The following is a 139686-nucleotide window of genomic DNA, read 5'->3' as shown; positions in this document are numbered from 1 at the left end:
AGTGAGTGTTCCCTATGATCAAAATCAGCTACAATCTCAATACACCTTTAAAGGTTTTTAAATTGTTTCATATATGTTCAAGACATTTTTAAGAACCTTGTTTTTACTTTGTAATAAAAGTTTACAACTTTTTTTAAAGAGTCAAATGCATGTACCTGTTAATAAAGATCTCAAATACTTTTTTAAAAAAATCAGTTGCAAATACTCATCTGTTAATGCTTATCTATAATGAGAATTTGTGTATTTCATCTCTGAAAAAAAGATTTAACACAGATAAGTACTGACAAATACTGATATCAGTCCACAAGCAACTGATTTTTTTCTTTATTCTTTTTACATCAATCTGTGGTTGCCTCTCACGCACCCCCAACTGGGGACCCAGCTGACAACACAGGTATGTGCCCTGACTGGGAATCAAACCAGCAGCCCTTTGATTTGCAGGCTAGCACTCAATCCATTGAGCCACAACTGCCAGGGCAGCAATTGGTTTTAATTGAGCATATTCATCTCTTAGAACACATTTAGAGGATTTAATTAGATTCTTCTCTTAATATTTGCCTTTAAGCATGTCATTATATTACAGAGTAATCATTTCTAATTAAAATTTAGGTGGAAGTTCCTCAAATGCATAAATTAATCCTGAAATATAGAAATTTCCTTTGAACTTTGCATCAAGGTCTGAAAAATGCCATTAACTATAATTTGAGCTCAGAAAATATATCCGCTGCAAATTTGTGTGGGAATGAAAATCCTGATTTTTGTTTTAACTTTTTACAGCACAGGAAGTGATTAAAGTAACTTCACATTACATGTGATTCAAACAATGTTAGTTGTCATTGAAATGAATTTACTGCAGTATAAGTTTCACATATAAGCAGTGTTTTGCCTTGTAATTTTAGGTTAAATTTATTAAGTAACATTATCATCTTGAGTAAAGCTAATTTCAAAAACCATTCAGTGTCCAATAATAGCGGTTGAGGGTGAATCTTCTCATTCAGAAAATTTTCAATCTCAACCCTGAACTTAAAAAAAGAAAACACTGCTAAGCTAACGAGCTGCTGTTAGTAGGGTAAGTCAGAATATTCAGGTTCTATTTCTCACAAAAATTCATGAAACTGAGAATGGTTTAGTCCATGAGAGTGAATGAAGTACATGTTGACACTAATGGCTGGATAACACAACAGAGATTCAAATATTTTCCTGCAAAATACCTGCTGTTTAATAATGAAATGATTAACCATATGATTTAAACTTACATTTTCTCAAGCTTTGTACATATGCCCTTTCTTCTCTGTACATATTTGTAACACACATTAGCAGATTCTACTTTAAGTTGCATTGAACTAGGGTTTTCTTGACCTCTTTGGAAATATTCTCATCTGCAGTTGTTTCACACAAACTATCCATACAGGCCAATTCCTCCATCACTTTAAACTCAGCAATAACTGTAAGCAAACAGCTGGATAGTATTGGTAACATCTGTGAATTCATCAAGAGCCAAGGAAAACCACTTGAAAGTATTTTCCCTGTTTTTTAAAATGACTACTGATGTTGCTTCCAATGTCCTTAATTCTTTTTTAAATATTTATTTATTTATTTATTTATTTTTTAGAGAGAGGGAAAGGAGAGAGAGAGAGAAAGAGAAACATCAATGTGTGGTTGCCTCTCATGAGCCCCCAACAGGGGACCTGGCCTGCAACTCAGGCATGTGACCTGACTGGGAATAGAACCAGCTATCTTTTGGTTCACAGGCCAGTGCTCAATCCACTGAGCCACACTAGCCAGGGCTCATTAACTCTTTGAGTCACTGTTCTTGTTGAAAGGCTGGTAGTCTTTAAAAAGTCCATTTTCCCTGGACTCATTTCTCTGACTTCTTCAATTAAACACAATTTAATTAACTCACTATTAGTAAACAATTAACAAATGAGCCACTCAGAAAGTCACTCTGATAGCAGCTACATTTCAATTTTTTAAAATTTTCTAACTTTTCTAATATTGCTTTCCTGTGACCTGAAAATATTGTGAAGAGTGGTTAGTTTGGTAATGGCCATGTACATTGTCTTCTTTTAGTAATGCTACATACAGTATCTCTGTATAATATACACAATACTTTGTTTGACAGCTAATTAAGTCCATTTTCCCTGGACTCATTTCTCTGACTTCTTCAATCAAACACAATTTAATTAACTCGCTATCAGTAAACAATTAACAAATGAGCCACTCAGAAAGTCACTCTGATAGCAGCTACATTTTAATTTTTTTTAATTTTCTAACTTTTCTAATATTGCTTTCCTGTGACCTGGAAATATTGTGAAGAGTGGTTAGTTTGGTAATGGCCATGTACATTGTCTTCTTTTAGTAATGCTACATACAGTATCGCTGTATAATAAACACAATACTTTGTTTGACAGCTAATTTGATAACCAAGTAATCTACACTCAAAAGCATGATATTCAAAATCCACTTTTATTTTCTTGTTTTGACATGACAGGTATACACTTTTAATTTTTTTTAAATGCCACAATATGGTGGCACTCAAACGCTATTGAATTATGACTCTGTCACTGGGATTTGTAGTGAATCAACCAACGGCGTGAAGTGATGAGAGCACCATATACAGTCTCTGTCACAGCTACTCAGCTCTGCCATCGTAGCACAGAAGTAGCCACAGGCAATACATAAATGAAAGAGTATGGCACCCTGGCTGGTGTGACTCAGTGGATTGAGTACCGGCTTTTGAACCAAAGGGTTGTCGGTTCAATTCCGAGTCAGGGCACATGCCTGGATTGCGGGCCAGGTCCCCAGTTGGGGGCTTGTGAGAGGCATCCACACGTTGATGATTCTCTCCCTCTCTTTTTCCCTCCCTTCCCTTCTATCTAAAAAATAAATAAACAAAATCTTTAAAAAAAGAAAGAGCATGGCTATGTCCCAGTTAAACTTTATGGACATTGAAATTTAAATATCACATTGTCTTTATGTATCATGAAATATTATTTTAAAAATATTTTATTTATTCATTTTTAGAGAGGGAGAGAAACATCGATGTGTGACAGAAATATTAATCGGTTGTCTCTCGCACACACCCAACTGGGTACCTGGCCTGCAACCCAGGTACATGCCCTGACTGGGACTCAAACTGGCAACCCTTAGGTCCACAGGCTAGCACTCAGTCCACTGAGCCACACCAGCCAGGGCTGAAAAATTATTAAAAATTACTCTTTTGATCATTTCCCACCATTTAAAAATATAGTTTGCAGACCATAGGGGAAAAGATGGCACGCTTTATTTGGTAGATATAGCTGGTTTGATTGCATTTTCATGCACAACACTGTAGCCATATGTATTAGTTTCCTATTGCTGCTGTAACAAATTACCTACTGGCTTAAGAAACACAAATTTATTATCTTCCAGTTCTGGACATTAGAAGTCCAAAATCAACCTCGCTTGTTTAAAGTCAAGATGTCCGTAGGGCTGGTTGCTCCTAGAGTCCCCAGGGGAGAATCTATTCTTCGCCTCTTCCAGCTTCTAGAGGCTGCCCACATCCCTTGGCTCCTTGGATGGTGGCTGTATCACTCTGATCTCTGCTTCCATCATCACATGCCCTTCTCCCTGAATTCAGACTCCTCCTTCCCTCTTATAAGGGCCTGCATGATTACATCAGGCCCACCACTTTAATCCTAGATATAATCTCCCCATCTCAATTTCTTAAACTCAACCACATTTGCAAACTCTCCCCCACTTTTTTTTTTCAATTTAAGGTAATGTATTCATAGGTTCCAGAGATTATTAGAACATGGAGGTCTTGAGGAGGGGTGGGGGAAACATTATTCAGCCTACCATACCATGCCTTTGTTTCTCTCAATTCAACAATTCAGCTGGTAGTAAAATCCAATGTTCATGCCCTAATTTTCCCATTTCACTAAACTTCTTTGTTTTTTCTCCTCTCCCTCCTCCCCTCCCCTTCTCTCTCTTCTTTCTCCTTTCTCCCTTTCTCTCCCTATGTCCTGGGGGCTATAGATGAACAGCATAGCACTACTTTTATTGCCACAAGCCATGCTATGACAACTTGTTTCATATGTGATTCTCTTGGCTTCTTTTCTCAGATTATTGGGATCAAGAAAGACCTTTTGATATTATTTATTGTTTCTTGGTTGACATTTGTACTATATTTTATCAATAGAAGTGAAAATTACAGGAAAATAAAATCTCTTGCCTTCACTGGCTAACAGAAATACAAATAGTCTCATGGGCAGGAAATGATTGTTTATCCGTCTCTCCTTCCAACTCAAAATAGTTAGGGAAATCACAATTCATTCTGCATTATGAACATTTCATGAATGACATTCTACAATTTCTCTAGCCATATACTCCCATATTTCACAGTTCTCCTTTTAGGAAAATTCTCAAATACTTGTCTATAGATAATTTTGAATTTTAAAAAAATCTTCCCTGAAGCTGCATTGCTAACATACGTTAAACTGAAAAGAACTTCTAGTTTCTTGACCCTGTTCTTGGGGCAAGGGGATGCTTGGCTTTGAAGAGCTTATTTCATCAAGATGCAGAGGTGAGAAGAGGATGGAAGAATTGCTTGGCCAACTCTGCTATAGTTTGTATGCTCTAGCCTGACAGTTGTCTGTGCTGGAGAACACTCTTCTGTGTTGCTGCTTGCTATGGCAACCCTGCTTCTGCTGAGGAATGGGAGGGTACTATGTTGATGCAATGCAATTCCACTGTCCAGTCAGGGTACTCACCCCCATACCCTGGTGTCATGGGGCTTCCAAACTGCTTTGGTCCATGCTTCTGAATTTTCTTGTTTGGAAGGAAGAGCAAAGGAATTTCAGAAAACAGACAAAGCCCACAACAAACTCAAATACATCTCTAGCCCTTGATAACTTTCAGACATTTATATGCAGTGTCAGGACCTTCTGAGTGTCTTTCGTACTCTCTAGTACATTATATGCCACTTCTCAGTAAGATGTTTTCAACACATCTTTCTTAGGCTCAAACACATATGAAAGCTGCCTATCACTCCTAAATTCCTCATTCTTGCATTTGGGGGCATTTAATCAATTTCTGTCGCCCTCACTTTTCCAAGTGGAGGTCTCCTCATTCTCTATTAGCCACGTTAATCTGCCCACTAACCCCAGAGCATGGTTAGCCCCACGTCCTCACCTGTGCCGTGTGCTGTCACCCTTGTAGACACTGACTGAGTTCTTCTCTCCCAAGTCTTGCTTTCATCTCTTTTGAAATAAAGTTGAACTTTATTTCAACCCCACCAGGTGGATAAGTCACCTGCTGGGAAATCTCTCCTTATTTGTGGATTCACATGCTTCTGCTAGTATGTTGCTGGTGCTCTGGTTCGCAGAATTCTAAAATGCCACCCCCTCCCTCAAGGTTCCTAGCTCTTGATGTACACACATCTTTTTTCAGTTATTCAATGAGACACTCATCTAGGTTCTACTGTGAGGGAATTTTGCAGATGTAATTAAGGCCCCAAATCAGATGATCTTAAGATAGGACCTTATCTGGGGTGAGCCTGACTTAATCATATAAACCTTTAAAGTGGATTGGGCTCTTCCCGAAGAAAGAGATTCAGAGTGTGAGAGAGATTTAATAGGAGAGAAATTCTCTGACTTTGAAGATTGAATACACCACATGGCAGGCAATGTGGCAGACTTCTAGCAGCTGAGAATGGTCCCTGGCTGGTAGCCAGCAAGGAAATGGAGGCCTTAGTCTTACAACCACAAAGAAGTGAACTTGGCCCACAGCTTGTGGTATTTGTTAATCATCAATAGAAAACAAATGCATTTGCTTTTGTAGATCTTGCTTTTGTTGATTTCATAAGTGTGTTTTAGCCCAAGTTTCTAGATGAGAGGAAAAGGTTTTTAAAATTTATTTTTGTATCCCTTTCCCACCACAGGTATAATGTGAAGCTATTAGGGAGAAGTGCCTTAACTGACATTTTGGAGTTAATGGGAGTTATAAATCCTTGGCATGAAGATACCTTTTGTTAAGCAGCAGCTAGAATTACCGCCACTGTCAAGTGTCTCCCACCTCCCACGTTAGAAACAAATTTCTGCACATCTGATATCTTGTGGATATCTTCCTGTGTATGTCTCACCAGTCCCATGAAGTCCTAAGTCCCCAAATTTCCTCTATTTCCTAATTCTGCTAATGGCACCTTTAAACCTCCAGTTGCCTTTGGGCTTAGAACTCCAGCCATTGTTGACTCCTTCCTCTGTCTTGCACTCATTCTTGTACTCTGTTGACTTGTACTCCGCATTCTTCCCTTCTTTCCATTTTTATTGTCACTGCCTGGCTCCATATCTGTCTCATAGAATATGTCAAGAATCTCCTAGCTGCTCTCCTGGGACCAATCTCTGACTAGCACAACTCTAATGATGTCACTCCTCTACTCACCTACCTTCCAAGAAATCCATTGGCTTGGCATTCAAAACTCTCTATGGGTTAACCCAAACCTATCTGTCTCACATTTTCAAAAAAATTTAAATGAGTATTTTGCCTATTTTCTAAGGTATTTGGGATTGACCTTCAAAAATTATTCTCTAAAACTGTTACTGCTTTTGCAGGTCTGCATCCAACCTGTAACTCTTTCCTGCAATCTGCAGCTTTTCCAAGTGCATTGTCCCAACTACTTTTACTTCAGACCCACTGCCCTTGCAATTCTCTGCAATCGGACATTCTCAGACTTTGGATTCTTCTGGACATATAGCAGCGGCTTGGTTGAACTGTCAAGGGGAAAATGTGGTTCCAGAACCAAATTGTGAGTGCCCAGAGGTAAACCTTATCCTTGCCTTAAGCTCTCATTCCCTACTCCAGGACACACACCACCATTTTCTGCTTTGGGGTGATCATTGGCCTAAATGTTGGGACCTGAATCCCTCACGTTCATCCCACAGAAAAGGGACCCACAGCCCCCTTTCATAACTGAGGCTGATTTACTCTGGATTTTCACCGATTTTGACTGGTCACACACAAGTCTCTCCACTCTCCATGTTCCGGAGTTAGTGTGCATGTACCCCACAGTTCCTGCTTTTTGAGAAGCTTAGAACACTAAGCTTCTACCCACTCCCTCCTCTAGTTTGGAATTTCCATGCTTCAGGACCCCCAAACACAGGGCACATTTTAAGTGATCTGGGTTTAAATTGTGTGTGTGTGTGTGTGTGTGGTTTTTTGTTTTGTTTTGTTTTAGTTTATTGATTTTTAGAGAGGGGAAAGGAGAAAAACATTGATTTGTTATTTTACCTATTTATGCATTAATTGGTTACTTCTTGAATGTGTCCTGACTGGGATCGAACCCCCAACCTCGGGGTATTGGGAGGACACTAACCAATGGAGCTTCCCGGACAGCGCGAGAGAGCTGGTTTTCACACACGCACGCACAAATACGCACGCACACGCACGCACGCAGCACACGAAAGAAGCTTACCAGAGCGCCTCCTAGACTTCGCAGGTGGGGATGGAACGTATTCCACCACCCAATCCTAGTGAACTGTAGGCTTTCGTTCGCCCCTCAGATCACCTCAGCCTTCCCGCGGCTCTGGCGGGGGCTTTCTGACTTGAGCAAGTTTGCTTCCCCTCCCCCCGCCCGTCTTGGTACGGCCTGTCCGGTGGTTGGCTTTCGGCGTTCCATCCCCCCCCCCTTCCTTTCAGGTTGGTTCAGCCCCTGTCTACTCCGGGGTGGTGCTTAGCCGGCGCCACACCGACCCTCGACTTCGGTGGGGCAGTGCGGTATCTCTGGGCGCTTCCTCATCGGCTTCTTCAGCTCCTTCAGCTTCAGTCCTTTTACCCTCGGCTGGGACCCGGGATCTCGGTGTATGCCCCAGCCCTGACCCTGCTCGAGATATGTCTACCCCGGCTCGGCGGCGTCTCATGAGGGACTTCAAGAGGTAACCGACAGGGACCGCGGCGGCCGGGGGCTGGCAACGGGACTCAGGGCGGGTCCTGAGGCGGGCCGGGGGCTGAGGGCGGCCGGGGGCGACTCGGCTGCCGGATCGCAGGGCCCCTGTCTGTTCTCTAAAGGTTACAGGAGGATCCTCCAGCCGGAGTCAGTGGGGCTCCGTCAGAGAACAACATAATGGTTTGGAACGCGGTCATTTTTGGGTGAGTCTGCGTTCAGGGCATTAGCGAGGATGGGGGATGTAGGGTGACTCTGCCCGCTCTGGGACCGGCCCTTGTAGAAAGCAGAATGGGAAAGTGTGGGCAGTGTTGGGGTCTGGCCGGGCCTAGGCGCCTCCCCGGAGCCTGTGCCTCGATTAGCTCAGTTCCCGCTGCCAGGGGAACCGTTTGGGGTTCTCAGGGGGGCGGGGCGGGGAGTGGTGGCGGTTAGGCGCGGCGGCCTGCACTCGGTTTCTGAGCCTGAAACGTCTATTTGTAGTGGCTTTCCGACCCAGGAACTGGTGTTTTACCAGAGGTGGAGTTGGCCGAACTTGGCAGAGCCTAGGATAGCCATCTCCTAAAATGAACCGGGGAGAAGGGAACTCCTTAAGCGAGAACTGACTTTTTCTCTGTATTGCAGGCCTGAAGGGACCCCGTTTGAGGACGGTAAGAGAGTTTTTTTACACACACCTTTCAGGAGCCTGATCATCTGGGGAAGGGGTTCCTAGTCATTCTGGAAGTATCTACCACTTAAGAACCTACTTTTTCCTCCCTTCTGCCTACTAAAGGCTTGAGTGGAATCCAATATGTGGCAGGTTGTTCTGGCTATTGTCTGCTTAATTAGAATTGCATCTTTTTTCTTGCTTGCTTCTTTAAAAAAAATCTTGATAAGACAATCCCTTTTGTAGAGGAGCATCATAGCACTGATGTTAAGGACTTTTCAGGTCTGGGCTGTGATCTGCAAAATTCAGCCCCCCATCAAGATACTGACTTACTGATAGACTGAGAGCCCCCATTCTACCACAAGAGCAGGAATTGTGTACAGCAGGTACTTAATGTTTCTTGGATGTTGAATAGATGCAAGCATTCCTTGCAAACTGATTTCTACAATCTAACATTGAATGCCTGTCAGCTTTACTGCTCTAAAATGGTGTTTAATGGCCAGTTTGAGTATAATATTCTTATTTTTAAATGAGTTTTTAGAGGTTTAGATTTGACTTTAAAAAACACATATTGCTTTTAAAAGATTTTTAAAAACTTTCTATTTTGAGGTAATTATAGATCCATGTGCAGTTGTAATGAATAATAACAGAGAGACTGTATATCCTTCTCCCACTTCCCCCACACCCTCCTCTGTAACATCATCAGTTACTACATTACAGTATCACAGCTAGGAAATTGACATTGATACAGTTTTATGTGCACTCGGTAGTGTGTAGTTTTTTGAAAGTTTAATTCACTTAAAAGATAATTAAAAGTATTTGAACTACTGTTTGACATCTTTAATATTTGAGATACTTTTTTAAAAAGAAAAGGATCTTCCTGTTATTCTTTTCTCCATGACTTAGCTTCCTTTGGTCATGTAACATGTTACATATATGTATATACATGCATGCACATAACTCAGTTTGAAGGTGGGAACAGAAACATTTTTGTAAGCTACTAAGTACATACTTAATGTTGCTATATTGGATTGTTCTTTGCTGCAGCCAGTCCACAAGACGTGAGGTAGGTCAGTATCAACCAGTTCTGTAATTTGTCTTAAATACTCATGTTTATCTAAAAGGTTGCAGTCACCTGAATACTTTGTTTCAGGTCTACCTTCATTCCCTGGTTAAATAGCACTGAACTCCAGTGCTGCAATAAAAAGAAATGACAACAGGAGAGGAATGCTAAAGGCACACTAGTTTGGTGTAGTAAATCATTTGAGCCGATCCATAGCAAGAATTTTGTTCTATGGGCTTGGCACTAGTTCTTCCTGCCTAAGCTTTATGTGCAGATTAACTGTATTTGTTTTAGCTTTAGCAGGCTTTGTTTTCATTGGCTTCTTTTTTCCCCTCCTAATTTTAGACTTCTTTATGCTGGACACAGCTTTATTAAAAGTACATCACTTTACTGGGGGTTAGCTACTTAAATATTTCAAGGGTGCTTCTCTTGTTCTAAGTGGTATGAATTGAAAAGGTACTTATGGAATCCATTATCTACCTGGACTTTCCCTCTTGACATTACTGGCTCTATTTTTGATAATGTGTATCTCCACCCTGGCATTACTGTAAGGAATTACTCAGGCTAAATGACAGTACTTTTTTTCTGATTCATTCTGTTGAGCAGTCTGCTATCCAGGAATGCTTCCTCAGGTGTCTAGAACACTGACTGTGGCTACAAAAATATTTTGATCATTTGTTAATACCCCTCATTTATGATTAGGGAATTTATTGGGAAAGACATAGTTGGGACAAGTAACATAGTTCATTTTGCTGTTTCCAATGCATTATATAAATTAGCAGCCCCCAAACTATTTTTGCTGCTTCCTGTGAACTGTTTGTAGTAGAAGTTTCTGGAATAGCCAGGCCCTAGTTAAAGATTGAAATCTTAACAAAAACAAATTTGATTTAACTTCACACACTGGAGGTAAGAGGAAAATGTTTCCAGGAGCTTACACTACCCAACAAAGCACTGGGAGGCAATGCTTCCTCATCAAAATATTTGGGTATGTATGCTGAATATAAGGTTATGGAACAAAGCATTCTCCATCACATCATCTAAAAGTTATTAATAGACCCAATAAGATACTAGTATTCACTTTTCATAATAGATGTATTAAGAATTTGGGTGGGTTCGATTCCCAGTCAGGGCACATTACTAGGTTGCACGTCAGGTCCCCAGTTGGGGGCGTGAGCGAGAGGCAACTACACAGTGATGTTTCTCTCCCTCTCTTTCTTCTTTTCCCTCTCTCTAAAAACAAATAAACAAACAAACAAATAAAGTATTAAAAAAAAAGAATTTGGGTATAAGATTTTTTTTAAATGAATCACTTAAAATCCACTAAGGATGTTTTTAAGGTAGGCAAATCCTATGATAGAATATTTGGGCGCTCTCTTCAAAATCAGAGTTTTTAGTTACCAAAAAATTTTTAAGTACTTTGCTTTCTTTTCAGGGGTCACAGTCTGATGGCTAAATGACAGAAAATGTCTGCAGAGGTGTTTTCTTTGGCCTACCCAGTGTTTTCAAAAATTTGAATTTGTGAATGTCTTAAGCAGAATATACACTCTTTAGTCTAACCATATCACTCTCTACTGCCATATACCAGCCATTTAACACATTTATATAATTTTTCTGATTCCTTACAATGTTTGGCCTCCTCAGGCACTTGAACAAAATCAGTACAGACTGGGTACTAGGGTAAGGCTTAATTTTTCAGTTATTTTAAAGCCTAGCCTTCTAAATATTCAGAGGATAAGCTCTAGTCTCAATTGCATAAAACTAATTCTAGGATTTTAAATTTAACATTTGTTTTGGATCTCCAAAATTGCAGTGAGGGTTATACTAAAGAGGTTCTGATTGTTTAATGTAGCTAGAAATGACAAATATCCCCTTATAAATAGGTAATTTGAATATAATTTGGGTAAGTCCTAATTTATATTCAAGTAGGCCTAAGCAGGTTGTTTCACTTCTCAAGATATTAAAGGAGCTGCTTTAAAAGACTTGACTCTTTAGTGGCTAGGTAAGCACCTTGTTGAGCTTCTGAGCAAGTACTGTAGTTTAATTTTAAAGTAGTCTCAAACTTTTTAACGTGCTCATACCAATAGCAACTTTTTTATTTGTTAGCAAGTTGTTTCCTGTGAGCTTGCTGGTAGGAAACAAACGTTTTGGTACTGTTATATGTAACAATAGCAGTAGAATGATTGTAGTCTTCACTTTTCTTAAGTGGTAATAAGCCTATTAATGGAAGCAAGAAGGAAATAAATTGCCTACTCTGAAGGAATCAGTTAACAAATTATACTCTTACCTGAAGTGTGATCAATTATATTAGAGTAAGTGATTTATTAAATGTACCAGAGCAATATAGAATATGCATCACCTTATATCAGATACTAATTCCATAAGTTTACTGGAAGAGATTTCAGTCAGGAAAAAGTAGTTGCCCAACTGTTTTTCTTGAATTTATTAAGCCAAATTTAAAATAACATTTTGAAGGAAATAATATCCCCAAATCACATCATCCTGCAATTCTTGAATGAAATCTAGTTTGTCCTTTCCTTGTAAGTCTATAACCTAGTATGCTTTAGGGTCTCCTGCTACATATTCAAGAAAAATAATTTCAATAGTAGCATGAACATCATTAGATAATTTTTCTGGTGACATGAATGTAATTAATTTGATATTTAAAATTATTTCTGCCATTAATTCCCTCTACTGGTGTGAATAATTGAGTTGAATACCTTCTGAGTCATAGTTAAGGGTTTTGAGAGGGACTCTGGCTTACATGCAATTATATTTTCATTACAGAGCTGTCATTACATGAAAAGGACCCAGTGAACACTTTTATAGCTATGCCCTTCTATTTTTAAAAAAATTTGATTATTGATTTGTTTCTAGCATTGATTTTTGAACCTTTTGTAATTCCATTCTCCTAGTCCATTTAAAAATCTCTGGAGAGTTGAAGATGGAAGCTGATTCAGATAGGCCTTGAAGGTGTTCCTGTTTTCTAAAGGAAGGCCAAGTTTTGGCTCTGGTTTATCATTTTAAGGATGTCTTCAAAATGTATTGGTTACAGTCACCCTATAGGTAGTAATTTTGAGTTGAAGATGGCTGTATTTATGTTTGGGGGAGAATGGTGTCAAAACAAAAATCACCTTTGGGTGGTGGTTCTTAACAATATCTGTCCATTTTTAGAGTAATTCCTAGAGATCTCTCTCTCACCTGGTCTCCCTATATCTTTGCATTATTTCACGTAACATTTGGGGGGAAAAGTCACAGCATTAAAAATAAAGTACTACTGAAGAAAGTGATAACTGTTGTCTTAAACCTATCTTTTCTAACTGCAGGAACATTTAAGCTTATAATAGAATTTACTGAGGAATATCCAAATAAACCACCTACGGTTAGATTTGTCTCTAAGATGTTTCATCCGAATGGCAAGTATAATTTTTAATACAGTATTTTAAACTACTGCACTATTAGCAAGATATTCCACATTTCCTATGGATTTGTCTGTGGTGCCCAAGTATTTAGGCATCCTGCTGTTTCCTGAAAACTGAACTTGTTCATGGTACTCTATTGCTGTCTAAGCTATAGTCCTAGAACTAACGCAGGGAAGCTACTTTGCTTTTTCTTGGATGCAGATCAGTATTACTGCGGAACATTTTAAAAATACAGATGCTTTAGCCCCACTGCAGATCTACTGAATATCAGTTCCTGTGGTTGAGGGCCTGGTATACAGTAGTATATTGAAAAAGCACTGCAGTGATTCTAACTCAACATTTTCTTTTCTTTTTTCTTTTTTCCTAGTAGTAAGCCTAGAACAACTCATCTTTTATTCAAGTTAATAAAGTATTTTCTAGGGTTTCAGATTTTTTTTTTTTTTTTTTTAGGGTTTCAGATACTATCTTCATGCCAACATGAAGCCTTGTGAAATCTGAACTATCTTTTGTTATTTCATATAGCAAATATAGTCTACAAATTTGATGGAATGAATTTCTCACAAATCTGTGGATGTCTAGGGAACCTGTTAGAAAATGTTTATGATTTCCTGGACAATTGGGGCACTCTTTTTCAGACGAATGAATGCAAAATATCTTACAGTTTTATACTGATTACATTCGACATTTTCCTATCATCCTGATTATTTCATTACTAATGCTTGTGACTCTTTTTAGGAAGGTAACTGAGAGGTAGCTTAGGAAATCTTGTTAAAACTCAAAAGTAAAGTATTCTTGACTATATTTGTCTTTGCTGTGCTGTTAAAACCTTCATGGTTTTGTTATGTTTAACATACATACTTCTCTCCTCATAGTCTATGCAGATGGTAGTATATGTCTGGACATACTTCAAAACCGTTGGAGTCCAACTTATGATGTGTCTTCCATTTTAACGTCCATACAGGTGAATTTTCCTTCATGTGACTAACCTTGGCCTTTTATATGTTTATATTAGCAGTTGAATTATTTTTGAAAGTCATAACTTAAAAGTAAAAGGTAGGTCATTAAGACCTAAGCCACCAGAAAATATATGTATTTGCCCAGCTACTAGCAGATGAACTCTAGATTAGTATGTTAGCTATTACTTAAGACAATTCACTTGAGTGTCTTAAATACCTTTTATAAATTGTCTTTATAGTCTCTATTGGATGAACCCAATCCCAATAGTCCAGCAAACAGCCAGGCTGCCCAACTGTACCAGGAGAACAAGCGGGAATATGAAAAACGTGTTTCTGCGATAGTAGAACAGAGCTGGCGTGATTGTTGACTCGAGTGCAAGGAAAGAAGAGGCTGGCATACGAAAAATATATACTGATGTGTTTGCCACCTTGCTATTCTTGTGTCATTACATTTACTTCATTAAAGGCAAAATAGTTTACTGTGCTGTTTCCATCCTCCCTCGCCAAACTTTTCCTACCCCATCTTGTTGAACGTCAAAAAACACCCTCTATGAGATCAAATGTACTGTACCTGGGTTATGTGCAAAAATTACTAATGCTTAATTCCTTTTCTGTTGTATCTCATTTCCAGCCTTAGGGCAGTATTTTGTTTCTGTACTTTACAGTAAGCTTTCTTAAATGAATTGTTATACAAGTGGTGCTTCTGCATTGCTTGATGACCAGGATGTTATTTTTAACAAAATGCCAAAGTGTTTCATCCTAGCTGAGACACTTGTGTTGGATTTAGGAGTGAATGTTTGGAATATGACCTACAAAAAACAGGGAAATAAATTATATAAACATCCATTTTAAAGGAGAGATAAAAGTTTAAAATGCTATGTTTCTAAAAATATAACCAATATGAATTACAAGATGGTTTTTACTGGTAGTTAGGAGCATGTTAAAGGGCTCAGCCAAAGAAGTACAGCAATTGTAGTAACTGACACATCCTCTCCTTGCAAGACTCACTGGGTACACCCGTGCTAAGTTTCAGACCATAGTCTGCCTTCTGTTTGCATGTTCCACACCCACAGATCAAAAATATTGGGGGGCAAAACTGTTAGTTGTTGCTGATGTGTGATAGGTAGGTAAGCCTCTGATGGATGTGTCTGTACTGATGGATACCTAGGGACGACTATACTGGAAGTCCTCTGGGTTTTTGCTTTGTAAAGAGGTGTGGAAACAATCATTAGTTTTTAAGGTAGGGAAGGTTGGTGATCCTTTCATCTTTTCAAAGGAGCAGTGCTACCTTAGATGAACAAATTTATAATCTCCCCCCATTTTTTAGAGTTTTAATTAGCCCAATGAAAGGAGCATACCTAGCAACCTATTTTCGATTCAAATCCTGGGTCAATGCATGCTTTAGTTTCTTCTTCCCACTCAGTATTATAAGGACCTTGAAATCAACATTTGCAATCTTTCTTTTGATATTTATACTTTTAAATAGTACCTTTAAGTAACAGTGTGGGACAAGGCTTGTAAATGTTTTGTCTAAATGTTCCATTGTCACCTTTTGTGCATTTATCACTCTGCTAAATCTTTGCACATGTAACCCATGTAAAAAATGTACATTTTTCAAAACTTGTAAATAAAAATAACCTTAAAATTTTGTAGTCAAGGTATAATTATATTTTAGCTCAGCATGAACTTTTAATATTATTGGAATCACATATCTACTCATCCCTGCCCTCTGAAATAAACATTATGGTAAAAGCAAAAATATAAGATTCTAGGATAGGGAAAAGAATAGATCCTGTTGGAGAGGACCTTCTTTTCTTTTCCGTCATAAGTATTAATGCTTTTTAAAAAAACGTTTTAACCAAATTTAAAACTTAAATAAAACAAAGCTACTTCAGCATATATTATGATGAATCAAAGGAATGAAACTGGCAAGGTCAGGATGAGGGGAGAATAAACAAACCCAGGTATTTTTCAGGACCCTCAGAGACCAACACCTAACTTGTTGATCCTGAAATCTACCTCCTACTAAAAAAGACCTAGCTTATAAACAAACAGTAACAAACTATTACAAAATGGTATTTTCATCCTGTGTAAGCTTTGGGAGTACAGGTATCCTCAATCAAGTTATCTTGCTTAAACAAAAGTATTCTAAGAAGCAGCCTATTTCTTTTTAAACAGACAAGGACAGTGACCATGTGGAAACTTAACCTCTTTGGGGGCAGGGACTAAATATAATTAAATCCCTATGGTATATGTACCCATTCATCTTTTCAGATCAGACACTGCACTTAAGGGAGGCTCAATGTGGGGGAGTTCATTCTACACAGACCACATTAATTGGTTCATTTCACCTAGGAGCAACATCCTTAAATGTGCTTATTCCCCCCCACCAAGTCCATTTCTGCTTCAAAGTAGAAACACATTAAATTGGTCTCCACTAGTTTTACATTAACTTCTTTATCCTATTGTGTCTGGGTATCTTATTGATACTGTTAATCACACTTAAAAAATTAAGGTGAGATCAGGAATGTGCAGATATATTTTTTCTTTTGTACACTCCCTGAGAAACACTATTCCCAATCTCTCACAGGATAATCCTTTTAAAACCTTACAACAGAGTCAACAAGCTGAGTTCCCGAAGCATCATACACATGGTAAAAGGTAGCAGAAACCATTTGATGTTTAATGCTAATTTGCTTTTTCCTTACAATTTTTTTAAAACAAATGCCACAGGCTGCCTTCATATTATTATATAAATAATTATAAAGTTAAAACAGGTTATGTGAGGTCCCTTTTCAAATGACAGTTGGTTCTGAACTTGAGTCTTCAATTCTGCACCTGCTGATGAGGGAAAGCGGGTATGATGAATAACAAAAGTTATAATTAGAGTCCTTTATTTAGGACCCATCTACAGCTTCAGGGGTTTGCTCATAGCAAAGTGATCCACTGTATACCACCCAACAGAATGCATGAAATTTCCATTCATTTTGCAGTCAAAGGGGAGAGAAAAAAAATGTAAGACCTGTGAAACTCAATGATTGATTATATATATATATATATAATATATTGAATATTTTATTGAATATGTATATACGTGTGTGTGTGTGTATAAAACAGTATCTTAGTATAACATATTTAAGTAACTCGAAGAAAACGTTAAACTGCTCATATACCTGTGCAAGGTTACTGGGTTAAAAAATGACTATTTCGAAGAACAGGAAAATGCAGGAACCGATAAGGGACAAAACAGTACAAGGACGTCAGCAGTTCATTCTGGCCAAACCTATTTCTCAGTATACTTTGTTTTTAAATCAGAGTCAAGTGACTTCACCCTATTTCCACATCAATACCAAAGCTGATCTAAGAAGCTGGGAAATCTGGACCCTCAAATCCAGAACTAAATATATACTTGGCTCAATTACTCAGGAGCCTTAACTGTAACTACATTAATATTCTGCTCTATTGAACTTACCTAAATAAACCAGATTTATATGGAACATTTTCCGACCCCCTCAAAAAAAAAATCATTTTGGGAAAATCAATGTAGAGAGAGAAACTAGTTTTTATACTCTAACCCTCAAAGCCACTCTTACTCAAGAGAATTGAAGGATGACTTCTCTAATTCACTAATTGAACCACAGCCTCTCAGGGTTGGTATGAACCATGTAGGAAAAAAAGTCCTATAAAATCTATAAACATTGTAGCTTAGGTCCCTTTGCCACTGTTAAAACATTAAGTGCCAGGACCTGGCTGTGTAAGTCAGTTGGTTAGAGCATTGTTCAGATATGCCAAGGTTGCTGGTTTGATCCCCGGTCAGGGCACATACAAGAATCAACCAATGAGGGCATAAATAAGTGGAACAAGAAATCGATCTCTCTCTTTCTCTTCCATTCTCTCTCTCTCTCTCTAAAATCAATAAATAAAAATAAATAAAGAATTAAGAGAAACATTAAGTGCCAAATAAAATGCACATCTTACCTCTCTTCCTAACAACATTAGGAAAGGCTACACACTGTAGGAAGACAGCGGAAAGCAAGTATCACAGGCTGTGTTAATCACTGTAGGTAAATAAAAGTTACAGAGATCCAGGTATAAAAGTTAATTCCTTTATATTTAAAAAAGATTGATTTAACTACAATGGACAGCTTCTTAATGTAAAATATAAAAAAGAGGAGAAATGAAATTTGTTTATTGTGGGCCAATTATATGCCAAGTGTGGTGCTAAATGTTTTAAGACACTAAACAATCTAACTGTTCTAAATATTTCATTGGAGCAGTTTAACTATCAACATTAATATTCATTTCTGAATATTGTGTGAATATTAATACTTATCTTTGATACAAAAATGAAATCACATAAAATGAAACAGTCTGCGAGTTGGCTGCAGCCAGCATATTGGTCCATAGGAAAAATATGATGGGTGACTTTATTAGCTGTTCCTATCTGCTAAGTCATTATGCTCATCCACATGTGCTCTGGTATTGAAATACTTGGTGCAAATGCCACTTCCCCTCTCCAAAAACCCAAAGTGTCACTACTAGGCTGCTGCCCAGAAATAAGCACACCACCATTTTGATCAACATCGGCTCCTTTTTATTCAGGAAGCACACACTAATTCTTTTTATATACTTTCTTTTTACATTCCAGAAATAAGCGAAAATAGCCATTTTAAATATGTTACAAAGTTGGCTTTGGAGTTTAATAAGCTTTTTGAGAGAGGAACCAGCCAACTGACCTTTTCATCAAAGTACCAATGTATCTTCAGTCTTTTACCAAGTTCTACCACAGCTCTGGCCGCCTTGGATGTGCTGTACATCCAAACCGTGTGAAAGCTACAACAGGAAGTTGCTGTGAGTCTCTCTGCAAGGCACCAAGAACAAACAGTTCCAGCTTCCTTTCTTCAGATTAAACCAAAGTTTCTGAAACTTTTCAAGTGCTCTCTCAAGAAGTGCTCTCTCAGCATGAAGACTTTTTGTTAAAACTGATATATCACAAGGTACAGTAAATCACTTCTAATATTCAGAAAAACACATGGTAGAAGTTATAAATAAGTGAACACTAAAATTTAAGAAAATTTTACATCATTTAGTCTGTAAGGACATTTACACATACAGCACAATTTACTGTTAAACATTCTATAACTGGCTTCACAGAAAGATGAAAATAGATAATACAAAATGATCTGACATCTGAAGTCTGGAAATAAGACTGTAATTTTATTGTAGTTAATATCAACCTCACATATTGTTGCAGATTGCTGTGCTATGCCCTTTAAATTGGGAATTTCTTTCTCAGGGTGAAATTCCACTTGGATATGCATTCTTGCTTTGTACAAACTACTAAAGTCTGAGGGGCACAGCAATATCAAAGACACAAACGGTAACTGCACAATATCATCTGCTGGATTAAGCTAATACAAGTGGACAGAATTTTTCAGGTTCCAATACCTAATAAAGCACTATGTGAAATGAACAAGGTGAAACATCTTAAGAATGAATATATTCTGCAACTGGGACACGTAGCATTTCTTTGATTCATATATATGCCTCATTAGGCATTTACAAAATAAATTAGTAAGATCTCAATTTGCTTGGGGCATCACAAGCTCGTAATGCCCCACTTGGCCTTCCTGTTTGAGCTGATCTAGTAGGTCTTCCTTCCGTCTTTTTCTACCTACCACCAGGTACCTATCATGACCTACCCCATGAGACTTACTCTTAAGACCATACTTCTGGGCAATCTGATGTATTTGCTTCCGCTCATCATTAGTCAGCTCTGTAGAGAAAGTCAAATCCGTGTGGCTCTCAGAGCGGGCGTAGTTTCTGATGATCTGTTCAATATCTCTCTTGGCAATTTTATTTACCCTTTCTACATCAAGACCAAGCCCTTCCCGCTTATGCTGCTCTTTGACAGAGATTGGCTCCCGAATGCCCTCGCCAGATTTACCTAAACCACCACCTGTCCAACCCATCTTTCTCAGCAGCTGATTCCCTATGTTATCTTCTTTGATTTGCTGTTTGTAAGCCTCCTCTGCTGAGCGGCCCTGAATTTCATTTCTTGAAATCACATCTTCAATAGCTCCTTTCTTCAAGTTGTTAATGACAGTAGGCTGGGTCTTTTTGAGGGTTTTCACCGCTTCCCCAGCAGCTTCATATTTGACAGTTTTCTTCACCCCAATTGCTTCTGCAATTACTTCACTCTCTAGAATCACCTTGCATTTCCATCGGAGGCCTGTCATTCTTTCATAGACATATTCAACTGTCATTCGATTAAACTGAGCCGTGTCGTTGAGCGTGCACACAGGATTTGAAGAATTTTCGTAAACTACAAGATCCTTTATATCCTTCTTCTTGCCAGATCCCCTGGGTGAAGAGCCTGTTTGGCACTGTGAACTTTTGACAGACGGATAAGTGGGTTGTGTTTTTTGAAGGATTTTCAAAGCCTCATCAGCAGCTGCATGTTTACTTGTTTTTTTGGTTCCATAACCTTCAGCTAAGCAATGATTTTGCAAAAACACTTGACAACGCCATGTGCGATTTGGCATCATCTCATATTTGTATTCAACTGACATTTTGTTGTATGAAGCAGAATTATTAAGGATACCAATTGCATCATTTGCATTTTCTGTAAGGACAAAATTGGTCCAGTGTTTGGCAGAAGCATTAAAAATTGGCTGCCCAGAGGCATCTTTAGCCAGCACCACCAGCTCTTCTGGTGGTTTCAGAGCTGGAGGAAATTCATATGAAGGCATGCCAATCTGACACACCACAAGGTCCTCTCCAAATGTGTGCTTGAATTTCCGTTGGATAACCCTAACTTCAATACGTTTCTGCAAGAGTTTTACAGCTAGCTCAGTAGCTCGATCCCTGGACCCATTCTTGCTGCCAGCATAACCTGTAGTTAAGTAGATATTTTGGCATCTAACTTCACAAGCGTAACCATCTGTTAGGAGTTTTTTATTTTTGGGGATGTCAGCAGGAGGAATTTCTTTTAAAGGAGCATATATATACTCAGGATTTGTTTTACATGCCTGAATACAACGCGTTAACATGTATGTATAATTAATTTTATCAGATCCAGAAATCATCTCTGGATTAGAAAGGTTGTTCCAGATAGTTGCTGTTAATTTTTCAATAAAATACTGCTTCTCGGCTACCACTGACTCAGGAAATGTCTGTGATGGTGAAGGCTCAGGAGGTGACTGAGAGTTTGCCTGCTGTGATGTGCTGCTTGGGGCTGGGTTCCCACTGTCAAAATACATGTTGGCTGTTACAGGCTGGTCTTTTGTGAAAATAAATCCTGATGAATCACAATACTGAGAATTCCCATCTTGTATACTGAAAGAGTCTTGAGTATAATCTTGGTAGATGTTTCTTGGCATGCTGGCAAAATGTGTTTGTTCATTTACCTCTTTTGTCTGAGGATCATAAGGATCTTCCTGTCTTTCATCTTTTGAACTACTAGCTACAAAATGTACAGGCTCAAAACGAGGTCTCACATGGAATTTGGAACCGGCTTGCTTTTTAGGAGGATTTTGACCTATAGAATGAGTGAAATTTACAATTCATTACAAAGGGAATATTTAAAAAAAAACAAAACACCCAAGCAGGAAAATAGTACCAACCATATTATTTGCAAGCTGCATTGTTGGTACAAGATACTTCCCATCACAAAAACTTCAGGTTATTTAGGTGAAGGGATTCAAATATCAACGTAAGGTTCCAACATAAAGAGGGAATGCTTCCCGTCCTTCCATGTGTAAGGGAAGGGACTTGATAGAAAATACACCATTAAACCAAATATGAAGGTCACCACCACGCATGACTGGTAGATGCTTTTGCATCTAATGAGTTAAAGCACAGGTGAAGTGTACTGAGTAAGAAGTTGTTCCAGTATAATCTCATACCACCTGTACTGCAAAGCCCTCTTCTTAAGGACTGCAAATGGAACACATGGCTCTACTGCAACAGAGATGATGGCCAGAGGCATTTACAAAGCTTCTCTCTTTTGTACCAGTGGTGAGTGACTCTGTGCTGGTGTTTTACATAGTTGTGACTAAAAATCAAATAAAAATAATTATAAAAAGATCCCAAAGATTCTCAACTTCAAAATCTTATCTGTGACCTATTCTACACAAGAGAGCGTTAGCTATATTTTATTTCTAGAACTAGCAACAGCTGGAAACTAATGATTTATGAGGGATATCAAATTTAAAGCTATGGAAGAACTCTGTTGAAGCTATACCAGACACTAGAGCTTCCTCCCTATAACACTGTTCAGTAGAAAGCTGGTCCATCTTGGACCCATCCAAGAGGATTTAGTTACTTAGATGCTCAAATGATCAGAGTATAAGGTTTTTCTATTTAGAAGGAGGTTCATGGCATGGACTCCGAGGATAGCATTATAGTGTGACTTAATTCTTAGACTTCAGTTCTATTTAGCCTCCTCAAAAACAAAAACAAAAACAAAAAAAAACCCTGTACATAACTAAAAGTTAAGATTCTTTTACATTTGTGTAAGATCCAAAGTTACCAATGTTACTTAAAATCATATACCACAACACTCATATAGTTTTAAAAAAAGGCCATGTAGTTTCTTCAAATCCCACCTTCCAGAAATGAGCATACTCACCATCACATGTTGAAAGGTGACGTTTTTGACCTTTGGAAGGTTTGGACAGCATCAGATCATATGAAGGCATCTCCCCAATATCAATACCTTCAGCCATTTGAAGAATTTTTTCCATCAAGCGTGGGCTGTACCTATTTAAATTAATATAATCTACCATTAAAACATATAAGAATAGTTTATTTTTTAAAAGCTTCTAACTGAGCCAATCTTATAATTGTTCCCACAGAACTTTTTAAACAGAGTATCTTGGCTATAAAACTAAAGACTCTGCCCTAAAAACTTACCTATCAAATGAGTAATTATGTTACTGTCATTATAAGACATACAAACATAAAATCAAGAAATGTAAGCCAATATCATCATTAAGTCCACAAACAACAAGTGCTGGGGAGGATGTGGAGAAAGGGGACTTTAGTGCACTGTTGGTGGGAGTGCAGACTGGTGCAACCACTGTGGAAAACAGTATGGAGGGTCCTTACAAAATTAAAAATGGAACTGCCTTATGACCCAGCAATTCTACTTTTGGGTATATATCTGAAGAAACCCAAACCACTAATTCAAAAGAATATACGCACCCCTATGTTCATTGCAGTGTTATGAGGGAGGACCCCTCCAAAAATGGAATTATCTTCTGAAGGATGAGCCTCTTGTAGTACATACAGGCTTAACCCACCAGGTGAGTGTTCTAGGAAACTATCTGTATCAGTGTACCAGCTGGCGTTGTTCTGAGAGGCTGCCTTTGGCTTCAGTGAATTTTTTTTGGAAGGCTCTTTCATCGCATTTGCCCATTTCATGATGGGTAATTTACGGGCACACCTGCCCACACCACACTGAGTGTTTAGCAGTTTTTGACTAAAAATGGTGTGACACCCCCACCCCACCCTACCCTCCCTATTCACCTGATCTTGCCCCAAGCAACTTTTTTTTTTGTTTCCCTGGATGAAAAAAGTCCTCAAAGGGAAACATTTTGCCAATGTGGAAGAGGTGAAACAAAAAATGGCAGAAGCACTAAAAGGCATGAAAATCAACAAGTTCAAAAACTGTGTTGAGCAGTGGAAAAAACACCTCAATAGGTGTATTACATGAAGAGTACTTTGAAGGTGACTGAAGTTTTAACATGTAAGAATAAACACACAATTTTTAATAAATAAATTCCAGGTTTTTTGGGTCCCCCCTCGTAATTACAATAGACAAGATATGTAAGCAACCTAAGTGTCAAAAAAGTGGTTTTGTGTGTGTGTGTGTCTAAAATAGATTATTACTGGGCCATAAAATCTTACCATCTGTGACAGTATGTATGGACCTAGAGAGTATTATGCTAAGTGAAATAAGTCAGGGAAAGATAAATGCCATGTGATCTCACTTATATGGAGAATCTAAAGAACAAAATAAATGAACAAACAAAATTGAAACAGACTCAGACACAGAGAACAGGCTGTTGACTGTCAAAAGTGGGGGGTGTTGGAGACTGGGTTAAGAGATAAAGGGATTAAGCAGTACAGATTGGTAGTTATAAAACAGTCATGGGGATGTAAAGTACAGCACTAGGAATAGAGTCAATAATATAACTATGTATGGTGCCTGGTGGGTACTGGAAATATTGGGGAGCACTTTGTAAAGTACTGGGTCGGTCAAAAAGTCCGTTTAGTTTTTTTCCATAAAATAAAAGATGCATTTTTCATTTTTACCAATAACTTTAGTGATTTGAATATTCTGAGTATATTTGGCTTCTAGTGGGTACAGGCCATGGGTGCCGCTAAACATCTTCCAATGCATAAGACAGCCCCACAGCAAAGAATTTATTTCACCAAAATGTCAAAAGCACCAAGAAACTTCACAAACCACATCTGACACATTCGATCAGTTACAGCACATTCTCCATACACTGCACAAATCTTTTTCTGCATCCAGCTGAGCTTTTACCTTTCTTGAAATAATAAAGCTTAATACACTGAAAACATTGTATATTTTCTTCCATTTTCAAATATGAAAGTGGCTGCACAACAATGCACCAATTTTGTTGTTATTTTTAAATACACACTGATATGACAGCTGTCACAATACAATCTAACAAAAATGTTTTGAATTAAGTTAAAGACAACTAAGCACTACTAGAGCCATCATATGGAAAAGAATAACTAAAACTTTTTGGCCAACACAATATATTATTGTCTATCCACTATGCTATACACCTGAAACTAAGTTAAAACAATATTGAATGTAAACTGTAATTTAAAAATAAATTTTAAAGTTCTTTAAAATTTTTTAAGCTCGGGCCTTATCTTTAAGTTTGAATTGAAAGCATCCATATAAACTCGAATTTATTTTTCTCTATCATAAATGTATATTATATGTAAATAATTATGTTTATATATTTCAAAAAGCACTAAGAGTGTTAGGATCTAGATGGGGATTTATATTATTTCCCATGAAAAAGCATCAGGATCTTTAGAGAAACGGCTGACTCCAAGCATGGGTCAAGAAATGTATAAGATGAGCCTGGAAGATACTCTTGTGCCTGAAAACAAGGAAGCTGTCAACAACTTCAGGAATTGTGTCAAATGGACTCAGAAGCCAACTTGAATAGCTGCCCACTGGCAAAGAAAGCCAACTTGAGTATCATCAGTAAGAACAATAACAACAGTGAACTGAGACAAATCAAGTATGTTAAAAATCCATTAGTTCAAAAAGATACTTATAAATTCATTATTGGTCACCTTTGGAGGATGGTAGAGAATCAAGTCATTATTCTAAAAACAGGTAATATAAGAAAGCAAGTATTTATCTGGCATTTTCCATGCAAACTATACCTCAGAGCAACTGAAGAGTTGATGAAGAAAATCTCTTTTACAAGAGCAGCCCAGCTAATAAGTGTAGGAATGGCACACTACTACCATTTTGCAACCCATAATGGAATAATAAATGATCATCAATGCCTCTTAGTCTATTAGATGAAAATTTGATGGGGAAGAACCCAGAAAGACCCACACAAACATGCTCACCTGATTGTTGACAAATCTGCAAAACCAATTGAATGGAGGAAGGACAGCCTTTTCAACAAAGTGCTGAAGCAAGTGGGCATCTGTGACATGCAGGCAACAAACAAAACCTCAACCTACACCTCAAACTTTATACAAAAAATAATTCAAAATGTATCAAAGACCTAAATGTAAAATGTAAACTTATACAACTTTTTAAAAAACAGGAGAAAATCTTCCAGATCTAAGGCTAGGCAAACAGTACTTATACTTGACACCAAAAGCATGATCCATAAAAGGAAAAAGTGATAAAATGCACTTCAAAATCAAAAATTTTGCTCTCAAAAAACCCTGTGAAGAGGATGAAAAGACAACCTACAAACTGGGAGAAATATCTGCAAACCACACACTTGACAAAAAACTAGTATATAGTAGAAAAGGCCTCTCAAAACTCAACAGTAAAAATGTACATATATATTAAATTAAAAAACAAAATACATGAAAATGCCTCAAACAGTGTGGCTCAGTTGGCTGGGTATCATCCCACAAAGTGAAAGGTTGCTGGCTCGATTGCCAGTCAGGGCACATGCCTGGATTGCAGGTTTGGTCCCAGTCAGGATGCTTTTAAGATGCAATCAATCGACGATGTTTCTGTCCATCTCTTTCTCCATCCCCTCCCCTCTCTCTAAAAAATAAATAAAATCTTTTTTATAAAAGGAGTTGAAGTTTGGCCATAAGCGAGCTCTTCCAAGGATATTTAAAAATAGACATGAACAGAACATTTCAACAAATAGATATAGATTGCATATAAACACATTGAAAAGATGTTCAACATCATTAGCCACCAGAGAAATGCAATTTAAAACCACAATGAGATATCACTACACACCTATCATAATGGCTAAAATAAAAAATAGTGACAACACCAAATGCTAGCAAGGATGCTGAGAATCTGGATCACTTATACATTGCTGGTTGGAATGTAAAATAGTATGGCCACTCTGCAAAACAACTTGAAAGTCTGTTACAAAATTAAATGTGTGATCACCACACAATCTACCAAGTACACTCTTGGGCATTTATCTCAGAGAAATGAAAATGCAGGATCATGCAAAAACATACGTTCACGGAAGCTGTATTTGTAACAATCAAAAATTGCAATCAGCACAGGTGTCCTTTAACAGATGAATGGTTAAACTCTGGCATATACACACCATGGAACCAGGAATAAAAATGGATAGCTCTGGCTGGTGTGGCTGAGTGGATTGAGCTCTGGCCTGTGAACCAAAAGGTCAGTGGTTTGATTCCCAGTCAGGGCACATGCCTGGATTGCGGGCTAGGCCCCCAGTTGGGGGTGCAGGAGAGGCAACCAACGGATGTATCTCTCACACACTACTATTCCCCTTCTTTCCCCTTTCTCTAAAATAAATAATTAATAAAATCTTTTTTAAAAAGAAAGTAAAAGAAGAGGGGAACTGTTTATAGGTTAAAAGAGACAGATCAACTATGAACCTTGTTTGGATCATGAATCAAGCAAACCAACTGCAAAAAGACATTTTGAGACAAATGGGAAAAACTGAACATTGGATGATTTTAAGAAAGTATTGTTTAGCCCTGGCCAGTGTGGCTCAGTTGGTTGGACCTCATCTGGCAAGGCAAAAGGTCACTGGTTGGATTCCCAGGGTCAGGACACAGGACTGGGTTGCAGGCACTCCCCTCCAGTTGGGGCATGCGCGAGGGGCAGCCGATCAGTGTTTCTACCTTAGAAATCAATATTTCTCTCCCCCTTTCCCTCTCTCTAAAAATAAATAAAAACTTGTCTGGTATAGATACATACTGAAGTTTTCACAGGAGAAATGATGTCAAGATTTTCTTTAATATACTCCAGACTATCTCCCACAAAAATAAAAAAATAAAAACTGGGGGTAAATTAGATGAAATGAGTAGGAGAGCATAAGAGACTATTGATAATTGTTGAAGTCAAGTGCTGGGTTACATGGGTGCTCATTAAACTCTTCTGTATGTGTCTGGCTGTTCCATAACAAAGAGTTTTAAAACACACAATTCTAAAAAGGGCTTCTTAAGTCGATTTGCTGCGTCACAGGACATCATTTTACTGCACAGAAACCAAAATATGGGCTCAAGTGAAATTTTGTTGTCATGGGGATGTACTCACACTTTCTACCTGTGGCCTTTCCCAACCTGAGACCAAAAAAGAGACTCCTGGTAGCATTTGAGAGGAAAGCTCTTAAGTAACTACCACACTTTAACCTGAATAGATTCTGAACTTGAAAGGGAGATAACATTTTCAGCACAATAGTTTTCACACCCACCAGATGTCTTTCTTTGCAAAGCAGAGAAGTCAAGACATGGTGGCCTTTTCTGACAGGACTACCAGAAGCAAGCCCGGCTGTAATCTGCACTTCAAACACTGCTCCTGCTGTTGCTGACACCAATATTTAAATGCCAAGAGTAATTTTATTTTCATTTTCTCTTACTCAAACATTGGAAAGCATAGCCTAAAAAATGTCATGTGTTCTATATATCACTTCCATTCAGACTTGGGAGTCCAATTTCCAAGGTATGAGATGAAGACTAGAGATTACGAAAAGGAGATAGTAGTCTATAAATCTTAAAACTGGTGATGCCACTTTTGCTACCAAAATTGGTACTACAACCAAGGCACTCACCTGGAATTGCTGTCAAAATTCTCCAGACCTTCAATTATAGTCTGATTCCAAACAGGGTATAAAACTGCAAATGGCAAGCATGTCGTAATCCAGTGTGCATGAATGATGCATGTGGGGCTCACTCCGTTCACACTCACTTTTCTCTCAGGTTTCTCCCAGCATCAGTAATGATTATACTACTTATTGTTTCCTATTAATTACACCTGCCACAAAATTCATCACCACCCATAGGCTACAAAAATAAACCTTTGTGTAGGTTGCCAGCATAATCAGCTTATCAGTCCTTTATTAGGAAGTCCTAATATTGAAGAAGGCCAAGCAGCTCAAACAGTAATGGAAAAGACCTTATAGCACCTAACACCTGACTACTCTAAGAACAATGCAAATAGCAATCTAGAGTCTTTAATAAGAGCACTAGGACTGCATTCCCATAAATTCTCCAGAGGTTAGCTATCCAGGGATAAAGAAGTGGTTCCACCAATTTAAAATGAGCCAAGACAGTAAAGCTTTCATTACTCAGTTTTTTATACTGTATTATTTTTTTTGTAGTGGATTTAAAGTAACACCTTTACTTCAGAAGTTTTATAGAATCCACCAAAAAAAGTACCTACCAATCTAATCACTGATAACTTCACTAACATTTTGGGGTTTACGTTTTATTCCTTTTCCTATGTTTCCCAAGCTACTTCCCCCCTCCCCCCTCCCATCACTATCAGATCATCTATGTTGATTTGCAATCTGGGAAGGGTTTTTTTCTTAATTTACTATGTTATAAGCTTTTCCCCCATGTCATTACCATATGAGACTTAATGGCTATACAGTAGTCCATCTTTGGAGGGATCATGATAAAAAATATCATTAATGGAAGTCTAATAAAGTGATTTTAAGATGCATGTACATTATATATTTAAGTCTGTTCATATATCAATTTGGTTATAAATATTTACAAAAGAAAATAAAAAATGTGCAGCAGGTCTTTAGGGTTTTCAAAAGTAGCTTATTATATACTAAGCTTTTGGAACTCTGGAGGCTATTCAATGGTCCCACCATGCTTAGCACATAAAAAAGATGATTTCTAGTGGACAAAGACATCTGAGTTCATGAATCTTATATTCTTTTAAGATTTTATTTATTTTTAGAGAGAGGGGAATGGAGGGAGAAAGAGAGGGCGAGAAACATGAATGTGTGGTTGCCTCTCGCATGCCCCCAACTGGGGACCTGGCCTGCAACCCAGGCATATGCCCTGACTGGGATTCGAACCAGCGACTCTTTGGTTCACAATCTGGCACTCGATCCACTGAGCCACAATAGCCAGGGCAAATCTTACATTCTTGAACAAAAACAGGTACATATAGGTGCATACTTATGATATATGGCACCTGAAATTCAATAAATATTCAGTAATAGATGCTTTCAAAAATGTTTAAATATATTAAACTGGTCTATTAAATCCAAGTAAAAAAAAAGCTGAGGTTTGGAAACTCAGCAAAGACTAGGATTGCCAAGTATAAAAGTATTTATTCAAAACTATTCATAAGACTCCTAACATAAGTGAATAACATACAACCAGAATATTGATACATCTTTTGAAGGCTCCACTCACACTTCATTAGCTGGTGACTGATGCCCTCTACCTACTACGGGCAAAGTTAGTTTTACAGCATGAGCCCGCTGGCATCTGCCTTCCAAACACGTCTTACATCAACAAGACAAGAGACAAATAATCAAGGTGGCAAAGCCAGTTTCATTTTAATATTAATTAATATCCCATCAAAGATCAATAGGCCAGGATTCTGATTCTAATCCTAGTGATAAAGAATGGAAAACTGAATGCTCCAGTTAACCAAACATTCTGCTTTGTTATACATTTATGTGCAATTTTTAAGTGAAAAACTGCACAATTCCTAGGCATTCATATGAACAATTATGTAAGTGTAGTAGATGTAGTTGATTAGAAGACTACTAACTTTTCATTAGCCACAAGATATATTTTAGACATTACTTGCAGAAAAAATTCTTGACAGATAGTTTACTTTTATGAAACAAATAAAAAAGTGAAGAGAAATAATTTCAGCTATTTGAGCTTCCTGGTTGCCTGGCTTACGATGGAAAAATAATGAAAAAGTACACTGGGAAACATTGCTTTATTTAATCCTATAAAGCAGTGGTTCTCATACTGGCATCACTTAATCATCAGCATCGCCTGGGGCCTTGTTAGAAACGCAAATTCTGAAATTCTGCGATGCCCCCCCACCTCAGACCTACTGAATCAGAAACCCCGGGGATGCGGCCCAGCAATCTGTGTTTTAACAATCCTAGCTGATGATTTTGATGCCTGCTTAAATTTGAGAACCACTGTTAACAGAGTTAAGAAGATACTCAAACTTGTTCCTTGAAAATCACCAGTCACCAAAGGAAATGAAACATGGTTCATCCCCAGCCAGCTTAACCTTATGATCAGGGAGTTCTCAAACATATCCTTTACCTAGGAGTTACTTCAGCCCCAAATGACACAAAACACAGGAAGTCCTGCTAAACAGGGGAAAAAGTGCAACAATTTGTCTTCTTGTTCCTGTTTACAACCTGTTCTAAAAGTCAAGGATGAACCTTGAACAACAAGTTCGCAATTTCAGTTTAGAATAGGCTGTTTCACCTTGTATTCTGCAGTTCCCTTGAGAGAAAAGTCTTCTGTCATGAAATAGACCAGAAAACAAGAGCTCTGTCAACATCAACATTAACAAGTATTGGAATATAGATTTCTTTGCCACCTGAAGATGCTAGCGTAAAGCCTGACTAAAATGGAAGACTGCACTTGGTTCCTAGCTTGGAAGATTTATTGCCTCTTCTTTCTCTTATATCTAAGTTAAGATATAACACAAACATTACTTTTCTGTTATGCTATTTGATAATGTTATGGCAACTTGGTGACATGGTGACTATAGTGTATATACTATACACAGATGTGCTTTGGCAAGTACACACACACACACACACACACACACAACACATTTTCTGAGTTTTTAACACTTATACCACTGGCCTGGTCTGTGTTTTTTAATGCCCTACTTATGTACAAGGCTGCTGTTGTTTAAATGAAATCCTGAGATATAATAATGATGTGGTTTGTGCCAGTTACTTGCTTTCACATCTGGTCCATCCTTTCCAAATATAGCAGCTGTATCTCAGTGGAAAGAGCATCAGAAGACTCCTGGGGCCTTGGAAAAGTCACTTAACTTCTTGGCGTCCATTGATTTAGCTGTGAAAATGAGACACCACCTAATTCCCAAGGTTGTTGTATTAAGTGAGATACACACATTTTTATATATTTTGTACATTATAACATTATATTTATTCATCCACTCACTCCACACAAATTTCCTGAGCAGCTATTATGCAGAAGGCACTCTTCTAGGCACTGAAAATAAAGATGTGAACAAGAAAGCATAAACCCTTTCTCCAAAGGAGCCTATATTCTACTGGGTAGGTTAAGATTTATTAACACAAAGGGTGGTTATTATCCTCCCACATAAGGATTTTTTTTAGGATTCAGCTTCTCCATGGTTTTCTGTAATATTAAGATCTATGGTAAAGGTACATTTTCAATGGCAAGAACAATATTGTTAAATGAAGGTCAACTAGATTTATGTGATTGACTTGATTAATAACTGAGGCTTCCCCAGTTGTAACCAGTTCCTCCAGCGAAATAGTAATTATCTCTGGAGGCAGAAATTACACTAACCTAGAGAAAATAGAAAAAATTAATTTTTGTGATGAGAGCAAAGTATCACATTGGGTACCACATTCAATAATTAAGGGTAAGAGGTGACAATCCTATTTGCCTGTATCTGTTACTCATTCCTGGCCTGAACTGGCTCAATTTGATCTGATCATTTCCCAGATTTTGTCATCCTTCCTAATAAAAAATTCACTGTGAGGCAGTGGTGTCAAAAAAGAAGCCCCTCAGTCTATCAAAGGAATAATTAGTCTAGTATAAGACTGATTTGGAGGTTCTGAAGGACAGAGGTGCATGTAGTCTTGTTTTTTAAAAAAATGCGTTGGAACCATACTGCAGTCTCCATCGAATGCAAAAAGCTCTCAAAGAGGCCTACTCAGAATGCGCACCAGGTTTAGGAAGGTGGGGGGGACACAAACACACACACACACCCGCACACCTAAAACCTCACCCGAGGCTAATTGTTAACCCTTCTGATCACAATTAAAGTGAAGTAAGGCAATCCATTTTCATACGAGCTATATCCATTTCTTTGTTTGAGTCCACACACCTTATGCGCAAATCTACAAGCAAGGCGGACCCTGTGGCTGAGACACCTCATACAAACCGCCTCAAAAGGAGACAGTACAACCCAGCGGGGGGCGGCGGCTGTTGTTTTATTTAATGGGATGGAAAGACAGTGGTCAGGAGGAGACTAGGATTAGAATGCATTCCCCACCCCACCCCCTTGGAGCCCCGACTGTAGGATATTCTCTGCGGATACCGCATCCCTGGAAGGTCCTACGCAGGTCCGAGGTTCTGCTACCCATCGTTTCCCCGGCCCTCCAAGAATCGTCACCACAGTGACCATCGGTAGTCACTGTGGTGGTCACTGTGGTGATCATTCCTCTTCCAGGCGCAACGCTATCCCTGGTCCTGGAGGGGCCGCTCCCGTGATGCTGGCACCTTCTAGCACTCATGTCATCCCCTACCACCTCACTCTTGCCAACCACCTCCACAGGCCAACAATGTCCTCCAGCATCTCCAAATCTCCAGCCTCTAAGCCCTCACACGTACCCTGCCCCCGTCCCTATCCCCCCATCATCGGTCCCCTATCCAGGTCCCTTAACCCGACCCGAATCCTATCACCGATCCCCTACCCCCGTCCCTTAGCCCGACCCGCACACCTTCCTCACCTGCAGCCCAGGAAAACGTGGTTGGTCCAGGCAGCGGAGAGCGCAAGGAGTTGGTCGAGGGCAGCCCCGGGATAGCTGTGCAGGTGCCGACAGATGAAACTGCGTCGCAGAGCCCACTGCCAGTCACTTTCGTGGCTATAGCGCCACTGCTCCAGCACTGGCTCAGGCGGGGGCGGCGGGAGGGGCGGCAGCGGCGGCGGCGGGAGGGGGGGCAAAGGCGGAGGCGACAGGAAGTCGCCCCCCAACAGAAGACGTCCGCCAGCCATCTTCTCCGCCCCCAAGCAGGGCCACCGGGGATGAAGCCGACTACCGACCTGGAGCAAGCGGGCACTGGGGCCAGTAGGAGGGGCGCGCCGTGGCGCGAAGACCAACTCTCAGGGGACTAGGGTGTGTGCATGGAGGGCGAATGTTAAAGAGGAAAAGGGGCTCACGTCCGGACGCCGGAGTGCACGCCTGCAGCACTCCAACTTGTGGTGGAGCAGGAGGGCGCCCGCTGCAGTAACACGCGTGCCGGGAACGCCAAGCCAGGCCCCGCGCTCCGCACTTCCAGTCACCCGCAGACTCACGCTCTGCGCGTGGAAAGGGGTGGGGGTAGACACGCGCACACTCTGCTACCCCTCCTCTTAAGTTCCAGCCTACCTACCCGCGTGCAGTCCGGCGGTTGTGAGCCAGTGCGCATGTGCTGCGGCTGATTTTCCTCCCCTTCTCCCCCCGAAACTTCCAAATCCCGTTCCCAAATATCGCGGGATGTGCATTTCCCCATTCTATGACGAATATGGGCCTTTGACGCACTGGGGTAACTAGCGGGGGTGGGTGGGTGGAGGGACTCCAGGAAGGGAACTTCGAAAGGTTCTCAGAGGTTCTGGAACATGTTTCCTTTACGTCCCTGGAAGACGACCTCGTGTGATTGGCAGCAATCGTCCGCCTGACGCTTTTCTTTGGGTTTTTGAGCGGCACGACAGTGGGACCGTGTTCTTTGGTTGAGACTTAGGTTTGCAATGCATTTTACCCTTTTTCAGAAAATGTCAGCTCTCCGAGGCTCCTTTTCTTCACAGAATAGCTTGAAAAGCTATATGCGTTGTGCATCATTAGCTTTGTATTTTATTGTGAAAGCATAGGAAAGGTGAAATACTTGCAAAGAAAATCATCCACATCACCACTTCTCAAGTCAACCACTTTTATCGTACACACTCCATTCAAATTGCTGACAAATAGACACCACACTTACACGGTTCTGATCATGATTACAAGTGTTTATGCATTTTCTGTATCAATTTAAAACGTGAAAAATATTACAGAATACACAAGGGGGCCCCCAAAAGAGGCTTAAAAGCTGCACAGCAACAAATGGCAAAATTACCCTGTAAACTGACCTATCACGCCACCAGTGCTCCAGTCATTTCCTTCAATCCCTGTCTGCCAACCTGTTATTTTTTTTGAGGTTTTATTTATTGAGGGGGGGGCGAGGGGAGGGAGGAGAGAAACATCAATGTGTGGTTGCCTCTCCCGCGCCCCCAACTGGGGACCTGGCCCGCAACCCAGCCATGTGCCCTGACTGGGAATTAAACCACTGACCTTTCAGTTCGCAGGTTGGTGCTCAATCCACTGAGCCACACCAACCATGACTGCCAATTTGTGTTATTAAAGTAGTTAATCCGTGAGTGTCTGTCAGCCGAAGTTTACAGAGCCTATTTTGTGCTCAATATGGGGTGGGGAAAAAGTAGGTTTACAGTTGTTTGTATGGAAAATAATACAATAATAAATAATAATAGAATAAACTCTATTTCATATACAACTGTAAACCTTCTTTTGCTGAACCCTGTATAATAGAAAAAGGAAAAAGAAACTGGGTTTTCTCTGTTGTCCTAAAAGTGATTACAGTCTCAGTGGGGAGAAATAGTCCTGTATAAAATTCAATGCCCCACTGGCAGCAGGACCATTGGATGAGGTGGCTTTGACCCATTGCCCTGTTTAACTTTTTAATGATGTATTTTTTCATTATATGATGCATCTTATGTGTAGGGGTGTATTGGACTGAGAAGAACAGAAGGTAACATCACTTTTGCCCTGGCTGGTGTGGCTCAGTGGATTGGGCATCATTCCGCAAATCGAAGGGTTGCTAGTTTGATACTGGGTTTCATTACTGGTTGGGGCGTAAGCCTGGCTTGTGGGCTAGGTCCCCAGTTAGGGGTGTGGGAAGGGCAACCAATCAGTATATCTCTCCCTCTCTTTCTCCTTCCTTTCCACTTTCTCTAAAAAGAAATAAATTTAAAAAAATCACTTTCACACTGTTTCATAATGATTTATTTCCATGTCTGTCTTGCTCATTTTGTGGTGCAAGAGTCTTTGACTCTTGGCAGGCATTCATGTTGACTGAAGTAATGGCAGTCTTTGAGCCATCAAATCAAAACACTATACTAAGTAGGAAGCTTGGAGATCATAAGTTCAAGTCATCATTGTATGAGTGAGAAAATTAAGGCTAGAGAGGTGAAGTGACTTGCTGAAGACTGTAAAGACTATTTGTAGCAAAGCTGAAAACATAATCTAAGTCACTTGACTCCTCATCCAGTGCTTCCCCAGACATTTGCCATTGAAGTGTCCTGTTTTTTAAAATAATTTTTCTTCACAGCATGTATCACCTTTTGAACTTAAAAAAAAAAAGTTTCACTGCTCCCCTTACCCCTAGTGTCAGCTCCATGAGAACAAGGAACTCATCTGACTTGCTTTTAGTACCTACGTCTGGCTACTGTGAGCACTCCATAGATATTTTTTTAATTAAATGAATGAATGACTGAAGGAAGGCTCTTCACATTGTCCCAATCTTGTGAAATTCATTTTCTTGGAGCCTACATTTTAAGCTGATTTGTTATTTTACAGTTGGATTAATTTCAGCCTAAGCTGCCAGCTTTCATCAACAGCAGCATCACCATTAATACACGTTTCCTAGAAAAAGATGTGAGAAAATAAAAGATACATCCTCTCAGCTTGGATGAAAACTTGTTCATTTAGGAACAAGTAATTGCAATCTGACTTTTGAACTTGGTTTATAAAATAAAGGCAATGAAACTGACGTGAGAGGCCTTTTACTTTGGAACAGCCATAGCTGGACTCCATTTGTAACTCTCACTATGGAATACAGTTTCATCTCTAGAAAGCAAAACAATTTTTTTTCCATGATTAGCCATGACCTTATTTCGCTAGGAATCCTTCTGATCAAAAAAATCCTTCTGCCAACCTATCTCAGCCCATTCCCTTCTCAGTGAGCAGGAATTGCAACCACCAAGCAGAAGTACATTATTTGAGAAAATTGTCGATGATAGGTGCAGGAAGGAGTGATGATAAAGGCATCCATCGCGATCCTAAAACAACCCAGAAACCTCCTGTAGTCATCCACCCTCCTCCCCTCTGTCATCTTTGTTCTGAAACAGGCTCCTGCTGTCTTTACAGTACACTACATGGACACTCGCACACTGACAGCTCTAAGCTTCCCTCCCTGCCCTTTCCTATGGAGGTGTCAGTGAGTGATCAAAGGAGGAACACTTGGAGCCTTGCTAAGCACCACCCCCATAAACTATCCCAGATATTATTAGATCATCAAAGTTCTTGACCCAAACAGTCTGCCTTACAATATCCTCTTAAGGAAAGTTTACTAATAGATTAAAAGCAATAGCTAGGAGTTTTCACTGGCCAAATCTTGGTGATTCGAACACCGGAATTATTAAGGACAGTAAGGAACCATTGAAAATTAAAAAAAAACAAAAACATAAGTCCAGAATGACACTAAGTAGACAAATAATAAGGGAGAAGGGAGAGCCTTTACTTACAATAGAATATCATGTGCTGACTGGTAAATATGAAGGGAGCTCTGGAATTGGAAAATCAACATTTTGTAGATTGGTTGAGGCAAGAATTATCAATAGATGCTAAATCTAGGGGGAAATTATTGATGAGGAGTAAGATATTTGCATGGATTTATAGCTTCTCCCCACAGATTGTTTATTAGCAGCAAAAAGAACAAAGAAAAAATAAAAATAAAAAAAGTAATTAGATAGTGGAGCAATTGGGCAACACTTTGACCCAGAATGAGAACAATCTAATTTTTGAATGGGACTTCAAAAATATCAATGTCATAAAAGACAAAGAAAAGCTGTTCTAGATTAAAGGAAACTAAAAATACAGGACACAATGGGTGATCCTAGACCAAATTCCATATGGCAAGAAAAATGCTATGAAGCATATTATTCAATAGATTAAAGTAGTGTAACAATGTTAAATCTACTGAAGTTCACAACTATCTGTGGTTATGTAAGAGAATATCCTTATTTTTAGGAAACACTCAATTGAATATTAGGGGTAAAGGGCCATGATACATGTAAATTACCTTCAAATGGTTCAGAAAAAAATATATATATATATGGAGAGAGAGAGAACAAATGGTGATGAAGCAAATGGAGCAAAATGGTATCAGTTGATTAATCTGGGTCAAGAGTATGTGGGTATATTTTGAACTATTCTTGTAACTTCGACCCTGGCTGGTTTGGCTCAGTGGATTGAGCGTCGGCCTGCGAGCTAAGTGTCGCTGGTTCGATCTTCCAGTCAGGGCACATCAGAGAAGGAAAACTCTGACTCCAAAAAACCTCCACTGCCTTGCGGCATACCTCTTCAGGGGAAAGGCTAAGGGAGTAAACCCCGACAGAAAATCCGGAGCCGGAGTCCCTAAGGCGGTTTGACGTTGTAGTCAACACCGGCAACTCCTGCGGCGCACCTGAAGCCAAGCTGTATTGACTCCGTCTTTCCCTTGGACCCTTCAGCTGCGAAGAGAGGGCGGGTCTGCTGCATGGGCAACAGCAGACCCTCCATATCACCCTGCCCAGGCTCTGTAGCTTCAGCTTTACTGGAGAGGACACTCCAGCGTCATCGCAAGATGTCGATTCAACACGGGAGGAGACAGATACCGTGTCACTCCCGAGTCGGACTGCACAGCCATTCTCGGCGGTGCAGATAGACTCTTAAGAAGCTACACCATCGTCTCTCGAGACGGACGGCTACCGACGATTCTTGTAACTTAATTACAAAATTAAGTGCTAGTGAAGTGCAATAGTTCCCTACATTGGTGAAGAATCTCTATCTAGTTTCCTCTTAATCACTTTGTATTGTGTGTCCAGCGCTGTACTGGGCCCTTGGAAGTGCTATAAATGATGTTCTTACCCTTAGGAAGGTTAACATCTATTGAGAAGGGAAGTCCCTCAAACAGGAAGTGGATTATAAAAGTTCAACTAGGAAGTTCAAAAATGAAGAAGAGATCAGAATAGGTAGATGGGATCAAGAAAGGCTTCAATGAGAAAGTAGAGCCTGAGCTTCGAAGGCAGAACTTAAATCAGTAGAGGATATTTCAAAGTCAACAAATCATCTGTGTAACTCAGGGAGAGGCCTGCGCAGAGACTCAGTGTACTGGAAGGAAGACTGGGTATTAGTTAAGTATTGGAAAATAAGGTTGAGTAGTTAAAATGGGGCCAGTCTCTAAGTTCCTCAAAAGCAGTGTCTAATTAGATCTCATTCAAAATACTCCTGCAGCAGAGGGCACTGGGCCAAACCCATGGCAGGTTTTCAACATACCCTTACCATTTGATTCAACATACCCTTGCCATTTGATTCAACATACTCTTATCATTTGATTAAGAAATAACAATCTGATTAAGCCCAAAACCAAGATGAGGAGTTTGTCCCCAATCCTATACACAACAGATACATACATGATCTTATATAGGTACTGAGCCCTGAGCAGGGACTCTCTAAAGCTCAAGCAAAACAAGCTAAGAGGCAGTGGAGGACTTGGATGGACAGCAGTGGAAGGTAAGTCTATGTGGCAAAGCCACTGTGAGGAACTACTGTTCAAACGCACAACTGTTTGAAGGGGTACCCACATTTTAAAAGAATGGCCTTGCAAGAAAGCTGTCCTTTCATTAAGGGATGAAACTCCTGAAGTGGGCCATTTCAGATAGGAGCCCTGGTTGCTTGGCCTTTTTGAGGGTATCAGAGGCCCAGTCCTTTCCCTAGAAGTAGTTGGCATCTCACCTGCTCAGGGCCCCAGAAACAGGATCTCATTGACACAGCCCATGCCTCCCATCTATGTTCTAGCAAAACTGTGTGCAAATTTTAGCTCATCAAATCCACTCCCCATCCACCACAACTTGCATTAAAACTTCAGCCATTTGTCTTCATTTCTCATTTCTTTTGACCAGCCAGTACTTGACACCTTTAGTCTGATGATGCGTCAACAAGCGCTAAAATGCATTAGAGGTGGGGTAAGCAAACTATGGCCTGCAGACCAAAGCTGGTCCTACCACCTGTATTTGTATGACCCTTATACTAAGAATGGCTTCTACATTTTTTAATGATTGAAAACAATCAAAATAATAATTTGGGACATGTGAAAATGAAACTTAAGTGTGAATGTCAAAGTTCAGTGTCTGTAAATGAAGTTTTATTGGCACAGAGCCACGCTCATCCTATTACATATAGTATCTATTATTGCTTTTGTGCTATAGTAACAGTTGAATAGTTGCAAAGACGAGATGGCTTGCCAAGCCTAAAATATTAACCAGCTGGCATTTTACAGAAAAAGCTGACCCCTGGCCTAGAGCAATGATTCTCAACATGGGGCTATTTTGCCCTCCAGGGGGAACACTTGGCATTGTCAGGGACATTTTTAGTTGTCACAAATGGGGGTGGGACGGGGTGTTACTGACACCTAGTGGTTAGATGTGTTGTTAAGCATGCTACAATGTCCAGGTCCCTGCAACGAAGAACCATCTATCCTCAAATGTCAGTAGTGGTGAGGTGTAGAAACGGTGGATTAGAGGAACTTAAGATACTTCTAGTAAAGGGGAAACTCCATCCTTAATAAAGGGTACCGTTTATGGAACCACCCAGGTCTTTAATTTACACGAGCTTGTGTAGCCTTCAGAATCACTGCGCAAGAGAGTTCCTAATATTCTTTCAGACGGAGTTTTTAACACATTTTGCCCACAACGCACACGGCTAGCAAGGCTGTCTGGCGCCAGAGTCTGTATTTTTCCACCCCTCAGTGGCGCCACAGGCTAGTTTCACTAGGCTGCCACCTAGTGTGCAAGCTATGCAGATGCAGGCCAGTGTCGTTTCCTTCAGGCCTGGGTACCAAGAGGATACGGACCACTCTCCTGTCTCCAGCACCTGGCCATTCGGGAAATGAAGCCAAGGAAAAGAAATTCTACCTCTACCGCAAGCAGACTTATAAAAACTGACCACTCTCCCTCTTGCCCATTTTAATGCGGGGTGAGGGGGGCAAGGACAGGGACTTCCCTCCTTGATAGACCCAGGACACAAACTACTACTATCTTTACAATGCTTTTTGGCCTTGGTTGATGTGGCCCAGTGGATTGAGTGCCGACTGCAAACTGAAAGGTCATCGGCCAGGTCCCCTTGATGTTTCTCTCCCTCCCTTCCCCTCTAAGAGTAAGTAAATAAAACCTTAAAAAAAAAAAAAAAGAGTACCTTTTGAGTCACAAAGAACAGTCATTCATGAATTTTGGGGATGTTCACATCACGGGATTAAATTAAGAGAATATTGTTTTGTGGAATCTGACACTCCACTTCATCCATTATCCTAGATAACGAGCTCAAGAGATTGGTTACACCCCTGCTAATGAAGGAAAAGTGGGACTTCCTACTCCACCTCATCTCAACCCCATCCATGAGGATTTTGAGCTCAGATGAAGGAGGGGATACAACAGCCCACCTAGGAAGGTTGCATATGGGCTGATGGTGCCTCCCTGGGCCCCTTGTCATTCCCCTTGGAAGGCAGCCACCCACTCCTAAGAAAAACCGTGATGGGCCACATCATGTAATGATTTAAGATCAGATCACACAGTCATTGTGCATTTCTTTGAATTTTATTGAAAATTGACATGGACATTAGAAAGGTATCAAGCTCAACAGTGCTGGCTTTGGGATGTTTCTCCTGGTGAATGGAAGCCTGAGAGGGGCAGTGACTGGTCACACCTTTGAGCAAAAAGAACAAAGGAGAAGAAAGGAAAAACAAACATTCTGGAAAACATGCGAAGAGGCTCTCTCAAGACACACTGGACAGTGGGATGGTGATGGTGATAGGGGTAGACAGGAATGAGCACACTCACATGGTATTTTGATGCAAGTTAAACCAATGAATTTGAGGCAGTTATCAACATCAAAGCTCTCCAGCCAGATCCCAGGTCGATCAGAAACCTCTCGAACCCCCAACAAGCTTTAGAAGGTTGAATGGATTAATTTTTCTCACTAAACTTAAACCCCCTCTCATCTTTCCTTTCCCCACTGAGTGTAGGTGGATCCATTTTTGCCCTTGCTGGGGGTCTGCAGGCGGTCTGTGAATGCTGAAGAAGATACAAATGTTGCTTGACTTTCCCTTCCATATTCAGAAATGTTTAATAGTGGCTGTAGACAGTCAACCCACTGAACCAGAGAATTCGTGTTTAAAAACAAAAAACTCAACCAAAAACTTGTGAACAGCACTTCCACACCCACAGCTGAGGCCTCCTGCCCCAGTCACTTACACTTGGGTGAGTCGTCCTGTAGTTGTCTCTGTGGTTACATTTGGTCCATTCTCCACCTCTGACGGTTCTTTTCCTACCTTGTTAGGTTAGGACAAGACACTTCCATTTAAAATACCATGTAAGTCAGGAGAGAGCTTCTTGCCTGGACACAGGGACATATGAAACTTGCCAAGTGTGTAGTGTTTGTGTGTGTGTGCGCGGGCGCACGCGAGCGCACATGGTTTGGGGGGACAGGGAACTGGTTGGTTTCTGGCTTGAAACAATGTGGAACCCTAACTCTTCTATAATGGCAGTCTTCTCCTTTAGACTTAACGCAGCTGCTGAAGACAAGATTAAAAAAAGCTGGAGAGGGAGAGAGAGAGAAAGAAAACATGAAATTAGCCAAAGAAAAAGAACATTCAAAGTAAGACAGGGCGACCGGAGGGGGCAGTGTGAGGTAGAGTAGATTATATTTGCAGAAGACAGGTTAGAAATGGGGTCACTGATGGACCGTCACCACTGGGAAATATGCTGAGAAAGTTTTAAGAACACCACACACTGGTTTAAAGCTTCTTGTTTTAATTAAAAACAAGCACATATTAACAGCCACATGGGAATGCCAGATGATTAAAACAGGAAACAAAAACAAAAGTGATCTGCACTGTAGTTAGGGAAAGCAAACTTCTTGGCTTAAGAGAAACTAGGTGTGTGTGTGTGTGTGTGTGGTGTGTATACATGTGGGGATTTTTTAGGAAAGCCATTCCATTCCAGTCTGGAAAAAGGAAAGCACAAACCATTTCTAATGACTGGTTTTGTTTCCCCAGAAGTAAACAAAGTAGTTAGAGTATGTTTTTTAAAAATAGCAACAACTGTACTCATTAGAAAGCCTTTTCACTGAAGGGAAAAACAAACAACTTTCTGTCTACAGTGAGAAAACTACCATTAACCAATGTCACCCTGATAATAGATTTAATACAATAAAAAAAGAAAGAAAACTACCCAATAACATAACACTTTTAATTCTTTTCCATAGTGTGGATCAACTTCATAAAAGCCTTATGCTCACTCACAGGTTAGATTTTCATTTACCAAACTTTCCAGATTATAAGGATCAACTAGGGCACCTGTTAAACAAATGTGTGCCTGAGCCCCATTCCAGACTTGCAGGAAAGCTGACCAGCTAACAGGTGCTGCTGACCCTCACTGTCAGCAGAAGCACTCAGTCCAGGAGCTAGTCTGGAGTCTTTTGCTTTGCCTGCTCTTACCCACTCATCCTTGTATATTTTTCTATGGGGAAAAAAAAACCTCAAAGACCCTCTAGTACTGACTCTTCAGGTTCTCTGAGCATCAAAAGACCTTGTCTACAGGAGCGCACACAAGATTGAATCTGTTTATGAAATGGATCAGGAGCCAGGAGACACTGAGTTTCGACTGGCTTCTGCCACAAAACAGCACTGGGACTTCTGGCAAGTCCTTTCACTTCTCTGGGCCTCAATTTTCTTTTACGAAAAAAAGTGGATCATGCCTGTCTTGCAGATTAAAATTTCTCCCTTAATACAAAAGTCCTGCCTAGTCTCTGAAGGTTTCTCAAAGGCAGTGTGGCTCTAAAACTTTCAAAGTTTTCAGAGCTCCTTAAGCCTCAAATAGTTGTAAACAAATGCAAATGAGGGGACTCTATTTGTGATGCAAATAATTACCCAGGAGGGAAAAGACCAGTTGGTTGTTTTAAGTTTGGGATTCGTGGGAAGCAGCTGTGAAACTGGACCTGGAAACATCAAAGCTGCAAATAAGATGCTTTTCCCCAGAGACTTGACAGCCCTAACTTAGCATCTCTCTGACCTGCTGGATGAGTATCCAAGTTCGTTTAAAAAAAAAAAAAAACCTGCCAGGCATAGGGTTTGCTAAAATGCTTCACTATGAGACTTGGATTTTTCAACAAACTAGCTTAAGCTTTGGCAGCAACCCCTTCATACTTGCCTCTGGCCACTAACAAATCAGCAACTCACCAAACGATAGGTATCAAAACTGCACTCTCGCTTTATCAACAAGAAAAGATCAAGAGCGTGCATGTTTGGATTTCTTTTTTTTCTACTTTTCACGCCCTATTATTATCTATTATTGAAGAGAGAAACTCTCTTCCCATTCTCAATACTTCAAAAAGGCCCGAATATTTGGCATAGCCTTGATAGACTGTGTTTTGAGAGAAAGTAACAACAACAACAAAAATTGAAAAATAAAAAAGAAGAGCTTCATGGTCAGTGCCAGTGAGACTGGGAAACAGAACTCAAAAGTGGTGGGGTTTGACATGGAAGTACATGGCAGGGGCAGGGACCCAGCTTCCTGGCACCCTGAACAAAAGCTGTCAGTTAGAAAAAGAACCTTGGCTTAAAAGGCTAAGTGGAGTCCAGTCCAGCTGTAGCGGGGGATACTATTCAGTACACAGCCATGGGTTACTGCAAAGGAAGGGCAGAGAAAGGGCGTGTTAGCCACATATTATTGCCAGTTTACCTCCAGCTCTAACTCTCTCACTGGCCAAACACCAAAGGCCATTGTGCCTCGCAATGGAGGGCTCTCTACTTCAAAATGTTTCCCAAAGCCATTATTGGATAGCCCCCATTATCAAAATTAGGACTGGAATATTTATAAAACAGCAAATCCTTAGACTCGAGATAAAGTTAGGGACCTTCTGAGGAATAACACTCCTCCTCTCCAGTTGATAATCTCACCTCTTCTTATTGGGAGGGCACATGCAAAATACAGATTAAAACTCATCATCACATTGTCCAAATGGATAGACTGGAAGACTCATCAGAGCAAAACTGGAAACACTGGTTCTCTGACCACTCCCACTGGCCGTTTATGACATGGAGTTATTATACCTGCTACTGACCCTTCTTCCCTTGGGGGATGGTGTCTCGGAGCCCTGAGGGAGATTACAGAGGAGATGCCGAGGCCGAGACACCTCAGAAGAATTCCTTAAACCTATCATTCAAGACACTAGGCTGGTAATAACATTCAGGTTTATTTCCCCTTCTGCATCTGTGGGGTGCCCAGAATTACAAAGAGGAAATTTATGCTATTTTCTTCAACAGTCATGCTTTCTGGGAAGGGCTTGTTATAGATAAGCATATTCTCGATTTTATACACGGCTTGAGTACAGTCACTTTGAGTGAATCAAACCTGGAAAGGGTTGGGCTGAGAGGCCTAAAGGAAAAGGCTCAAAAGGGATCTCCTCCTGGAGACCTCTAAGAAGGAGCTGTGGCTGTTGGGAGGTGGCGGGTGCTCAGGGAAGTCCAGTGACTAGGGACCAAGGGGAAAAGCCTCGTTGACTGGTGCTTACCCAGCCACAGTGGATGCAAATACCTCAGGGAAGTGAGCAGCCATCAGAGTTCGGACAAGGAAAGTGGGGATGGGACCCCTGAACATGTTACAGTCTGGCAAAGATGGAGACGGGGAACGGCTGACTAGAAGCACTAGGAGGGGAAGTGGGATGCATGGTGCCTCTCTAAGCCACATGACTGCTGGCTTCTTGCAGAGGCCAGACACCATCCTCAGACTCTCAGGCTCCTAGAAACTTTGGCAGTAAGAGAGTGAGGGGTACAAGTTGTGTGCCCCCACTCCTGTTAAGGGGTAATTAATGAAAGGGAGGCCCAGGTCTGTTGTGCAGGAAAAGGGTGTCTACCGGAAGCCCAAACTGAAAACAAAAAGAGAAGTTGGGTTAATGAATGGATGGATTAATGTATAAAAAACAGGTTAGTAGAAAACTGTTGTCACAATGACCAATGGATAAATTAGAATATATAGCTATGTTAGATGGTCTTAAGGTCCTGCATTGCATTGGCTCCTAGGAACATGCTTTCTCATTTGTGACAGCAGTAGTGGTATTAACTAGCAAAATAATTATCAACAGTCTCAAGAATACTCTCTCTTCTTAATAACCAGGTCCTGACTAATGCCTCCCTCCTACCCCATCCCGACACCTTGTGCAAGAATACTTTCAGCAAACCTTCGTGTGGTTTCAGGCCACTAGACAGAGCACCAGGCTCTCAGCTATTGATTGCCTTGTCCCTTAACGAAACAGACGAGGTTGAGGTTTCACCTCAGGTAGCATTTGGAGCACTGCCCATCAGCTAAATAGGTACCCTGGGGCAAGAGCAGCCCTAATCAGCTAAGTAGTACCCAGGGGCAATAACTGTTTGTGAAGTGTCTGATTCACACCACTTACCTGAAAACCTGAACTATGGAAATCTATTACTGGTTTGTGTTCACATGGCACTTTGACCTTTTTTTCTCATTTATACTTCTTCCTTGTGACATAAACAAGGGCAAGCAGTATCCTTCCCCACTTGATATATGAGGAGATTGAGAAACACAGGGAAATCAACTGTCTTGCCCAGATCACAAAGAAAAAGACACGACCAGAATCAGAGCCTGAATCCCTTGGCTGTTTAATCATACCGCAGTGTCCCTGACAATGCCTTGGCTGTGGACCTAAGCCCTTGTTTATTACCTGAAGAATACATTTATCTCATTAAGTAAAGACTATTAGATATTTGGGAGGGATAGTTAAAAGCATATGCATATGTGAGTATGTTTGAACAGCCACTTCCTCAGAGTGCATACATCCATACACTTATACACACACATATATGGGAATGGCAATTTATACCAAGAACAGGAGTTCAACATTCTGGTTCCAATTCTGCCACTGACTCACTGTATGAGCCTTGGTTAAGTGTCTTAAATTCCCCACTTCTCCATGTACTTATCTTGTCAGTTGAAGATTATTCCTTCCCTACCTCACAGGACTGTTGTAAGGTGAAAGTGAGGCACCATATGGAAAGACACTTTGAAAAGTATTAGAATGTTATATGAATGCTCATCTCGTATTTTATTTTTTTGTCTGTTTGCTAAAGGAAGGGAAACCTAAACAACACCGCAATAGTCTATGTTCTGGGCTTCACAGGAAGGCTGACATATTTTGATACTTGTACACTGTTCCATATACTGTGTACGCCCCAAGAGTTGAAGGCCATTAACCACTGAGACATAGTATCTACAGCTGTGTACAGGGCACAGAAGAATGATTTGTCTTACAGTTTCAGACAGCTACAAGTAGTGTCTCAAGCAATTTCAAGACCAGTAAGGAAGAGTAAGCCTCACTCTAGCTAATGAGAGGTGGCCTTTGTGATCTACCCCAGGAATGAGGGCTTTGGGGAGGAGACAGGCTGCCTTTGCTGCTTTTGGGTCCCAGAGAGCCAAGGCCTCTGTCCCCTATTTGGTTTGGAACTGCTTTTTTGGTCTTCTAGGGAGAAGCCCACCAGGAAAAATCAACCTACTTGGGTTGAGGTTGGCTGTTCCCGCTGTTTGCTAATTGCCTCTCACTTATAAAGTAAGGCTTTAATTATAGGTTTGCCAGAATTCATTTTAGTAATGGCCACTAACAATGATTCACTCAGGGAAACGTGAACCAAATGGTGTCAAGCCACATTAATTCAGTTTCATTAACTGAGACCTGACTCACCAGAGTACATCTTTTCCACTCTCCTCATTGAAAATGGGGGAACAAAGAGGATACACATGGACTTTGCTGCTATAGGCACTTCTATGGACACTTTGCAAAGTGCTGGGACCACAGCAGAGGACAGACACTCTAGGAAGTGATAGTCTTCCTGAATGGAAATCTGCTGTTTAATTCCAGTCAACTAACAGGGGCTCTAAAGGCTTGCCAGTGAGCTAGACAATAAATCTTTCACTGTTCTTTTCGGGTTGTTTCCTTTGGCCCAATTTCATGGGCCTTATGTTTCAGATGCCTCTATGGACTTCCTCTTTGGGACCTGATTGAAAATGGGATGTTTTGCCAGCTGCCCAAAGTCCCCAGTACAACAGCTGCAGCTATCAGTTTGGTGATGAACAGCAGCTCTCCATTTAAATCATAAACTGCATTGGTGAGAGGGGAGAAGCCCTCAATATTTTATATTCCCTGATCCAAACAAACCAAATGTGAAGGCATTTATGAGACAGGTGGGGTATTCTGAGCACTGACTAGGAATTTTATGTTAATGGATTGTTAATTTTGTAGGTATGATAATGGTGGCATTGTGGTTATAGTTTTTTTAGAGTCATTACCGCTTAAAGATGCATGCTAATGTATTTACAGATGAAATAATGTGAGGTTTGCTTTATAATAATCCAGCAGGTTTCGGGTACTAGATGAAACAGAATTAGCCCTGTGGTGACAGTTGTTCGGGGACTGGGTTGTGGGTAACAGGGGCTTCACTCTGCTATCCTCTCTCTCCTTTTGTTCCTGTTTGAAAATTTCTCTGGTAAAGTTTAACCCTTTGAGTGCCATGAGTAATTAGAAATTTGGATCAAGATGAGAAAAAGTTATATCAATATATAACCTGAGGTACAAAAAAAGAGAACAAAACATAAAATATGAATTATTCCATTGTTATTGACATTTATAGCCATTGAAAAAAGAGTTGTTGGGAGCAACGCTGGCACTTTGGGGAAAATTTGTCAGCGTTGCTCACAGTGACATTGACACACAAAAGGTTAAGAAATAGTAATAAGTTTAATTGTGTTAAATTGAACATATTTATGTTCCCTCTCTATCTACTACCTGAGTCTAGTAGAACAGGTGCTTAATCATTGCTATAATCAACCTATAAATTACGTGATGCCAGGGACTGCTTCATCCTCTTCTATAGATACAACACATAGCCCTAAGGAACCGTCTCACCAAAGGTAGGTGTTCATGAAACTCGTACTTGTAGAATTAAATGTAAGGAACTCGATAATATCTGAGAGCTCTTAAGTCTCTTCCACTTTCACTATGGTTTTGGGGGGTTACAGAGCCAAAGGAAATTTGAGAACTTGAACCTTTTAGATAAGAAATTGCCACCAGAGGGAAACACAGAAGCAAGTTTCTATTAGCTCAGATCATTCCGAAACCTAGGGGGCAATGCCACTGTGACAACTGCAGGACAGGGCTGCTAAACCCTGCAATTTCCCTCCTCATTGCAGTCTACTTAATTTTGAGAGTAATGATTAAGACTCTTTAAGGAAAAAAAAATGACCAAAACTGAACCTCAAATATCGATCCACTTATGCTACCCAGCTTTTCTAGCAGCAGAAGTCTGAAAACACCCCACTTTTAATCAGGCAGGCAGACCAAACATTCCACATGTACATGTGAAACCACACCAGATGACTTTTTAATATTCTAAGTCACAATAGGAAACCAGTAAGGACAATGAAGCAGCTTCTTTTATGATTAGATATGTGTGTTGAGAGGGGGTGGGATTTGAGGAGATGTGTTCCAGAAGCCACCACCAGTTCTATTTAGAGTCAATAAAGCTTACCAGGACCCTGGGTCTCATGCAGCATGCAGCAAACAGCAGAGTTAACTGTAAAACAGTAAGAGCTGATGAAGATGGAGTGAGCTTGAGGAGAAATCAAATATTACGAGTTCACACAAACAATGAAGAATTAGAGGTCAAAAGAGGTTAGGAGGAGTAGGAGGTGACGTAGGGGAGGGTGGGCTGGTAGGGATCCCTGAAACATGGGTACTCTTTCTTAACCTCTTTAAGGCAGCCAAAGGAAATTCTAAATATGTGACTCAGTTACATCCAACCACCATCTCTTAACCGGAAGTGCCACAATCACAACTACTACCCTATTATCCCACCTACCACCATCATCACGATAGGACCAGAGTGACACACATCTCATAATGAGTCTTTCAGAAGTTAGCTAACTGTTTATGGAATTATATAAGAAGCCCAGGTCTGGGGCCACTTACACATCTGTAAGTAAGAAAGAGGACAAGTCTACTTTGTCAGGTCCTTATTCCTAATATGAAGTGCCACCAGGAAAAGTGTTACTATCACCAGCTCCGAGTATTCCTGGAGACTGTAGAGAGGGTCTTCTGCCTGTGGCTGGTGGGGCTGGTGGTAGTGGGGGGAGGGTGTCAAATAATTTGAGGCAATTGGGGAAAAACCTGGTCTGGAAGGAACTTCCACTAACATAGGAATAGAGAATATTTATAGTTTAGTGTCTGCCAGTGGGATCTGAACAAATGAATCTTCTAATTCCTGCAAGCAGGCTGTGAAACTACCCCAGGGATTGAGTTAACAAATACCACAGGGCTATGAAGGCAGCATGTTAGAGCTGGAAGACAAATTTAGACTTTTCTGATCTTAAAAATAGGGATCCATGCCTGCTGCCACAACTAAGACACCATGACAGATCAGTTAATATACAGTGTTTCCAAAGAGGCATTTTTCCTGGCTAGTTGAACTTTATCCATCAGGCAATGCCAAAAAGAGTTCATTAGTCAGTGAATTTGACATATATTGTTATGGTTCAGTAACAAAAATGTCTAGACTAATTGGTGAAAATGTTCAAATTCTACTTTTGAATAACGAATAATCAGATTGCAAAACTAAGGGCCTTCAAATATAAAATATTTTAATACTGTGCAAAAGTCACTGTTTTTAATCCTAAGTGATAAGCCAGGCACAGAGGAAAGGAAGCTGCTTCCTTATTTTGGCAAATATCCAATCGTTGAGTCAGGAACAAATGGCTAAGAACAGAGGGCAATGACCATGGGCATCTTTCAGATCTCCAGGCCACTTTAATAAGGACATTGCCTAACACTTCATCTGAGGGCTTCCTGAGTCTCCCTGCACAACTGCAGAGCACAAGGGACCATTGATGTTCTATAGGTCCAATCAGAAATGTTTTTCTCTTCTCTGGTTCTGGGATGAGGAATGGGTTAGGTCAGGATAATTAGCCCACATGGTGATCAGGAGCTCATGCTATCCTGCCTTACCAAACACCATGGGAGAGAGACAGATTATAAAACCATTCCCTGGGTTGAGGATGGGGCACCCATAGTATATACCAGCAGCATCTGAGGGCTCCCCATCAAGTTCACAGGACCCCAGGCCATGAGCAACTAGCAGTTGAGAGGATGTGCTGTAAAGCAGTGAGAAATTGGAACTGGGCTACAGCCTTCAGCAGCAGCAGTGGAACTCTGCTGGCTACAGCTAGTGAGAAGTGAGGCAGAGAGAAGGTTGGCCTACAGGCAGCACCTCAGGTAACAGGACAAGCAAACAGGCCTGTAAGCCCAATCGGCTCCAACCTCTCTGGGAGAAAGAGCATGCCCAGAAGCCTCTGCGAAGACTCTCCCACTACCCTCTATCTGCCCTTCTTTTTATTCATCTCTTTCTTGTAACTTTGCAGCACTTATTATTTCCTCTCTTCTTTCTATTTTCTCACATTCTTTTTGCTTTCCCTTTCCTTTCTCTCCTTCTGTTCCTGAGTTTGCAGGACTTTCCTAAGCAGCCCAAACAGAAGGCCTGGGCTTCTGGAACTTCTCAGTTCCCCAAATTCAGGGAATTCGAAGGTCCTGTGGGGACACTAAGACCAGTTATAGGGACCCAAGCTGGTCTGAGCCCACAACTCACCTCTGCTCACCATCCCTCAGGCCCCCTCAGCCTCCAGGTTCTACCATGAGGGGATGAGCAAGAGGAGAAAGAAGCCACCACTCCAGAGCAGCCTCCCACTTACTTTTTCTTCTCTTTGTCCCTTTTCAGAGTCTGTGAGCCTCCAGCCTGGGAGCCCTGGGACTGAAGCAGCTCGGCCGCCGTCTTCCTCTGTTTGAAAGCATTCATTTCATCATCCAGGCATTTCTTCTTATCCTCCAGCTTCTTCTTCTCGTCTTGGTGTAGTTTCTTCAGACGGTCAAACTTCTCATGCAGCTGGCAAGAAAGCACAGGGAGTTTGGGGGAGCCCCTCCATGAGCAGCTCCCAGCGAGCCAATCCCAGGGTGACTAGGGACTTGCAGGGTTATAACCCTGCAGGACCTTGGGACCTTAAGAAACATTTCTGCTAGACAGCTATGATAGCACCAAAGGATACCGTGTTCTGGAAAGTCCCCTTTTCCTGCCATTTTACTGCCAAGATTTTGCTCCTACATATAGTCAAGAAACCTTACGTTCTGCTTAATCAAAATCAAACATTTTATTTAAAAGAATTACCACATGGACCCTGGCTGGTGTGGCTCAGTTGGTTAGAGTGTCATCCCATAAACTGAAAAGTCATGGGTTCGATTTCCAGGAAGGGCACATACCTGAGTTGTGGGTTCAGTCCCTGGTTGGGGTGCATGGGAGAGGCAACTGATCAATGTTTCTCTCATATCAATGTTTCTCTCCCTCTCTTTCTCTCTCCCTTCCCCTCTCTCTAAAAATCAATAAGAATGTCCTTGGGTGAGGATAAAAAAATAAAATAAAAGAGTTATCACATGGTTGGTAATAATATCAATTATAACAGTATAACATTTATTGAGTGCTTATTGTAAGCCAGGCACTGACTTTTATAAGCCCTTTGTATGTATTAACTCATTTAATTGTCACAACACTCCTATGAGGTAGGTTCTTTTGTTATCTGCATTTTATGAGGAAACAAAAGGTGAGAGAAGTTAAGGAATTTACCCAACCAAGTTCCATCCCTTCTATAGAGTATTGTATAGTGAGCTCTCCCAACATGTTAGGGGCCCCTGGCATTTCTCATCCTCTCCAATCAGGGAGGATCACCATGGATCACAGAGCAAACTTCAGTAATGCCAAAGCTAGTCAAAGGAAATACTTGTTCTTGGACATGGAAGGACATTTTTTTTTTAAGTTTTACAAAATGGAACGAGTATAAAAACCTCAGCCTTCACCAAGGGGAGGTTTAATTAGCCCTGAATAGAGCCAGAGACCAGCAAGAATATTCTGGCATGCTGTTGTGGTAAGTGGATCAAGAGGTACAGGTGATGTCTTGACGGGTATGGCTTAATGGGTTGGACCACATCCCGCAAAGCAAAAGGTCACTCATTTGATTCTTGACCAGGGCACATGCTTGTGTTGTGGCTTTTGTCCCAGATTGGGGCACATACAAGAGGCAACCAATCAGTGTTTCTCTGTCTCTTTCTCTCTCCCTCCCCTCTAATAAAATATTTTTAAAAACAGAGGTACAGGTGGTAACAAAGTAGACTGAGATAAACTACCATGAATATTAAGAGCAGACCAAGCATAATTTCACTTTTTTTTTTTTTTTTTTTTTTTTTTAGGATTCAGGAGAGAATTCAGGGTCTGTAGCACTTGCAGCATACCACGAAGGAGCCCAGGTCTCTGGGTCCTAGAGGTATTTGGGACTGTCATTTAGTAAGGGGTTGACAGACTTGCAGCGTAAAGCAGCTTTTACTAGCCATGTGGGGTAGGGTGGTGGAAGCTCTGCCGATCATTTGCCTTAACTTGGCTTTTGTCCATTGGCTTTTCACTCATTTTCCTTTGAGCTCCCTTTACCTCCTTAAAGTACTGGGTGACATTCTTTTCTGAAAAGTGAAACTGAAATAAAATCAATACCCTTGTCCTGTGCTTTGGTGATAGTGCTAGAAAGTAACAGCACATTACGGGGAAAGAGACTTGGGAAGTAATTAAGTGCTTCCCTTCATCATGGGTCTTGAGGCCCAGAAAGGTGAAACAGTTGTTGAAGTGACCCAAACTGTAGCTGAGGCCACTTCATTAGGCAGCGGAGGGGAAGTGTTAAGGGGTCCTGGGACTCGAGGCAAAAGTTAGAGGACTAGCTGTACTCTATTAGGCACGGCTTAAGAAATGAAAACCACAGAGGGATCATCAAATTTTAGTTTAAAAACTCGCTAGAGCAACACAGATGTTTCTTTAATGCCACCATGAAATGGAACAGAATATCCAAATGACTAGAGAAGTGCCCCAGCTATCACTGTTTTAGGTTTCAACAAGGTACCCAGGACTGCCTGGAACCATCTTTCCCTGTGGCCATTAGAGTAGTCAGGACAGGGCAGGACAGCCAAGAAAGTCATCAACTGTCCCTTCTGAGCTCTGAACTCCCAGGAAGAAAGGAATCAGTTCACATCTGTCCCCAAGAGGCTATGTGAGGTCTTGACTCCTGAGCAGTGCTGCCTAACAGAACTTTCTGGAGTATGGAAATGTTTTATATCTGTGCTGTCCAATATGATAGACACTAGTCACATGAGGACTGAACATTTGAAACTTGGCTAATGTGACTGAGGAACCACTTGAGTTTTAAACTTTACTTAATCTTAATTTCAATTTAAAAAGCCACATGTGGCTAGTAACTACCATATGGACAGTGCTGCTCTAGAGAATTAAATAACACAGAATAAGAAACCATCCTGCCTTTGGGGAATGAGGAATCAAGAAAACACAGATCCCTCACAGATCCCTCTGTGCCAGCCAAGGCAGGGCTACACATGCTCTGCCCCATTCCTGCTCGGAGGCTGCAAGGCTCTGGCTGGTTGTGCTTTGGGGGTAGAAGCCCCTGCCATGCCCAAACTCATCCTCTTTCTCTTCCCGCTGGACACCTATGCTCACATTTACCTCTTTCTCTGCCTCTTTGAGTTCAGCTTCTTTCTCTTTGACTCTCTGGACGAACATCTGTCTCATCTCCTCTTCTTTTTTCTGGAGCTCTCCTAGGAACTCATTCCTTTTGGCCTCATATGTCTCCTGTAAACTGTGAACACAGTCAGGTTAATTCCCCTGCCTTTGGAATGGCTTATAGTTGATGAAAACTGACCCCAATGATCCTCCCTGGGTTCCTCTACCCTCCCTTCCCCAATTTTGGGAGAGGTTCAAAAATAGTACCACAAAGCTGTGGGCTGCTGGCTTGGTATGTCACGGTAGAATCACAGGATTGCTTGAGGGTGATGGGGCAGCCCTGGGGAACTGGAGAGATATTTAGAACTGGGAGTGACTTAGAACATTTGCTTCTATACTTTCATTTTACAGGTGAGCAAACAGGCCCAGAGAAGTGAGGTGGCTTGCTCAAGACCACACAGCTAGTTAGAGGTAGAGCTGGGACCAGAAATTGGGTCTTTTGTCTTTTACGTTGGGTCCGTCTGCTCCACTCTGCTGCCAGGTCCTCCTCTGAAATTGACCACATTAATGAACCATTGTAATAAAGACTTGATAAGACTCTACCATGTGCTAGACACAGAACTGAGTGACACTAATGTTAGTCACTCAACATCTACAGCCAATAGTCACTGTGCCTGCCATCAAGGAACTCACAGTCTAGTGAGAGATACCTGAGCTAAGTCTCCCTGACCCCAGCCTGGACTTAGTTTTAAACAAATAGGAATTAGCCTGGTGAAAAAGAGGAGGAACTGTGCTCTGAAGAGAGCAGCATGTAGAAAAGACTGGCATACTTGGGGAGCCAGGCACAGTCCAGCATGGCTGGAGTAACCTGTGGAGTGGTGGGATATGAGGTTCCTGAGTCTGGAAGGAGAAAGAAGGCACTGGATGCCATATTAAGACTTGGACTTTTATCCATGGTATGATTTGAAGCAGAAAGACCAACTTGATTCAATTTAAAAACAAGAAAGACCATTCTGGCAATTGCAGAAAGGGCAGATTTCCAACAATCCAAGTAAGAAATGACAGGATGTTAATGTTAAGCACTGGTAAGGAATGAGGGACCTGAGGTACCTGGAGGAACAGTAAGGGAACAGAACTCCCAGAACTTAGAAGGACTCAAAGATTATTCTGGTTTTTTGTCTTGGGAAGTCAGGTGAATGGTGGTACCATAAGCTGTGACAGGGAACACTGGAGAAGAAGTACAGTTAAGAGGGAAGAAGGTGACTTAAATTTTAGGCAACCTGAGTTTCAAGCGTGTCACCTATGGAATGTCTGAGTGAAAGCATCCAGTATATAATTCGATCAATGGGTTTGGAGCTCAAACGAAAGATTTTAGCTCAGGATTTATCTATTTCTAGGTGGTAATTGGGGCTGTGAGAGGCAAAATAACCAGCTGCAAAGAGAAGAGTGAAAGGTGCAGAGATCCTAGGAAAGAACCTTGGGGCACAACATTTAAAGGAGTAAGCTGAAGAAAATGAGCCTGCCTATGAAGCTGAGTAGGAGCAGCAAGAGAGAAAGAGGACTAAAACCAGCCAGACCAGTGGTAGAAAAGCCAAAGGCAGGGAGAGCTTCAGGAAGGAGATAACAAGGAGTATCGAATGCTGAGATTAAAGAAAAGGTGGGACTTTGAGGCCACACTGTAACGGGCCACGTGTGTGACTGCTGACATTGGAGGGAGGCATTTCAGTGGCATGGGGGGTGAGTCAGAAGCCAATAACCACAGAGTAACTTTTTCTCCTTCCTGGCAGAGCCAAACTTCTTGACCAGGCAGAGGCTAGTGAGGAGGAACAGTTAAGGGTGAGTTTCTTTAAGAGGAGAATATTTGCATGCAACATGGAAAAGGAGCCAGAAGAGTGCAGAAGGTGAAGACAAGGTAACAGGTGTGCAGGATGGAGCAAAGGAGGAGGGGTGGGGACTAGAAGAACAGGTAGAGGCACACCTGTTCTTCCACAGATGCAGATTAAAGCTGGTGGAGGGGAAGGATACAGAAAACTAAGGGAGCACCCAATAGAGAAACAAGCGTGCCTTCCTCCAACCCCAGAAGCTGCAGCAGCCCCTGTCCGTGAAAGGGACCGAGTCTACGCCTCTGGAATCAGGCAACCCTGAAGGACTAGTTATGCTCTACTCCCAGGCCGGGTTTCCACTGTGAGCAGGAACTGTGGGTCTCAAAGGCCATCTGACAGCCTTCTTAGCCTATAAACCTCCCCGTCACTTGCTTATCAAGGCCTGACATTTCGTGAAAGGAGACTGAGCCCCAGTAAAGGGCACCACATGGTCATGTAAAATGTGGGACTTATATCAGGCATCATGCATAGAAATCACACATTTATGCTTCACACATTGCTCCTATTCGCAGAGTAAATTGCTTTCAAAAACATTCCTCTTCTCTGGAAGCATCTTTGATTCTGATTTGAGAAGTATGAAAAAAAAAAAAAAGAAGCATGCCAATGATTATTAACATCCCGTGGTCAAAACAAAACTTGTACTTGACAGTGAATGAAGAGTCTAAAGTTCATTGATATACGTACAGCGACTGCTACCTGATCCCATCTGGTTTTGATAATGGGCAAAGAACACAATGGATACCCAACAGAGCAGCAGGAGCTTGATGAAGAAAGCAGACAGGCACAAACTGCCACACTGGGGAAGACGGCCCCAGCTCAGGGCCCCCCTTCAGTATAGCTGGTGCAGCTGCTGTGCACGCGCACTTGTATCAGTGAGATCACTGACCTTGCTGGGCCTCAGAGCCTCCTACCTGGCCCAGTGCTTACCAAGCCCACCTGGGCACAGTTCCTGGGAAGTCAGAGAGGGACTGGTAGGTGAAACTGGCAGGCGACTGAGTCCTGCTGCTTTTGGTCTCAGCACGTATGTTTTAATATCCTGTGGATGCTCCAGGGTAAAGCTTCCACACACCCTGGGTGGGCTGGGCTGGGTGGGGCTGAGCTGGCGTGAGAGATACCTGAAGGGCTTGCTGTCAGGGTCAGTGTCCTTGAAGCCCATCTCCTCCAGCTTACAGCGGCGGTACAGCTCATAGTGCCGGCTATGGGTCTGCTCCCGGAGGTCCTCCATGTTGACCCGAATCAGCATCTCCCGCAGTTTCACAAAGTCACAATGGGCCTCGTTTTCAACTGCATGGCAGGGGTTGGGGTATTGAAAGTATATTGAAAGACCAGAAGCAGCATAAATGGTGACATGAGAGGCAGAATGTCTTAGTGACATCGCCTTTCAATCTGTACATCGAGCTTGCAAATTTGCCTCCTGATTTGCTTTACTACTGATAAGGCAAATGAAAAGTTACAAGAATGACAGTAATGGAAAACTACAATACCATAAAAAAAAATCTACCAAGACATTCAGTAGCACCGCAACCCCAATTCACCAATCAGACACTCAAAGGAGTGTTTGCCCTGCACCACTTTTAGGATAGCGGCACATGCTCGTCCAGCCACCTGTCCAATGAATTATTTGCGGAGTCTTTGTTCTCAGTATTGTATGAGGTGCTGGGAATTCAGAAACAAAGTCATGGAGTCTTGTCCTCAGGAGTTTAGTGGAAGAACAGATGTAAATAGACAAATATAATGCAATACAAAAATTACAAAAATAAAACTAGATGGTCAAAGTGCAATGAAATCCCAGAAGAGGGAGCCTAAGAACTCATGGGAGAGTGAAGGCTTCACCAGAAGCAACCACTAAGATGACTCTTGAAGGAAGAATAGGAATTTATCAGGCAGAGGAAGAAATACGTTTTGCAAGGTCTCAATGAGGTTAAGCAGGGTTTCATAGCTAGTAAGTTGCAGGGTTAGGATTCCAGTCCAGGTCATCTAAAGCAGAGGCAAAGGCAACAACCAGGCATTAAAGTCCCCAAAGACTAAGGGGAAAGAACTAAGAAATCAATAGTTGACCATGACAAGGAGGGGTATGGCCCACCTGGATGGGAGAAGTTTCAAAGGAGGTGTTTTTTAGAGGGTGGATAATGGCCTGACAGCAGCAATAGTGACCGGGATGAAGTGGACCCCATTTTCCAGCCTGAGTGGACAAGCCCCCTCCTCAAAAGAGTGTGGCAAAGGTCTGCATTTGGGGCAGTGGCTAAGAAGGACAGAAATGTGGACTAAATCATAGCAATGTGGACTTCCAGTTAGAACATAAGGGTGTGAGCAGTGCTCTGGCACGTGTCTCCAAGCATGGCTCCACTGTGTCAGAATGGGAGTGGCTAGCCTGACCATGTGGGATAGTGAGGTATGAGATGATTAACAGACACAGTCACCCCAGATTCTGCCTTGCAGAGTGTGGGAGAGGGTAATGGGGGGCAGGGAGGGTCCAGGATGATAGGGTAGGGCACAGTCACAGCTGACTGCCTTGCATCAGCACAGTAATCTTTTCAAAGCCCAGATCAGCCCACATAACCCCTCTGCTTAAAGCCCATTGCCTTTGGGATAAAACCCATCATGTTATAGAACATAAGCTAATATTAAAAATTGCTTCAATCAGGCAACTTTTCAAGACTCTCTCTTCTTCCATGTTTGGACAGTGATCCCCAGGTCAGTTAGAAGGAGTGATTCTAATGCCCCTACAGGATGCTCAAACAATACACAGTTTCTTCCTCACCTGAATAGAACAGTGAACCTTGATTTATAAGAAAACATTCAAAAACTGCTTTCTTGGTTAGGTATGGGATAGTCTAAGTTGGAGGAATCATTGGAACCATGCCTGCCGGCTTCTTCTTATGTCACCTTAGCTTCCTGTCTCTCAGATGACAAATTCATTACCTGTATTGGACTATTGGTTCAGAACCATTTGCAAATGTTCCTAGTGGAGCATCTCCCGCCCCAAATAGCAGGGAAAACCAAAACCTAGCACAGCTCTGACAACTAGTCTTGTTCTCATGGAAAATTCCAGTATTGCTGAGGGTCTCTGGTGCGTCCTAAAACAAGCTGGCCTTTGGATGAGATGTGGACAACTTCCCACCTACGTCCACTTGTTTGCTCAGTGTCAGGGGTGAGTCTGCAGTAAACCAGCCTCCCTGTCACACATGGTGCCCCTGCAATACCAGATCTAGCTTACAGCCACAGACTCGGAGGGCCAGGCACCCCTCCTACCCATGGCAGAGTCCTAGGCCTCGTTTTGTCCACTGAATGGACTAGTCCGACTGTAATTTAACACACATCAGGCAGGTCACATAAGGAACTTTCTTGGTTGTGTATACAATAAGTCTGCTTTAAAATTGCAAAATAATCACGCATACAAAGGAGTGCGCGAAATATGCCAATTTAAATAATTTTTAAAAATAAATACCAATGTATCCACAACCCCAGTGAAACATTACCAGCACTTTAGAAGAGTTTTGAATTTATCACTCATTTCTTTGTTTTTTCTTTATAGTTTTACTACTTACATATGAATTCCTAAAGATATATATATATAATCTTGTTTAGTTCTGTCTACTTTTGAAATTCATGTAAATTGAATCATACAACATATATTCTTCTATGACTTATTTAGCTCAATGTTTCTGAGATGCATTCATGTAGATGTGACTATAATTTATTCATTTTCACTGCAATATAATATCTCATTATATGAACATCTCACGATTTATCCAACTTATTTTTAATGGATATCTGAGTCATTTCTAATTATTCACTATTATGAACAACACCGCTTTGGACATTATTATAAATCTCCTGGTGCACTCAGGCAAGTACACAGGCTCTCTTGCACACTCCTTCCCACCTTGCTCCAGGTACATCTGTTTTTGTTTTAGGAATGCTTTTTCCATTGGAGAGAAAGAGAACCTACTCATGGCAGAGAATCCAGGAGCCAGTTTGCCTGCTGGCGACTCCTACGGCTGTTCGAGGCCCCAGCCAAAGGAGTAGAGACTGGGGACAAGTTAAGGACTGGTCACACAGTGGGTGGGGTCAAACAATGAACAGACAGAAGGGTCTTCCTTCTCCCTGTCTCTTGGAAACACTCACCCTGCACGGTGCCCCAAGGGTACTGCCGGGCCTTCATCATCTTGTTGCCTATCTTCAGTTCTTCTGTGCTGCCGATGACAGCAAAAGGCAGGTGGGCCTGAAACAGCAGGGAAACAAAGGCTCAGACCTCAAGAAGAGAGGCATAGCTCCTACAATACAACTGCTGCTCGTCTCCTGGGCCTCAGGCACTCACGCTGCAGTGTCCCTCACTGTTGTCAACATCAAGGGGCATTTCTTAAGCTCCCCAGCTGCCTGGGGATAAGAGGTCTAGTCCAGGCTAGTTCAGAGACTCACTATAAAAGGCAACAATGACATGGCTGAATGCATAGGGAACATACAAAGACAGAAAACCAGTTGAGCAATAAGTAGACACACTGGATACTGTGTACTAGCTCTTCAGTATTCACAGTTGCTGAGGGGAAGAGCCTTCGGAAGATGGGTGAGTGGGATGAGGCAGGGCGATATGTGGATCAAGAGGCCAAAGGAGAACAAGAATACTGGGATCACTGGCCCTCCCTCTTCCCCAGAGTGTGAGAACCATTAGAATAGGTCTATACTGAAACCGCACTGCTGACTGAGCTGTACGCTCCTTGTTCTCATTCTTCCCTGGAGGAAGACCTCACACTGAACTCTTGAGCCTAGGAGCCAAGTCTGTAAGTATTTTTCCACATGCTTGTGACTGCTGGGTTATTTTAGATGCTGTAAGGAAGATAGAAGAAGTAGAAGACATACTCCCTTGCCCTCTAGGAGCTTACAATCTTGTTGGGGAAGCTCAATTTATGTACCTCAAATCATGTAAGACAGAATATGACCAAGGGCTCAAATGTATGCTCTGGTGCCCTGTACACAGTAGGTGCTTCAAAAATACTCCTAGAACGGCAGTGGCAAGGCCATGGAAATAGTAGAGAGGAAAGAAAGACCAAGTATAAACAGGGGTCTGAGCTTGATGCTTGCAGGGAGTAATGAGGAGGGAAGCCTGGATAATGAAGGCTTCGTGGGTCAGAGAAGAGGCAGCCGCCACCAGTTGGTAGTGTGGGGCCTGGGAAAGCATCCCTTCTGCAGGGAGCTGGTCAGGTTATAAGTGCTGAGCGACCACTGGCCAAATGGAACCACTGAATAAATATTGTTTACAAATCAGGTGATTCCAGGCAGAGCTTTACCCAAAAGAACTTTGCAAGGACAAGTAGAAAGGTCACTGGAGCTTTCTTAGCCTGCTTGGAGAAACAGGCCTCGGTTGTAGGCTCATTTTTCCATTTTATAAATATTTACTGAGCTCCTGCTATGTGCTAGGCATTAAAAAAATACGACACTGAAAAAGCTCAAAGCCTGCCCATGAAGAGTGCACAGTTTGGTAGGGGATAGACATACCAACAATAATACTACAATAAGGTCCAGATTATAAACAGAGGCTCAAGGGCTGGAAGAACAAAGAGGAGGGAGCAGCTAATTTAATGGGAAGTCAAAGCAGGCAGGCTTCACACTGCAGGCAGTAGCAGCTGTACTAACAGTAAGTATTGTAGCTATATAACTGATATTAGCAGCAACAATTCACTCAACTCCAGGCACTCCATACCAGGTGCTCTACATCACATTGCCTCATTGAATCTTTACAACGATACTTGAGGTAAGTATTTTTATTATCCCATTTTACAGAAGAGGAAACTGTGATCCAGAAGGGCTAGGTAGTAAGCGGCGGAGCAAGGGGTGGATTGCAGGTCTCTCTGACTTCAAAGGCCACGCCTGCTGGTCGGTCACGCCCATTTAGAGGTTAGAGCAGCAGATGAGGTGAGCACTCCAAACCCTAGGGTGAATGGTCGTGCAAGGTCAGATTACAAGAGGCAGTTCAATTCTGGGAAACCTACAGCAAAGGTTTTCTGTTTATTTAATCTGTGCACTGATCTCACAGCCAATCCTTCCTCTCCATTCTCTTGTAGCTCTGAGTCCCAAGAATGTTCTTAGCTCCAGAACATCTGCTAATCCCCTTAGGTGCTTGGCCAGCCAGGTGAAGTGGCTCTCCCTCATCCTCTCTCAGCTGCTCTCAGAGTGTCATCGCTATTCACCCCTTCCTACTTCACTGACCACCCCTGAAACAGGGACATATGATATACGGAAGGAGGAGGTTGTGGATACAGAAAGTGGGCAAAGGGTGAAGGTGGGAAACGTTTCATCACTTCTAGTAGGGGGAATGAATCATCAAGAGGGTCGCTGGGCATGTGACACACAGGGTATTAGGGGCATACTGAAATCTTGTAAACCCTGCCCAAGGGCCAGCAGTCTCTGAATTCTGCCAGCCGGCTTTGCCGTGGGGTCATCTGGGCACAATTCATTCCCACTCAGGGACCCAAGACATGTCAGGAGCCTCAAATCCTCCCCCATTTCTGGGAAAACATTGTCTTTCTTACAGAGACCCCAAACCTTTGGCCACATGACACAAAAGAGCCAAGGGGCACTGATGACGGTGGAGGGCTAGACTGAGGGAGGAGGTGAGAAAGAGAAACCACATTGTATCATCCTCACACATTCTGGGCTCTCAGATGAAAGTGATGGAGAAGGAGGCTGTGTAAAGTGGAAGGTGTTCCTCTAGGCTCAGGAAAGAAGACAAAAAAACGAAGAGAATAAAGGCATAAAAAATGTCGGTATTCCCTTGGGCCTTTTATTGTTTCCAAGAGACATTGTTAGAATGACAGGGTCACTTGCTTCCCTCTTCCTTAAACTTGTCATTTTTGCCGCCCCCCCCCCCCATTCTAAAATGCACAGCCCCCACCCAGGAAGCTTCAGAGGGCTACAGAGACCTCCCACGGCACACTCCTTTGCAACTGGCATCAAAGTCTATTCTGATACGTCTATGCAAAGATGCCATTTCCCATTGCTCCCAGGCAGATTTAATTTGATTCTCACAACAGTATTACAGGGCAGTTATGATCAACCCCATTGGTGATTTGGGAGGATTGACATACAGAAAGGTTAACTGAGAGTTAGGTCCTTGACTCTCATGCCCAAATCTTCCCAGGAAGCAGTGAGGACACTGCACTTTACATGCCAGCCTCCCCCAGTCACCCAGGGTGGTCTCTGTTCTGCCTCTTGGCTAAATGGCATTTACTGGAAGTCAGTAACCACGAAGGGTGGGAAATCATGGGGCCAGGCTCTGGCCCTCTTTCTGCTGGTCTTGAAAGACTGATGGCTGTGACAACCAGAATGGAGTCAAGAAGAGCAGAGAGAAGGTACACCCCTATCATACTCCCAGGGGTGACACTTGGTACGTGGGAACCCAGGGCAGAGACTGATGGATGCAAGACAGTGCTGCTGCTGAAACAGTGACAGGCTCCTAAGGGGAGTCCATGGAACTCTCTCACCCAGAAGACTTCTGATGAGGTGCCCCCAGAGGTGAGATGCCCCACTCTCAGAAAACTTCAACAAGAGCCTTGGCTGGTGTGGCTCAGTGGACTGAGCGCCAGTGTGAGAACCGAAGGGTAACTGGTTTGATTCCTGGTCAAGGCACATGTCTGGGTTGCAGTCCAAGAGCGAGAGGTAGCCATTCAATTGATGCTTCCCTCCCTCTCTTTCTCCCTTCCTTCCCGTCTCTAAAAGTAAATAAATAAAATCTTTAAAAAAAAAGAAAACTTCGATAAGAGATAGACTCAAGCTTCATTTTATGAGTCTAATGCCAGATTCACTACCTTTCCTGTCTTATGTCAACCTAAAGTTCTTCTTGGCACATTTTAAAGTGTTTAATGATCCAGTTGGCATGAGTTATTCTATTCTGGTCCCATTACATCCATTATACTTTGGGCGGGTACATGATCGTTCCCCTCAACCCACTGAAATAGTCTGTCAGTGCCCTTTTCTCCTCATCTGACAATGTCCCCATTGGGTGTGGCTTCCTGCCAGAGTGGAGAGGATTTCCCATTCACGCTGCAGGTTATGCTTGCCCCCATTTCAGGCTCCTACTTGTGATTGAACAAGAGCATTGCCTGATTCTCTCTCAAGTCAACCCTTGGTGATTCTTGCAAAAGCGTATACAAACAATGGAAGTGGCACTGCTGCCTCAAGAGAAGGGGAAGGCTCTTGTCTCTGGGTCTCCCTATGATACCCTACAGGTCACCCATGTGACCAAATGCCTTTATGGGGGTCAAACCCAAGACCTCACAGATGGCCAATCAAGTGAGCCAAGTAGAGTAATTGGGCCAGTTGCCTGGTCCCTGGCCAAGGTTTGAGCCACTCAAAGGACATTGGATATGAACAGCGCAGCAATTTTTAGTATTAAAGTCTGCAACCTTGAGAGTTATTAGAGCATGGGTTGAAAGGAAAATGCCACAAGATCTCTCACTCTTTTATCTTGCCCCCTCAATCTGACATCAGGATTTTTAGAGCTGCCCATAAGTCAAGGGGGAGGCTGAGACCTCATTACTTTCATTTCTTGCCATGAAAATCCTTAGTGGTGAGCGGCAAGATGGCTGTACGGTCCTCTTCACTTAGGCAAGAGGCTTCTTCCACTTCTTCCAATCCGGTTCTCATGGTAATTGGCTGGGGTGGCTGAGGCTGTGGGGCTGGAGTCAAATCCAAAATTGAAAGGCCAGTACCTACTGATCCTATCACCCAAGCCCAGGTCTCTGATGGTGCAGCTTCATATACCACAGCTTGTCCGAAGACCCTGGGGACTTTTGACACAGTTGTAACGGTGGCAGGCAGGCTAAGCAATCCTGTGCACACATTTTATAGCAGCATCCTGTCCCTCATCACAATACACATAACACATAGCATTCTCGTACATGCCCCCATCCCACAACCATGCCCAATTCCAGGCACACTAGTAGCTTTCCCACTCAGAAAAGCGTGGTGGAATGCCAGGGAATGAATGCTCAGTGATATCTTTACAGGGATAACCTTAAGTCCACGAAACTTTCAATTATAAAAAAAAAAATGAGTCATGCAGATGTAATGTACAGCATAAGAAAAATAATCAATATTATTGTAATAACTTCGTATAGTGACAGATGGTTACTAGTCGAGGTGATCACATCATGAAGAATATAAATGTTGAATCACTATGTATGTTATACACCTGAAAGTAATATAAAATTGTACATCAACTATAATTTTACATAAGGAGAAATATTTAGTTTTTCAAAGTGAAATAGCAAGCTCTGGACTATTGTAAGAAAAGAGCCAAAACCCCTTCACAGCACAAGCAGCATGGTTGACAACTAACTGTTGCTTCACAGCACAGGAAGATTCCAACATTAAGGCCGTGCCTGCCCTAGGTTCAAACAGGAGGACAGGACTGAGAGGAGAGCAGAGGCCAAAATGATTGTTGGTCCTGATCCACAATGTAGTGAGGTGCAGTTTTGTGTGATGCCTTGAGATTTCTGAGAACTCTTAGCCCCTTTCCATACTTAGCAAAGCAAACCACAAGCCTGAAAGTTGCTTGGGGACTTAGGAATCCAAGTGTGAATATATCTATGGGGCTCTATGTTCTGAGGTGACAGGCACTTCCAAATACCAGTGCTACTGACACCAGATGATGCGTCTGTCTAGGATGCAATGTTTCTGCAGGTTAGGCACCATTTCAGGTTTTCTCATTGTCACAGACCCTGGTTTCCATTCAAACATCCTGACTTCTTGAGAGAGTAAGCACTAATCTTTCTTTTCCTAGTGTTCACAACTGGTCAGAGGTATAGTTCTACCTACCACAATCCACATAGCCTTCCTCTTGGGCCAGATTTGTCAGAGGACAAGGGACTTCTAATAACAAACATATCAAGTGTACTGATAAGCAGAAAGTCAGGAGAGACAATGACTTGCTGCCTTGCTATGCTAATCTGTTGGCCAGTTCATAAGAGGTGGCAGTTGATGCTAGAATGATAACTTATGGGGCAGTGGCAGCAGAAAGTTTCTAAAAATGGCTTTTATTACAAGGTTTTCCTGAGTTTGGCTCTACTCAGGCATTATGTCATTAGGAAAAACTGATGCCGCTCAGTAGAGAAAAAGAAATCTGTTCCCAAAACAGAGGCTTTTGGAAAGCTATTAGCTGTCTCCTTGAAATCATAACATTGAAGATTTCACAGCAACAGCATCAACACATTGTAAAGAAGCATGAGGAGATGTTTGACTCTCTGCCTTCTTCATTACTCATTCCTGTAGGAGGGGGGGAGTGAGGAAGGAGAGGCAAGATGGCAAGCTATTTTTTTAAAAAGTCATTCACACTTAATAAGTCAAAGCACAACCCTGAAACTTAAAAAATAACATTTCTCTAGTCGCCAGACAAATTGGAGGTCATATATCATTTTCCCTCCCAGGGGCAGAGAGCTTGATTATCTGAGTACAGATTATCCTTGAGTCTCCAAAGCCAGCCAACTTTCTTACCCTTTCTTTCATTCATGAAATTAATTTGTCATAGCATTGTTTCGGTCAGAGACAAAGAATGTTTGCCCTTCCAGAAGTCCTCTGGGGGCTGCCTGGCCTGGACCAGAGCAGCATCAAAGAGGAGGGTGGAAGGAGAGGTCTGAATCCCCCACTCCAGACTCTTCCTGGAATCAGCCTTTTCCTCCTTTAGTCTCTGACTAAATCTCTGCATTTCTGAGGCTTTGAAGCAGCCACCTCTAGGAAATAGATGTTTGATTCTGGATTCTCTCTCACAAATACCTGAGACTCAGGTAACCAAGTATTGAACACTCAAATGGATGGTGAAGATGTTTGACAGCTATTTGGTCAAATAAAATAAAGAGCAAATGGTCAGCACATTGAACCCGTATGCTCCCACTCACATTCATGGTTCCATTGATCTCTGCCACCGACTCATCATCTGTAGGAAACTGGTAGATCTGGACCCCGTTACTGACAAGCTCACTGGTTATTTTGATTTTGAACTTTGTTAGCTCACTCTTAGAAATGGCATCCGCCTTGGCAATGATGGGGATTATGTTCACCTATGGAAGAAAAGAGTAACATGGGCACATTGTTGATAGTCTGTAACCGATGGTGGCACGGACTTACACCAGCTGCCAGAGGGAACAGCTCAACCCAGTGGTCTAGGACTGGCCACCTTTGTAAACAAATAATATAATCTATCACAATGAGTGCTTATGAGGAAGTGCTCTACATAGATTAACACAATTTTGACTATAACACTCCCAAGGGATACATTACCACTATTTTACCAATGAGAAACTGAAGCACAGAGAAGCTGAATAACTGTCCAAGGCCACAGAGCAGGTAAGTAGCAGAACTGGGATCCAAATCCAACTTTAGCCTTATTCTTAAGCCCACGGTCTTAACCATGAACTGTCTACCACCTCAGGTCCAAATTAATGAGCTCTGTGATATTTTAATATTAAGATCACTGCTCCAGTGATTTGAATCAGAAAGATGACAGCTGGAAATCTGTAACTGACAAGGGGAAAGATAGGCACTCCTTGCAAACAGTAAGCTGTCCCAACCCACCCAATGCATGCTAGCCTCAGCCAGTGTTATGGAGATCCACACGAGGGGTGGCAGGAAGGGGAGGCAGCGGGGAGCTCAGTGACAATGCACATCTGGCCCTCTTTTTGGCAGCAAACACTGATGAGCCAACCCAGCTAGGCGAATACCCTCTCAGTTACCAATTTGATCTGAGATATTCAAAGAGTTATGTTGCCCGAGTCTTGTGGTTGATTTCTGCATAAAAAAGCAAGCATAAATGTCCAATTTCAAACAGCAGGAGAAAGGCTTACTGCCCCCAATTCAAACCACCTGAACCCTGACCTGATCCTTGATATTCTTCCAAGAAGGGGCAAGGCTTTTACTGTCAGGAGATAAAGAAACTTGAAATGCACATGGCTTAGTGAGACAGAGCACCCTCCAGCTCAGGTGCACATGGAGAGCACAGTCATTCCTGCCAGCAGCCTCCAGTGGGGTGCATGGATGGTGCTGGGACCCCGGAAGGAATATGAAGGTGGGGGTTTGGAGATTTGGACTTAGAAGACAAATTTGGCCTCCTTTACACTTTGACTCAAGAGCACCTACCTCTAAAACTTATATCACACAGGGCTTCAGGTGCTAGGTTAAAGAAACATTGGACCTTGGAGGCACCTCCCTTGAAGTCTTTTTTTGGGAGGGTTGGGGGCCAAAGCCCTTGTTAAAGGGGAACAGCAGGAAGAGCCAGTTTTCTTCTTCGCTCTTCGTCACATCTCCATCTGCACACTATAAACATATGCCAAAGGCTGCTTACTTAAGCTGCCCACTCACCAGGCCACCAGGCGTGTGGTTCTCTGCTGCCCTGTACAGGGCATGCAAGGCATGGCGACATTTCCAGAGCTGCCTGTTACTCATGAGTGGTGAGCTCATTGCTGAGAAAAATGAAACATTGCTTCTATTTTGATTATAGCTGAAATTGGGTTTTTACACTGGACGTGCTGCTAAATAACTGCATATTAATTAGATTTGTGTAAAAAACAAACAAAAAAACTTGGAGTCAGAGGGAGCTCAGTGTGAATCCCAGACCCAGTAGAAGTTGTCTAATACTGAACAAGATTTTTGACCCTCTGTGCCTGTTTCTTCATGCACATGATGGAATAATAGTATCCACCACACTGAATAAGTAGAAAGATAAAATAATAGAACAACAATAAAATATTTATTAAAAATGTAAAAAATGCTCATCACAGTGCCAGGCACCTATAAAATATTAGGGGAAAAGCAGACTAGTAATTAAGTTTTCTAAAGATTTCCATGGTTAATTCTTTTGTATAGCAAATAATCCTTTAACACAAAGAATCACTGTCTAATTTATATGTGGAGTGGTATTTGTAGTTTTCGTTTTCTCTTAAAGCGGGACATGCCTGATTTCCGCAGCCATCTCTCTCAGGTAGGGAGGCAACAGAACATGGTGCCACAAATCTGAATTCGAAATCTAGAGTCTGGCAATAACCAGCTACATTGCAATGAGCAAGTCACTTAACCTCTCAGGGCCTCAGTTTTCTCCCCTGTAAAATGGGGGATCATGACAGTGTTTGCCTCATGGGGCTGTTGTGAGGATCCAAGGAGATGCTCCATGAAGTACTTAGCACAATGGTGGCACATGAGAGTTTAACAAACGTTAACTGTGATTCTAAAAATAAGCATTGATAATAAAAATAATAACTTTCCAAGTCAAGTTTGCATGTTTGATTTTAGTCCAGGCCAGTTAACATGGGGACAAAGGAAAAAAAACACCTTTCCGTTGGCAAAGCCTGAACACCTAGACCATGGCAGCCACCTTGCTTTGTTTGCGTGCACTCTTATGTCCAAGAGGGCTCAGGGCAGAAAGACAGCTCAGGGCAAACCTGTGCCCCATGCTGGGAAAACAAAAGTATTTGGCACAGGATCTGGATCAATAGCACCATCTTTATGGAGGGAGAGGGAATAAAAGAGAGGATGAGGAGACCAGAAGACTTCTGCAAACTGGCCTCTACTTTGTATGAGACCAGTAAGAGTAATTCATGCCCTCGCCTCTGCTTCCATACCTTACTATCCAGCTTCTTCATCGTCACCAGGTCCAGAGACTTCAGGGAATGACCTGTAGGGGCGATGAAGTACAAGCAGACGTGGATGCGGGAGTCGTGGTAACTGTGCAGTACCCTGCGGATCTTCAGCTCTTCCTGCAGGTAAGCTTCGAATTGGGCATCGATGAATTCCACGATGGGCTTGTAGCTAAAGGGGAGAGTAAGGAAAAGGCCCAGAAACTTCAAAAAGATGGGGATTTTAATGCAGTCTCTTGTGGAAGTTTTAAATGTCCTCGGTAATTTGACTTTTTATCTAGTTGGATTTCTCCACCTCCCTTTAGTGGACCTCCAATCCCGACAAGATGGTCACATCTTTAGTCCCTGCCTGAGTCAAATGTATGCCCATCTGTTGCGCCTTCACTCTAGAATGCTCATTTCTCTCTTCTCATCCCAATCCTGCCCTTCTAGACCTCAGGGCCCAGTTCAATGTCCACCTCTTCCCCCAGTTCAATGTCCACCTCTTCCATACAGCCTTCCCCAGTTTTATGCCAGAAATTCCTTCTGTGCTGGGTACTCAGTGGAGGCCAAGACCTCTCCTTGATCCCGCTGCCAGGGAATCCTGTCAGAACGCTCTGGGTTCTGCTCAGTCTTGCATGATTCAGTGGCGCTCTCCACTTGGCTCTCTTAAGGTCCAGATACTTTTCCAGTTCTCATTTCCTCCAAGATTGTGGCTTTAAAATCTAAGTACTCAGGCAAAATTTGATAAAGATACTCCCCCCACCACAGCCTTCACAGATGTACACACACACCCAAGCTCACTGAGTCTCTACACGCAGCCACACTTTGCAGCTCTCGGGTCTTACCAAGACTTCTTTTTAAAAAATATATTTTTTAAATATTTTATTTATTCATTTTTAGAGAGAGGGGAAGGGAGGGAAGAATCAGCAGGATTTGAACTGGTGAGCCCTCATTCTGCAGTACAAGAGCCAACCAACTGAGCCACACCATTGAGGGATTTACTAGAACTTCTTAAACAGTAGTCACTTCTCAGTTCCTCCTTGTCTTGGGAAGCTTCTCACTTCACCCCACCCCACCCCCACCTTTGTTGCTGCCCCTGCAGCCTCTTTCTGCTGTCTTCCCTAGGTCAGCTTCACCACAACCCTGCCTCTGTTATCTTGCTGTCCTCTGCTGCCTCTCCATCTGGGGCTTCCTTCCTTGGGGCCAGGCCCCAGCAGTGAGTTTGCAGATACCACTGCCTGGAGGGAACATGATCAAAGGAGGAGCGGGCCAGCCAGTGCCTCCTACCTGCAGCAACCCCCCCCCCACAATCTGAGCCCTTTGAAAGATTCCCCTTTTAGAAAAGGGAAAACAGCTTAAAAAAATAATCACAGAATCCTAGAATCTGGGCGCCACATACAGAGGAGAGAGATCCAGGTTCAGAGTACCTCTGGAGCCCCAGATAAAAATCTACAAATACAGTCCTTTCTTTCTGCCTGTACTAGCATCAAAGAATCTCTTGGTTGCAGAGATCCTTAGAAGGATCCTGAAGAATTAGGAGTGAGGGTGAGGGATACATCCCTTAGACTTATCTAATTAATCTTGGATGATTGGTTGGTTTGATTATCTAATCACAGCACTGCTTCATTTTTTTTCTCCATTACATAAGTTTTTTACTTAAGTATTTTGCCGTATAAAAGGGGTCCAAGGAGGAGAGAAAAGTGTGTGTTTTTACTCCCCCCCCCCCGAATATCTAGTGATACCCTGGGCCTATCTTTCTGCTGCTGACCCTAGCTTTTAGGGTCTCTGAAGAAGTATATGAACCAGACCAGCCAAGCTAGCAAATACCAACAAAATTCGATTCAATCTAATCCTAAATAGGTGATTCATTTTTGTCTCCTCAGTGTCCAGCATGGAATCTGAAATACAGTAAAGGTTCCACTCCCATTCCCAATGGCTCATCTTCCCACGGTGGCCCTCTCTCCCTCCCCATTCTGTTGTATTCTCAGTCCATGGTAAATTCCGTACTCCCATAGGCAACCTCTTCACAAAATGCTTCCTTCTTCTAAGTGATACCTGTCTCCTCTTCAAAGAAGTTGCTTCTCTCATATCATTCTCAACTGAAAGTTACTACTTCTTTCACACCCAAGTTCCATGGGTGTGAGGACTAGAGAGGGAGCTTCCTTCTAGCTAGTCATTCCTTCATTTACTATAATCTCTTACAGCTCCAACATACTCTACTCCTCCTCGTCACTATTGTTTATCTTATACTTTTTAGGGTAGCGGTTCTTTTTTAAAGATTTTTATTTATTTTTATTTTTATTTTTGTTTATTTATTTTTAGAGAGAGGGGAAAGGAGAAAGGGAGAAACATCACTGTGTGGTTGCCTCTCACTTGCGTCCCCAACTGGGGACCTGACATGCAACCAAGTCATGTGCCCTGAGTGGGAATCGAACCAGCAACACTTGATTTTTATTTATTTTTAGAGAAAAGAAGGGAGGGAGAAAGAGAGGGACAGAAACATTGATTGGTTGCCTCTCCCACATCCCTAGACAGGGACCTGGCTTGTAACCCAGGCATGTGCCCTGATTGGAAATCGAACCAGTGACCTTTCAGTCTGCAGAATGACACCCGACCCACTGAGCTACACCAGTCAGGGAGGGCAAGGGTAGGAGCTCTTAAACTGCAGTCCACTGTCTGTGCATAGAATTCATGGCATCCAAAAACTTGGACAGGAAAAAAATTTTTTTTCACTAATCTCTAACTAAAGTTTAGCATTTTCTTCAGGTATAAACATAGGTAACAATTTACAGTAATTTTAGCAGTACCCAAGACTTCATGACCAATAGAAATCACTGATATTTTTGTTTTCTTTTTCATTTTAACAAATATCTCAAAATAGCATTTATACTCATCATACTCTGAAGTTATGAGTTATTAGGCCTGCCTATAAATACATTTCTGTAAGGAATTAATAGAGAAGTACATGAATTATTAAATCACAATTTTAAAATAATTCAGTATTAAGTGTATTTTTAGTATAATTGGTGTATTTTAGGCATTTAAAAACCATATGATTTCACTCATATGTGGAATCTAATGAAGAAACTGAACTAACAAGTAAAATGGGAACAGACTCAGATGGAGAACAGATGGCAGCTAGTGGGGGAGGAGGTTAGGGGGTGCAGGGATTGAGCAAAAAGGCTTATGGACTCATGGACATGGATAACTGTGGTGAGTGCTGGGTAGGTACAAGGGGACTAAATGGTAATGGAAAAAAATACAATAGAGATTAAATCAAATAAATAAATAAAAATAAAACTGTTATTCTGAATGAGCCCATAGGTCTCACTAAATTGTTAAGGGGCCAAAGGCACAAAACAGCCCCTGCTCTAGAAATTACTTTTTGTTCATTTTAATTAGCGATATGTACTTTGAAGACAATAAAATAGGATAATGGGATAAAACATGACTCAGGGTTCAGCTACGTTAAATACAGTGATTACGGAAGGCTTCTCTGAGGATGTGACATTTGAGTTGCAAAGATGAGAATGAGAGCGCCATGGAAAATCAGGGAGAAGAGTATTTCAGGCAGAGGAATAACAAAGGTAATGATATAGGCAAGTTTGAACAATAGAAAGAGAGCAAGGGAGCTGGGAGTTAGTGAACAGAGGAAGAACAATACACTATTCATACTATTAGTTATTTAAAAGAAGGAAGTTCTGATACATGTTGCCACGTAAATGAAGTTGAAAACACCATGATAAATGAAAGAAACCAGTCACAAAAAGGCAATATCGTAGGATTCCACTTATATGAGGTCCTAGAATATCCAAATTCAGAGACAAGAATAAAATGATGGTTGTCAATGGCTGCAGGGAAGGGAACATAGGCAGTTGTTAACGGCTTTCCTTTTGGAGTGATGAAAATATCTTGGAACTAGGTAGAAGTTGGTGGTTACACAACATTTTGAATGTATTAAATGCCATTTAATTGTTCACTTTAAAATAGTTAATTTTGTGCTTTGTGAATTTCACCTGAATAAAAACAAGAATAAGAGATGAAGCAAATAGCAGGGGACCGATCACATAAGGTCTAATGGGTAAGGTATAGTAAAGGGCTGTTTTATTTATTTATTTATTTTTTTCTGTGAATAGGGTCTTCTGTTCCATGTTTTCTAATTGGTTATTGTTAGTTGATAAAAAAGAGGGGGGCGCGCTACGGCTTTCTGCATGCTTATTTTGAAATTGGCTACCTTACTGAACAATTGTTCATTAGAATTGCTTGTCAGTTGGTTTGCTAAACAGACACATTATAGAACAACAATAATTTTATATCTCTGTGAACATTTCAGCTTTTATCTTTCTTTTTAAAATTTTCTCACTTAAAAAAAATTTTCCCGTCACCATTTATCCCCTCTATATTCTCTTCCACCTCGACCTACACCCTCCCCACCCCCACAATGACCACATATGTTGTCCATGTGCATGAGTTTCATTTTTCTTGATAGTGTTGACCAGTCCCTACTTGAAACACTGTCCTCTGGCTTTGCTGCCCTGTTATATCCTACCTGTATAACTCTACCACTCACCTTACCTTAAATTTTTGGCCTGTTTCTGAGGTTCCATCCTGGACCATCTTCTATTGTCCTTCTGCACATTACATGCATATTATTCCTGGGTGGTCTCACTCACTCCCATGGCTTCACTTATCACTGCCTTCTTATCACACTTCCCAGACTCCTGGAAGTCATCCTAGTATCCTTCCTTCTCCATGTGCCAGTGCATGTGCCAACACAGCCATCAGAGGCTCCCTGCTGGAAACTTACAAGACCAGACCAGAGACACTGTATTCGAACACCACCATCTCAGGCACCAAAGGCAAGATGTCACCAGGTCAGGTATACTGGAACAATGCCAAAAGTGACAACAGTGAATTTGTTCTATCACCTTGCTTCCAGTCACCTATTCCTCCCTCTACACTGACCCCTGTTCTGCTGTCCTCCATGGAGTCGTTCTCCTGTAGCTCTCTTGCTTCAAAAACATTCCCACTGTACCCTCTGACACCCCTGTACCATGATAAACAAAATCACCTACATCTTTGCCACTCAGCATACCAGTGTGGTCCTTGGAGCAGCAGCACTAGTATCACCTGAGAGCTTGCTGGAAATTCAAAATCTTTAGAAATTCAAAATCCCAGACCCACAGGATCAGATCTGCATTTTATTAAGAGCCTCCAAGGTTTGGATGCAACATTAAAGTTTGAGAAGTGCTGGCTTATACCATCTGCCTTTTTCTAGAACTTACCTACCTCCTTTTCTTCATGGAAAACTCATTCTTCCCTGGGGACACCACAGCCCTGAGGACACCAATACCTGGGAGCCTTCTCCAGTGCAGGTGTCTCATTTTCCCACAGTTGGTGTACCGTGGGGTCAGTGGGGTGGGTACTCATAGATCGTCAGAGCCACTTTTAGACTTGTTACTCCTCTACCTCAGTATGAAGCCCTTTATTCATTTGATACCTCTTCCATACTCTTCTGGTGGCACCTGACCCACAGTCTTTCTCCCCGTTCTGGGTGACTGCAATGTGCCCTAGACAACCCATCGACCTTCAGCCTCTTTATTCCTTGATTGCCTCAGCTCCACAACCTTTAGCTCCCTCTATTGCAGCCACCTACACACCTAACCGCTAGTCAAACCACTTTCACCCAAGACACCCTCTCTCTAACACCCCAGTACCTGACTACAACCTCACATTTTTCCAGCTCTCTTTTGCCTTCAGTTCTTCCAAACCTGATCTTTCATCCCATAGAGTCCTCTGGTAACTTTGCCTCTCTTTTATCTCATAGGCCATCAGCCTCTTCCTGGCCTCATCTTTCTCAGCCCAAGCTCAACCCCACAATTGATTACTGAAACGACTTTTTTATCTATATGCTCATTTCCATTGCACCCTTGTCTGCTATCCTACCTTGCCTAGCAAAACTGCTGTGCTGAATAAATTTCAGGATCTGCTCTCTGCTCCTACACCACTGCTGCTGAAGTTGGCTAGAAGCAATCACAAAACTATGGGTGTTGGCACCACTACAAATTCATGGCCTCCAACCTCATATGGGCCTTTAGAGCAACATGACAATCCCTTTACTAAGCTTTGGCTGGCTCCCTTCCCATTGCCGTCACTGACCATTCCAAACTTTCACTACTTTCTTCAAGCTCCAAAACTTATTCGTGACCCCTTCAGTTTCACAAAATGGCCTTACCTCTTATTTTATCAAGAAAAGTGAGGCCACTAGGCTCACACTACCCCAACTTCCTGCATCACTTCCTCCTCTCTAAAAGTGAATCAAGTCTTCCTGGTTTCTCTAGTCTCTGAGGATGGAGGGTCCCTTATCCCATCCAAGGCCCATCGCACCAGTGCACTTGATCTCATTCAGGCTCTTAGAACCTTGCTTCATCTGTCAGCTCCTCACTTCCTAGTGACTCTTTCCTCTCAACTTATAAACTACTTAAGTCTTCTCTTGTGGGCAACCGCTCCTCGTGGTTTAAGGAATTCTAGACCCGGCCTGAGCATGGCGAGCTGCCAGCTTTCTGGCCATGCTTGCCTCTAAGTCTCAACATAAGGCTGCGTGCGGAACATGACTGACAACCACTCAGAGGGTTGCCATGGGAATTGGATCAAAGGATGCTCATTATGCTCATTATGCTTTAGAACTTGCTCTGTTTTCCTTATCAGTAATGTAACATAAACAATCCCTAGCAAGGAGTGTATGAAACCCTGCACCTGGTCCAAATGTTTTATAGACCTTGACTCTAATCAGTCAGTGTGATTCCTGAATTAGTGTATGTTATCTGTTACCGTCAAACAACTGAATACAATAGACAATTTATGAATTTTAGCTTTGTATCTCTCGCATGTATCCTCCTCAATAAAAGGCATGAGGGATGAAGGTTTGGCTGCTGGTCTCCACTAGAGAGGCAGTCACCTTCCTTCCCCCAGACATAACAAAGTGTCCTGGGTAAAAGTTTGTTCCACCGTGGTCACGAAGCCTCTGCTGGACAGAGCAACTTCCAATCGCGCCTAGGGTATATGTAGCACCTCTGCCATATCTGGCACCTGGACGTGGGGCACTCAGAGAAGGCACACCCGGAACGGCTGCAGGGCCAAGAGCCAGACCACAGACAACCACACTGCACGGACGGGAATTTTGGCGCCTCACCCATGGTAAGGGCTGCAGCCCCCAGGCTCTTTCTGGAAAAGGCTGCCTGTGTGGTTTAGTTCGGGAAGGGAGGATTTCTTTCTGCCACTCTCTTTGGAAGGGGTTTTTAGTTTTGCTTTTCTCTCCTCTCGTTCAGAGGAAATTTTGGCTTCTCTCATTCAATAAATCGCCACAAAATTACAGGCACGGGTCGAGCAGTTAAAAGCCGATAGGGTGCTTGCTGCTTGAAGTCTCCCGTGACAGGGTAAGCTGGTACACGGACCAGGTTAGAGCATTAGGCGTCTGCCAGCCACAAGTCAAAGTCCATGCAACATCAGGAACACAGTCACAAGCACTCACTGTCCAACCCCGTGGCGTTTCCCACCAATTAGGATTTTATCAGAACGAGAAAAGCTTTAGTCCAGAAATAGAATTTATATGAGTGCTCTGGCGATGACCAAGCTCCGAAGATAAGAGGAACTTCCTCCCTCTGGCCTGAATTCTTGGGTGTCCCTACGTGAGTTGGGACCTAGCAGAGGTGTCTGGGGTCATCCCCCGAGACGTGTAGGGGCCTCATAGAAATTCCCTTCACAGTAATATAATTCTTGGCTTGCCCGGGGACGTGCAAAATAAGAACTGGTCATTCAGCACTCCGAGCCCTTCCAGTTGTTTTAGACAGCTGGGAGAGAAACCAAGACACATAAGAGAGGTTGGGATGATCAAGGCGTGACACCTTGGGAGCCCTCCTCACAAGCAGCACACTTCAACCCACTACACTAATTAATACCTAGAGTTAGAACAATTACCGATCTGCTTTGAACGAGAGGCAGAGAAGGGGAAAATTTAAAAACAACACAAAAGGACCCACTTCCCATGAAAGAATAGGGTCAGGGTTATCTACAGAACAAAAGATTTATTCTCGGTTGCTACAGCAACTGGTAAAAGGGGCGGGATGTCAAATTAAGAAAAAACACCTAATTAAATTACTGCAAACTGTTAAGAAATATTGCCCCTGGTTTCCAGACAAGGGCACATTAGATTTGCAGGTTTGGGGAAAAGTTGGAGAAAAATTGAAGTCGCTTCAGGAAAACAGAACTCCTATTGAATCTCAGAATTTATTAGCTTGAAGCATAGTTAGAACAGCTTTAGATTCTCTTTATATACAGAAACTTTCAGTTCAGGAGAAATCAGACGCAGACAGGGAATCCCCCGGTCAAGAAGAAGGAGCAGGGAAAGATAAGGATCCACCCTTGCGGGATTCGTTATATGGATGACATTCTAATAGCCGCCTCTTCAGAGGCGCAATTAGCTAAAACCTTTAAACTTCTCAAAAAACAAAAAAGGGGTAGTATGGAGTCCTCCCCATAGAATCTAACTAATCTAGCAACCTAATTAGACTTAAGTTTTAAAAGTTTTATTGTGTTTCTTGTAGAATGTTGGATCAAGAGAATTGTGTATGTTTCAGAAAGTCCAAGTAAGTCAGAAATAGAATGTGCAAGTTGAAAAAGAATTGTGTAGGGAAAGAAGAGAAAAACCAAAGTGAGGAAAAGGGAAGGAAAAAGAAGGCATAAAGAAAAGAGATTGTGTATGGCATGGAAAGAAAGGACATTCGAGTAGGTAACTCAAGAATAGAGGTGAAAGTAAAAAAGAAATAAGAAGGAAAAATAAGCATATAAGCCTTTAAAACACTGTAAATTTTAAACCTAGAAGCTGCAGTCCCAAGAGCAAGCCGTGCCAAGCTTGCTCTCTCTCCTGCCTTCTCTAGCCTCTGTGAAAACTTTCAAGGTCTCTAAATGCAGTAACTACCAAAATAAAATTGTTTCTCTTTCTCTAGCTTCAAAGCAGGAACAGGGGGGCATTCTACACTCCCAACACCCTCCCAGGATATAGCTGCTACTGTTTAACCCCTTAATTATAGAAATAGGCTTGTCTCTGATTTACGCACAAAAGTCATAGGTTTATAACATCATCAAAAATGCTGTCATTCCAACAAAGGCCCTATGACTGGATGTCTCCACAGTCTTACAGACTCAAAGTTCGGTTTGTAAGTTATTATGTAAATTAACCATTTTGTACAAGTTTACTCATTACAGGTTTATCTATCCGCCTGACAAGCTCCTAAATCCACTCCAACCAGAGAACCATATCTTACTGAAGACCTGGGAAACTCAAGGCCGTAAACAGCTGCTGACTAAACAACAGACTGGTCCCTATGATGTCCTTTTGCAAACCTCAGTCATGAAATCAGCCATACTGTGAATGGGGGACTGACAGGATGCCCTGGTCACCTGACAACAGCTTGCCTGCAAACTTGGATTCTTAAAACTATATATTACCCCCTTTAAATAGAACTCTAGTCAGCATTCTTAGGCTGACAATACATCATCTATTGGATACCTTTCCCACCAGCCTAAAAGGCCGAATTGATTGGCTACAATTTGAACTTCATCAGCAATTTACGGACATTAAGCAGTTTACTGAACAAAAAGTGTTTCAAACCCTAAATGGTAACCTTCAATGGCTTAACCCTAAAAATTGGTTTCAAGGTCTAAATTTACGTATTTGGATAATGGGAGTAGCTGGATCTTTATTAATCATTACTATACTCTGTGTCCTTCAATGTGTCTGCAAGTTATTTACCCATGATCGTATCAGAGAAAAGCAAGTAGCAAGTTTCGTAGGCCTATCTACTATAGGCATTACAAAAAACAAAAAAGGGGACGATGTGGGCAACCGCTCCTCATGGTTTAAGGAACTGTAGCCCCGGCCTGAGCATGGCAAGCCACCAGCTTTCTGGCTACGCTTGCCTCTAAGTCTCAACATAAGGCTGCGTGCGGAACATGAGTGACAACCACTCAGAGGGTTGCCATGGGAATTGGATCAAAGGATGCTCATTATGCTCATTATGCTTTAGAACTTGCTCTGTTTTCCTTAACAGTAATGTAACAAACAATCTCTAGCAAGGAGTGTATGAAACCCTGCACCTGGTCCAAATGTTTTATAGACCTTGACTCTAATCAGTCAGTGTGATTCCTGAATTAGTGTATGTTATCTGTTACTGTCAAACAACTGAATAGACAATTTATGAATTTTAGCCTTGTATCTCTCGCATGTATCCTCCTCAATAAAAGGCATGAGGGATGAAGGTTTGGCTGCTGGTCTCCACTAGAGAAGCAGTCACCTTCCTTCCCCCAGACATAATAAAGTGTCCTGGGTAAAAGTTTGTTCCGCTGTGGTCACGAAGCCTCTGCTGGACAGAGCAACTTCCAACCGTGCCTAGGGTGTGTGTGTGGCACCTCCACCATATTCTCTCATCTCAAAAAAAGAGAAATCTTTCCTTAACCCAATCATCCTCAACCACACATTTCTCCCCAACTACTCCACTGTTTTCTTTTCCTTTAACATCCAAGTTTGTCTTCCCCATCTACCACAGTGCCTGGTCTATAATAGGTGCTCAATCAATATTTAAATGGGTGGATAAAGATGTTTTTTGAAAGAATAATCTATTCTTTTCTTAAATTTTCTTCTCATTCACCGCTGAACACACTATAAATGTTTTCTACCCTTACCAGCATCCTAGTTAACAACAGTATTCATTTAACACTTTAGGTTTCGAATGATGAAAATTTATGGGTATGCTTTTCAGTGTTTTTTTATTTATTTTATTTTATTTATTTATCTATTTATTTTTGTTATTTTTGTTGTTCAATTAAGTTGTCCTAACTTTTCCCTCTTGCTCTGCTCTGCCCTGCCCTGCCCTACCCCACTCCCAGTCAATCCCCACCCTGTTGTCCATGTCCATGGGTCCTTTATACTTGTTCCTTGACTAGACCCTTCCCCTTCTTTCCCCGGGTATCCGCTTTGCCCTTCCCTTCTGATCCCTATCAGTCTGTTCCTTATTTCCATGTCTCTGGTTCCATTTTGGTCATTTGTTTGTTTTGTTCATTAGGTTCCACTCATAGGTGAGATCATGTGGTATTTGTCTTTCACCACCTGGCTTATTTCACTAAGCATAATACTCTCCATTTCCATCCATGCTATTGCTAAGGGTAGGAGTTCCTTCTTTCTTTCTGCTGTGTAGCATTCCATTGTAAACGTACCAGTTTTTTGATCCACTCATCCACTGATGGGCACTTAGGCTGTTCCCAAATCTTACCTATTGTAAGTAGTGCTGCTATGAACATGGGGGCACATAAGTTCTTTGAACTGGTGTTTCAAGATTCTTTGGGTATAATCCTTGTAGTGGAATCGCTGGTTCAAAAGGCAGTTCCATGTTTAGTTTTTTGAGGTAATTCCATACTGTTTTCCATAGTGGCTGCATGAGTCTGCATTCACACTAACCGTGCACTAGGGTTCCCTTTTCTCCACATCCTTGCCAGCACTTGTTTTGCTGTTTGTTTGATTTTTCCCAACAATGTACATATCACTCATTCATTCATTAACAAATATATACTGAATACCCACTATGTGCCAGTTGACTAACTTATACTCATCCTACAAAACTTCAAGACTTAGTTCAGCCATTCCTGATCACCTCCTCTCCACTCTGAGCAACCTCCACCCTACACTCCCACCACCAGGCTTGGCCAATTGCTACTTTTCCTACTCCCACAGACTCCCTACACATGCTTCTGTTATTATACCGATCACATTATGTAGAATTTGCCTATGTGTTTATCCCATCCTCTAAACTGCAAGCTCCTTTAGCTAAAGACTGTGTCTTATTTCTTAGTATCCCTGGCACTTGACACTGTATCTGGCACACAGTTTACATTTAGATTCTTTCTCTCACGCCTACCCTTTCTTCTCTTTTCTCAAAGCTTTTTCTCCTGTACAAGCTCTTATCATATCTGGTATCCGCAGGAAAGTCACCCCTGACTTTGTATCCCCCTAGACATTGTTTTTTTTCTTTTTCCAAGTTCAGAAAAGCTTCTTAAAGGAGCAGCCTACACCCACTTTAGCTGCTTCTTTTTAAAAAAAACTTTCTTTTTTATTTTTAATTATGTGAATAATACATGTACTTATTCTCTGCTCCTCAGAGGTAACTACTATTTTCAGTCTGTTGATTATCTTTGCATACCTTTTTATGCATATATATATATATATAGAGAGAGAGAGAGAGAGAGAGAGAGAAATATTTGTTGTTGTATTAGGAAAGAGCAGATTTACATGAACAGTATCATGATCATATCATCCTGCAACTCCTTTTTTCACTTAACAACATGTCTACATGAGTGCATATAGATCTACCTCATTATTTTAAACTGATAGATACAATTCCACGATGTGGTTGTACCATAGCTCATTGAGTTGCTCTATTGATGGAAATTTAAACTGTTTAATTTTTTAAATTCCATAACGAATGTTACAGTGAACACACTTTCTATATGCTTTTCATGAACATGTGCAATTGTTTCTCTGGGCTGTACACCTAAAAGTGGAACTGCTGGGTCATAAGGTATTCACACTTTACATTTTAATAGATACTGCCAAATTTGCCCTCCAAAAAATCTGCACCAATTTGCACTCACAGCAAAATGAATGAAATTGCTTGGTGTTAGTGGATACATTTTTATCTTTAATTTTTGCAAATCTAATGGATAAAAAAATTTTCAGTATTTTGTTTTGCATTTCCCTATTCACTGGTGGAGTCGAATGAGCATTGTTTCATATGTTGATTGGCCATTTGTATTTCCCTTCTGGTAATGACAGGTTAATTTCTTCCTTTCTTTTTTAAAAATATTTTATTTATTTATTTTTAGAGACAGAAAGGGAGGGAGAGAAACATCACTGTGTGGTTGCCTCTCATGCGTCCCCAACAGGGGACCTGGCCCGCAACCCAGGCATGTGCCCTGACTGGGAACCAAACCAGCGACCCCAAGGTTTGCAGGCTGGTGCTCAATCCACTGAGCCACACCCACCAGGTTAATTTCTCATTGAATTGTAGACACATTTTTACATTTTAGAAAAAAATCCTTTGTCAGCTATATAGGTTGTAAATATTTTCTCCCTGTCTGTAGTTTGTTTTTACTTTTGTTTATGTCATCTTTCAATATACAAAGGTGTTTGTTTCTTTTAATGAATTTAAATGTGTCAGTCTTTTCTTCTATGACTTTTGGATTTTTGCTACAATTAGAAAAACTCCCAACGTTATAAAAACATTCTCTTATATTTTTTCCTTACATTTTTAGAACTTGTTTTTAGTCCAACTGGAATCTATTTTTGTGAATGGTATTTGTGTGGGAGGGTCCCGTCTAAGTTTTTCCTAATGAATGGCCTATTTTCCCAGCACATTTTCAATACTCAATTATTTCCCTCCTGACTTATTTATGGTAAATTCCCATAGAAACAGTACTTTGATCTTAGATTCACTTTTCTGTTCTGTGCTTTTTATTATTTTGATGCCTTCACTTCCTTATCTCCCATTCACTCGAGGCAGTCTAGCTTCTACCCACGATTTCCCTGGAATTATTATCCCTAAATGTATTAATGACCTTCTGTTGCCAAACTCAATGAATTTTTTTTCAGTCCTTATCATCCTGGACACTATTTATCACTTCCTCCTATATGCTAACATGTTACAACTCTCCCTTGATTCTTCTACCGATAAAAGTAATGATCATAACAATACATTCTGTTCATTAGTTACTCTGTGCCAGGCACTGTTTAAGCTTTTTTTTTTTTTTTTAATTTTTGGTTATTCTATTACAGTTGTCCCAATTTTCCCCCCTTTGCCCTCCTCCTCCCAGGTCACCCCCCACCCTACCCCCACTTCCACAGCAATCTCCACACTGTTGTCCATATAAGCTTTTCTTTTTTATTTAAGGTTTTATTTATTTAGTTTTAGAGAGAGGGAAGGGTGGAAGAAAGAGAGGGAGAGAGACATCAATGTGAGAGAGAGACATCCTCCAACAAGACCAGCGACCTTTTGCTTTGGAGGACAATGTCCAACCAACTGAACCACACCAGTCAGGGCTGTTCAAGCCTTTCATATGCCATACATATCAACTATGCCTCACCACAGCTCTCTAGGGTAGACAGTAGTATTATTATCCCCACTTTACAGATGTGAAAACTGAGGCATAGAGAATTTGTATTATTGTAGTGTAAGCCCTGACTGTTCCATTTTTTCTTTCTTGGGATGCAAGTGCCTGACTTAAGCTTAAATTTCTAAAGCACCCACTTTAAAGAGGTATACACCTCAAAGTTGGCTATCTGAATAAACACATCACCAGCTACTTAAAGAACCAGGATGCCCCTACCCCCAACCCAAGCTCCTTTGTTTTAAGGGTCTTGATTGATTTCCATAACTGAACTTTTGGACTACTTGTTTTTTCTCTTCCCCTACTTTAAATTCTTGCCCTTGTGTTTTCAATTCACCAATAAAGAGTGAGCCCACAAAACCTTAGCCCTGCAGCTTCAACCCAATCAAAGCAGAACCCCAGGCCCATGTGCTCTCTCTTTTTCTACTCTACCTGCAACCTCACTGTGTCATGTGCTTTCCAGGACCTGTGAACAATAAACCTTTCTCCTACCAAAGTTTCCTGATTGTTAATACTGAAGGTGTCTTTCAGTCATAAGAACCACAAGGGCCGATCCAGCCACAAGATTGGTTCTGATGTTACAGAGTGGGGTCCCCAAGGAGATGGGAAGAACTTTGGCCATAGAACAATGACAAAAGAGCGTACAGAGCCGTTGCAAGGTTCTGCGAATGGTCAGAATCGGATACCACACCCACTGCGTCACAGGCCACAGTCAGGGATTTAAAAATAAGGTGGCAGCCATTTTGTGAAGAGAACCATGCGGCTTTGAAAGGGAAGGGAGACCTCCATGCAGTTTACAAGGAGCCTGGAGACTCCATGTGGTTCTAAATTAAAAGCTGAAAAACACCACGACACAGACAAGACCTCCCCAGTCAGGCTCAAATAATTGGGAGCTGCTGGTAAAACTGAACTGCATCTGGGAAGTAGGGAAACGGTATGTCTGACTTTTCTATTCTAAAACGAGCCTTGTTTGGAGGGGGAGGCAGAACTATGAGTTTGTGAATGTTTTCAAGAAAATAAGACTTAACAGCAGAAATCTGCCATTAATCTAAATCCGTATAACCTTTAAATAAACAATTCCTTTTCTTTTCACCAAACTCTGGTATTGAGAGTTATGCTTTCTGGTGGTGGGCAATCAAGCCCCTCATAACTGAACAGCCCATGGGTTCTGTTACACTGACACTGGCACAAAAACAGTTGTCCAAGTTACCTGGGCTAATAAGTGACAAGATGGGATTTGAACCCAGGTCTGTCTGTGTTCAAAGTTCCTAAGTATGCCCCTTTCCAGCCAGTCCTTCTGTTTCCCTTTTGAATTCCTTTTGCTTCAACATCTTTTCAATGGTGGCTTTCTCCAGGGTATGTCATTCATCACTGCTCTTCTCAGTTTATCTGGACACCTTAAGTAAAGCAGGCATTCTAATGCTCTGTTTCCATGCAGCTGCACTGGCATATTTATGCCCAAATGGCCCTGTCAGTATGGAGAAATCACTTTTTTTAAAATTATAAATCCCTGAAGCCTACTCCACCTCTGCTCCCCAGCCCAGTTTCAGGGAGACTTTTCATTTCTACTTACTTGAGTTTTTATTACAGGAGCCCCCACCCTCCCGCCCTTATCCACAGGGAATATGTTCCAGCTGATGCCTGAAACCACAGATAGTACTGAACCTTATATAGACTATGTTTTTTTCCTATACATACATACCTGTGATATGTAAGAGATTAACAAAAGTTAATAATAAAATGGAACAATTATAACAATACACTGTAATTAAGTTATGAGAATGTGATGTCCCTCTCTCTCAAAATACCTTACAGTACTTTATATACTGTGCTCATGTTTTCACTTAAAGGAAGCACTTTACAGCTTCTCTTTGGCATATCCAAATTGCCAGCATCCCTACTTTTGAGTTTTGGGGCCGCTATTAAGTAAAATAAAAATTACTTAAACACAAGCACTGCCATATTGTGATAGCCGATTCCATCACTGAGATGGCTACTAAGCGACAAATGGAAGGGTAACATGTACAGCATGGATACCCTGGACAAAGGGATGGTGTGATCTGGGCAGCACAGAGCAGAATGATGCAAGATTCCATCATGGTACTGAGGACAGTGTGCCATTTAAAAACTTGTGAATTGCACCCTGGCTGGTGTGGCTCAATGGATTGAACATTGGCCTGTGAACTGAAAGACTGCTGGTTCGAATCCAGTTGGGGCACATGCCTGAGTTGCAGGCAAGGTCCAAGATATTTCTCTCCCTCTTTCTCCTTCTCTTCCTCTAAAAATAAAATAAATAAAATCTTTAAAAACTATTGAATTACACCCTGGCTGGTGTGGCTCAGTGGATTGAGTGTCAGCCTGTGAACCGAAGAGTCACTGGTTCGATTACCAGTCAGGGCATATGCCTGGGTTTCAGGTCAGATCCCCAGTTGAGGGCATGCAAGGGGCAACTGATAGATGTATCTCTCACACATCAATGTTTCCCTTCCTTTCTTCCTCCCTTCCCCTTTCTCTAAAAATAAATAAAATCTTTTAAAAAATGTATGAATTGCTTATTTCTGGAATTTTCTATTTAATATTTTCAGACCATGGCTCACTGCAGGCAACTGAAACCACAGAAAGCAAAACCATAGATAAGGGGGACTACTATATTTTATTTCGTATGAATATGTATCATATTTGTAATAAGGAAAAACAATAAGGATATTACAAATATAATGGAAGTAAATTAGTCTCTAAGAGGCTGTATCAACAAGGTGTTTTTCCAATCAATGTTATATATGCTGTATGTATGTTACTGAGAACTGAGAAAAATAACTGAAGAAAACTCGAGCAATGTGAAGCTGAGATTAAGTACCATATTGTGACCCAAATATCCCCTTCCCTAAGGGTCTAATTCATTCTCAACCAAATAAGATTAGCACACAAAAAAACAGCATGGACAGAACTAGAGACTATAATGCTAAGTGAAATAAGCCAGGTGGTGAAAGACAAATACCATATGATCTCAACTAATAGAGGAACATAATGAACAAAACAAATAAACAAGAAAAATAGAACCAGAGGCTTGGAAACAATGGTCAGACTGACAGTGACCATGGGGGAAGGGGGAGGGGAATAAGGGTGGAAAGAAGGGGAAGGATCTAGTCAAGGAACATGTATGAATGTTCCATGAACATGGACAACAGGGTGGGGACTGATTGTGGGTGCGGGGTAGGGGTGGGCTGGCCAGAGGAAGGCAAAGGGGGAAAAATGGGGACTACTGTAATAGAATAACAATATTTTTTAAAAAACAAGCCCATAAAAAGCAGAGGTGTCTTTTGTTTAGAGTTTCAAATGGAAAACAGAAGTAAGTTCAACTTTTAAGAAGCTAAATATATTTATTTATTCATTGTAAGGGTATAAGTATGGCTGTTGTAAATTTAAGGGAGAAATAGGATAATTTGGGATATAGTTCATCTAAGAAACAAGAGAATCCTCAAAAAATGAGCAGATACTTTGCTCAAAATGATGAATGGCCTTTTCTGGATGAGCACATGTGATAACCATGTGACTTCCAGTTAAATGCAGATGGTGCCTGACCCTCACCCCATCCCTGGCCCCTGCCCACATCACAGCCTAATCTCTGAGCTCTCTTCACCCATCATTCACACACCATTCTCTAATACTTCCGACCTCCTCCTCCGACCTCTCTGCTCATTCCTGTTCTGCCTACTTTTAGGACGTCTTTTCCTCCAACTGCTGACTTAGCATCCCAAGGTTTTTGTCTAATTTACCCTAGTGTTCATCTCGCTCAACTGTGATTCCTAGGTGATCTTACATGTGTCCATGGTTGAGACATATCACTCACACCTTGTTAACCCAAACCTCTATTTCCAGCCCAGACCTTTCCTGGCCTGTAACCCTGTGTATTCCATTGAATACTTCTGAAGGTCATCATGTCTCTCAATGGTCCATAGACAATTTAAACTCAGTATGTTCAAAACAGAGCTGATTCCTCTAAAAGCTGGATTTCTTATCCTCTCTTACTGAATGCCACCACCATTTGTCTACTCTCCAAAGTTGAAAATACAGGCCTCTTTCCAGATTATTCTATGCCTTCAGAACCCTACTCCAAGTGTTGTTGATTCTACCTACTTAATATTTATCAAATTTGTCTCCTCATCCTTATCTCAGCACCTGATTTGCCTCCGGCCTAGTCCAATTGGTCCAATAGTCTCCTAATTGATCTTCTTGCTATCCAGTCTATCTCAAAAGTACCTTCTTCAAAAGCCAACCAGATGACATTACTCCTTTAAGCCTTTCAGTGGCTCTACATTTGTACGTCCTATAGATCCCTCCAAGAGTTGGCTCCTGCTACATCTTCAGGCTCATCTCCCTTACTTTTCTCCCAGCTTACTCCAAACAGTAGCTCAGGGGCAGACCCAGGCTTTGTGTGGCATCTTAAGCTTATACAACTTGAAGAGCCCTCCAAGAAAGATAATATAACATTATGACTAAAAATTAGTTACAGGGACTTGAAAGGTGCCTGTGAAAGTGAGAGCACCAAAGCTTAAGTTTCATTAGGTTCACAGTAATTCTGCCTCTGGTCTGGCCAAACAGAGCAACCTTCAGTTCCCTAGAACATGCAATAATCTTCCACATCTCTTTGCCTTTGTACAACCAGTTACCCTTGCCCAGAATGCCCTTCCCTCTCTGCTCTTCAAGGGCTAGCTCAGCAGCCACCTCCTCTGTGAAGGCTTCCCTGACCTCCCCAGGTGGAATTGACTGTCCTCTCCTTTATGTTCTCATTGTAATTTGTCCTTTACCTCTTTGTACCCTGTCCTTTACAGAGCCTATCTCACTCAATGGAACAGATTTGTTTAAAACCAGTCTTTCCTGTAAATACCTAAAGGGCACAGACAAAGTCATTTCTTTTCAGATTGTCAGAGCACAGCAGCACCTGGCACAAGATAGGAGCTCAACAAATGTCTGCTGAATGCAATGGAGACCTCACTGGTGCATACTGGAAAGATACCCTTCTTTTGACAAAATGTGTGAAGTAGAACAGTTGCTTTAGACAGGGAACCTGGGCGGAGGTGACACTTATAAGGGATCTGCTGTCTGCCCACACCATTCTGAGAAAAGCTAGGTCTAGGCAGGACCATGACATCTATGGTTTCTCCAAGATCATTGTGGTGAGCTATTCCCCGTGGCCTCCCACTAGCCTCCCTATCCCATCCCCTTCCTTACCTGTCTTCCTTGTTGATCTGGTCCCCAAAGCCCACTGTGCTTACGATTGTAAGCTTTAGCCCAACGTTGCTCTCTTGGAGGTCATAGGTATTAGACCGAAGCTGGACACCTGGCTGTGTGTGGGTGGCTGGCTCGCTCTCAAACTTGGTGTTGAACAGGGTGTCCATGAGGGTGGACTTGCCCAAACCTGTCTCTCCTGAAAAGCAAAAGGGTAAATTATGGTCCAGTCACACAGCGACCGCAAAGCCATTCCACATCATGTTTTGGATGCGTATTCATTGACATGGGAAAGTGCACATGGTAAGACACTAAGTGAAGAGCATATAGAACTGTGTGGACTGTTTGATCTCAGTTAAGTGAAAAATAACTGAAAGGAACTGCACCGACATATTAGCAGTAATCATCTCAGGATAGTGGAATTAGGGTAATTTTCCTTTTTATGCCTCATTTTTTTATTATTTGAAAATTGAGTATGCATTTTTATTTAATCTTTATTGTATTTTTTCCATTATCTTCTTGTCCCCTTAGACCCCTCCAACCCCCCTCTCAATCACCACACTGTTGCCCATGTCTACAAGTCCTTTTTCCTTTTGCACTGTTTTATAGCTAGAAAAAGAAACTGTTATAGGCAATGATGGAGAGGCAGAGTTATGCCTAGAAAAAGACTGGAAAGAAAACTATTCTTACTAATGGTTATGTCTGGGTGGTAGGATTATATGTGGTTTTCATTTCTCTATGCTTTTCTGTATTTTCCAAATTTTCTATGAGGAACATGTACAGCCTTTGTATTAAAAATTAAAAGATTATTTTAAATTTTAAAATGAGGGAGACAGCAGTCTCTCGTCAAATAAATATTCCCACAGTCCTTATGTCACCTCACTGCCAGGACCAGACAGGGCTCTGCAGATGCCCGAATGTGTGTCCCAGTGGGGAGCTGGTGTGGCTCTCAGCTTCTACTTCCAGGGGGATGAGAGTTCAATGAGACCATTTTTAGCTAATAGGGAGGGAATTTAGCAGACCACAAATTATTCTTCCCCTTAAACTTCAAACAAACTAGTCATTTGTTTGTTTAACTAAGAGGCTGCAGGGTACTAATAAGTTAAACCATTGGAATTTCAAGTCTTGACTTTCACACCAAGGAGACAAGAGGGGGAAGGGCTAAGGGGGACTGGTGAAGGTTTGGAGGGGTTATTTCTGAAAGATCTAAGGATACCAAGCCTCTGGCATAAGCCAAGGAATGTTCAGGAAATGAAGAGGCTGGTGGCACTGGAGTCAGGCATCAGACTGAGGTCACAAGTTGGGCTGGGCACTATAGCTGCTTACAATTTCCTTGGCTACAGACTGTATTTGGGTCCCCAGCCTATCCCAAGGGATTCAGGAATCCAAGACTAAGGAGTTAATTACTTTGCATTGCCCTTTAAACACCTAGACTACTCTGCCATTCTGCTATTATCACCCTTCTTCTCCCCTCCCCTTCTTAACCCTTCAGATGTGAGTGCCAACTGTCTTTACAGTCAAGAGTGGGTTTGCACTGGACAAATCCTGACCTAGCAGATCCCCCTTGTGACTGACAAAACACATCTGCAAGGTGGTCCAGGCCTAGGGTTAGAGCTTCACAACCAGTAACCCCAAATAGTCCATCTCCCCTCCACCCTCTGGGTGGGTCTAGTTTTGGATCTTCCATGCCTCTTTTCTCTCAAAAAATGAGCTATGAATGCAGGAAGTGCTTTTAAAAATATGTATTGATGATGAGAGCTTCTGTGTGTGGAGAGACTGATGAGAGAGAACAAGCAGAACATTCAATTCAGTCAGCTGCCCAGCTCCCCAGCCCAATTTCATAGCTAGGTCTGACTAATGGGGTTGATTGTCAAGGTACAAGAATATGGTTCTTCACAAAGATTATGTTTCCAGCCAGGGTGTGCTATATCTATTAGCAGCGAAAATTCTCCCAGAAGAGGCCCTTTTGCTCCTCCCTAAAGGAACAGGAAGCATTTGGGTCCCAAGAAAAATTTGGTGAGGTGAGGCCTTTGCAATGGAAGGTGACAGACTTGGCCCAGCAATGGAATGTATCACCCTCTCCTCGCCCAAGGTGGGGGTGCAACTAACTGCAAAGGGGGTCAGCACCTGTAAGGTGGAAACACAAGTGTGGCTCCCTTACCCTAACCCGCCTTCCCTCTGGGCACTGAGGTTTAAAACTACATTTCAGCCTGTCTTTGTAGGCACTGAATGAATTTCCCATGTACATTCCCATCCCCACCCTCTTCTGTTCTGTGAGCTCCTTGCTGAACGCCCTGCAGCAACTAGAGTGGCAGGCCCTGCCTCCCCAGCACCAGAGCTGGCTCTCTAGCTCTCTGATCCTAAGGATTCTCAGAGAGCAGGGGAGGGGACAGCTTCCTATACTACAGAGTGCCCAGCACAAGTTCACGCAGGCCTCAGGAGCAGGTCTGCAGAGTGAAGGGCCCGCCCTGTTTGCACAGCTGAAGAGCTAGAGACCGGCATACAAGGCAGGGCAGCAGCAAAAATGACCATCCAAATGCCTGTCAGCACAAAAGGGCTGTGGAAACTAGATGCCCAATGACAAATATCTAGAAGAAAAGAACCCACAGGTGCAGAGAGAATCGTGATAAATGCAACACAAGGACAGAAAATCAAATGAGCTCATCCCATGGCTATTGAGTGCTCCCATTCCAGCATTCCATCAATGTGGAACTGGTGGAGAGGGCAGTAAGGTGGGCCTTCTCTCTCTCAATGGCTGGCACAGGCTCAGCCTGAGCCTAGGATATGCTATCCCCGCCCATGCTGCCCTGGGCCCAGTATTGAGTGGGAGGGAGGGCACATGTAGCCTAATTGGGATCAGGTCAGCAGATTCCACATCCCTGCAGGAAGGTGGGAACTTGGTAATTAGATTCCATCAGGAAACCTGAGGAGTGCCTAGGGGTCAATTTCTCTCCTGAACCTCCTCATAATGGAACGGGGTTCCTTAACCCTTTTTAATTCATCACCACCAGCCAAGAGGATTTCAGCTCATTATGCTTAATGCAGATAGTATCCTGGAAACATCAGTTTATTTTTAAAAGGAATCTCTGTTTAAAACATGTACAATGAAATATGCTTTTTCAAACTATACTCCCTGGGATAGTCCCATTTGACTTCTGCACCCTGAGTTAAAAATCACTATAACAAAGAAAAGCTTAGCCCTTTTCCTCATCTGCCATTAATATTTCTATTCTCTGGCACCTTGTGCAATGAAGTCCTTGCCAGTGATGAAATGTGGAGTCACAGCCACGTATCACTAAATGACTGTGTGACCTGAGCAGAGCCCTTGCCCCTCTCTGGGCCCCAGTCTGCTTTCCCATAAAACGAGCGGGTTAAAATAACAATAATAATAGCTATCATTTATGGAGCACTTACTATGTGCCAGGGATTGTTGTAAATACTTCATATTTCCTTACTTAACCCCCCCCCAAATAAGCCTAAGAGGTAGATACCACTACTTGTCCTTAATTTACATATAGGTTATCCAAGCTACTTCCTAGCTGTGTGCACTTGCCCCCGTTCTCAACCTCTCTGCACCTTACCTTCCTCATCTATATAATGTAAGCGAAGTAACTGGTCCAGGGTAACAAAGTAGTTAAGTGGCAGGGTCAGCATGTGAATCGAGACAATTTGACATGCTTATAACCAATATGCTCTAGTGCATCCCATAGGCATGATATGTTGGTTCATTCGGTAATTCAACAAATATTTACAAAGCCTCTCATAGGATCCAGACACAGTTTTAGGGGTCAAGGATACAGCAATGGACAAGACAGCTCCAATCCCTGTTCGCGTAGAGCTCATAGTTACATGAGCTCTATGAGTTTCTTCCAGCTCCAAATGGTGGAATAAACCAAGAGAAACATCTCTGAGTTCAAAAGGGAGGTGTCCAAAAGGAAACTTGCCAGGAACTCCAGTTGGCCAAGGGAGCTTTTGGACAGGGACAAGGTCATGTTTGGCTTGGTGACCTTGCCTTCTTCTCTTTCCTGATCTTGCAGAGGTGTGGCAAACTGCTGTGGTGTAGCGGGCTCGCCCAATTTCCTGCAGCTCTTCCCAAGCCCATGTGCAGTGACATCAGGTTGGCAGCAAAAACCCAGCAATGGTGGAAGTAATGACACTATGGAAATCAGCAAATGCTGCAAACCATGGCAATTTTTTCTCCTGAGTGCAGACTGTGAGACACTGACCAGCACACAGTACTGCCGGCAGCCTCTCTTAGCTGAGCAGCTGCCTTTCCCAACTGACCTCCGACCTTAATAGAATGCTAGCTGCCCTTCCCCTTCCCCTTCTCCTTCTCCTTTAGTGAACCTCGATCCTGCTTCTCTATATACTTTTTTCCTAGTTCAACAGAGCCCAGTTGCGCCTGGAATCCTGAGCAGCTTCCAAGTAAATATTATCATTATGACCCTTTGTGCTCCTCACAGGCATTGCTATTGCTGGCACATTTGGAGGGTTGAGTCCCTTTGGGGCTCTTTCCCGGCAGAACATTTGTACTGCTGGCTCTGGCACTCCTCTGAGGCCTCCTGTACTGTATCTCAGATCATGGGATCCTAGCAATTTCTGAAGCTAAGGAACTAGTATATTTTTTTATGACTGGGGAGGGGAACCTCACCCTAACTCAGTAATTAATGTCAACCCTAGAGAATCTACAATATTGAAGAGGAGTCATACATAATATGCTCACCCCCCGTGTGCTTAGCCCTCTAAACACAATCATTATGGGTGCCATTTATTGGTACCCTGACATATAAAACAGACTCTGGATTCATAAAAATTCTCTTTCCCAATCCCAACATGCACAGATGCACACATGCACATATACATGTCAGATACCTAATGTGCTGGGCTTGAGCCTAATGTCCAGCAGCCCAGCACCAAGATAAATAATACGGTGCCCAGACTTTGCTGGTGTGGCTCAGTGGATTGAGCACCAGCCTGTGAACAAAAGGGTCATTGGTTCGATTCCCAGTCAGGGCACATGCCTGGGTTGCGGGTCAGGTCCCCAGTTGGGGGTGCACAAGAGGCAAACACATGTTGATGTTTCTCTCTCTCTCCCTCCTTTCCCCTCTCTAAAAATAAATAAATAAAATCTTTTTTAAAAGATGGTGCCAAAAATAGCCTAGGTCTCTGTTAATAATGGAAGCTAGTGCTACCATAATTTTACACTTAAAATGCCCTATTAGAAAAGAAAAGAAAATCCTTTCGGGAACATATTCTTTGCCCAAACAGTCATTAAGGGAGCAAACCTGATATTTATGCACAGGCGGCAGGCGGGCATGAAAGCATGGTCACTGAAAGCCCTATGAGAGAAAAGATCACCTTCAGCAGCCAAGCTACGAACCCTCCGCCAACTCAGCAGCAGGACTGAGCCCCGTGGCTGCGCTGAGACTGCAGCCTTAGAGCCACTCCAAGCTGCTTCGTGACCTTGGCCCAAATCGTGGGTTCTCTGAGAAATGACAGGGTTGCAAGCACAGTCAGAGGGTAGAATGCATGAGTTGTAGGTTTTTTTTTTTTTTGCGGGGGGTTCAGGTATGAAGAATGAAATCAATCCAGTCCAGGCTAGTGTATCAAAAGGCTGTACCTGTAGGGCTAAGAGGGAAGCTACCAGGGCAGCTATTTTCCGAAACTTGACATGAAAGGAAAGAGTCAGGGTGACTGTTTGGGGATGAGGGTCTCCTTCCTACCCCTTCCCTTTTGGAGGGTCTGTCCCAGGCCATCCCAGCAGGTGCACATTGAAGCAGTGGTAGCTGTGCAATGCCTGGGTTGGAACTCAAGGACAGGGGTTTACTATTTCTCTCACTTGCTTCGCCATGAGCTTGGCTGCCTCTTCCTCTGGTCCGGAGGGGAGTCTGTGACCCACATGTCCAATTACCCTACATGTCTGCCCTCAAAGAGCTATTCTGATTTACGTGGTCTCCCTTTTACTGGTCCACCCAATTGATTGAAAGGTTGCTTGATGTGGGTGTGTCATTTTACTTCTCATCTCCTCAACTCCAATATAGGTCATAGAGAGCTCTGGGAGGAATACCAAGAGAATTTAGTATGTTTGTGTGGAAATTTTCAGTAATCAAATATTATGTAATATAAGTTGGTCATCAGCCAAAGATTGGAGAGATTTGGAATAGCATTTGATCTTGATGTCAATCACCATGACTTCTATTTATTTTGTATCCTTCTAATAGCAACTAATCATAACCATCAGAGGATTTCTGGCATTTGATGAATTAACAACCTAGATCTGGACTCTATGGTCCATGATATGAAATTCTGTGAAGCACATGCTGGGTTAACCAAAAAGTTTGTCTTTTTTTTTTTTGTAAGATGGCTCTAGTAGTGCTTAGTGATCGTTAACTTCATTCAAAACAATTTTACTAGATTGTATTGTGACAGCTGTCACATCAGCGTACATTAAAAAGTTATTAAAACTGGTGAATTTTTGTGTAGCCATTTTAATATTGAAGATGAAAGAAAATAAGCCACATACTTGGCTAATTATGCTTTGTTATTTCAGGGAAGGTAAACACACAACTGAAGTGATAAAAAAGATGTGTGCAGTGTATGGAGAAGGTGCTATGACTGATCGAATGTGTCAAAACTGCTTTGTGAAGTTTTGTGCTGGAGATTTCTCACTGGACGATGCTCCAAGCTCGGGTAGACCAGTTGAAGTTGATAGTGATCCAATCGAGACATTAATTGAGAACGATCAACATTATACCATGCAGGAGATGCCCAACATACTCAAAATATCCAAATCAATAGTTATTGGTGAAATTTAAAAAATGTGCCTTTTATTTTATGGAAAAAAAACTAAACGGACTTTTTGGCCGACCCAATATTTTCATTTCATAGGTTCCAAAGCTGGTGTGTGGAAGTGAGCCATTTAACTTGTGAGTGAACCTAGCTGACTGCCTGCTGTCTATATTTAGAAGTGATTTTGTTGTTTTCTACCTGCCCTTGAGTGTAGTTATTCTCCTGCAGAAAATGATGTGGGAACAGACTGACAGTGATCAGAGGAGCAGGGGGAAGGGGAGAAGGGGGAAAGAAGGGGAAGGGTCTAGTCAAGGAACAAGTATGAATGGCCCATGGACATGGACATTGTGGGATTCACTGTGGGAGCGGCAGGGGCAAGGCAATAGAGAGCAATGGGGAAAAATTGAGACAAATGTAATAAAACAATAATAAAAAAAGAAATTAAATAAATATCTTAAAAGTGATGTGGAAGAGTGCTAGGGATGGAGGAAAGAAAAAAATGGAGTCCAAGAAAATGAATGACCTTAGTTAAAAAACAGAACTTTAGACCACTTAAAGAGTAAAATATCCCATTCAGGAGTGGCTCAGATCCTCAACATGAATGAGTTGCCCGTATGCTCTATCCAAAAATAAGAAAAGGCAATTAGCAGAAGTGGTCCAACCAGCATGAAAACTGGCTTTATTATGGTATTATACAATTGTTAAGATTTGGAAGTAGATCAATGAAAATCTGCAGGTATGTTTACAGCACCGTATAGTGAAAATTACATGTTATGATTGTGTTTGCAAATTTGGGATTTTTTAAGGTCTAAAGAGAGATCCTTAAAGAATGTGAAGGAACTTTTGTTCCTCATATTTGGTTGGTGCTTGAATGTCCAAAATGCTTTTGTGTCCTCAAGACATGGTGCTAGCAGCAGTTAAGAGAAGCAGAGGGAAGGACAAAGAGTCACCCAGACCTGGGTCCTCCCCACAGCTCTGCCACTCATTCTGTGTGGCCTCAGTTAAGTCCCTTACTCCCCGAGTTTCTGGGTCTCCATCTATTCAATGAGGATGTGAATGCTATGCACTCTGTTCACTTCACAACACCTTAGTAAGGACCCAAATTGCTAACTGGAGAAGTGTTTGAGAAGCATAAGTGGTTCGTGTGGGGTTAACTCATTAATTCCTTTCACAAACATTATTGAGCTCTCTTTGTGTTATGATTAGCACATCAGAGGTGACTAAGATGTGGTTACCACACTTGAGACTAAAGGTCCAGGCAGAGATATACATAAAGGGAACACGAGAACTTTACACACATCTCTGTGGTACCCACACTTGAGCTTCAACTGTACCAAGCATAGCAGGGCTGCAGAGGATACCAGGAGACCCAATCCACTGCCCACAGTGGGTGGGCAGGCATCTTTCTGCAGCCATTACCTTCCTCCCAGTTCTGCCTTGGCTCCTGTTTTCTGCAGTCAAAACAAACGTGACAGCAACAGCTGAGCCAGCCAGTTCCCTTGCAAAATTCCCCCTGGGTGTCACATAGCTCAGTTTCCCCCAAGGCACGACCCCATATTCTTGTCTGACCAGGCGAAGTATTATTACAGCCAGCTGTTTATAAAAACAAGCAGAAGGATAAAAGAAGAAAGAGGGGGGAAACACTCTTACAAGTAGATCAGAATGACATACTATTTAACCTAATTACCTGCAAAGCCACATCTAACCATTAAGGATCCATATTCTGTAATAGAGTTTTCTGCTATGGAAATACTCACCCACACACAGGATGTTGAAGCAGAAGCCCTGGCTAACTGACTTATTCACCAGCTGGTCAGGCAAGCTGTCAAACCCCACATGTCCAGCCAGGGGGACAGTTCGGCAATCTTCACCCTATTTTGGAAGAGGAGGAAGGAGAAAATGAAAATGTACTCACAAGCAATCTGGGCCTCACTTCTCCATCCAAATAACCTCCATGCTAGGAAGTAACACCCGCCCGGGGTCCAAAATGAATGTCCCCATAGTTTCAGACAAAGCAAACTACAGAAGGGCTTATAAGGGGTGGAAGGTAAGGGGCAGGAGATGTGACTGCTAGTGCTGGAGGCTCACAGGCTTGGATTAACTCTCAACTCAAATCACTTACAAGCTGGGTAACCTCTCAGAGACTCCGTTTCCTTAGCCGTCTATCACATGAAATAATGTTACTTATCTTACGCGTGATTGGGAGACTCAAATATGCTCATACATATCACAAACTTAGAACAATTCCTGGTACATGTATAAGTGTTCAGTAAATATTACAAAGGGACTTCAGTTACCCTTCTCTCTAGGACATTTTTGGGGTCTACGATGGTGGCACTGTGTAGATGTTCACAGACTAAGCTTAGACAAGATCTGTAAGCAGCCCAAGTGCTCATCAATAGATGAATGGGTAAAAGAGCTGTGGTACATTTACACAATGGCATACTCCTCAGCCAAAAAAGAGAAGGAAATCATACCTTTTGTGACAGCATGGATGGACCTAGAGGGCATTATGCTAAGAGAAATAAGCCAGTCACAGAAAGACAAATACCATATAATTTCATTTATATGTGGAATCTAATGAACAAACAAAATAGAAACTGACTCACAGACACAGATAACTGGCTGACAGTTGTCAGAGGGGAGAGGGGCTGGGGGCTGAGTGCTGGGAAAAAAAGGTGAAGCGATTAAACTGTACGGTTTGGTAGTTACAGAATAATCACAGAGAGGCGCAGATCCAGGAAGTGCAGATCATTCTAAGAAGCACCAACAAACAATAGGAGTCACAAAAATGGGAAGACAGAGAAACAACCCCCCATCAAAAGGAAAGGTAGAGTCCCCAGAAAGAGTGCTAAATGAAATAGAGGGGAGCCAACTATCAGATACGGAATTGAAAGCACGGATTATGGAGAAGCTCAATGAGCTCAGCGGAAACTACAAAGAACTCCAGAAGAACTACAAGGAACTTACTGAGAATTATACCAGCATCAAAAAGGACATGGAAGCTATCAATAAGAGCCAGGAGGAAATGAAGAATACGATCTCTGAATTGAAGAACACAGTAGAAGGAATTAAAAGCAGGCTAGAGGAAGCAGAAGATCGGATCAGCGAGCTGGAGGACAATGTAGACAAAAACTCCCAGACAGTGCAACAAAATGAAAAAAGACTGAACAAGACTGAAGAGGCTCTAAGACAGCTGCAGGACAACATGAAATGTAATAATATCCGTATCATAGGAATTCCAGAAGGAGAAGAAGAAGAGCAAGGGATAGAAAACCTCTTTGAAAAACTAATGACAGAAAACTTCCCTAACATGAAGAGAGAAAGAATCATGCAAGTCCAGGAAGCACAAAGGCTCCCAATGAAGATGAACCCCAACAGGCCCACTTCAAGACACATCATAATTAAAATGCCAACATTCAAAGACAACGAGAGAATCCTAAAAGCAGCAAGAGAGAAACAACTAATAACATACAAGGGAGCTCCAATAAGGCTATCATCAGATTTCTCAGCAGAAACACTACAAGCCAGAAGGGAATGGCAAAAAATATTCCAAGCAATGAAAAACAAAGGCCTACAACCAAGAATACTCTACCCAGCAAGGCTCTCATTCAAAATGGAAGGTGAAATAAGGAGTTTCCAAGACAAAAGAAAGCTAAAAAAATACATCTCCACCAAACCAGCATTGCAAGAGATGCTAAAGTGTCTGCTTTAAGAAGATGAAGAAACAGAGAGAGACAGAGAGGAACACGAGTACAAAGGGGGATAATGACAATGAATAAGTACTGAAAGAAAGAAGGAACTTCTACCATTTGCAACAACATGATTGGAACTAGAGAGAATTATGCTTAGCGAAATAAGCCAGGCAACAAAAGAAAATTACCTTATGCTATCACCTGTTAGAGGAAACTAATGAACAACACAAACAAATGAGCAAAATTGAACCAGAGGTATGTAAACGAGGAATAAACTAACAGTAACAAAGGGGGAGATGGGAGGGAGAGAAGGGGTAAGAAGGGGAAGGGTCTAGTCAAAGAACATGTATAAATGACCCATGGACATGGACAACTGGGTGGAGACTGAATGTGGAAGAAGGGGGGGCAGGGTGCAGGGAAGCAAGAGGGGGAAAAGAAGTGAGACAACTGTAATGGAAAAACAAACAAACAGAAAATTTTTTAGTGGGGGGAAAAAATAAAAATATAAAGAATAGAAATGCAAGTTCAGTGAATATTAGAAGGACAAGGAGTTTCCTTCCAATAAGACAGTCCTACAGATTTAGAGACTTGTATGTGGGTTATGTTACATAAATTAACATGTGTTTTCTGTTTTCAAAGGGCATATGCCTACAATCTCATTACCTGAGTGATTGTCTGTACGTATAGGCCTCACTTAATCCTGTCTGCATTGCTGCCTCCTGAGACTCAATGGTTTGGCTGAACTAAGTGGCTGGGTTGGTGAAGAAGGGGGTGGTCTGTGGGCTTCACTTTAAAACTGGTTTCTCTTTTCTATCCTAATGGCTTGGACAGAAAGAGCCCAGAGGCCTGAGAGGGGGGAAACCTAAAATATTTCCCTCAGTCCAAACTAAGTATAATGGGCAAAAGGGTTTTGGACAGGTGAGATGTACCTGGCATACCTTCCTCCAAAGAAGCCCTTATTTTCCCTAATGTGGGACATTGAAAAATTAATACCTGTCCTTTGTCATCTAGTGGTTACGGATTGAATGATGTCCTTTAACCCTGTTGCCCCCAGAATCAAGGATGCCACCCTGTTAAACCAAGCATGCCATTGTCCAGAGATAGCCAACCAACCTGGAGTCTGCACGATCCTTCCCCTTGTGGGAAGGCCACCCCCCCCTCCACACCCCCACTCTTATTAGGGATTTCTGGACCCAAGGGTAGGTAGGACGACGACCATGTCCAGCTTGAAGCAGCTAGAGGAGCTCGAGACCTTCGTCCATTGTCCTTTATAAGATTGTAAAGGGTCTTAAGTCTGAGAGGGAGGGATTATTATTTTTTATTGTTAAAATATTTAACTAATTAATTATTTTTTTAAAAAAGAAGAAGAATATATGAAAGGGTGAGCCATGGGCATGGACTTGGGGAGGGGATTGTCGGGGAAGGGGTGTGCTGGGCGGAAGGGAGCAAAGGGGAAAAAATTGGAACTATTGTAACAATATAATCAATAAAATATACTTTAAAAAAAAAAGAAGAATCACAGAGATGTAGGTTACAGCAGAGGGCATAGTTAATAATATGGTAACTGTATATGGGAATAGAAGGGTACTTGAAGCAGTGAGGGGACCACTCTGTAAAGTATATGATTTTCTAACCACTTTCCTATACCTCTGAAATTAATACAGAATAATAATCAATATAAACTGTAATTGAAAGAAAATTTAAGTGAAAATAATGAGGCTAAGCTTTGAAATCAGGCAGGTCTGAATTAGAGTGCCACCTCCCCTACCTTCTAACCTTGGACAAGTTACTTAACTTCTCAAAGTGTCCCCATCTGTAAAATCAGGAACCAGCAGTTACTACCTCTTAGGACTGATGTGAGGTTAGATAGGATAATACTCCTCAAGCACTGAGCATGTGGTGAACGTTCCATCAACAGTAGCTGCTGTTCTTATTACACTGGGAGGTTACCCTTCCACTCAGACTCCCCAAATAACATGTGATGCCACGGCACATTTGTGGCTCACTCCAGGGAGAGAGGTGCCCCGTTGCTTCCTCTGGTCCTCTTGTCTCCATCAGGGGTAGTCAAGCCATTTGCAGCCCTGGAAAGCAGAGGGTCTTTGCCTGCAAGTCCCAAAGTTTCTTCCTGTCAATGGTTTTACAAAACAGGGGGAATCTCAAGCTGGGGCAGCCTTCCAAGGAGCCAGGGGGAAGGACAAAAGGGGCCTGCATGTACTAAAAAAAATGTGTTAACTGCCAACAGAAGCAGGGGAGGGGAAAAGGGAGGAGAAGGGAAGCTGGAAACAGCCAAGCTAGACAAGAGGGGTGCGCTAGGTAAACAGTTTCTGTTGGGTGAGGCTACACCAAGATTTCCATAACCAGAAAGGTGCCAAGAGTAATCCAAGAAGGACATGGTTAGTGCCAAGAGGCCTGTGCCAACAACCCAGGCTGTTAGCCTGCTTTCAGACTAGGTCCATAAAAGCATACGTTCACACTGAGGGATGGGCTGCATTGGTGGGAGACCTCACAGCAGTGGACATTGTCAGAACTGGTTTCCCAGATAGCCACTTCACTCAGATTGGGACCCCACTCCCATTGGTTTCATCAGATACTCCAAGAACAGGAGACAGGGATAAGTGCCAGTGACTGCCACCTGGCAAGGTCATTACCCTCACACATCTCACCCCACACACTCCCAGTGGAGTATTCTTGAAACATGACCATCTGCCATCATTCAATCCGGGTTGGAGTATTTTGGGTCCCAGGGGGGGCACCTGAAGACAGCTGGGTTTCATGAGTGGCCCACATCGCACATGGTTTGTTCTACATTCACCCCTTTCCACATCCCCTCGCTCCTTTCTCCTTATTCTTTTTATTAAAGCAAACAAAAAGATGTAAGTTTCCCACTGTTCATTCTTGAGTCCTCAACGCTGCAGGGAGACAAGACTTACAAGCCAATCTGCCTTCTCGATGGAGCCTCCTACGTAGCAGGCATTGGAAATTGGGAGGGACTCAGGAGTTGAGGTTTCCTGAGCCATATTTTATCGCCCCTGGATGCCTCTTCCTGTCTCCAAATGTAGCACCATGAAACTTCAAGTGCTCCAAGGCCTCTGGTCCAAGTGCCAAAAGGCAAGGAAAGGAAATTTTCAAACTGAAAACAGTGTACCACAGCTTAAAGATTTACTTCATTGTCAAAGACTTACCAAGCACCTCCCATGTGCCCACTTATTACCTCCCACCTAGCACAGTGCTGGAAAGAGCTCTAAACAACAAAGGAGAAAAAAAGATATGGAAGCATTTTGAGTGTTTTGAGCAAGGAGGGCCACACCAGTCGTGTTTCAAAAGATCATTCCAGAAGCAGCGAGCTTAAATGATGGAAGAGAGAGAGAGAGAAAGGGCAGGAAGCCACATTAGCAGATGACTCCAATAACATCGAAGCGGCAGACTGGCATCCGGACACTATGACAATAAATGCTGTGAAGTGAACTGACTTGTCTTGAGACTCAGGAGGGGGAAACAAGTTTGAGAGCCATCCTACTGAAGGGAGGAAACTCAATGAGTGATTGGGTAGAAGGAGTGAGGGAGAAATCAAATCTCTAAGGATGCAATGCTCAAGCCTAGGAGCTTGGATTGACACACCATGGCCAGAAAGAGGGAAACCAGGAAAGGGGGTTTGTTTAGAGGGAATGCTGAGGAGTCTGGTTTTAAATAAGCTATTACTAAGAGAAAATACATTTATCAGTTTTTTTTATATTTTACAGAAGTAATCAATGTTCACTGTAGATATTTTAGAACATGGAAATTATAAAGGAGAAAATCACAATATTTACCTGTATTTCCCTCCAGTCTGTATATCTTTTTTCTGACAAAAAAAATATCATTCTGTATATTTCTTTTCATAAACTGACTTAATAATCTGACACTCAATATAGTGTAGATGTTTTCTTGAGTAATTAAGTACACTTCTTTTTAAATTTTCTTTTTCAATTACAGTTGACATTCAATATTATTATATAAGATTAATACATACCATTAAATACAAAAATACTTTTATTGGGCATCCAGCATTCCATTGTAGGAATTTACCAAACTTTCTTAACCAGTCTTCCATTGCTAGACATTTAGCATGCTTCCATGTTTTCAACAACGTGAATGATAATTCTTGTTCTTATAGATTAGCATTTCTCTGATTATTTCCTTAAGTTAAATTCTTAGACTTGAAGCCCACTGGACCCAAAGGCACACACATTTGAAAGACATTGGTACACATTGAGAATCATTCAACAAAAAATAATATAAATGTCTATTCTCACCACCAATATACAAGTGTCTGTTTACCCATACATAGGTTGACACTGAGTTTCTGAGACTTTTTAGCTATTGTGAATTGAATCATTGAAAAATGGCATCATGTCATTTAATTCGCATTTTATTAATTTTATTGTTAATATATATATATGTATATTGTGTATGTGTATACATATATGTGAGTTGCCTGTACATGTCTTTGCCACTTTTTAAATAAGTGTCCTTCTTTTCTGATTTTGTAAAAGCATTTATATTTTAAGGAAAATAAGATAGTTTTGAAATGCAGTAAGTACTTAGTAATATGGGACTGTAGGCTCCAGGAGAATTCAGGACTGGGATATAAATTTAAGAGTCAGAGATATGAAACTGGATGTATTCTCCAAGAGATAGTACTGGGAGAAAAGAGCTAAAGATTGAATATAGAAAATGCCCACAAGTACAGAATGGAAAGACAAAGAAGATTTTTCCAAGAGGAGGAAATGATTAGGTAAGTAGGAGATGACCCAACAGTTTTCTATCACTGGAAGCCAAATTTAGAGTCAGGAAAAATTACTGAGAAATAACCATTGATCTGGACTTGGTGAAGATCTCTGGTGATGTTTAGAATCCTTATTTCTTCTGTATTTTATACCCAGTGTCCAATATACCTAAATTAACTGGAAAGTTTAAGACTGGGGAACATAGAATGTAGTTAATGTGATTTGTTTTATTTTGTATTTTGAGCAGCAAACTTTTTGTGTCAGTGCTTATAGTTGAGAAGACTTCAAAAATGAAGTATTTGTATATAGTTCCTGCTTTAGGAAATCCTGTCTAGTGAGTACCATTCACTCTTGGCTTTGATGCATCTTATAAAATGTAAAGGTCATCATTATGAATATCCATCCTCATAGTTCAGAGCTAAATGGACAGGACACTGAACTAAACATACACTGATCCCAGAACAGCCCCTGGAAGATTCTTCCCCTCTCCCTCACTCTGATATCTTATCTCTTTCCTCTTTCTCCATGAGCTGACCTGATTAACTGAGGTCCTCATTACTTTGACTGCAATTAATTGAACGTTCCCTGGGTTTCAATGTCCACAAGAGGAGATGGAACTAGCAACTTGGCCCACCATGTCTGACACTTTTTAAAACAAGTTATCATTTTGAGTAGCAGGTGATGCTATGTTCAAGGCCTGAACTGAGATGCCAGAAAAGCCACAGTAACCAAAATGGCCCATCTCCAGTAACCCTGAAACTTCCCCTCTGAATCTATTCTACAGAAACTCATATGTCAGTACAAAGAGCCATGTACTACAAGGAAATTGATTATGACATACTGGAAAACTAGAAGAAAAACCATAAATGTCTGACAGTAGCAAAATATTTAACTAAATTATGGTATATGACTATTCTGGAATATTCTGTAGCCATTAAGAAGAATGCAGTAGGTCTATAGGTACTGATGTGAATATCTCCGAGATATACTGTAATGTAGATAAAAGAAGTTCTAGAACAAGAAGCACAGTATGAGTCCGTATACGCCAAACAGCCCTATATATGTGCATTTGCACATAAATATATGTGAGTGCACAGAAAGGGGACAGAAAAGACACCTCCAAACCAAGAGCTGTGGCTGCCTCAGGGGAGGGGAATGGAAACAGGCTTACTCAGGAGGGGTAGTCAGTATGCTCCTGTAATTGTTTGATTCTTCCACAGCATGAATGTATTCACACATTACCTATGTAATTTAAAAACATTTTTAATAGAAGGAAAGAGAGGTCTCAGCTTTGCAGCAGGGGCAATTAAGAGGCACAGTCTGAGAGGAGCTAAAAGGAAGGCAAAATGAAAAAGCGCTCCTGAGAACTGGGAGCGCCGCAGTCCCCTCACCAATTACATTTCCTGTTTTCTCTTCATCTGCAGTCACTTGTGGTTTTGAAATCGTTATACCACACTTCATATCATAGGCAGAAACACCACTCTCTTTCTCTCCTGCCTCCTCCCCTGAGGACACACCAATTTCATTTTTTAATTGAAGAGTCGAAGGCCCCGAGTTATGGTGGTTCCAGCTGTGCATCTTTCTCTCATTACTGTTATTCTGAAAACAGAGTCCCATAAGCACCCAAGTGGGCAAACTCTGTGCCCCTCAACCTCTTTCCTCTCTTATGACCTTTGTGGTCTAGTGCACAAGCGGTATTTGAGGCCTGTGGGAACTGAGTGTGCATCTGTGTCAATAGAGAAATTCCTGCCTCCTTTTAAAACTGAGGTGGCTAAGTTAGTAGCTGTCATTCTGAAGGATCAGACCAAAGCAAAAAGTTTGGAGCTCATTGCTGATGACTGGGCTTTCCCTAAACTTTCTCTTCTAGTCTTAGCATGCAGATTTTAAGAAAGGACAGAAACACTCAAGGTTCTGCCCATGTGTCATGTCGCTTACTGGTGGGCCGATCTCGCACACCTTCCCTTTCTCCATCTCCGTTCCCAGGCCTGAAGACCAATCTCTGATAGACCCTGAAAATCTTCAGAATGATCAAAATCCATGAATAATTCAATGATGCATAATGAAATATTAAGCCACTGATAAAAATATTTTCTAAGAATATTCAACGATATGGGAAAATAATTACCAAATATTGTTGGGGGGGAAAACCTGTATATACAGGATCATTCCAATCATGAGGGGAAAGTACATAAAAGTATATTTTTAGAGAAGGAAAGGGAGGGAGAAAGAGAGGGAGAGAAACAACAATCAGTTACCTCTCCTGTGCCTCCAACAGGGGGCCTGGCCTAACCCAGGCTGGTGCCCCAACAAGGAATGAAACCGGTGACCTTTTGGTCCGAGGAATGATGCCCAACCCACTGAGACACACCAGTCAGGGCTATATATGCACTTTTTAAAGCTTCAAAGAACACAACAAGGTGGTGACAATGGCTATTTTGGGTGGAGGGGCTGTAGGTGTTGTTTTTGTGTTTTTCAAATTTCCTACAATAGGTATATTTGACTTTTATAATTTAAATACAAATGTTGCTTTTTAAAAAAGTTCTGTGATGATACTTTCCTAGGCAGGAAAGTGGCCTTGGATGTTGTAGCAAAATCTTTAACTACAAGAAAAAGATGTTTTAAATACAGATGATCAGAAAATTCAGGTTGATTTGAGTATTCAGCTTTCGGGCAGTTTTATTGTAATATAAAATATTTATTTTACTACTAATAAAACCCTACTGTTATCCTTATTATAACATTATTATTATATATACATAACATTATTATAAAGTATAACTTATTATTATAAAGATTCATGTGAACATTTACAAGTAAAATCACATATCCTGAAACATGAAGCAAAAAGTCTTGAAACAACCAGGTGAGTGACAGCCCTATCTGCTGCCTCCACTATTGTCAAGACCACAGATGCCATTGTTATTATCAGCTGTAAGAACCAGAAAAACACTGATAAATTCCCAGAGATTAAAAAAAAAAAACTCCAATGTGCCTCACACATCAAATGTTAGGATTTCCCTCGTGCTGATTAAGCCAGGCTAAGAGGAAATTGACAGTAATAGCAATGCCCTGAACTGGAAGAGAGCAATTTGGGAGCTTTGCCAAGGAGAAATAAAGCCTGCGAAAGCTGGCAGCAAGCCCTTAGGGTCCCCAGAAATGCCCTTCAGTGGGGGAGCAGCTTAGGGGAGCCTGGGGATGCACAAAGGAGACCATCCTCACCATACGGGGAGACAGCCCATTTTTGGCAAATCCAGTAGATGAAACTCTGGATTTTAACTCACCAGATCAATTCCAGAGTGGCTTTTCATTCTATAAAAGGATTCACAGCAGGATTCCATTAAATAGCCAGCTCTCCTTGTGCATTTAAAATGGGACTCAATAGACAAAAATTTAGCTGTCATGTACCTTTATAGGAAGACAAAGCTTTATACACCTACACGAACAATGTCTAAAGGGTTGTTTCTAGTCCACTTATAGAGACCCTGCTGAGCTAAAACCCCAGACTTGCCTTCTCTCCAACTCTCTCCCCACCCAACTCAATAAGTCTAAGCAAGGAAGGGGTGGAGTAACATTCTGCCACCTCATTCAGAAGCAGAAGCAGGCAAAGAACTAAACAAAATTAGGCTGGAAAACAAGGAAATGTAAGAACCATACAATATTTGAGCTAGAAACACCCTTAAAGCTCACCTAGTCCAACCCGCTCATTTTACAAAAGGGGAAAACACAGAGACTCAGAGAGAGGAAATGACTTGTCCAGAGTCAGAGTGATTTAGTAGCAGAGTGGTGCTAGGATCCAGGGCCTTGTCAAGCAGACGGCCATTGTCAAACGGAAAAGCCGCCTCAAGTGGCAGATATAGATTTTTTATGCTGCCAAAATTCCAGGACATTGGGTTTGTGGCTTGATGGTTAGTCAGAAGAAGGGTCATGACCTGGAAGCCTATAGGCTCACCGAGGTGGCTATGGCCCATGGAAGGCAACTGTCGCAGGGAATATCATGGAGGGGCTTTTGCTCCTCTTCTGCATTCTCTCTGCCATTTCCCTCTCTTCTGACTCCAATCTAAGCCTGGGCCTGGCCAACGGCCTAGCTTTGCTCAAGAACCCCAGGGCTACCTAACCCAACAAGCCAAATTCTTCAGTAAAATATCTCCACCTCAGTCCAGGAATGACTATCTTGCTCAGAGTGGGTCAACTTTCCCACAAAAGCCAGACAGAGTCCCTTCAAGCTAGGCTATTTAAACAGAGTTTTCTAGGTGTTCTGGACATTGTTATCTCCGATCTGTTTTTTTTAAAAAAGGTTTACTCACAGGCATCTGGATGAATGCCCAACTGTCCTCTGGGGAGTCTGAATTTGCCTCTGCCTCCATCTGGTCTCATTTAAAGGGGATCTGAAAAAACCTAGTTCCTGCCTCAGCGCCAGTGCTCAGAGCTAGGGGCCTCCGCTGTGAAAGGAAACCCAAGGCTACCTCACACCTCATCAAGGGCAGAAAGCAGAGTTCTGCTCCTGTTACCCGGGGGCCTTCATTAGGGGTCAGAGAGGGCTGTGGCTGCAGAAACCTGAGCCCTGACTCCTGTCCCTGAGAAGACCTGCAAATCTTTTCCCCAGTCACCTTTGAGTTGAACAGATGACCCAACTCCAGGGCCAGCTAAGAGCACACTGCATAATTTAGCAGATGGCTGCTTCTAATGAGAAGACACTGAAGGAGAGGATAACATTATGTCTAACCCTCCTGAACATGTGGCCTCCTTCCTCTGTGCAGGCAACAGAGAAACCCACGGTTTCAAATCCCAAATCGCAGCAGCAGAAGCCTCCTCCTGCCAAACTGAGGAGGAAGGGTCTGTGCTTCTAATTTATTCTGCCCCCCCTTCCAGTTGTTACTGAAAATAATCCATCATTACATGGCTGGTGGCTCCAAGATTTTTATTTAAAGCAATATGGAGAAAAAAAGAAAGAAAAACTCATGACTGTGCTATCTGGATTTAAGCTGAGAATCTTTTTAACACCAAGAGTCTTCAAAACACCTAAGTGTGTGCTATGAGGGGGGAGTGTTGTGAAAGAGGGAGAGGAGAGGACGTGGCAGGATTTTTATTTCTTAGAAACATCATGAAAAGACCAGAGGTTTATTATTATTTTTAATGAACCTGTGTCATCTGGTAGGTGTTTCATTGTTTTAGCCACTGACCAACAATAACACTTTGGATCAATTCACTTTATTTTACTTTTTTAAGAAAATTATTGTTTTTCTATTACAGTTGTCCCATCCCCCCCCCATTGCTCTCCCTGGACAAATTCACTTTAAAGGAGACAATAATACTTGTCCAGGAAGCTGTTGAAGAAAATGAAATCATACAGATGGAAGCATTTTGAGATCATTGAAAGAAACATGCTACACTTATCCGTGGTATTCATTTTCCTTTTCTCCCTTTCTTTCTTGAATGTGGTTTTAATGTTCATGCAATAGAAGCCCTTCTTGATTGTTCATGTTGACACGAAACCCCAACTCTGATCATCCAGGAGCCCAGGCAAGTCCAGAAATCATTCTTGGTGGGGCCATGCTGAGTAACAAAGCCAGCAATTAATAGAAAATTTACAGCAGAGACTCTACAAAGTAAATGCTATGCACATGACTGCAGATCAAAATCTCATTATACTATACAGACAAATCGCTCAGCTGTAATGCAGTTTTGGAATAAGAACACCGCTAACCATATTTCTGGTATTAAGGATAGGGAAAGGAAACAGGGCTTATTCCTGCCTCTCATCTGGAAGCTCTGAGAGGGCAGCATCCTACTCGCCTTGACCACGCTAGATCCCCAGCACCTGTACAGGGCCTGGCAGAGTCACTGCCCAATAAACACACATTAAAGAAATGAATGAAAATAAAAGTGTGTGAATTAACAAAGGAAATGTTTCCAGCCCAGTAGCAGAAGTGAGATCTCACCCATCTTTACACCTACCCTTTTCCTAGTTGAAGCCCTCAGGAAGCCTGTCTCATCACACACCACCTCCACCCTCTGCTGGATTAGGTCCCTTTATAATGAGTTCTCACAGCAGGCAGTAGCTGCCCTGTGCAGCACTTCCCACATGGTAACTATATAGTTATTGATGTCTGCCTCTGTTACCAGATTGTAAACTGCTTGAGGGAAGGGGCCATGTACATATGGGGGGGAGGGTGCATTGTAATTTTGCCCTCAACTTTTTATTTTGAAGTCTCAAGCATACAGAAGAGTTTGGAAACAGTACAATGATCATCTGCATACCCCTGACTTGGATCCAAGAGGTCTGAATATTTGAAACCATGTAACTTTTCTTCAGCACTATTGTCCCCAGTATATAAGTATGGGTTTGTTCTCTGTGTTTAAGTACAATATTACCTTTAGTGTGAGATGGTGGAGATGGCTAAGGCAGGGAGCTTCAGGGGGAATCAAGGAGAAGTGCCATTGGACAGCAAGGCCAGAGTGCAGCCATTTGTAGGCAGTTGCCCTAAGATGGTCACCCCCAGGCCAACCCTAGCTAGGGCAAAGTTAGTTCCTGCAAGCTCTTTCACCAGGGAGAAAGACCATTGCTTGGCTGCTACTGGAAGAAAGCATCATTGCCCATATTGTGGAATTGTTTCAAGCCAGAATCAAGATTCTTTCTATGAGCTGGCACTTACAGTCTATAACTCAAAATGCAATATTGAAAGAAACAACTCAATGCAAGAGCCAAGAGTGCAGCTTCTGGGGACTGTACTGTGCCTGGATAGGTTACCTTGGACAAGTCATGTCTCCCTTAAGAGTATGTACATATTAACAGCAGCCAAGCTACCTCACAGACAGGGGTTGGAGCCCTGGCTGGTGTGACTCAGTGGATTGAGCACCAGCCTGAGAATGAAAGGTCACTAGTTTGATTCCCAGTCAGGGCACATGCCTGGGTTGCAGGCCAGGTCCCCAGTTGGGGGGCCTATGAAAGGCAACCAGTCAATATTTCTCTCATTCTTTTTCTTACTCCCCTCCCTTCTCTCTAAAAGTAAGTAAATAAAATCTTTGAGAAATAAACAAACAAGGGTTGGAGGTGCGAGCATCCCAAGAATCTGCTGTAATTCTCTAATTATTGTGTCCACAATTTGTCTTTCCAACTAGATTGTTAGTTTAAAAGCCAGGAACTATATCTACGTTTTTTTTGTTTTGTTTTGTTTTGTTTTTGGTATAGTTGACCAGGGTTAGCCATCATGCTGGACACTTAGCAGTCAATCAAATAAAAACTTGTGGTGACAACAGAGAAATTGTTTGTCATGCAGAATCTTTGTAGTGGTCATTCAAATGGGATGGGATTGTATTACATAGAGAACTGAACTTGCAAGTTGCATACATGCCCAAATAAGGACCCTACCAAACAACTCTAGGGTCTGTTTTAGTCTAGCCAGAGTGACCTTCAGCTAACTCTGGAAAGGATGGAGAGACACACACACACACACACACTACACACTACACACCAGAGGACTACTTGCATAGCACCATGTCTCAGAGCTCACTAAACAGAACTTTTAAGCCAGGCACACTTAGGTTTATTCTCCAGGCTTCTCTTCCAACCCCTGGACACATGTTCTGTGGAAGAAACAAGCTGCAACCAGATGTCCAAGTCCTCCTGAATTAATTCCATCTTCCCCTGGTCAATTACAACTTCTTGCAGACACAAAGGAGAGCAGAGATAAATGACACATTAAACAAGAGCTTCACTGACTAGGGGCGGGAGAGGGTAGGGATGGGGGCATGGAGAGTGACGTCAGTTTTCCCACAAACCCATTTATAATGATAACAAAAATCTCAAGTGCTCAGGCTGCTCTTTGAGCTTCAGAATCTGGTTTGCAATTATGGTCTTCATCCTGTAGTATGGCAAGGCCGGCCAGAACTGGAACCATGCAAAGCAAACCAAGTGGCCCTAAACCCCTCCCCCTCAATCTGTAGAACAAAGGGATCTCTGGGTTGCCAGAGTTGTTCCTGGGATGAAACACAACCTTCTAATCCAGGCAATTCTAATCCAGGCAAAGGGACTGGTGAGAGAGTACAGACAGGTCAATGCAAATTAATTAGCTGACAAGAAAAATCATTAGCATCCTTTTTGGAGACTAAGGATGGGGAAGTGTAATCCAGGGAACTAATTCTACTTAAGCCATGCCATCTATAAAATGCAGCTTACGAGGAGAAATGCACTCTGGGAACTCTCAAAACTCTAAAATAACAAATATTACAGTGCAAATCTTGGGGAGAAGAGAATTTTCTCAAATTCCATTATCCCAGTGCATCCTATCTACTGAGTCCTTCCACATCGTGAATACATAAAGAGCTCCATGCTGGGGTCTGCTGGGGTTGGGGGAGGTTCCAAAGAAATCGTTCTTCCCTTCCAAACAGGGACAAGAGGGTGGAATAAATTCATACATATCCTGTAGAGAAAATACTTGGATTCTGGATTCAGATTTTGAAAACAAATCAATTTCAATTACAACAAATACCTAGAGGCTATTTTCCTTGCACTAGGATCGCACTGCACAGACTATTTCCCTTAATAAGTAAACCACAAGGTTTTAAAACATGTGTCTATGTGTTTTGAGATTTTCATCAAGTAGTATTTGGTGTCATGGGATTTGACCCACCTCTCCTTCACTCTCCTTCCTGGCTTTGGGGTGCTGGTAATTGTGGGCTTCTGAAAATTCCAGAAACCCATGGATAAATAGAAAGGCTAGGTTGTACCCCCAAATGGAGTCATCCCTTTCCATTGCAACCAAACTTTTGGTCTAAAAAGAAAAAAACATGGAGCCTCAGGTCACTTCAACATGATTTCTCTGTTAATCTCAGGCTGGAAAACTTCAGTTCTTTAAATGAAGATTTTTTTTCCAGAGTCTGTTGCCAACAAAAAGAGAGACAGCACCGCTTTTGCAAACCTCACAGTTATTTTCCTGAGTCCCCATAGAAAGAAGCCAGCTCCACAAGTTTCGACACACAAGCCCAGTCACACCGAACACGCACCATTACAGACCCCTGAAGGCCCTCACAACCCGGGTCAGATGCTCAGAAACCTCTCCAAATACGCAGCAAGCAATCTACAGGCAAACGGACCGCACCCCACACAGACGCACAAATGGGACCCAGAGGCACGAAGCACAAGCGGAGAGGCATCTGCATACACCCTGGAAGTGAGCACACTCAGAGAAACTGGCAGATTCATCTGGGGTCAGACAGCAGTCGGGCGCCGCCGCCCGCCCAGGAGGCACGAGTGCGCGCGCGTGCACTCAGACGCACACAGTGCTACACACTCACAGACGCAGTCACATATGTAATGCATATGGAGAACCCCTCCCCCCCCCCGCCAGTCACCTCCCCGTCCCCCTCACCACTCACGGCCGCCTACCCCTGGCTAACCCTAGCCCCGCGCCCCTCTTCCTAAGGAGAACGGGCCTCGACAGCAGGGGGCGCAGCCCGGCCATCTGAGAAGCCAGGCCCGGGTGCCAAAGACTCGGAGGGCTTGGCGACTCGTGCGGCCATTCATTCGGCAACGCCCCAGCGGCGGGAACGCGGCTGCAGCGAGGGAAGCAGCGGCGCTTACTGCAGATCTTAGGCAATTCAAGTTCAGCCGCCGGTGCGCAGCCTTGGCCATGCCCCCCAACCGCCCGCCTCCGCCACGGTTCTTGGGGACAGGCTGCGGGACCGAGCCCCTGATCCTGGGAGCAGGAGTCCCGCCGCGCCTTGGCTACTGGATGCTGCACACTGCCCTCCTTGCGGTGGCGGTGGCAGCAGCCAGGTCTCCTCCGCCCTGCGCAGGCCCCTGGACCGGGTGCTGACACCCAAGCCCTGCACTCACCACCTGGCGAGCTATGTCGGTCGCTGCCATCGCTCCTGTGTCCGCCAGGGCTGCCACGGTCGCCGCCGCAACGGGAGCTCCAGCAAAGGAAACAGTGGAGCTCCTCCGACAAAGAGAAAGTGTTTCACTTCGGGCGCGACCAAGTCCGGTGGGGGGAGGTGCAAGGGAGGAGCCCCCTCTCCGCTGCTCCAACCCCAGTCTCCCTTCTATCGCCCACCCCCTCGGAAGTGCGGTCTGGGGAGGGGACGGATTTAACGCGCCGCTTCTCCCTACCAGCCGGGTTCCAGTTCTCCCCACAACCTCAGTTGCTGGCCTTTGCGAAGGGGGGCGGGGGCTCCCCTCTATGACCACGTCCTCCCCCCCCCCCGCCATTGGGCTCCGTGGTACGTCCCGACCTCTGCTGAATTGTCACACCCCCTGCTCTCGCCTTACGTCCCTGAGTCCCCAGATCCTGGAAGCTGGAGGGGAGCCCCCGCCCTTCCCCCTCCGGCGCACAGCTAGGCGACTGAGCTCTGCAGTCCTAGTCTCCCTCCTCCAGGTCCCTGGACCCCCTCTTCGTCTCCACCGATTTATCAGGGTGCTGGGATTCGACCCCTCGCGGCTGGAGTCTTCATGCTCCACTACATCCGCCCCCCACCACACTTGCCCCCAACCCTGTGGCCCGGGAGTGCTGCTGAGGCCGGGGGAAGGTGGGGGGGAACTGCGGCACCTGCCGCTCGGTGGCGGAGCTTCGAAAGAGGGTGGTGAGGGGAGCCGCACTGCAGCCCCGCAACTGAGCTGTGACATGCGGAATCTGAGGCCAGCAGTCCTAAAACGAAGCACCCCTTCTGCCCTAGGGTTTCTAAGCCTCGGGTACTGTGGGCTGTAATTTAGTGGAGCCGAGTCACCACCGTTTGGGTACTTAATAGAGACGGGCCCCATGCCTCCTCTCCCCACCCAGCCCCAGATGCTCAGCTTGGGAGCCGAGGTTCACTGTGCCCACTCCCTCTCTTGCCTGGACCGCAGGGGAGTCAGAGGAGGGACTTGGGGGTGAAGACCTCCAGCTCCATGGAGCGGGATAGTGAGGAGTGGGGGGGGAGCTGCCGCCGGTAACTGCCCCGCGCCCTGATTGCCCCTTAACCTTGGATGAGCCCAGGACTAGGCGGTGGACAGTGCACAGAGGGCAGCACCTCTGACGTTAGAGGCTATGCCAGTCTGATTTGCTTTTCCTCTTGGCCAGTTGCCGCCGTGGGTCCCCTCCTTTGCTCTAGGTACCTCTCCACCTCTCCAGCCCTGATGGCCCCTCTCTCCTCCCCTAAGAGTGCCTCTTGCTAGTTCCCTGGGACTGGCGAACCCTGGCAGACTCGTCGTGCCTGATGCCCGAGAGGGCAGGACACTCCACTCGGAAGTGCAGGCGCGCTGGTCTCAAAGGGGGATCCAGACCCTAAAGTGGCACCCAGGACCACGTTGGGGAGGCAGACTTATGGGCGGAAACCGGGTTTGCAGGGGGCCCGGGATAGGGGCGCCGGGAGATTGATGTTGCAGCTGCCCAAGGCGGGAACGGCTGAGCGGGAGGCAGGAGGGAGGAAAGCAGAAAAACAGGAACCGGGGAGAGAGAGGAAGAAGGGACCCGACGAAATAGTCCGGGCGTGGGGAAAAGGAAGGCAGTCAGAGAAATGGGGTGGCCACAAGAAGCGCTTTCCTGGCACTTGATTCTGGTTCTCATCCCTGTCTCGGGGAGCTCCTTATGTGCACCTGGAGAACAAGGACCCCCACAAAGCATCCCCACTGCCTAGCTCAGGACCTGGCACTCAGGAAGTGACCAATTAAGTGTGTCCTGAACAGGAGGGCAGAGGATTTGGATGTGTGTGTTGGAGGCGGGAGGCGGGGAGTACAGAAGAAAGAAGAGACACATCAAGGCTATATAGCAGTAACTGCTGTAAGGCTGGATCGGGACGGATGCGGGCGGGGAGTCAGAGCTGATCGACTACTTCCAGGATGGGTGCCTGGGAAGAGGACAGGTCTTCCCTGGAAAAGGTTGGGGCGTGGTAGACGTGGAAGGGACCGAGATTACTAGCTCCCGCTGGGCTGGTGGCGGGACCAGAAGTATACATTTGAAGGCCAGAGCTGAGAGCTGATACCTGGAGCAGGGGAAGCCCTGCGGAGCTGGGCAGGCAAAGTTCGGAGTACGTGGCTCTGGGGAACCCTGCCTGCCTCCGGGTGTACTGCGCTCCCGCCTTAGCGCTCCGCACTGACCAAAGCTCCGCACATTTCGACCCAGCCCCTTAGCGCAGAATCCTTGGTAGCCCGCCAGAGTGCCCCACTCTCCCCACATGTCCCTAGGGACCCTTAGAACTCCGGGGAGCTCTCCTCCTCCAAAACACTGAACCTCTCAGGCTGGAACCAAATGTGTAATTCAAGTTTTCTGCAACCCTTTCATCCTTCCAAGACCTGCCTCCTGCATCTGCAAACCTCCCTGGGACCTGGGCCTCCCAGTTTCTGTGAGAGGTGGGTTGGTGTTGATGTGTGAGCAGGTGTGCATTTGTATGTCAGTGTGTTACAGTCAAATGAGTAGCAGGGGGAGATGTCTCACCCTCTAATTCAGCAGTCTTGGGCCTGGTCGCATAATATTGCCAGGTGTTCCAACATCACAAGAAACACCATGTTAGCACAGGAGGAAAACAGTCCTTGGAATTCTATGCATCCTTTCCACTATCTGGGAAGAAAAGCCTTTGAAATTGTGTTTACATCCCAAGGCCTGAAAGAGGGAAAAGGGGCCATAGGGCCTAAAGGAAGTTGCCCATTAACACCTTTGGGTACTCACGCCCCAGACCTGGAAAACTGGCACCACCTTTACCTGTCCATCAACATGTAATTCCCTCACCCCCATACCACCAACTATATTAGCCCTCAGAACAAAGGGCTCACTCTCTTTGCTCTCTTGGCACTCATGGTGTTCTTGGTGCTCTCGGCCTTCTGGTCTTAGGGCCTCTGGCCACCCTAGGGTGAGCTTGCCACCCCGGCCTTTGGCCACCCTTGCTTTTGTTCTCCCATTCACTAATAAATTTTGCATGAGTACTAATAGGCTTGTTGATCTGTAATCCTTTACTGTATCGGCGAGAAGAACCAGGGTTTCTCCAACAACTAGTGTGTCTGTCTGCTGTGTGTCTGTGTTTCAGTATGTGTGTGTATTAGCACGTGTTTATTCTTATGTTTATATTTGTTGGTGCATGTCAGCCAGTGTGTGTGTGCTTTAGTGTGTGTCGGTATTTATGTAAAGGTATGTATCCTAGTATTGTGTGTTGATGTGTGTGTCAGCATGTACATGTCAATATATGTGTTTGTATATGTGTTATTGTGCATCTCAGTGTGAATGGGGTATGTGTAGAGAGGTTTTAGCTCACTATATGCTGGGCTTCACATACCTTATCTTGCTCAATGCAGTGGGCCAAAGACTGAGAGGTGTGGATTATAATGCTTATTTCAACAAAGAGATTTGGAAACTCACTGGGTTTGTATCTCCCAGTCTTTGGTGCTGGTAAGACAGGAGGGCCCTCATGAGTGGTCAGTTTCTTCCTTCAATATCTGTCCCCTCTTGATGAGTGGAGCCAAATGATTCCTTTCATAAAGAGGTGTTGTGGACCCTCGAGCACTGCCATAAACATTTGTTCATGTTCTGTGTGTCCTGGCAGGGTCCCTTGGCCCAGCACAGTGTCTGGTTGGTGCTCAGTCAAAGTTTTTGAGTGAAGAAATGAACAGAAGTGCGTAAATGTGGTGTTTTCAGTGTTTCCACTGTCCTTTCAGAAGCTGGAGCAAGCAGCAGACTTCCCAGAGCCAACAAATGACTGTCATTAGCATGCTGATGTTGTCTGTGGAACCAGACTCCCCAAGGAGGGGAAATGGCCACCCCTGCTAGGTGGAAGTGAGCCCTAATTGGAGCCAAGCTTTAGGAAGGTCACTCTGACTGCTGGGGTAGGAGGTACTAAGACTGAATGGGGGAAGCAGGGAGGGGGAAGAGGGCAGTGAAATGGAACTAAGAGCTCAGGAAAGGGCTTTGTCTTGTAAACATGCCTTTATGAAAAGAAAAAGAAGGACAGTCGAGTTGGTCTAAAGTGAAGAAACTCTGAGACCAATCTGAAAAGTAAGATCAAAAAGTGGGAGGAGGAGGACAAGGTGAAGCAGAGGGAAAATGATCTGGGATTAACCAAATCCAGACAGCGCTGATAGAATCTGAAATGCAGTTAAGGGGCTGAGTCAAGAGGGATCAAGGATTCCTTTGTGCACTATTACCTGCTGCCCTTGCTTTTACATTTGTTTATTCCGGTGGTTCTCAAAATGTGGTCTTTGGATCAGCAGCAGCATCACCTGGGAAGTTATTACAAATGCAAATTATCAGCCCCCCTTGGATCAACCTACTGAATCCAAACCTCCAGGACTGGGACCCAGCAATCTGTGTTTGAACAAATCCTCCATGGGATTTTAATTTATGTTAAGGTTTGAGAAGCACTGGTTTATCTGAAATCTAGTCTCAGATGGATGAGACACAGGACCAGTGAAGATTGGTAGGATATTGTCAGAAAATGGAGGCAGCTAGAATGCACACCTGGAGTTTTGGTATATGCTAATCAACCTGGCCCTGGATTTAGCCGGTCGCAAAGGATATGCTGATGGATTTATCTGTTTCCAAAAGATATGCTGATGGATTTAGCAGTTCCCAAAAGATATGTTGATGGATTTAGTGATGGACTTTACCCGTTCCCAGGGTAATGTTTATGGACCTAGCCCGATATGTTAACTACTGGTGTGTGGGGGAGAAGCAATAAGATGTAAATGACCTACTGAATATGTTGATAAGCAAACTCACCCTCACCGAAAGTATTGGGCAAGTATTAAACAAGGCGCCTGCAGAAGTCCAGGCAAGCGACTCCTATGGTCATATGAGAAGGACCGGGAGTCACCTTTCCCCCATTTGCCCTGCTCCTATGGGCCCTTGAGTCGGTCTGGTCCAGGAGTTGCTTCTCCCCTTAACCCCCTCCCCCTTCTTTTGTTCTCTCATTAAACCAGTTACTTGTTTTCACAGCAGTCTCCAGTCTCTGTGTGATTTCTCAGAGCAGAGCTGCCCTGACAGATATCGAGGGGAAAGTTTGAAGCCTGGTCTGTAGTAATAATGGATAACCCTGATGGGTTTCTACAGTGGGCAGCATGAGGGTACAGAGTGGCTAGGGCTGAGGAAGGGGTGCAAAAATGTGGGAGAGGGGACCCTTATAGGGAGTTGTGGAGTTCTAAAGGTAAACTTTGCCTCCTTTGCAATTTTATTCATTTATTTCACAAATGTGCACTGAGCCTCCACTGCACATCAGCCACCATGCTAAGTGTCAGAGGACTCAAGAAAAAAAAAAAGGTTGACAAGAACCCCTACCGTGATCTGACAGAGCTCCCAGGCCAGTTGCCAGATAGCTCCACAAACAACCAGTAATGTGATAAATGACATAATCAGTCAGGAGAAAGACCTTGGGGTGGTAGGAACCCAGAGAGGTGAGGAAAGGCACCTTGAAGAACAATCATTTGGATTGAGTCTTGAAGTATGAGTATTAGTTTATCGGGCCAGCAAGTGAGGGGAGGAGCGGGGATGGAATGCAGTAGAAGACCACCATGTGTAAAATCACAGAAAAAAAGAACAGAGAACAGTTAAGGAATTCCAAGTCTCAGCCTGATGGAGAGAGAGGTTTGGGGAGGACAGTGGGTGTAAATGACGCTGGAAGATAAGATAGGGTCAGATCTGAAAGGGTCTCATTGGTCATGCTGAAGAGCTTAGATTTTATGTCCCAGAGTAGGGGTTCTCAAGCTGTGCTCTCCAGGGACCATGCCTGCTCAGTCTGGAACCATGCCCAGTGCAAATGGAATGCATGCTCACAATGAAAAAAAATCAGTTAACTTTCTCTATTTTAACTTTTTAATCATAAATTTTTCTTAAGTCTTTGACAGATGCTCCTGCTTATCTGCTAGCAAGCAACAAAACAAATAAACGGGTAGCAAATGAATATTAAACAGACAATTCCAGTACTGATCATGCTTAATTCAACAGTTTATTTTTTCATGGACATCTGTGCTTATGGCTATGATTTTATATTGCACACACACATAATGCAGACATATTTTCTGCTAGCAGAAGTGTTCTTTTGAAAAGTGTTTTATTTTATATGGTGTGGTTTAATAAGTCAATTATTTCATGGCATTCTGGAAAGAACACCATGACATCCAGATGCTGTACCACCTGAACCAGTTAGAGAAACTAACTGTCCCTTAGATGATGAGGAACCATGGAAAGGTTTTGAGCAAAGAAGTGATAGGAACATATTTGAAATTTTGAAAGGTCACTCTGGCTCAGCTTGGGAAAAAGACTGGTGCAGAGAAAAATTAAAGCAGTTAGAACTTGGGAGTCAGAACACTGGTGTAGCTGCTCAGGCTAGAAATGATGGTGACAGTGACCTGGGGGTAGAGTGGCATAGAGGGAACAGAGTCAGCATTAAAAGAGGCTACCAGGAAAAAAAGGGGGGGTGGGCTACCATTAGGAAGGATCTCATGTACCATGCTGAGGATGCTGAAGTTTCAACCTTTAGGGAATAAAGAGCCTTTGAAACAGTATTTCTTTTTTCTAAATTTTTATTTATTTATTTTTTTAGAGAGAGAAGGGAGGGAAAAAGAGAGGAAGAGAAACATTGTTGTGTGAGAGATACATCAATTGGTTGCCTCCTGCATGATCCCAACTGGGGACCTGTCCCACAATCCAGGCATGTGACCTGAATGGGAATTGAACTGGTGACCTTTCTATTCATAGGCCAGTGCTCAATCCACCGAGCCACACCAGCCACGGCTGAAGCAGTGTTTCTTAACGGATAGTACGTGAACCAACTGCAACAGAATCACCCATAGTGCTTCTTATAGATGCAAAGGCCTAGACCCCACCTCAAAACTGCTGAATCAGAATCTTTTGCATGGGAGAAATATGGGTTTGTAACAAGCTTTCCAGGTGGTTCTGAGGTTCATCACAGCTGGAGAACCACTGTGAAAATGGTTTTTGAGCAGTGGACTAACACAGTGAGATCTGTGTTTACACAAATTACTCAAGTCATCACATGAAAAACTGATTGAATGACAGCAAACCAGAGATAGGGAAACCAGTTAGAAGGCTAGTGAGATAATCCTAGGCTGGTTTTATACATTGGGCAAGAACCAAAACTCAGGAGAAGGCTGGGTTTACTGCCCACATCATGATTTACTAGTTATCCTTATCTCCTGATTTATACACACTGATTTAGACAAATGATACAATTTTGTGTTTCCTCAAACAATTCTTGTTTGCCAAAATGAGTCCTCAGAGGTCTTCCCAGAGTCACAGAATTAATCTAAGATGTATAATTGTGTAAAATGCATTGCACACCTACTATACCTAGGGCACTGCACTAGGCAGTGTGGGAGGTACAAAGAAATATAAAGCATGGCTCCCATCGTCAGAGTACTTGCCATTTAAGTGGGGAGACTAGGTATACATGCACTAAATGTCAAGTAGTTAATACCAGACATGTCATAAGGCAGTATTCAACATGCTGTATAGGCAATAAATACCAACACTATTTCTTTACCAGGTGGTGGCCACATGAGTGTTTGCTTTATCAATATTGATTTTTGCTATGTCCTTATGCCTTAGGAATTCTTCTGGATGAGTTACATTTCACAAGATAAAATACAGTTAAAAAAGGCTGAATTCTGTGAGTGGAAGGACATCAAATAACAGCCCATAGACTTGGTACAGAATCTAGAGAAACAAGATCTCTACCTTGTGGTCCTCTACAGATAAACCGCAAGTCCTGTGAAAGGACTGAAATAAGACAGACGTGAATAAGCTATAGTAATGACACCTTGGTGCAATATTGGCTTCACCATCATCATCATTAGTCATTGATTAAAATAAAGTCTTTATTTGTATCAATCTCTCAACACTTTGCATTTAGACACTGATTTATCTTTATATCCATACACATGTGCATATAAACATGAGAGCTTACACACATACACACACACTCACACAGCATCTTATTCCAAAATAGATTTTATGGGTCAATATAGTAGGAATAGAATTTCAAGTTCAAAAGAGAATTCAAATAATGCTGTTTCTAGTGGATTAACATAATTGGTGTGATTAAGCTTTTAAAAAGTATTTTTCAACAATTTTACTTATTTATTTTTAGAGAGAGGGAAAAAGAGGGAGAAAGAGAGAGAGAGAAACATTGATGCGTGAGAGAGACATGGACATGCAAGAGAAACATTTAGTCCCCAACCAGGGACCCAGCCTGTAACCCAGACATGTGCCCCAACTGGAAATCAAACCTGGCACAATTTGGTCTTCGGGACAATGCTCAACCAACTGAGCCACACCAGCCAGGGCTCTGATTAAGCTTTAAATATGATTGTTGGCTTTTTGGTAGCCATAACAAAAGAAGAAATAGTAGCTGGCCTACTTTTATGTGTTTCCTATACACAAGGAACAATAAATGATTTATTAACTCCACAAATATTGAGTACCTATTGTGTGCCAAGTCTTAGAATAGGTGTGAAGATCAATGGTGAGCAAAAACTGACTTGGCCTTGCCTTCATGGATCTTATGATCTAGTAGGAAAGACAGACAATAATCAAATAATCACACACATAAATACAAAAATATAACTGTAATAAGAGTAATTAGGAAGATTTTTATTGTGTCCTGAGAACCTATAATGGCAGGGGGTAGTGGTGAAGATTTGACTCAGTCTAGCATGTCAGTATAGGAGGCTTCGTGGAGGAAGTGATGTTTGAAGTGAGATCTGAAGATTAAATAGGAGTGAGCAAGGGGAAGAGAGGATGGAGCGGGAAGAGCTTTTCAGACAAAGGGAAAAGCATTGTGAAGGCTCTGTTAAGAAACAGTAAGAAAGCTGGTGTGCCTGGAGTACAGAGGGACTGGAGTAGTAAAAAATAAAGCTGAAGATGTGGGGCATAGAACCACATAATTTAGGGCCATAGGCCATTGTTAAGAGGGTTTTTTTCCTAAGCTATGGTGAGCCACAGAGGGATTTAAGAGAGAAGAGTATGATGTGATGAGACTTGTGTTTTGGAAAGTTCTTTCAGCTTTAGTGTGGAAAGTATATTGAAGGGGGAAAATGGAGGCAAGAAGACCAGTTAGGAGGCCGTTGCAGTAGTTCAGCTGGAAGATCATGGAGTAGTTTGTAGTAGGATGGAGAAAATGGGAATGGAGAGAAGAGAACTTACATGTGAGAGATTTAGAAGTAAAGACAACCCAGACTTGATGTGAGAGATGAGGACAGAGACACCAAAGTTGAGTCCTACATTTCTGGATTATATGGTGGTACATTTTATTGAGGTGGGGAACACTGGAGAACGTGTGGTGTGAGGAAAGAAAAGAAAGTCTTTGGCTCCAGTTTGGGAAATGTTGAATTTGAGATGCTTTTGAGACACTGATTGGGAGATGTCAAGTAGACAACTGGAGCTCAGAGGATAGGCCAGGGCTGGTGAGCCAAATCTAAAAGTCATTGGTGTAGAGCAGTGGTTCTCAACCTTCCTAATGCTGCGACCCTTTAATACAGTTCCTCATGTTGTGGTGACCACCAACCATAAAATTATTTTCACTGCTACTTCATAACTGTAATTTTGCTACTGTTATGAATCGTAATGTAAATTATCTGATATGAAGGATGTATTTTCATTGTTACAAATTGAACATAATTAAAGCACAGCGATTAATCACAAAAACAATATGTAATTATATATGTGTTTTCAGATGGCTTTAGGCGACCCTTGTGAAAGGGTCATTCGACCCCCGGGTTGAGAACCGCTGGTGTAGAGACTTCCAGCCAAGATGGAGGCCTAGACAGACACGCTGAGTTTTCCTCCACAACTAAGAAGTAATACAACTACCTCAAAACCAGAGACAACCAGAAGTTCCAGAAAATCGAGCTGCATGCAAGTCCAGCAAACAAAGATATAAAGAAGAAATCCTCATCCAGACAGGTAGAAGGGGTGGAGCTGGGACAGAGAGGACATGGTGTGGTGGCAGCAGCAGCAGTGGTAGCGGCAGGCCAGGGGAAACTGCAGTCACACATTTTAAAAAGTGGGGAGGGACATCTGGGGAGCGGTTCCAGCACCAGACCAGACCACGCAGCTCATGGTTCCAGTGCAGGGAAAATAAAGCCTCATTGCTTGTGACTGTGCAAACCAGTGGGGGTTAGGGTGGAGGAATAAACTGCCGGTCTCTCAGCAAAGTCTGCTTGTTTAAAGGGCCCCCACGGTCCTAGAACATCCTCAGACCCACTCACTCTGGGAATTACGGCCAGAGCAACAGCTAGAGGGGTGCCAGTCCCATATGGAAGTGGGAGAAGTGCCTGGAAAAGGGGCGAGTGCTGAGCAAGCAGCATTGTTACCTCTCTGACCTTTCCCCCACATACAGCACCACAACGTGGTGAAAGGGGTCACCCTGTACTGACGAATACCTAAGGCTCTGCCCCTTAAATGTAACAGCTCTACCTAAGACACAGAGGCAAACAAACACAGGAGCCTGTCAAATTGAGACAGAGAAGTATGGCCCAGAAGAGGGAATGGATCAAGGTTCCAGTGGGAGAACTAAGCGATGAGGAAATAGCTAACCTAACAAAGTAGAAGATAGCCAGCCTAAGAGATACAAAGTTCAAAACACTGGTGATAAAGATGCTCACAGACTTGACAGATATGCTTAAGTATTGCAAACGCACAAGGGAAGAAGTGAAGGTTATGCTAAATGAAACAAATTAAAATCCACACAAAACCAATGGTGAAGGGAAGGAAACCAGGGTTAAAATCAATGATTTGAAACAGAAGGAAGAAAAAAACAGTCAACCAGTACAGAATGAGGAAACAAGAATTGAAAAAAATGAGGAGAACTTAGGAACCTCAGGGACAACTTTAAACATGCCAACATCTGAACCATAGGGGTTCCAGGAGGATAAGAAAAAGAGCAAGAAATTGAAAGCTTATGTGAAAAAATGAAGGTAAACTCCCCAAATTTGGTGAAGGAAATAGACATACAAGTCCAGGAAGCACAGAGAGTCCCAAGCAAGCTAGATCCAAAAAGGACCACACCAAGACATATCATAATTAAAATGCCAAAGGTAAAAGATAAAGAGAGAATCTTAAAAGCAGCAAGAGAAAAGCAGAGAGTTACCTACAAAGGGGTGCCTATAAGACTATCAGCTGATTTCTCAAAAGAAATTTTGCAGGCAAGAAGGGGCTGGGAAGAAGTATTCAAGGTGATGAAAAGCAAGGACTTACAACCAAGATTACTCTATCCAGGAAAGCTATAATTTAGGATGCAAGGGCAGATAAAGTGCTTCCCAGACAAGGTAAAGCTAAAGGAGTTCATTTCATCAAGCCATTACTATATGAAATGTCAGAGGGACTTACTTAAGATAAAGAAGATCAAAATTATGAACATTAAAATGACAACAAACTCACAGCTATCGACAACTGAATCTAAAAAATAAAATAAAAAAAAATCCAACTAAGCAAACCAGAATAGGAACAGAATCATAAATATGGGGATCATTTCGAGGGTTATCAGCTGGGAGGCGGAAGGGAAAGAAAGGGGTAAAAGATACAGGGATTAAGAAGCATAATTGGTAGGTACAAAAATAGATAGGGGGACGTTAATAATAATATAGGAGCCCTGGCTGGTATGGCTCTGTGGGCTGAGTGCTTGGCTTGTGAACTGAAGGGTCACCAGTTCGATTCGCAGTCTGGGCACATGCCTGGGTTGCACGTCAAGTTCTCAGTAGAGAACACATGAGAGGCAACCACACGTTGATGTTTCTCTCCCTCTTTTTCTCCTTCTTTCTAAAAATAACTAAATAAATAAAAAAAATTTTTTTTATAAAAGAATAATATAGGAAAGGGTGAAGCCAAATAACTTCTATTCACTACCCATGGACATGAACTAAGGGGGGTGGGATTGCTGAAGGGAAGAGGGGTACTGGGAAGAGGGGAGCAAAGGTATAAAAATTGGGACTACTGTCACAACATAATCAATAAAATATACTTAAAAAATAGAAAGAACACACAAAACTAATCATTCAGACCTGCATGATTTGGACCAATCAGAACTGTATACATCTGTTCACAGAACTAGAACGAGTAATCCAAAATTTTTTATAGAACCACAAAAGACCCAACATAGCCTTAGCAATATTGAGAAAGAAGAACAAAGTTGGAAGTATCATGCTACCTGATATAAAACTATATTACAAAGCCATAGTAATCAAAACAGCATGGCACTGACATAAAAACAGACAAATATCAATAGAACAAAGTAGGGAGCCCAGAAATAAACCTACACCTACATGGTCAATTACTATTTGACAAAGGAGACAAGAACATATAATGGAGTAAATGGTGTTGGGAAAATTGAAAAAGGTTAAGGGATAAAGAAGTACAGATTGGTAGTTACAGAATAGTCATGGGGATGTGAAATACAGGATGGGAATATGGTCAATAGTATTGTAATAACTATGTATCGTGCCAGGTGGGTACTGGAAATATCAGGGGGAACACTTTGTAAAGTATATGATTGTCTCAGCACTATACTGTACATCTGAAACTGATACAAAATAACATTGAACCCTGACCAGGGTGGCCTAGTGGGTTGAGCATCATCCCACAAAGCAAAAGGTCACCAGTTTGATTCCCAGTCAGGGCTCATGCCTGGTTGTGCACCAGGTCCCTAATAGGGGGCATGCAAGGGGCAATCAATCAATGTTTCTCTCTTACATATTTCTTTTTTTTTTTCCCAGCTTTTCTTTATTGATTATATTGTTACAATAGTTCCAATTTTCTCCCCTTTACTGCCCTCCACCCAGCATCTCCCTCCCCCAGCAATCACCCCCTCCAAGTCCATACCCATGGTTCATAAAAAATAACTATCCCTCCCTCTCAGATATTAAGACCCTCTGTAATCTTGTAAAGGACAATGGGCGAAGGTCTCAAGCTCCTCTAGCTACTTCAAGCTGGACATGGTCGTCGTCCTACCTACCCTTGGGTCCAGAAATCCCTAATAATAGTGGGGGTGTGGAGGGGAGGGGGTGGCCTTCCCACATGGGGAAGGATCGTGCAGACTCCAGGTCAGTTGGCTGTCTCCGGACAACGGCGTGCTTGGTTTACCAGGCTGGCATCTTTGTTGTGTTCTGGGGGCAACAGATTTGGCAAAAAGGGTTAAAAGACATCATTCAATCCATAACTACTAGATGACAAAAGGCAGGGATTAATTTTTCAATGTTCCACATTAGGAATAAAAAGAAAAAAAGAAGGGCTTCTATGGAGGAAGGTGTGCTAGGCACATCTCGCCTGTCCAAAACCCTTTTGCCCATTATATTTAGTTTGGGCTGAGGGAAATAGTTTATGTTTCCCCCCTCTCAGACCTCTGGGCCCTTTCTGTCCAAGCCATTAGGATAAAAAAGAGAAACCAGTTTTAAAGTGAAGCCCACAGACCACCCCATTCTTCACCAACCCAGCCATTTAGTTCAGCCAAACCATTGAGTCTCAGGAGGCAGCGCTGCAGAGAGGATTAAGTGAGGCTTATGCGTACAGACAATCACTCAGGTAATGCAGCCATAGGCTTATGCCCTTTGAAAACAGAAAACACATGTTAATTTATGTAACATAACCAACAAACGAGTCTCTAAATCTGTAAGACTGTCTTATTGGGAAGACATTCAGTGGCAAGGCACTTGACATTCTACTTGTCTGCAACTTGAATCTCTTTGGTGATATCACAGACATGGTTTAATTTTCAAGTGAAACCATATTTTAAATGAGAAGAAACTTTTAAGACGGTTAGCTGACCTACTTTACAGTCTACTACTGATCATTGTGATTTTCCTTGAATAATGATTTTTCTCCCTAAGATTACCCTCCTTGTCTTTAAAGGGACTACATTAAGTCCATTTTTAATTTATCCTGTTCATTTGCATAAACATAACAAGAGCAGCAAATGATCACTTATGAACTTTAGTTTTGCTTTGCTGGAACTTACCCAAGGAACATCTAGGGTGACCCTCAGTCTGCCCTTCAGGGCACAGAAGCTGGGCCACATACCTGGCATTCATCCTTGCCTGTACACACCTGTCCTTTCCAAGTCTTTCTGGTTTTCCATTGTGCCTTAAGGTCCCTTCTAGCCATCTTTCAGGAAAACAACCTTCGTTTCTTCCCTGGAAAGATTGCTGTGGACCGCACAACCAACCATGGTAGCAGGCCTTTTATCTCGCGGGCTTTTATTACCTTTGAAAGTCATTCCCAGTTCCTCAGGGCTTTTTGGTAACAACTTGAGCCCAAGTATGTCTCCTTTAGGCTTGACATTCCAGTCAAAGACTTGGTCAAAAAAAAAAAAAAAAAAAGAACCTCTATTAACAACTGGTCTTATTAGGTCTATGCAAAGAAACTTAAGTCATTACTTACTTGTTTAGAATGCCAAACTCTGGAGAGATCAAATAGGGAGAAAAATATACAACGTGAAGGAAAATCTTTGACCTAATATTCACTGAACTGGCATTTCCATTCTTCATATTTTCATTTTTCCCCCATTAAAAAATCTCTTACATATTTCTTTGTCTCTCTTTCTCTCTCCCTTCCCCCTCTCTGAAAATAAATAAATAAGTTCTTTAAAAAGTTATATTGAATGTAAAGTATAATTGAAAAAATATTACATTATCTGTAACATTAAATAAGAACCAACTTAGAAGACAAGTTCTGACATTAATTCATAATGAATATTTATGGCTTTCTTTTTCAGATAATCTCTACTTGTTTGCTTCCTTATTTAAAAAAAACACTGTACAAATTTGGAAACTTCATTTGTATAACATTGGACCAATTGGAAAACCTGAGCAAGAACTTTCTTTACAAAAGGCAGCCTTTCCTTTGTCTTAGTGGAGCACACTTTCAGTTTCTACCCAAGCTGTTCTTCCAGTTTGCAAACTGTTCACATGAATAATGTTCCTCCTTCTTACCTCCTTGGGAATTTTTGTTGACAGAATTAATTGAGATAAAATTGTAACCAATGACTTTAGCACATATTTTCTGTACTCAATTGGTCAATATTAAATAACTTTATAAAGTAGGCTTAGTCACATGGAGGTATATTAACCTGCAGCTAATTCAACCAAGCCAACTCATGGGGAAGTCATGTTACTTAAAATCAGATATTCTATAGTGTTAATCCCCAGCTGAGGGAATCAAGGCAAGGATACAACCAGGATTTTAAAGGGTGGGAAAGCCAGTGGAATGAATTCACTTATTTGTTTATTCAATAAAGGGTTGTGGAGCATTGTTGGGCATTGTACATAACACCAGGGAAATGGCAGTGAACAATTGCTATTATGGAACTTACATTCTAGGTTGGAGTAGTAGGAGAGAAAGATATACAGGCTATTATACTACAGAATTATAAAGCGAACAATGGGATGCTCTAGGGCCCTAGGAGGGAATGGGTACTTAATTCAGACTCAGTTAATTAAGTATGACTTTCTTGGGAGGTGGGAGATAACTAAGTTGAGGCCTGAATGGCAGTAGGAATTGCATGGGTGACCGAGGCAAAAGAAATGATCAGGATGAGACCTGAGAATAAAACACTAGGAATGGGAAATGAATTGAGAAATGCCAGATGTTCAACAAAGGCTCAGGGGTGGATTCCAATGGTGTGAGTCCATTTTGCTGAACTGAGTCAAAAGCTGAGGGCGAGCATGGATGGATGGGGGCAGGAGTAGTTTCCAGAATTAAGAACCTTAAGTTGTCCCTGCAGAGGCATGAAGTATGGGGACTTTGAAGAGATCTTTAAAGTAAGCACAGCTGAAATAACCTTGCTACAAGTGCAGATGGGATCTTATCAGAAAGGAGGGCTAACACCTTTTATTGAAGCTTGCTTTCATATGGTATTCCCCACTCTCACTCCTCAAAGGGGGCCTATAAAGCCTATGTGGCCTTTGCTGAGCCGAAATAGTATTGAGGATATTTTTTTTTTAATGACCATGACAGGTTATTGATTAATGCCATGCTCCATATTGTGAAATTCAGTAAGTCGAAAGAGCACTTTTTGATATGTTGGAAAATAGTCAAAACTGCTTTCTGAGGAAGATCAGGGCTTCATTGTAAGTAGTTACATGGCCCACCTTCAGAGGTTCTATGACATTCCATTTACATGAGACCAGAGGTCAAGCTTCTCAACTTTCACAACAGTATCTACCAACCACAATGTCTATTGGTTTCCAAACTAAATAGATTAGTCCTCAATAAACAATAGAAATAAAATACTGGTTCTCTTAGCCCTTGTCAGAGATTCCAGGTTTACATGACCTTCTATCTCAGCCTGATCACAAATATAGACAAGAAAACTGAAATTTTAGGGAAGTTTGTTTAAGGTGGGGCATCCACATTTTTTCCATTGTAGGCCACATTATAAAAGATGTAGGTATGTGCAGACCACATAAATTGATGGTAATGGTGGAATATGGCTTGTTGGCTATTCAAAAATATGGTTTGTAGAGACAGTAATACAAAAGCATTCGAAAAGTTTATCTCTTTTACACAAAAGTGCATATTTATAGGCCTATTGCTGGTCATTGGTCAATTTTGATTGATTCAATTAGAGTAGAACACTGATATTTAACAAAATGAACTGCAACAGTGGGAGAGCTATTCAGTCTGGGTCTGTTCCATGCTGACTCCAGAGACAGACTCCCAGTGGAACTTCACTTTTGGCAGTTTTAAGAAAGCGAACACACTTTCGGTGGCCTCAGGAAGACCTTAACCTTATCTGGAGCTTGACCATGCTGTCCTAGAGGCTGGGACAATGTTTACCTGAAAAATTCTTGGTGGATCCAGTTAACACAATAGTAGTGAGTTTGATCGTTTCGTCATAGGCAGAGTAGAATTAAAGAAATGACAATCTAATATCTGTACTCCCAAGGCAACCATAAAATGTCCTTTAAATTGCATTTCGTTTATTTATGAAAATAAAAGACTGTCTGTTCTCATCAAAACCTATGAACCAGACTTCTGGCCAAGATGGAGGCATAGACTGACAGGCTCTATCTCCCTCTACAACTAAGAAGGATTACAGCTACTGCAACACTAAAAATAATAAGAAGTTCCTGAAAATAAAGCTACAAGGAAGTCCAACGTACGCAGTCATAAACAAGTAGTGCTCATCCGGACGGGTAGGAAGTGCAAACCTGCAGCTGAGAAAGATTGAACTGTGCTGGAGGCAGCAGCCCCAGCAGCGAACAGTGGAATCTGGTAAGCAGACACCTGTATTTGTGGGGAGGAGAGAAGCACCTCGGAGCCGCCCCGGCTGCAGACCAGATTCGTCGGCTCCCGATTCCAACGCCCGGGAAGGCAGACCCCATTGAGAGGCGGCCCTGTTTCTCAGTGGAGAGTAACAGCAGGAATCCATCTTGGACCCCCACCCCCACGCAAAGCACCACAGGGTGGTGAGAAAGGTCGCCAGGTTGTGACGAGCACATGGGGCTCCGCCCAATAGAGTGTAGGAGGTGTGACAGCGCCCCGCCCAAGAAGGAAAGATAAACAAAATGTCAGAATGGCAGAATTAATGATCGAAATACCAATCACGCAGCTAATGAAACAACAAATAAAAGCCTTGACCGATGAACAAATAGCGAATCTTTCCGAGGCTCAGTTCAGAGCTATAGTTATAAGACAGCTTACAGACCTAACAGCGGGGCTGAATCAAGACAGGGAAGGAATGAAGGCTAGTCCTGCTGAAATGAACAAAAATACATACAAGACAAGTGGTGAGGAAGGGAAAGCCATGGATCAAATTAATGAATTGGAACATAGAGAGGGAACAAACAGTCAACCAGTGCAGAAAGAGGAAACAAAAAGTGAGAAATATGATAAGAGGCTCAGAAACCTCTGGAACAGCTGTAAGAGGTCAAACATTTGAAATATTGGATTGCTAGAGGGTGACGAAGAAGAACTAGAAATTGAAAAATTATGTGAAAAAATAATGAAGCAGAACTTCCCTAACTTGGGGAAGGAAATGAACTTACAGGTCCAGGAAGCACAGAGTTCCAGATAGGCTGGACCCAGGGAGGACCACACCAATACACATTATCATCAAAATGTCAAAAATTAAAGATAAAGAGAGAATCTTAAAAGCAGCAAGAGAGAAGAGAAGAATTATATACAAAGGGGTCCCAATTAGACTATCAGCGGATTTCTCAAAGGAGACTTTACAGGCAAGAAGGGACTGGCAAGAAATAATCAAAGTAATGAAAAGCAAAAACCTACAACCACAATTACTCTATCCAGCGAAGCTGTTATTCAGGATAGAAGGGCAGAGAAAGTGCTTCCAGGAGAAAGTAAAACTGAAGGAGTTCATCATATCCAAACCACTGTTATACGAGATGTTAAAGGGACTGGTTTAGAAGAAGGAGGATCAAACTATGAACATTAAAATGAAAACTGTATCACAACAACCAAAAGCAGAATCTGGAGACTCAAAACAAAGGCAAACTAAGTAGGCAACGAGAGGGGAAAAAGAATTATAGGTACACAGAACATATTGGGGTGAGGTCAGCAGGGAGGGGGAATGGGGAAAAGGGAGGGAGATGGTACAGGAATTAAGAAGCATAGTAAGAGGGAGTGGAGTAGACAGGAAGATGTTGAGAAGACCTATATGCACAGCCAATGGGCATGGACTAAGAGGGGGGACAACTGGAGGGGAGGAGCAGGGGGGAAAGAAATTGGGACAACTGTAACAGCATAATCAATAATAAAAAATTTTAAAAATTAAAAAAAAAATAAACACCTATGAACCAGACGAATTGTGTGGTATGTGAATTATATCTCAAGAAAACTGTCACATTAGAAAATAACAAGACCTATCAACCTAAACATCCCATCACCATACCTTAAACTTATTTGAGCCCTCTGCACTCTACCATGGCTGCTACACAAAATGCAGGGCAATCAACCATGCAATCAACCATGCCTGGCACCTGCCAAGCATAGCTCAGGCCTGGAAGATGACTCTGACTCTGGTGTTATAACTCTGGTTATTGGCTTATAGATTCCTGGTTCTGCATGTCTGGCCTAAGATAAGAGACTCCTTCCTCCATTCCTGGACTCCTGGGCTCCTATTATCTAAACTCTCCTCTGCACCCCAACTCCCGCATATAAGGAAAGGAATCCTCGCACAACTGCACCTTATTTTCCATCAAACATAGTGCAACATTCTTCAAAATCTATGAATGCATCAAAGTCAAGACAGCTCGGCAATGGAAAATGAGTGGTTTCCAGTCACCATTTGCTCAATCCACATATCCAGGTGGAGTCTGCACTTCCTTAAATAAATCAACAGAACTTTTGTTTGTCCCCTGCAGTTTCGAGTTCAATGTGTTCAGGTCTCTTGTCATATCCTTAAGAAAATATAATCTGCCCTGGCTGGTTTGGCTCAGTGGATTGAGCGTCGGCCTGCGAGCTAAGTGTCGCTGGTTCGATCTTCCAGTCAGGGCACATCAGAGAAGGAAAACTCTGACTCCAAAAAACCTCCGCTGCCTTGCGGCATACCTCTTCAGGGGAAAGGCTAGGGGAGTAAACCCCGACAGAAAATCCGGAGCCGGAGTCCCTAAGGCGGTTTGACGTTGTAGTCAACACCGGCAACTCCTGCGGCGCACCTGAAGCCAGGCTGTATTGACTCCGTCTTTCCCTTGGACCCTTCAGCTGCGAAGAGAGGGGGGTCTGCTGCATGGGCAACAGCAGACCCTCCATATCACCCTGCCCAGGCTCTGTAGCTTCAGCTTCACTGGAGAGGACACTCCAGCGTCATCACAAGATGTCGATTCAACACGGGAGGAGACAGATACCGTGTCACTCCCGAGTCGGACTGCACAGCCATTCTCGGCGGTGCAGATAGACTCTTAAGCTACACCATCGTCTCTCGAGACGGACGGCTGCCGACGAAGGGCAAATGCCTGGGTTGCGGACCAGATCCCTGGATTGGGGCATGTGAGAGGCAACCACACATTGATGTTTCTCTCCCTTTCTTCCTCCCTTCCACTCTCTCTAAAAATAAGTTAATTAAATATTTTTTAAAAAAGAAAATATAACCCTATGAATCACTGGAAGTCTAACAAATTGGATTTCAGGACTCTTATTCCAAGAAGTCCTTGATTGGAGATGGTAGCTCAGTAAATCTCCATACTTGGGATCAATCTCTTCTAAACAGTTCATAAACTGCTCATGATTAAAGACATGAGTACAGAGAAAATTCTTCGTTGCTTTCCCCATCACATCATGTGGTAAACTGAACTTGTTAAATTCATGCCATGAGGCATGAGGCAATGACAGCTGGGCCCACCAAATTTCTCTTGGCTTGAATACATTATTTAAATCTTGTTTGCCTTTCAAAGAAGATGCTCCATATATAGCAAGTGAACTTTTCCATGTTTAGAAGTTTTTAAAGTCCTTACTTTGATCTGGTCAGAAGCTCCTAATTCATGCGGGCTGGCATTAAAAAAGCACAGACTCTGGAGTCATACCCTTTAAGTTTTAAATCTCAGTATTCCTCCTGCTAGTTATGTGATCTTAGGCAAAATGCTTAACCTCTTTGTGTCTCAGATTCTTCTCTCCACATAAGATTTAGATAATGATAATAAGAGTTCCTAGATTATGGTGTTGTTATGAGGATTAAATATGTTTAAATTTGTAAAATGCTTAGAACAGTACTGGCATATAGTGAGTGTTGCAAGTACTAGTTGTTAAGTAATTAGGTTAGGTTTTTTTTTTTGCTAAAAACTCTCTGGCAGGCACAAGCAGCTCCTCTCCCTTTCCCAGGCCACGTTTGGGTCTGTAGGCTTCATGTTAGATACTTCAGATAAGGGATATACAATTCATACTCTCTCTTAGGTACTCTAAGTTCTAATCTTCAGTCAAATTAGACCTCTTGAAAGCTGTATATTTGTTAAACTTTTCAGGATCACCTTCCTTGAGTTTTAATTCAAATGTTATGCCTTCAGAAAATTTCAAACATCACTGCAATAAAGTCACATGACATGCTTTTTTCTTGACTACTTAAAAACGTTGTTCAGGACAATATATAATATAGCACATATTTGCAGCTCCAGGCCAAAGCTCTTCTCTGAGCTCCAGCCTCATGTATCCAACTGCCCATCTGGCATTTCAGTTTGAATATTTCAAAAGAAACAAACTCAGACATCCAGCCAAGATGGAGGCCTAGACAGTCATGCTGCATCTTCTTCCAAAACTAAGAAGGAATACAACTACCTCAAAACTAGAAACAACCAGAAGTTCCAGAAAATCAGGCTGCATGGAAGTCCAACAAACAATACTCACCCACACAGATAGGAGGGGTAAAGCCAGGGCGGAGATGATGCGGTGTGTTGGCGGGAGCAGCTGTGGCAGCAGCAGGCTGGCGGAAAGCTCAGTAACATGTTTTAAAAAGTCGGGAGGGACACCTGGGGAGCACTCACAGCACCAGACCAGACCACACAGCTCATGGTCCCAGCACCAGGGAAAATAGAGCTCCATTGCTTCTGACTATACAAAACAGTGGGGGTTGGGGTCTGCCGCCACTCCCTCGCCGAGTGCACCTTCCATCTTGTTGATGAATTGCTGGGTCTTAACTGGGTTGCTGGCACAACTGGTGTTGATGCGTGGGCGACCCTTCATCTTGGAGTGGTGCCACGTCTCCGCGACGCCATATACAACTCCGCCATTATTGCTTACGGGAAGAAAGAGCGGAAGAACGCTGACTGGTACGAGGCTCACTGGGAAGAAATGGAACCCGTGATCGAGGCTAAGAGGAAGGCCCTACTGGCTTACAAGGCCACGCCCACTCCCAGTACACTTCAAGCTCTACGGGCTGCCAGGAACAAAGTCCAGAAGACCGCCCGCCACTGTGCCAACACCTATTGGCTAAACCTGTGCAGAAGCATCCAGGAAGCCGCCGATATAGGCAACGCACGAGGAATGTATGAGGGTATCAAGAAGGCAACAGGCCCAATCCCCTCCAAGATCGCCCCCCTTAAGTCCAAGACAGGTGAGGTCATCACTGACCAGGAACAGCAAATGCGGCGGTGGACCGAGCACTACCTCGAGCTGTACGCGACAAGGAACACCGTAACAGACACTGCTCTTAAAGCCATCCCAGACCTACCAGTCATGGAGGAGCTAGACACCCCACCTACTGCGGCAGAGCTCGGCAAAGCCATCGACCGCCTCGCTTGCGGGAAAGCACCAGGAAGCGACGGAATCCCTCCAGAAATCCTAAAGAGCGGGAAACCAGTCCTGCTACAGCCGCTCCACCATCTACTCTGTCTCTGCTGGAAGGAGGGTTACATCCCCCAGGATATGAGAGACGCCAACATTATCACCATGTACAAGAACAAAGGAGACCGCAGCGACTGCAACAACTACCGGGGCATCTCTCTCCTCAGCGTCGTCGGCAAAGTATTCGACCGGGTCACTCTTGCCCGCCTGCAGACCCTTGCTTCCCGCGTCTACCCAGAGTCCCAGGGTGGCTTCAGAGCTGGCCGATCAACAGTGGACATGATCTTCTCCCTACGTCAGCTGCAGGAGAAGTGTCACGAGCAGCATAAACCACTCTACCTCGCCTTTATTGACCTCACGAAGGCGTTTGATCTGGTCAGTCGAAGCGGACTCTTCAGCTTGCTACGGAAGATTGGCTGTCCACCACATCTGCTTGCTGTGGTCATGTCCTTTCACGACAACATGCACAGCACGGTGTCCTACAACGGCGCAACCTCTGAGGCCTTCCCAGTCACCAGCGGAGTAAAGCAGGGCTGCGTCCTCGCGCCTACGCTGTTTGGAATCTTCTTCTCCATGCTCCTCCAATACGCCTTTAAGGACTGCAGCGAGGGTGTCTTCATTCACACCAGATCCGATGGCAAGCTCTACAACCTGGCCCGTCTACGAGCCAAGACCAAAGTCAAAGAGGTGCTCATCCGTGAGATGCTCTTCGCCGACGATGCAGCCTTGACATCACACTCCGAAGAGGGACTCCAGCAGCTAGTCACTTGCCTTTCCCACGCATGCAAGGAGTTCGGACTAGCCATCAGCCTGACGAAGACGAATGTTATGGCTCAAGGCACGGGGACTCCCCCATGCATCACCATCGACGGATACACCCTGGAGGTTGTCAACGACTTCACTTACCTCGGGTCCACCATCTCGAGCTCTCTGTCAGTCGACTTGGAGGTCAACCGGAGAATCGCCAGGGCAGCCACAGTTATGGCCAGACTGAACCGGCGAGCGTGGAACAATTCCAGCCTCACTGAGAAAACCAGACTGCGCATCTACCAAGCCTGCGTACTCAGCACTCTCCTCTATGGCAGCGAGACGTGGACCACCTACGCAAGGCACGAAAGGAAACTCAACAGCTTCCACATGAGGTGCCTGCGACGCGTCCTGCATGTCGCCTGGCAGGATAAGGTCCCCAACACCGAGGTGCTGAAGTGAGCCAATATGAGCAGTTTGCATGCAGTTCTTAGCGAGAGACGCCTCAGGTGGCTCGGCCATGTCAAAAGAATGGATGCAGGTCGTATCCCCAAAGACCTCCTCTACGGCGAGCTAGCAGAAGGCAAGAGGATGACAGGGCGCCCAAAACTGCGGTTCAAAGACATCTGCAAAAAGGACATGACACAATGCTCCATCAATCTCAACACATGGGAAGTTCAAGCAGACGACCGCCTAGCCTGGAGGCTCGCGGTCAGGCAAGGTACGTCACGCGCGGAGGCTGCGCGCAACGAGGAGGCGGTCCAGAAAAGATCGAGGCGGAAGCAGCGTCAGCAGCAGCAACAACAGCCATCTGCCTTCACCTGTACCAAGTGCGGCAGGGATTGTCACTCCCGAATCGGACTGCACAGCCATTCTCGGCGGTGCATATAGACTCTCAAGAAGCTACGCCATCGTCTCTCGAGACGGACGGCTGCCGACGACGACGACGACGACGGGGGTTGGGGTGGAAGAAGAAACTGCCAGTCTCTCAGCGCGGAGTCCACTTATCTAAAGGGCCCCCATGGTCCTAGAACATCTGAAGCCCCACCCACTCTGGGAACGATGACCAGGGCAACAGCTAGAGAAGCGCCAGTCCCGTACGGAAGTGGGAGAAGTGCCTGGAAACAGGGCGAGTGCTGGGAAAGTGGCATTGTTCCCTCTCAGACTCCTCCTCCACATACAACGCCAGAGCATAGTGAAATGGGTCACCCTGTCCTGACGAATACCTAAGGCTCCGCCCCTTACAACATGACAGGAGCGACAGCTCTGCCTAAGACACAGAGGCAAACAAACAACGGAGCCTGTCAAGATGAGGAGACAGAGAAGTATGGCCCAGAAGAGGGAATAGATCAAAGTTCCAGTGGGAGAACAAAGTGACAAGGAGATAGCCAACCTCACAGACGAGGAGGTAGCCAACCTAACAGATGTAGAGTTCAAAACACTGGTGATAAAGATGCTCACAGGCTTGACAGATATGCTTAAGTGTGGCAAATGCATAAGGGAAGAAGTGAAGGTTATGCTAAATGAAACGAAGAAAAATCCACATAAAACCCATGGTGAAGGGAAAGATACTGGGGTTCAAATCAATGATTTGAAACATAAGAAAGAAGAAAAAAGTCAACCAGTAGAGAATGAGAAAACAAGAATTGAAAAAAATGAGGAGAGGCTTAGGCACCTCTGGGACAACTTTAAACGTGTCTACATCTGAATCATAGGGGTGCCAGAAGGATAAGAGGAAGATCAAGAAATTGAAAGCTTATGTGAAAAAATAATGAAGGAAATCTCCCCAAATTTCGTGAAGGAAATAGACATACAAATCCAGGAAGCACAGAGAGTCCCAAGCAAGCTAGACCCAAAGAGGACCACACCAAGACACATTATAATGAAAATTCCAAATGTGAAAGATAAAGAGAGAATCTTAAAAGCAGCAAGAGAAAAACAGAGTTACTTACAAAGGGGTGCCTATAAGACTATCAGCTGATTTCTCGAAAGAAACTTTACAGGCTAGAAGAGACTGGCAAGAAGTATTCAATGTGATGAAAAGCCAAGGACCTACAACCTAGATTCCTCTATCCAGCAAAGCTATCATTTAGAATGGAAGCGCAGATAAAGTGCTTCCCAAACAAGGTAAAGCTAAAGGAGTTCATCATCATCAAGCCATTATTATATGAAATATTAAAGGGACTTATTAAAGAAAAAGAGGATCAAAACTATGAACATTAAAAGGACAACAAACTCACAACTATCAACAACTGAATCTAAAAAACAAAAACAAATTCCTATTAAGCAAACCAGAATAGGAACAGAATCACAGGTATGGGGATCATTTGGAGGGTTATCAACAGGGAGGAGGAAGGCGGAG

The 139686-nt window shown here is 42.6% G+C and overlaps 3 protein-coding genes across 10 annotated transcripts; 1 reads left to right on the top strand and 2 right to left on the bottom strand.

Moving 5' to 3' along the window:
* Window positions 1–7419: 7419 nt before the first annotated feature.
* UBE2A (ubiquitin conjugating enzyme E2 A) lies at window positions 7420–14478 on the top strand. Its single transcript, XM_090264783.1, has 7 exons — window positions 7420–7474; window positions 7675–7910; window positions 8044–8124; window positions 8540–8565; window positions 12948–13037; window positions 13916–14004; window positions 14239–14478. The coding sequence occupies exons 2-7, from the start codon at window positions 7867–7869 to the stop codon at window positions 14365–14367; spliced, it is 459 nt and encodes a 152-aa protein (XP_090120909.1). The 5' UTR covers window positions 7420–7474; window positions 7675–7866; the 3' UTR covers window positions 14368–14478.
* A 4592-nt stretch (window positions 14479–19070) lies between these two features.
* Window positions 19071–33871, bottom strand: NKRF (NFKB repressing factor). The gene is made up of 3 exons (XM_090265010.1): window positions 33208–33871; window positions 22632–22762; window positions 19071–21539 (listed from the first exon to the last, which is right to left on the bottom strand). The coding sequence occupies exons 1-3, from the start codon at window positions 33471–33473 to the stop codon at window positions 19582–19584; spliced, it is 2355 nt and encodes a 784-aa protein (XP_090121136.1). The 5' UTR covers window positions 33474–33871; the 3' UTR covers window positions 19071–19581.
* Window positions 33872–41116: 7245 nt separating this feature from the next.
* Window positions 41117–114510, bottom strand: SEPTIN6 (septin 6). Of its 8 annotated transcripts, XM_090265251.1 has the most exons (12): window positions 114491–114510; window positions 114218–114320; window positions 97679–97793; window positions 89136–89331; window positions 69693–69879; window positions 66978–67139; window positions 60214–60310; window positions 57201–57369; window positions 54206–54338; window positions 51354–51544; window positions 49142–49203; window positions 41117–42137 (listed from the first exon to the last, which is right to left on the bottom strand). In XM_090265251.1, exons 2-12 carry the CDS (start codon window positions 114245–114247, stop codon window positions 41902–41904), a joined length of 1578 nt encoding a protein of 525 aa, XP_090121377.1. In that variant the 5' UTR covers window positions 114248–114320; window positions 114491–114510; the 3' UTR covers window positions 41117–41901. The 8 variants fall into 8 exon arrangements, with proteins under 8 accessions (XP_090121377.1, XP_090121382.1, XP_090121379.1 ...); XM_090265253.1 differs by lacking the exons at window positions 41117–42137; window positions 114491–114510 and adding an exon at window positions 42337–44227 and having other exon boundaries at window positions 114218–114434; XM_090265258.1 differs by lacking the exons at window positions 41117–42137; window positions 114491–114510 and adding an exon at window positions 44210–44227 and having other exon boundaries at window positions 49142–49186; window positions 114218–114429.
* Window positions 114511–139686: the final 25176 nt, after the last annotated feature.

Source organism: Furipterus horrens, unplaced genomic scaffold, assembly GCF_987537825.1.
Source record: "Furipterus horrens unplaced genomic scaffold, mFurHor1.1.pri manual_scaffold_17, whole genome shotgun sequence".
NCBI classification, from domain to species: Eukaryota; Metazoa; Chordata; class Mammalia; order Chiroptera; family Furipteridae; genus Furipterus; species Furipterus horrens.
The sequence above is the reverse complement of the archived record's forward strand: the minus strand, read 5'-3'. Positions and strand labels throughout refer to the sequence as shown.

Coding starts and splice junctions, on each gene's coding strand:
- SEPTIN6 (XM_090265251.1), bottom strand. CDS start 114,247: ATGGCAGCGACCGACATAGCTCGCCAGGTG. Junction 49,204..51,353: donor AGGGACAAAGAGAAGAAAAA/GTAAGTGGGAGG, acceptor CATCTTCATCAG/CTCTTACTGTTTTACAGTTA. Junction 42,138..49,141: donor GCATGAGACCCAGGGTCCTG/GTAAGCTTTATT, acceptor CTCCCTCTCCAG/CTTTTTTTAATCTTGTCTTC.
- UBE2A (XM_090264783.1), top strand. CDS start 7,867: ATGTCTACCCCGGCTCGGCGGCGTCTCATGAGGGACTTCAAGAG. Junction 8,125..8,539: donor TGGAACGCGGTCATTTTTGG/GTGAGTCTGCGT, acceptor TCTGTATTGCAG/GCCTGAAGGGACCCCGTTTG. Junction 14,005..14,238: donor CCATTTTAACGTCCATACAG/GTGAATTTTCCT, acceptor TTGTCTTTATAG/TCTCTATTGGATGAACCCAA.
- NKRF (XM_090265010.1), bottom strand. CDS start 33,473: ATGGCTGGCGGACGTCTTCTGTTGGGGGGCGACTTCCTGTCGCCTCCG. Junction 22,763..33,207: donor CACGTTTTCCTGGGCTGCAG/GTGAGGAAGGTG, acceptor TAATTTAAATAG/GTACAGCCCACGCTTGATGG. Junction 21,540..22,631: donor TCACCTTTCAACATGTGATG/GTGAGTATGCTC, acceptor CTCATTCTATAG/GTCAAAATCCTCCTAAAAAG.